Below are 106,987 nucleotides of genomic sequence, written 5' to 3' on the forward strand. Positions count from 1 at the left end.
GCCCTAGCTTTTAGGTGAAGTCATCTTAGGAAAAGTCAAGAGCCACAGAAATAGAGTTTTAAAAATGACAAACATTGCAAGCATTCATTTTATACTCCCACAATCTTTATTTTCCAATTTCTGTTAGTTGAAAACAAGAACAGTGAGAGATCTTAAGAAATAGTGGATCTTTAGAAATACTCACAACTACCTATAAACAAAAGCCAAATACATTTACTCCTACATCCCCACTCCACACTAACCAGATAATATTAAAAAGACTTGCAAAGTGCTTTATATCTGTAGGTATACTACAAAATCTAATCACACACAAACAAATGGAAGACATGAATAGCAAATACCCAGCTTACTTTTTTTTTTTTTTTAAGATTTTATTTTTTCCTTTTTCTCCCCAAAGCCCCCCGGTACATAGTTGTATATTCTTCGTTGTGGGTCCTTCTAGTTGTGGTATGTGGGACGCTGCCTCAGCGTGGCTTGATGAGCAGTGCCGTGTCTGTGCCCAGGATCCGAACCAACGAAACACTGGGCCGCCTGCAGCGGAGCGCGCGAACTTAACCACTCGGCCACGGGGCCAGCCCCCAGCTTACTTTTTTTTAATCATATAAGTCAAAAGGATATAAAGAATAATGTAGGGATTCAATTAAGAACTTAGTGGTGGCTTTTAACGGGTGGCATTTTCTAGTAAATATCTCAGTCAAATAGTGATATTACAGAGCAAGAGAACATCCCTCTGAGGAACTCTATTGCCTCCTGGAGAGGATCAAGGAAAGATAAGATTTCTACTCAGGTTGTCAGGCAGCAGGGCAGAAATATTTTTAGGTAAGGCAATGACCCTCTCCTTTGACGAGAATAATAAGAAACATAGCAAAAGTCTTAGCTTGGTAGGAAACGAAATGTCTAGCTCCTGAAATGTCACTGTAAGTTCTGAGCGACAGAAACAGGAAGGAAGAGTGAGCAATACCCAGTCTGTTACATTTGGCCTGTTAGGAAACCACGTGGTGGGGCATGTGATAAACTCTGTCGCTGCTCTTGCCTCAGCGTTCTCCTCCTGGAATCTTGAACCACGTTGGGCTTTTGTCAGATGAGCAGACAGTCTGATCCTGGAACATGATCGCCGTCCTGAATCCTGGACAGCAGGGATCCGGTCTGCTGTGTGCGCAGCTGCATTGTGAACGCCTGGAGCCCAGTGGGTGCTCAGTGCCTATTTGTTGAATGAATGAGTGCACACCTCAGAGCCCGATAATTTGAGAACAGAGTGAGAAATAATCGGGGCTTTTTTGCTGTTCACCTAAACATGGTGACCAAAAGAAAAGAAAAAGCAAAGAAGAAAAAGAAAAGAAGCAGAAGGGGTCATCTGTCATCCGCTATGGCAACTGAGTTATTTTGTTCATATTCGGTTTGTATTTGTAGATTCCTCGCAGCAAAGATGCCAGAAGACACAACGGAATAATCATGAACTTTTGTGTATGTGCGTGTAACATGTATGCATGTGTGCACATGTGTACGTGTGTGTGATTGTTCTTACTGATGTAGGTATATCAGATCATGCAGATGTGGCCAAGTCTATGGCTGACTTTAGGTAACTCTTCATCCGTTCTCCTGGAATGAAAGGCTTTCCTAATTCTCCTGATTCAACAGTAATTACTTAGAATCATAAGAAACAAGGTTGACTCATTATCAAAACGGCCCATCCCTGCTAATAAGGCAGCCCCATGATAATAAGAGAAAGGTAATGTGGGGAGGTCACTCCTCCACTTCAGAAATCTCATGACATCTAAATTGGGAGTTGGTGGCCATGTAAACAAATTCAAATTACCTTCCAGCAAAAACCTCAAACTACTTGTTTGAGATGGTTTCAGCTAGAAGATGTGAATCCAGATCAAAATCAAAAGCCACAGAAATACTGAAATAGCTGAAACAGAGACATAGTCATTACAGGAAGCTTAGGAAGCTTCAAAGGAGGTTAAAAAAAGAAAGAGGAGGAAAATCTGCAGCGAGAGAAGCTAGTGGCATTGCCCATCCTTCCTGGAAATGATAATGTCCTCTGAAGAGGAAGGGGAAGGAGTTAGAGGTGCAAAACAAGCAGCCTAGACAGGGACAAAACAGGAAACAGGAGTGCTGATGAAACCGAACCGTCAGTAGGGAAGAGAGCGGAGTCTCAAAGCCACAGAGCTGTTAAAGACACCGGAAAAGGACGGAATAAAAGTGGTGAGGGACTCAGAGCAAACTATGGATTAAATAATGCATTTACAAATAGATAATGAAGTCTCAATTTTCCTGTTGAAATGACCTGGAGACAGGCTTTGTCCTATTGTAGTCATTCTAGGGAACTTTTTTTTGTCCTAAATTTGCATTGAATCAAATATTGCTTGAAATAAAGGGACTTTCAAATTTAGGGGAATTCTGTCGTTGCTGATATACAGAGATATCTTATAATTGTGTTGGTTAATAGTAATAGGTAACATTTAGTACCTTGCCCATAATATGGATAATATTTAATTCTCGCATCTTAGAAAGCATGTACTATTACCACCCTCAGCTTCTAGATGAAGTCTCTGAGGTTGCATAATTTGTTAAGAGTCAATGGCCAGTATAGAATAGTCTCGAGACATGAATTTCCCCCTCTTGATTCCAGAGCCTATGTTCTAGCCACCGTTCCATCTTGCCTCCCATTTGATCAGTTATGGTGTGCCATTTGATCAATATACGATATTCTACTGAACATGTATCTACGGGACATAACAAGCTACCTCTAGCTCATTTCCATTTATATTTGCTCTATTTACCAGAATTGCTGTTATTTTCCTTTGCCAGCCTTTAGAGAGAGATACAATGGGCAGCAAAATGCCCAGAATTAAGGGGCAAACCAAGGAAGGATAAAGGGGCCTAGAGAGAATCAGGCCTGGAATGGCAGAACAATAGAGACAGCTTGGATATTCCAGATTCTAGAGCTCAGTTCCCTCATTACAGGGAGGAACCTACTGACTGGCTCCCAACTAAGAGTCTTGCTAAAAGTATCTGAGCAAGTCAGTGACAACATCCTTTGACCAAGTGGAGGACGACCAGTAGTTATTTTTCTTGTATTTATTTTATAGTATCACAATGCTTTGGGGGGATTACTGTGCTAATAATCTAATGTAACTATTAATATTATCCGTAAAATAATGATTTGGTGTGGTTAAATGATTTCTCCAAGGTCACATAATGTATCAGATTTTTCAAATTTCCCCAAACCTTATTTCATTCCTGAATTATACTATTGCCAGCAAGGCCCAAATTGGACTGAATTTAAGCTTATGTCACTTAGTGATGGCTGTTTTTAAAGAAATAAAAACTTTGCTTTGGAGTCTGGAGCTTATGTTTCTCATTTGGCTGCCATCCCAGTATTGTGGCATGCAGAGGATACTTCCCCAAACATCAGGACAATTTTGGATGCTCCCTCGCTCTTTCATAACCCAGTTGGTTTGCCATGCTCCTTGGGTTAGAAAGTGAGCCCCTCAGGCACTGTTGCTCAGAGTTATTTAAGATCTTAAGAAGGCAAATTCTAAATGAACAGAAAGGCTCACAAATACCCATGTGGATAAGATCAACACGAAACACCGAGGGGATTTCGCTTGTGCACAATTTCATTGCTAGGAATCTGAGGAAAGATGTTGAAAGATGCACATGTTGTGGCCACAGTGTGAGGGCATTCTTCTGTGTTGAAAAAACTCAAGGATGCCTTGTTTTATGCTGATGTCCAAGTCAATATGCCTTTTAGTAAACGCTCCTGGGCTAAGGCTGTTGGAGCACTGGGAAGCTGGCAGCTTACTCCATTCTAGCCTAGACTTCTAAGATTTTCTTTGATTTGGATTAATGGGACTCAAATATATTCATGTGATGAAACGTCTAAAAATCACTTTTTGCAGAATAAAATGAAATACAAATACCTAAATTATAAAAAAAACCAAGCATATAATTTTGTATTGACCCAGATACTACTGTGTACTATTATAAGAGAATGGTAATATTAAAACCAAAGGAATATGAAACACTTATGGAGGAAAACTTAAAATTGAGGAAATTCTATCCATTAACTTATCTTCTTGATATTTTGTGTGGAAGAGTGCTAGTTGCCTACCCTAACATTCATTCTCCCCTTCCTTTTCAACAGAACCCCGATTTTTAGCAGGGCACAGGCTCTCAAGACAAAAACTATATTTCCCAGTCTCTCTTGTGGCTAAGTGTGGCCGAGTGACTATTTTCTGTGAAAAACATGAGTGTATAATTCCTAGCTGGAAAGTCCAGACAGGCTGCTTAAAGGGATTCACCTCCGCTGGGGGGGGGGGGGGGGTCCTTTCTGCTTTTCCTTCTTTTTCTGGCCTACAATGCAGATGTGATAACTGGGGCTTTAACAGCCCTGAGACGCCCTTAATAGTAAAAGCCACATGTTAGGATAACAGAGAAAAAAGATAGCCCAAGTCACTGATGACATCCTGCAATGGTCGTAGCTTAGATTTTCTCCCTCCCGACTTTTATCTGAGAAAAAAAGACTTCAAAAATTCTGGCTTGCTTTAGGCACTGGTAGTTTACATTAAAAAATTTTTTTTTAATTGAAGTTTAATTGACATATAACATTATATTAGTTTCAAGTGCACAATCTAGTGATTCAATATTTGTATACATTGTGAAGTGATCACCACAATAAGTCTAGTTACCATCTGTCACCATACAAAGTTACAACATTTTTTTCTTGTGATGAGAACTTTCAAAATCCACTCTCTTAGTAACTTTCAAATATGCAACACAGTATTATTGACTATAGTCACCATGATGTACATTACATCCCCAGGACCTCTTTATTTTCTAACTGGAAGTTTTTACTTCTTGATCTCCTTCATACATTTTTCCGACATCCCAACCTCCTCCCCTCTGGCAACCACCAATCTGTTCTCTGTGTCTATGAGTTTGCTCAGTTTTGATTATTTGTTTGTTTTGTTTTTTAGATTCCACATATAAGTGAAATCATATGGTATTTGTCTTTCTCTGTCTCACTTATTTCACTTAGGATAATACTCTCAGGGTCCATCCATGTTGTTGTAAATGCCAAGATTTCATTCTTTTTTATGGCTGAGTAGTATTCCATTGCATATATATATAGACCACATCTTCTTTATCCATTCATCCATCAGTGGACACTCAGGTTGTTTCCATATCGTGGTTATTGTAAATAATGCTTCATTGAACATGAGGGTGTATATATCTTTTCAAATTAGTGTTTTCATTTTCTTTGGATAAATACCCAGAAGTGGAATTGCTAGATCATAGGTAGCTCTATTTTTAATTTTTTGAGGAGACTCCATACTGTTTCCCATAGTGGCTGCACCAACATTTTTCTTTTATGTGCAGCCAAATCTAATCCTAACTGATATGTTAGCAATAAACCCCCCACCCACCCTGGTCCTAATATTGAATTTTAGAGCTTGAACACCTAAAACTACTGGTAGCCAGTATAATACAGGAGTATAGTTTGAACCTCAGACTTGGTTATAATCTTTGTGTTTTCTTAGAAAAACTATGAAGATAATTATTTAAATTAACTTCTATTTTTAGTTTGGGAAGTCTCATTTGTAAAAAAATAAGAAAGGAAAATGACTCTAGACCTCATTCGTTTCTGGCTCTTTCTCACTCTCACTAATATCTAGAAATGGTATAAGTTTCATCTTAGTCAAAGTATCTCCTTTCATACATATTTATGTAATGCTTTAACTTCATAAAGTATACCCACATAATTATTTCATATGATTCTCATAATAGATCCATGAAGTAAGCAAGACAAGCATAATTATTTCCTTTTTTGCCAATGTAGTAACTGGATTTTCCTCTTCATTACGTTGCTTTGAGGTAGATGAGACTCTTATTATCCTTAATATAGAGAAAGCAGAATCATGAAATGCTCACTTCATCTGACCCAATGCCTCGAAAACAAGTTGATTTTTTTTTTTTTTTTTTTTGAGGAAGATTAGCCCTGAGCTAACATCTGCCGCAAATTCTCCTCTTTTTGCTGAGGAAGGCTGGCCCTGAGCTAACATCCGTGCCCATCTTCCTCTACTTTATAGATGGGACACCTACCACAGCATGGCTTGTCAAGCGGTGCCGTGTCTGCACCCGGGATTTGAACCGAAGAACCCCGGGCAGCCAAAGCAGAACGTGTGCACTTAACTGCTGCGCCACCTGGCCCCACAAGATGGCATTTAATAACACTTGTTGGACCCCTGGGTGGGCAACTGCGTAAGTGTGTGCATAAGGAAAATGAGACCTGAGGAAGTTAAGGGAGGTATCAGTGTCACAACACTGGAATTAAAATTAGGGTTTCGTCACCCATATTCTAATTTTTTCCCCATTATGTTATCTTGCCTCTCCCTAGAAATTCATTCTCTAATTTGCTGAGTTGTCCATTTGGGTGTACTGTCAGTGAAAGGCTGTGTTCAGATGGTCGTCAAAGGTGGACTTCAGCTGATGCCCCAGAACAACGTTGCATACACCACAGAATTTGCTTTTGCTGGCCGCTCTCCCAATCTTCACATATTAATGCTGTGCCAACAGCAATTGTCCCAGACAAGTGACTGTGCTGGCAACGTAGGATTCCTTTAAACAAAGTCTTTCACATGAATAACTAACAAGGAGTTCCATTTCTAGCTTTGCCCGATGCCTTTACACAACTAGAATATTTGTTTCAGTTGGAAAAATGTTCCAGGAGGCGTTGTATTGTGGTGGTGGTGGTGGTGGTTTAACTTGAGGGTTTAAAGATTTGAACTAGGAAATACAAAAGCTGGAGTGGACTCAAACATTTAGAACACAGTTTTCCTTCTGAAAGAACTGAGAAATAACAAGAGCCGGAAAGACTTGAAATGATCACCCTGATTCACTCCAAGGTATGTGTCTAAAGTGAACGTACATTGTTTTGCGGATAATTGAGACAGAAATATTAGATGATTTCTAAGTCAGCTATTTAGTCCAGATATCAGCTATAAATTCTAAGTCCTATGTTAGTCAAGGAGTTAATGAGAAGAATTTCTAAGCCTGTCACTTACTACCTGTGTGACTTTGGAGAAATTATTCTCTCTGCATGTCAATTTTGACACATTTACGATTAGAATAATACTCCTTGACTCTCACAGTTGTTGAAGGTTTAGATGAGATATTTCAAGGTGCCTAGCAGTTTAGAAGCCGCTCAATTCCAGGTTAGATTATATTCCTTCCCCTTTTGATACTGGCTCCATTTTCAGAAACCCTTGCTACATTCCATGACTAAGTAGAAACACTGAGAAATCCAATATAACTTTATCAAAACCTTCTAATTTGCTTTTGTGTACAGAAGTCTAAAAAGTCCCATAATATGTAGAATTTACAAAAATACCTAAGAATATCCAGAAGACACTTGGCCTGGTTAGCTTGATCTGCAATAATTCTGGTTCTTTTGTGTGCTTTTGGCCCCAATTTTGCAATAAGAATCAGAATATTAAGTGGAAACATTTTGGTGCCTATCACTTTCTCATGATCTTGACCCAGAAGTCCTCACCTATGCTTTTCATAATTTGCTTTCACTTTATTCAGCAACTATGTTTGAGGTACGAACATGTGCCAGGGCTTGAGGTGCTGAGGACACAGTAATGAACAAAACAATAGAAGTCCTCTCTGTTAGTGGGGAGGAGACAGACAATAAAACAAATAAACATGGTCTATTGATGAGTGATAAGAATGATAGGGAAAAATAAAGCAGAAATGGAGATATAGAGTGTTGGGACAAGAGTTTGCAATTAGGGGCTGGCCTTGTGGCCGAGTGGTTAAGTTTGTGCACTCTGCTTCGGCAGCCCAGGGTTTCACCGGTTTGGATCCTGGGCGTGGACATGGCACTGCTCATCAGGCCATGTTGAGGTGGCATCCCACATGCCACAACTAGAAGGACCCACCACTAAAATATACAACTATGTACTGGAGGGATTTGGAGGGAAAAAGCAATTAAAAAAAAGATTGGCAACAGTTGTTAGCTCAGGTGCCAATCTTAAAAAAAAAGCTTGCAATTAAAATATAATGGTCAGGAAAAGTTATATAAGAAGATGAACCAGTAAAGACCTGAAGGAGGTAGGGAGTGAGCCATGCAGAAATCTGGGGGGAGTGTAGAAGGCCTGGGAAGCACATAGGCCATGAGGCAGGAAAGTACCTGTAATGTTCACAGAACAGCAAGAAGGCCAGTGTGGCTATAGCACAGACAACAGATGAGAAAATAGTAGGACATAAAGCGAGATGGGTAAGGAAGCAGAGAGAGGGCAGATTGTGTATGGCCATTATAAGGACTTGTCTTTTACTCTAAGTGAAACGGAAGCCTTTGGTGGGCTTGAGCAGAGAGGTCATGTGATCTGACTTATGTTTTAATAGGACCATTCTGACTGGCGTGTTGAGAAATAGGCTGAAAGGCAGTGAGACCAGTAAAGAGATTATTGCAATAATCTAGTGAGAAATGATGCAAATATTTGCTGATGAATTGGATGTGGGGCATGAGAGACAGAGAGGAGTCAAAAAGGACTCCAAGTTTTTTGGCATGAGAAAAATAAAAGATGGTGTTGCCATTAACTTATGCACAGAAGACGACAGGAAGAACAGGTTTGGGAAAGATCAGCAGTTTGGGTTTTGTTTTTTTTTTTTGAGGAAGGTTAGCCCTGAGCTAACTACTGCCAGTCCTCCTCTTTTTTGCTGAGGAAGCCTGGCCCTGGCTACATCCGTGGCCATCTTCCTCTGCTTTCTATGTGGGATGCCTACCACAGCATGGCGTGCCAAGCAGTGCCATGTCTGCACCCGGGATCGGAACTGGCGAACCCTCGGCCGCCGAGAAGCAGAACGTGCGAACTTAACCACTGCACCACCGGGCCTGCCCCCGAGCAGTTTGGTATTAGCCATACTAAGTTTGAGATGATTATTAGACATCCAAATAGAGATTTTATGTAGGCAACTGGATATCAAGTCAGAGTAAAGGGGAGAAATCTAGGGTGGAGATGTAAATTTGGGTGTTAGCCTATACATGATATTTAAAGATGAGAAGACAAATATACATGTGTGTAGAGGCAGGCAGGTGGATAAGAGAGGTACATAGAGAAGTTAGTCTCATGGCTCAGAGGACTGGCTCCTTCAAATCATTTTGCTGTAGGGTGTCTGAGAGAAGAAGAGGGAACCATTGAGCTCAACAGTTTTACAATCCTTCAAAGGAAAAAGATGATCAGCTTTGGGAGAGCACTGGCTGGATTGGGGCCTGGGGTACGTCGGGAGGAAGCTCCAGGACCTACAGGTGAAATGGACAAAATGAGCCTACTGAGTAAGGGCATGGACTCCCTGACTCAGCCAGAGTGATTCAGAGAGAATCGTTCAGCATTCAGACTTCACAATATATTGCTCACACAGCGTGGTTTATCCATTCATACCTTTAAAAAATTAGTACTCTGGCTCAATAATTCTACTTTTTGACATGAATCCTAAGGAAATTAATTGTGGTAAAATATTTATATGTACAGGTATTCATCACAGTGTTATTGATAATAATTTTTTTTAAAACTAGAAAAAATCTGAAAGTGCTCTAAGAAGGGGAATGGTTAAAAACATTGTCATATGTCCGTAGGGTGAAATATTATATAGCCATTAAAAGCACTGCTCACAACAATGCTTAGTAACATTGGAAATGACTATAGTATAATGTTAGATACAAATTAACAGAAAACCCTGTATTATACGTTTAGAGAACACACAATGAAAACAAATACACCCAATATTTGTGAGTGTTGGGCTTGTGTTTTTTTCTGTGATATACTTCTGTTTTTCCAAATTTTTCATTGGGACAGAAATTATTTTTATAATCATATTTTAAAATTTTGATTGAGAATTTTAAGCAAAGATTAAAATAAGAAATTCCTCAAGTTGGCCCCTATCCTCCTTGGGTCACTCTGTCTGGCTGCAGATTCCTCTGTTCATTTTGGTTGTGGGCTCTATGAGGCCTTGCGAATATTCGGCAGCCTATTCCTAGAACGAGTGGTTAAGCATGCATGATTGGGCAACAGGCCTCAGGATGATGAATGAGAGCTGAGCTGGTGAAAACCTTGTGACACTGGCCTGGTGGATACAGGAGTGATCCCCTTGGCACATGGAACCTTTCAGCAGACTGGGATTTCACCCAGTGAGCTGGCAATGGGCCCTCTTGTTTCCAGGACACCTAGAACTCATCACTTGTGCCTGGATTGTTTATTCACTTCTACTCCTGAATTCTCTCTAGCAGAATCATTTCCTGTTTAAATCTCTTCAACTTTTCCTCTTTGACCTAGGACTGACTGAAAATTATCTCTGTTCTACAGTACATGAAACCTTCACAAAGGTAAGCCGTTAGTGATATGTTAGTCTGTCATGTAAAAAAGGCAAAATAATTGAGAGCTAAAGTTAGTCCATCTGATTTCGAATGACCAATAATAATCACAGGTGGTGCACCTACGCAAATTGGATTAGTACCTAGCATTTTCTGTATTGGTAAACCCACCCAGGTTTTTCCCTGGGAGGCTGGCTTAAACATCTTTCAACCTTTTTAAGATTGGGAAACCACCCAGGCCTCCCAGCTCTTGGCAAGCAACAGACTGACTTCATGTTACTCAGCATTTTGCTTCTTATGGAAATGCCAGTATCTGCACAACCGGTTTGCAAAGTCTGAAGATCCTCTGGGTGTGCCCACAAACACAGCAGCTTCAGGAAGAGAACTCAAAAAGACAGAGTGAGAACAGGGGAAAGGCTTTACAGCTCTGAGCAGCTGCAATCCGGTCTGTCAACAGCCTAGACTCCTGTTACTCCCTAGAGCTCTTCCTCTCTCTTCTCCTGGTTGCAACCCCAGATACTCTTCTGGAAGCATCTCTAATGATACCTTCCCCAGCCTAACCTAATCTGTTCCTCTTCTGTGCTTCTTATAACACTTTTGTTTATTTGGTTTTACTTACAAGTCTTCCTTGTATCACGCTTATCTAAGTGAACCTTCTGTGTGTGTCTTTCTCTACTAGACTCTAAGTGTCCTGGACAGTTAGAGTGTCCTGGTTTGGTTTGCATCCCTCTTCCTTAGCACAATACCTGGCACTTATTAAATACAATGCTTGAATGGAATGACATTGAATCCTAATCTAAGGAAAGGATTTGATTTAGAGTAAGATCTGAGAATGCTAAGTCATGCACAACTGCCTTCCTTGGGTGGACCTGAAACCTTGGGTGGATCTCAATTACTCCTGGGCTTGTCATAGCCCCAGCAAAGGCACTGTCTCCTAGGGTTGCTATGGCCTGTAGGAATCTCAGCCTTCACTGGCCTTAGTATCTGTCTTTAAATGATATTGCAATTACATTTATTTTAACACTTCATCTACTAACATTGTAAAGACACTGAAAAAGACTAGCAAGGCCCTCTTTAAGGAAGAAAAGCAATTTCTTGAAGTGTTAACTTAAAAAAAAATACTCATGCACAAGAGATTAAACTTTTATTGCAGAACAATCAAGTGGAATATGATGAATTAAAATGATAATATAGATCTACGTTTATCGTGGAGGAGTTTGGGAATGCATTGTTGGGTAAAAAAATGTCTAAAGTAGTATATTTATTATGATTCAATTTTTTTGTAAAAACGAAACAAAACAAAAGATAACTTCTATCTAAAATACGAGTACATATACCTAGAAAAAGCTTTTGGAAAATTACACAGGCATTAATTTCTCATATAGTTAAAGTGTCCATAACAAGAATTGGATATAGCACAATTAGCTATTATGAAACATAATTTATATGAGCCACTCAGTCACAACTAGAACTAATCGAGAATTAGCATCATCAGAATAGAAAAAAGCTGCTGATTACGCTGGCTGTGAGAGACTGTGCTGCAAGCAGAACTGCACGGCAGAAGGGACAGGAAATGAGAGGGTACTGAATATGTGGAGAAAAGGGCAAGGAAGGAAGAGTTTCTGTTTTTGTAGTCTTTGATCCACCATTTTTTTTAACCTGGCAATAACCAAATACAATTATGGTTATGAAAACACATTTTTTAAATTTATTTCTTATTTTTTATTTTTTTGAGGAGGATTAGCCCTGAGCTAATGCCTGCTGCCAATCCTCCTCTTTTTGCTGAGGAAGACTGGCCCTGAGCTAACATCTGTGCCCATCTTCCTCTATATGTGGGACGCCTGCCACAGCATGGCTTGCCAAGCATTGCCATGTTTACACCCAGGATCCGAACTGGCAAACCCTGGGCCACTGAGGTGGAACATGCGAAGTTAACCACTGCACCATTGGGCTGGCCCCTGAAAACACATTTGTTACTGAAATTATGGTGGGGAAAAAACTTCATTCTACTGTGAGTCTAAAACTTCTCTGTTCTCATTAAAATATGTTTTTAATCTTGGTTTTAAATTTAAATTTTTTTTTGTTTTTTTGGTGAGAAAGATTGGCCCTGAGCGAACACCTGTTGTCAATCTTCCTCTTTTTGCTTGAAGAATAGTGGTCCTGAGCTAACATCTGTGCCCATCTTCCTCTATTTTTTCATATGTGGGATGCCGCCACAGCATGGCTTGATGAGTGGTATAGGTCTGCGCCTAGGATCCAAACCTATGAATCCCTGGCTGCTGAAGTGGAGCGTGCCAAACTCAACCACTGTGCCACCGGGCCAGGCCCACATTTGATTTATTTGATAGGTGGCACCTTCATAAAGGACAAAACCTAAAACGTACATAATAGTATTTATACAGTGAAGAATTTTTCTCCCACTCCTACTGCCCAGTCACCTCTCCCCAGCTTCAATCAGTGTTACCTGTTTCTTTATATTTTTCGATAATTTGACATTTCTTAGGAATACACTTATTTTGGTAAAGTTGAATAACTATATACTAAAACATTAATATAGCTATTTTCTGGTGATAGGATTACAGGTAATATTTATCTCTTTATAGCTTTCTGTAAAAATTTTCCCCATTAAGTAAAAGAATTAAAGATAATTTCCATGGGGCTGGCCTGGTGGTGCAGCGGTTAAGTTTGCACGTTCCGCTTCTCGGTGGCCCAGGGTTCACCGGTTCAGATGCCGGGTGTGGACATGGCACTGCTTGGCAAAAGCCATGCTGTGGTAGGCGTCCCACATATAAAGTAGAGAAAGATGGGCATGGATGTTAGCTCAGAGCCAGTCTTCCTCAGCAAAAAGAGGAAGTTTGGCAGTACTTAGCTCAGGGATAATCTTCCTCAAAAAAAATTAAAAAAAGATAATTTCCAAAACCATTTTGTTGGACTCTGTGGTAGCATGCCTAAATCTTGCATTGTCATCACTTTTTAATGACTCCATTTCTCTGCTTCGAGTCTTCAGTCTTGGTTAACAGTACAGCTCAAGGAAAAAGATTTCCTCTTAAGATACTTTTTCTTCTCTACTCTTCCTTAATCTGCACCTTGTGAAAAAAATACACATGTAAGTCATATTGTGAGAAGAAATTTCTGACTGGAATTTCTGAGCGTTATTTGACCGATACTAATTAAATAAAAATAACTAATCAATATCTAATATGCTTGATTCTCTTAAGACATTTAAAGTAACAGCAACACCAGTAACACATTCTTAGGAGACATTTACCTTGCTGGGAAGAGTTGGGAAGATCATGTTTATTTTTAAAATTAGATATTAAAAAACTTGACAACTGGAGGTGGGCTAAGTGGTAAATGGCCACATGTAAATTTTATAAGTATGTATTCTGAGCTACTTTCACTATGCCTGGAGTCAAGTGTTTTTCCAGGTCTGCTCTAGGTGTGAGAATTTGGGCAATGGTACCATTTATTCATAAATACAATTTACCTGCTTTGGAGCAGACCACCTCGGACCAGGGGAAATACCAGCCTTGGTCTTGCTGCTATGCCACCTATAAATTCAACCCCAAATTTTACTTATTGTGTTTTCTCTTCTATGTTCTCTCCTCCTTCCCTTACTCTTATTCATCTTATTTTTCTTTCTGGCAGAAGGCTGAGGTAAACCTAGGGTGGTAGAGTTGAAACGAGCACTGATCTGGGACTTAGGGAGCCAGGATTCTTGTCTAGTAGCTTAGGCAAGTCACTTTAGTGTTCTAATCCATCATTCTTTCATTCAACAAATATTTGATGAGCTCCTACCATGTACTAGAGACTGTTCTAGGTGTTACGTGATTAACTGATTAAGTCATGACCTCTGCCCTTTGGGTCTGTGCACCTACTCCCTCTACGTGTCCCTAAGGAAGCTGGATCTCAGGACAGCAACTGAAGCAGTGAGTGGACACTAGTATGTGGCACTCCCCGCATGAGGCAGTGTGCTAAATGTGGGCACCGTGACAACCGAGGAGCCCAGGGGCAGAAGGCATGGAGCATGGAAGCCAAATAATGCTCTGTCGGATGATGACAGGAAGCAAAAGGTGGCAGCAGTGGTTTGGCTCTATGCCCTTGGACAATGCGAGCTGTAGAGAGGGCTGCCATTGTCAGAAAGCAAAGGAAGTGTGCACATCTGGGGCATCAAGTGAAGCCAACTCACCAGTGCAGCACAGTTTGTTATGATAAACAATCAACTGTCTGAAAGAGTCGCAAGAACGCAGGCTCACTGTGAGCCTTGAGGTAGAGAGATAGTAAGTTTGGCAGTCAAGGAGAGTTCAGTGAATTTGAAGCAAATCATTTCGTAAAATCAACCCCCTAGTTCTATGGAGTGAGGGGATCTTCTTTCTCGCCCCAGGACCCAGCATTCTGTATGCCATGACACATTGAGGGGATGCAGGAATGAAAAAGCTTTAGGGAACTTGAAAGTCTATAGGGAGCATATCCTTGGTGGAAAATTGGGAGAGACTGGCAATCAAAAGCTGAGCATTTTATCTCATGAAATAATAATGACACATAAAATGTTGTAAAGGAGTGAGTGGTCTTATCAACGACAACGCTCACTGTAATGGATGGAGTAACATGTTGACGGAGAGGAGGACAGCCCTGTCCCAGCCCCTCTCCAGGACACCCTGAGGAAGTGACTTCCAGGAGCTTGAGGTTCTGGGGAAGGAGAGCTTTAGGACTAGCTTGGTGGCTGACGAAGATGGGCACCGGGAGGGAGCAGAAAGGAGGCGAACTTTGGAGTCAACGATTAGAAGGAAGAACTTCATTTTCACATTTTGCAGTTTACTTTTGTCCACGCCAAACACATTCTGAGACTCAGCTTCCTCTTCTGTAAAATGGATTAACTGCTACTACCTCCTACACCCTGTTCTGAAGTTCTTCCTGTTTGGAGAATTACTTGCATTAGAGGTTTACTTGGATAGATACATTCTTCTTTTAAAACACAAATATACCCTGGTAGGGCCAAGTCATTCAATCAAGAGAGACACAAAGCATCTTCCCACTCAAACTTGGAAGAGATCTGACGCTGCCGGTTCCTGCAGACAGGTCAGAGGGGGCTCTGAGTTGGGCTGCACTGGATTCAGAGGTGTGGAGAATAAATATTCAGGAAGAGACTGGTGGGCACGTCTGATCATACAAGTGTCTATGCAGATAACGACCCGAGGCAACTGTTAAAGGCTTGCTTGGGCGCTATCAGGAGACAGAGCAGGTCACCTGGGGGTGGTAGCAATCCAGCCCTTAGCAGAGAACAAGTCAGGGCCTCCTCCTGGCCAAAGCAAAGCTGAAGGGAGAAGGACCCTGAGTTGGAAGAAAGTCAGAGAGATGTGCCTTTGAATCCTGGCTGTGTTCTTTTTGGTGGCCCTTGTTTTTTCATCTGTAAAAGAGAGATTATATGTAACTCGAAGTATTGTTGTTGTTAAAATAGAGGCATATGTAAATTCCTGGCATGAAGCAAACACTCAATAAATTATAGACAGCATTATTTATTAAGATGCCCATATGAAGGATAGGTAAATTCATGGCTGAAAGTAGAGAAGACGGGAGAGGAGCAAAAAGGAGTTGGTCTGGAGTCTGAGGTAACAGATGAGATTTCTGCCAAGAAGATGCATGTATCATCAAGTAACACAGATTTTTAATAGGTCAATTTAAGGGCTGGGGCATCTGGCTGGTCAAAAATGAGCCCTGGCTGGCTGGAACCTGGGTGGGAAAGGTAATACTGCAGGTCAGCTGAAAAGTCTGATTTGTGGAGCCATGCCGTAGCCTCAGGACAAAACGGGGAGGAAAGGAGGCAAGGTTTGCCAGGTCCTCATGACAGAGTCCAGACATGACTAATTTACACCGGAAACACTGTGTCAGAAAATTGAGTATATAAAAACAATTGAGTGAGTGATAAATGGTTTCTTAGAAATGTAGCTCTTTGCCCTCAAACTGTTTAACCTCATTAGACTCCAGTGAGTTTCAGACTCTGGTACTGCCTCAAACAATGTGTGATATACACTCTTCTGTTTTCCCAAAATAGAGATAACTTTCTTTCAAAAGGATAAAGTTAACACCTACTCCTTGCAAAATAAATAACAAATAATATAGGAAAGTATAAAGAAAGTAAAATATCATTTTAATTTTCATTCATATGATTACCGTTGAAGTAAAACTTTTTGTGAATTAGCCATTTCCACTCGTGTGAATTTCTTACTTTCCTCTTGTTACCCTTTAAAAAAATTATTTAACTTGGGGCTGGCCCTGTGGCCGAGTGGTTAAGTTCGCGCGCTCCGCTGCAGGCGGCCCAGTGTTTCAGTGGTTTGAATCCTGGGCGCGGACATGGCACTGCTCATCAAACCACGCTGAGGCAGCGTCCCACATGCCACAACTAGGAGAATCCACAACGAAGAATATACAACTATGTACCGGGGGGTGTTGGGGAGAAAAAGGAAATAATAAAATCTTAAAAAAAAAAAAATTATTTAACTAATAGGTTGCTTACCTTCCTCCTTATGGATTTGTAAAAGGGTTTTATGTAGTAAGGATATTAATCTTTGTCACATATTCCACTCATCTCCTGGTTTCGCATCCGTCTTTTCACTGTGTGGTGGTATTTCTCACATATAAGTTTTAAGATTTTACTTTAATTTTCTTTTCAGTCAATATTTCCACTCTTTAAATGCCCTACAAAATTAGAAAGAAGACCTTAAAAATTCAAAATCATAGTGATGGAGATAAAAAGATGACCAACAATACAAGAGTTTAAATATGTCGACGAAGATAATCCATAACCAATCTATAAATGAAAATTTGGGCAAGTTTATTCTGAGCTGAAATCTGAGGACCATGGCCCGGGGCCTTTCTTCCCAAAGGAAGAAAGGGCACCAAAGAAGTGAGGTATACAGAGTGGTTATATACCCCCAAACAGGAGATTTCACATATGATCGAAACGTCCCTCCCACAATAGTCACAAGATTGCCCTGTCAGCACAGCGCTTGATGGACGCAGCAGGTAGTGGGTCTGCTATCTCAGAGGGCATAGCAGGAGGCAAGTCTATTGTCTCGAGCTGGGCGGTCACAGGTGAGCACAGCAATCAGTTTCTAGCCTAAGGAAAGATGCTTAATCCTTAAGGAGATGCCAACATTGGGAGGGGGAGGGAAGTTGCACCTTTATCTCAAGGGCCTTTGTTCTTGCCATCGGGAATATCTAAAGCAGATATACAATGCATGCTCAACAGCCACAGTCAGGCCCTTTTGGAAAGACAAGGTCAGGCCGAATTAGGTTTATACCAAATGGCTTCCTTATATTCTCCAATATATCCTATTGCTTGCCATTTTTATTTGTCAAATATAACTGCCAGATGAGTGGAACAGACAATAGGTGCTGTGGGAATTTGTGACTTTGTCACGATTAATTGCCCCAAGGAACTCCAGGGTGGGTTTGGAAGCATTTAACCGTTTTTCCAAATTTTTTTTCCTTTTGTTATGTTAAGGAGATGCAATCACCAACCACCCTGAACCAGACCAAGCCTCACCACAAGAGCCACGCCTATGACCTATGCCTTATTTTTAATGCTATGATGTCTCCAGGAAGAGCTTAGGCCTTATTACCATAACCTGCAGTGTATGCGGAAGCATGTTTTCCATCTGATCCTGTGTAAGCCAATACCCACCTCTCCCTTTTGAATATTTATTCATCATCCAAAACAAAAGGTCCCTGCTCCCCTTTGTTTGAGGATGCCATGACTTTGGAAATGATTCTGCATGGTCTCCTATTTGCTGCAAATGTACTTTACTTTATGAGACAACTGCTTCTGGTGGAGAGTGATTTAGCTCGTCAGGAGGCAAACCCACTTTGGTTCAGTACAACCTCACCAAATTCACCCAAGTCCTAACACCATGTGCTCTAGAGTTCGACTTGCTGTGTTTGAATCCTGGCTCTGTCAGTGACTAATGGTTTGAACTGGGGAAATTCGCTGAAGCTGCCTGTTCCTCCCCTGTTTCCTCACCTGTTTAGTATAGGATTTTTGTGTAGGGTGTAGGAGTGTTGTGAAGTTTCTGGCACACTGTAAACTCTCAATAAATCTTAACTATTCTTGATATCTGAGAGTTTTTAGGGCATGGCCTGGTGAAGAAATGGGACTGGAACTAGTCCCAGGATGGATGTAACCAAGACTAGAGTAGAAAGGAGAGAAAATTCAAACCCAAGGCCCCTAAGAATCCATACAGGTCATGACCCACATGGCTGAGAGCTCTGATGCATGTTGTAGGAGTCACCTTGAGGAGTGCTCTGAAGGGTAGATGTGAAGTACGTGTACCAGTGGTGGAAAACAACAATCAGAGAAAGAAAACAAAGAAACGATGAGCTGGAGAAGACAAGAAAGAAGTTACCAGAATTTCCTGTAGGAAGGACAATTTTAAGTAAAAAGAAGAAACTGGAACGAAAGTGTCTCAGCCACTGTGTGAAAGGAAATGAAATTCAAGCTGCAGTCAGAAAAAAAAAGCTGCCAACGATTGATACTGAAATCAAAATAAAGACAAAATGTGCCCCAGCCCCACCAGAATGGCTAAAATGAAAAAGATGGGTAGTAACAAATATTGGACAAAAGGCACTGCTGCTGTAGGAGTGCAAATTGGTGCAAATCCTTTGGAGAACTGTTTGATAACATGTACTTAAGCTGAACATATGCACAACTCTACTCCTAGGTGTTGACCAGACAGAAGTGCATGTATTTGGTCACCAAAAGACACTCATGCCAATAGTAGTGCTAGCTATGAAAGCCCCCAACTGGGAACTACCCAAACGCCCACTCACTGAAAATGGACAGATACATTGTGGTACGTCCTCCAGGGGGAAGACTACATAACAAGAATGAAGGACTCACAACAACATGGATGAAACTCACAAAACTGAGCAAAAACAATGGACACAAAAGAGTGCCTACTGTGTGATTCCATATGATTCCATTTATACACAACTCAAAAACAGGCAAAACTAATTTCAGTGTTAGAAGTTGTCTTAGTCCATTCTGGCTGCTATAACAGACTGCCATAGACTGGTGACTTATAAACAACAAACATTTATTTCTCACAGTTCTGGGGGCTGGGAAGTCCAAGATCAAGGTGCCAGCAGACTTGGTATCTGATAAGAGCCCACTTCCTGGTTCATAGATAGCCATCTTCTTGCTGTGTCCTCATATGACGGAAGGGGCAAGGGATCTCTCTGGGGTCTCCTTTAAAAGGGCATTAATTCCAATCACCTCTAAAGGCCCCACTTCCAAATACCATCACACTGGTGACTAGATTTCAACACATGAATTTGGAGGGGGGCACTAACATTCAATCTATAGCAGAAGTTGAGATATAGTTATTCTTGAGGGGTGGGCTATTGACCTACGTGGGCACAAGGCTGGGAGTGGGGCTGGTGTCTTTGGAGGGGCTGGGAGTGTTCAGTTTCGTAATTTGGGTGATGACTACATGAGTATGTACAATTTATAAAATATCAAAATGTATATTTACTGCTTGTGCATTTTTCTTTACATATTTAATTCTTCAATAAAAAAATTAAAATATTTGCCCATATTAGACATTAATACAAATTATTAAAAAGACTTTGTTTACTTACAGAAGGTGTAGCTGCTTATTTTCAGCTTTATGTTGGTACAAACAATGATTTTGAACCTCATTTTCCTTATTTGTAAAGTATGGATGATAGTACCTGCTTCACAGTAGGTAACATAGGTGAAAGAGCTTTGAAAATGGTGAAATTGCATACAAATTGCTAGAGGGAGAATGCTTTGTCCCCACTCTTGATGTTTACTTTCTATTAGCACAATAGCCCTGGTCTCCCCAACACACTGCTCACTCCACCCAGGAGAGTGAAACTGATTGGTAAGTTTGGCAAGTAGAGTACATCCCTTTTCAATCTTTCCCTCTTGGAAAACCCCTGTCTAGTGCAAAAGGTTAGTGAACCTTAGAGAGGTTGAGTGCACTCTCCAAATTTAGACAGTAAGTGACAGAGATATAATTTGAGCTCAGTTCTCTGATTACAAAGACCATGCTTTTAACCATTCCACCATATGTCTGCCTGATAAGTAATGTGTTAAATATAAAGTAAACGCTGTGTTGTACGGTACAGCTAAGAATACAATAGCAATTCAGGGAAGGGAGTGTTCTCTGCAGGGATCAGTTAAGGATGGCTACGGGAAAGACTATAGGGGTCAACTCCTGCTAAATTCTGTGCAAACCCCAGGAGCCAGCTGGAATCAGCGCTAACCTCCTTCCAGGCCACTCCAGAAGAGGTGTCTGTTATTGGCAAAAACAGCTAGCAGAGTTTACCACAGTGCCACTTGGCTGGGCCCCAGCACTTACCCAGTTTCCTACAGTTTGTTCTTTACCTCTGTTGTTGTTTGCTTTGAGTTCCTCCGGGATTGACCTCATAAGCCATTCTAAGATATGAGATGGGGCAGGAATCCTATTTTCAAGCACCTGAACTCTGAGAATATGCAAAGGGCATGTTAACAGCCTTTCATGTAGGAAGATTATTTATTTTTATTGAGGTGTAATTTATATTCAATAAACAGCATTGATCTTAGATGTTCAGTGAGCTGGGTTCTGACAACTTTATACAACCACTAACCAAAACAAGATATGAAACATTTTTACCACCCCAGAGGCATACTGTGTGATTTTGTATGTGTGTCTGACTGTTTTCACTCAACATAATATCTTTGAGATTCATCTATGTCATTGCATTTATCAGTAGTCTGTTTCTTTCTATTGCCAGATAGTTTTCCATTGTATGGATATACCACAATTTGGTTCTCCGTTCTCCTGTTGGTAGACATTTAGGTTACTTCTAGCTTTTGGCCACCGTGAATAAGGCCTTTGTGTGAACATATGCTTTCATTGCCCTTTGGTAAATACCTAGGAATGTAACTGTTGTGTCGTTTATCATTATAAGAAACTGCCAAACAATTGTCCAAAGCGTCGAACCATTTTACATTCATACCATCAATGTGGCTCTGCATCCCAAGGGAAAATTTTTTATAAAGCCAAACTATGACGACATCTTAGTAAAGAATATTTATCGCAGTGTCTAGGGCGGGAAGGATTTCTGTGGGAATCCTTTGGAGGGAGGAAAAAACAGCAAACAGAGGGGAGTGGATTGGCACTCACTAAATAGTATTCACCAGGAAGCCAGCCCGAGGGGACCACGTGGGCAGCAGGCTCCATAGCTACCAATCAAGGCTGTGTTCTCAGCTGATGACATTCATTCCACATGCCAGGCCCTCTGTCCATGATCCAAGCAATCTGGGCAACTTATTGTTTTTGCTCAAGTTGCGCTTCATTGAAATTCTTTCTGGAGTGTCCTTTTCGGTCACAAGTTCTCTTTCTTGTCTGAAAGCCAAGACCGTGAAGCTTAGTACAGCAAGGCTTTTTGAATTTGTGCTGCTGACTTCACCTCCAGTTGTGGTATCGACACTGGCTAACCTGCCCCAGCCCCTGATCAGCTTTCCCTGGACTTCTATGGGGTTGAGAGCAAGTTATTGTTCATCTTTTGGCCTCCTCCCCCCAGGTTACTTTTCGCAAGGTTTTGGTTTGTTTTTTATGCTATTATATTCAACGGAGGGTAAAACCTTTGGCTCTGCTTTAAGATGATTTCATTCTGAGACAAAACCTCATTCTCTCTGAGTTTTTCTTTTAGGATATCACGACAGAGGCCAGAAATAGTGTGGACCAGCCCCCAAAGGAATTAATCTTAATTTTCTTCAGGCATGGCTGATCCTGGCTATGTCGTCTTATTGATTTTATCCTATTAGTAAAAATTCTTGCTGAAGTAGGTGACCGGCAGTCCTTATTCCTTAGCCAAATTCTGGATGATAGGCTGGGGCTCCAAATTTGGGCACAGCCAGGCTTCAACTCCTATTACTTACTCTATTCCTCTAATTGGCACTTGCTGCGAGTGCTTGGTGATAAAAATACAAGCCCCCATTTTCTTCTTCCTTCCCTTACCACGGAGGATTTGTCCCTCCTCCTGTCAAAGGCAAATTCTTCCACATATATTCTGGATCCTGTTCCATTCTGCTGTCTCAGAGAATGTATTTAATTGGTTATTATCTGCAGCAGAAATGATTGTGCTCCTAAATTCAGGTTTCTATCTGCCGTAGTTTATAGTTGTTGCTAGAAAGTGGCTGCCCAGCCAAGGCTATGTTCCCCAACTTCTCTTGCCTTTAGATGAGGCCATGCAACTAGTTCTTGTCAATATAATGTGATTAGAAGTGACATGAGTCACTTCTTGACCTAGTATCTTAAAAAGCAGGAATGCTTCTTTTCCCTTCCACTCACTTGGTACAAGGGGTACAGCAAGGTTGGAACCGACATATTAAAGATGAGCGATCCACAAGATGGCTGATGCCTGAGTCTCTGAATCTTCAGTTGGAGAGACCCACCTGCCATTAAGAACTTTTGTGACACCTTTATGTGAGTGAGAAACAAATTTCTATTGTGTGTGTTTGACCTATTTATATATTGCAGGGTTCTTTTGTTGTAGCAGTTATCATTGCCCTAATTAGCACATTATTTTTCTTTCATCTACATCTTCCACATTTCTCTCTGCTGGAATCTATCTATCTGCTTTCAGACATGACCAAGCATCTTCCACTTTTAAAAAAACCTTCCTGGGGGCCAGCCCCGTGGCCACTGGCTAAGTTTGCACACTTAGCTTCAGCGGTCTGGGGTTTCACTGGTTTGGATCCTGGGCATGGACATGGCACCACTCATCAAGCCATGTTGAGGTGGTGTCCCACATGCCACAACTAGAAGGACCCACAACTAAAATATACAAGTATGTACTGGGGGGATTTGGGAGAAAAAGCAGGAGAAAAAAAAAAAAAGAAGATTGGCAACAGTTGTTAGCTCAGGTGCCAATCTTAAAAAAACAAAAACAAAAAAAACCTTCCTGATCCAGCTATTCCACTTCTGGATATTTATACAAAGAACATGAAAGCATTAATTCAAAAAGATATATGCACCCCTGTCTTCATTGCAGCATTATTTACAATAGTCAAGACTTGGACACAACATAAGTGTCCATTGACAGATAAATAGATAGGGAAGATGTTGTGTATACATACAATGGAATACTACTCAGCCATAAAAAAGATGAAATCTTGTCATTTGCAATGATATAGATGGACTTTGATGGTATTATACTAAGCGAAATAAGTCAGACAGAGAAAGACAAATACTGTATGATTTCACTCATATATGGAAGATAAAACAACAGACACGTAGATACAGAGAACAGATTGGTGGTTACCAGAGGGGAAGGGGAGTAGGGAGAGGGTGAAAGGGGCAAAGGGGCATATTTGTATGGTGATGAATGAAAACTAGACTTTGGGTAGTGAACAACATGTAATGTATACAGAAGTCAAAATATAATGATGTACACCGGAAATTTACATAATGTTATAAACCACTGTTGCCTCAATTTAAAAAACAGTTAAAAAAACAATAACAACCCTCCTCTGACTCCACATTCCTGCTCAATTTTCTCATTACCTCCTTTCATAGACAATCTTATCAGGCAAGTTGTCCATGCACAGTCTTAATTGCTTGCTTCCCATTCACTCTCTACCCTAATCCATGTGGTTCCTTTGCCACCACTCCAATAAAGCTGCTCTTGCCGAAGTCCTCAACAACTGCCATGTTTCCAAATCCAGCAGACATTTTAGGGTTCTCATCGTAACTCTCAGGATTTAACACAGTCCACCACACTCTCCTTCATGGCATCTTTTCTTCTGTTGATTCCTTGAAACAAATCTCTTAAGTGAATGACTCACAGGCATTTCAAATTTATCATTTCGAAAATTAATCTTCAACCCCTACCCCTCCATTTTCCCATATCTATAAATGGTATTTCCATCCACCCAGTGGCTCATGTCAGATATCTGAGGGTAATTTTTGACATAGCCTTCTTTCTCACCATTTGTAGCCAATTAGTCATCACATTCTGTCAATTTTACATCCTAATTTTTCTCAAATGTAGATACTCTTCTTCATGTCCACTCTTCCTCACAACCCCTTCCATTCTCCAGATGTATGCTTAAAAATATAAACCAGATAATGTCACTTTCCTCTTAAAATCCTCCAGAAGATTCCCACTCTACTTAGGATTAATTCTCTAATTCTTAGTAAAGCATACAGACTTTTATATGATCTTGCCCCTGTCTATGTCTTTAGCCTTATTGAGCATCACTTGCCCTTTCTCATTATATTCCAGCTTTTCATTCAAATCTTTGAAATCTTCAAGTTTTTTCCTACCTCAGAACCTCTCTAATTGCAAGAGCAAAAACTAACTCAAATAAACTTAAGGAAAAAAGAGAATATAGTAGCTCATGTAAGTAAGGAGCCTAATGTCCAGCTAACTTGAGGCATTGCTGATTCCAGAAATTCAAATTATGACCTTATTACTCTGTTGCTTCATCTTTTAGCTCCACTTGTCTTTGATTTGATTCCTTTCTAACACAGACTGTCATCATGGAGGCAAGATATCCACTGTCAGAGATGTCTATTTGTGTAGTGAAGAATTAACCTTACCCAAAGAAATGTCTAGCCTTTGCCTTTGGCTTCTGGGAGGCCCTTGGAATATCATGCTTTATAAGAATGTCTCTGTTTGCCTGAGGAGCATAGGCCAGCCAGATAGTAACAATGTGCGTTAGACTGGAGGCTTGGAGCCACATCAACAATGTGACTTAGGGTGGAGACTTTGAGTCGTGTGCTATCAGTTAACCTCTGGAAGGGCTGCAGGCTGAGACAAGCCATGTGGGCAATCAATCATGTTTAGGTGATCAAGCCCCAATAAAAACTCTGGACGTTGAGGGTTAAATGAGTTTCCTGGTTGGCAACACTCTGTGTATTGTCACACAGAGAGTACTGCTATCATGACTCAAATCAGAGGTTCTCACAACACCCTACTTGAGTTTGATTAATTTGCTAGAGTGGCTCACAGAACTCAGGGAAACATTTGTGTTTACTAGTTTATTAAAGGATATGAGAAAGGATACAGATGAACAACTAGATTAAGAGATACATAGGGAGAGGTCTGGGAGGGTCCTGAGCACAAGGGCTCCTGTCTCCTTTGGAGCTGAAGTGTGTCATCCTCCTGGTGTGGATGTGTTTGCCAACTGGGAAGCTCTCTGAACCTGCAACTATTGAGATTGTTGTGGAAGTCCTCATGTAGGCATGATCAATAATTAACTCCATTGCCAGCCCCTCTCTTCTCTCTGGAGGATGGGGGTGGGGCTGAAAATTCCAAGTTTCTAATCATGGCTTGGTCTTTTTCATGACTCCCCTATCCAGGAATCATCCAGGACTCTACTCATAGTCACCTCATTAGAATAAAAGACACTCTTATCACCCAGGAAATTCCAAGGAATTTAGGAGCTATGGTGTCAGGAACCAGAATCAAAGATCAAACATTATAACAAAAGATGCTCCTAGTACTCTTATCGCTTAGGGAATTACAAGGGTTTTAGGAGCCCTTTGCTGGGCTCTGGAGATAGATGACAATACATACTTTTTCTTTTATCTCACAAATAAAATATTTTCCCTATTTATAGATTTTCCCTATTTTGTGAATATTTCTGATTATTTGAGTTTTCAGCAATCTTTATAACACTCCTTGATTTTTAGTTAGTGACTTACTACATCCCCATTCTCAATCTCAATGGTTCTGGTGATATTTCCATCCCCAACCCAGAGATACTCTGTCCTATGACAGCCTAGCATTCTCCGGGCTGTAGATTTACTTAAGGGATGACACATGGCCCATAACAGCCTTTAAGATTCAATAAAAATCTTTGCTAAGGCTTCTGGATAGGGGTGGACACTCTTTCTCAATGGGCTTGAACCTGAGACAATTGATGCTGGAACTTCTGCAGTCATTTGCTCCCATTTGGAACCTGAGGCTGAAACTAATCAGTGGAGGGTAGCGCTGAGAGATGAAGAAAAACCATACCCTAATGATACATTTTACACCCTGAATCCAGCTGTGTCTAAAGCCCACACTCTCCCTGGATTCTAAGCTACACAATCCAATAAATTCCTTCTCTTGAGTAAGTCAGTTTGAGTAGAATTTTCTGTCTTTATTACCCAGAAAGCTCTTAACTAAAATATCCTATAATAATATACTCTCACTTGATCGCATTCCCATACTCTTTCTTGGGAGGAAGAGAAAGGAGTGGAGTTACAGCTAATTTCCTGCAAACTGCATTGTATATAACAATAGGATTGGCTACAAAAGAAACAAAAAACTGAGAAGTCATTTCACCAGGATTTAGTTGCACACTCTTTGTCTGAAATGCTTTATTTGGTGCCATTCTCTTTCAGGTTAGTGATGAGAGGGCATCTTCTCTTCCCTCTAGGACAGACTTAATCCTTATTGCTGATCTCTTCCCTTGCCAGCTGACAGGCCTTCCAGAATTTCCCCCAGTAAAGTCTGATGCTCTAGATGGCCTTAACGCAGCTGAAATTCCCTCTAGCTATCTAGACCCACATCCTTCTCTTTTCTGTCAAATGTTATTGCAAATCTGTCCTGGAAATAACCTGCTGCAAGCCTTTCCAATCTTAGAATAGAATTTCCAGGTACCGTCTATTTGCACATAATATACCTGTCCAAAAGTTAAGCCTAACTAATGACTCCCTTTTCTGATTGCCAGCCCTGCAGAAATAAGAACAGAGAGAAATTCTATAGGAATTCTTTTCAGGTCAGAAGAATCCAGTATACAGAACCATTTCGTTGGCAATAATGGTTTCAGCACAAGATGTTTTTAGACTTTCTTCTAAAATTTCAAAGCGTTTGATATCTCCCAGGACAAGATGAATTTAGTCTGTGCCCTGGTTAATGAATCCAGCAATTGATTTCATTTGCAAAATGATGAATGTTTCAACCTCCCAGGAAGCTAACGTTCCCGAATTGGACGTCATCCTTCCAATAGATGATAGGAACATAGTGAATGACAATGATTCGGTAAAACTTTTTTGTCATCAGTACTTATAAGAATTGACATATCAAGTTGTGAGGTTGTGCTGGTGCTTCTCAAAGGATCACAGCTTTTGAAAGGGGACAAGTGACCAAAGAACAGACATAAACCAATCTCTTTCACATGTGAAGCGGCATAACTCGTGACAGTAATACTTAACACATGTGTGACCAAAGACATAGAACGACATCATTTTCTAAGCATAACAAAAATAAAAGGGAGGATTGCCATGTTCATCATTTTTTCCTTAAATATTCCTAGAATATACACAAAAATAGGAAGACTAAAAGAATGGAAGTCACATGGTTTACAGCAGAAAATACTCTGGACTCAGAGTTAGGGGACCTAAACTTTGGCCCTGTCTGGTCCTCAGCAAGTCATTTCTATTTGGGCCTCTCCTCATGTCTGAAATGAAGTATTGAATAACTACAAAGGAAGCATCTGGCTGTGAATCTGGATTACTAAAACAGAGCACTTGCTGAGGTAACTCTTCTCAGTTTCAGTTCTGTACGTGCTCTAAACACAAAATGTTTATGTATCTCAAAGAACTTTGAAGATGATCACGGTAGCTAAAACAACTTGAGCTGCGAGAAAAGGAGAGCTTTAGCGTCAATATTCTTCATTCATTCACTCACTCATTCATTCATTCATTTACTCACAAATACTTTAGAGCACTTAATAAGCACCAGGCACTACTACAGGTGCTGAGATACAGCAGCGAACAAATCAAAGTCCTTGTCCTCCTACAGCTTATTTTCTACAGGCGAAGATACATTATAATCAAATGAATATGTAAAATGGAGTGGGTCAGAAGGTGATAAGTGCTGTGTTGGAAAGCAGAGCAGAGTGAGAGATAAGGAGTGCTCGAGGCTGCCCTTCCATATACAGTGTCCCTGGAGAAGATGGCATTTGAAGAGAGACCTAAAGGAGGTGAGAGAGTAAGTCAGGTTATTTCCCACTTAGGAATAGCAAGTCCAAAGGCTCTTAGGTGGAAGTATGTTTGACATGTTTTACGAGCAGCAAGAAATCCTGGGTTGCTGGAGCACAGTGAGCAAAGGGAAGAGTGGGAGAAGATGAAATCAGAGGGAAGGAAAAATAGCACAAGAAGCTGGTCTCTGCTGTTTACTTGAATATGAATTGTCTCTATTCCCTTATTTGTGGATCCTTTGCTGCTAAAGTTGGGTAGGGGGAAATATACTGTTCAGTCTAATTGTAATATCTGTTTGGATGTGGGTGGGATCAGAACCTGAGAGTTGTCATCATTACCGGCCAGCAACACAAGTTGTTCCTTGGAGAATAAAACAGCATTTCCTTCATTTTCAGCAAAGTTTGACTTATTTTATATCAGGATCCTCTGTCCTTCCTTTCCCCCCATTGTCTGCCTGCTAACTAAGATAAGCACGGTGGGACAGGCACTCAACATCCATTCTAACCTCCTTCATGTGTGTGTTCTGGTACTGCAGAGACTGCATATCTAAAAACCATGGAGCTGGAGTTTGGGATATGAAGTCATCGCAGTCACATCAGTTAGGCAGGCGAAAGTAAGGCTTTCTGCTTCTCTCACTGTCTCTGTGGTCCAACATGCCTTTTCTGCAGCACATTCCAGAGTCCAGTTGCTAGTTTCACAGAGGGCACAAGGCAGGTACAAAGGTGGCAGCAGCAATGGCTTTCAGGGCCACATTATTACTTCCACTAGCCCTAAGCACTCTTGCCTTGATGGGCCCCTTCTTCCATTAAAAAAAAATAAAAAATTATATTCTAGGACTGCATTGGGATAAAGATGAATGTATTATTATTATTATAGAGTAAGAGATTTAATTCAGCCTAAAAGTTCATTTTTTTCTTCTGATGTTAAAAGAAATTAAAATATTTTTATAAGCTCTTAAAAGTTTTGCAAGCGCTAGGCACTGTCCCTACTGTACCTGTTGGATAAGTTGGCCCGATGGTGTTCAGTTCCCTGGATTGCAGCTAAAGCAATGAAGTCAACATTTCTAGAGGCAGCCTCTGAGCTCCCATCTTCCTGATTGTGGCAAGGGAGCAGCTCTTGGGAAGGTTGGTTTGCTGTGTTGTTCTAGGCATCATTTCTGGAAACCCAGCTTTTCCTAAGGTTTTGTAAGCACGCAACTCACTATGTTAAATCCAAACTGGATTAAATAACCAGAATGATTTCCATTTTCTGCAATTAAATGTAATTGATGGAACAAGGGTTTATATCATTATTCTCATGAATTCTTCAAATCTTTTCCTTATCCTCAAATTCCCAATTCAGTCAGGCCTGCCCTTCTCACCCCATTTCTGTTCTCCCTCACTCTTTTACCATTTCATCTTTCACTGCAATCTTTGGAATTCCCATTCCACTGTGGGGAAAGTCCCTAAGTCCCTGTATTAGTCAGGGTTCTCCAGAGAAGCAGAACCAATTAGGGTGTGTGAGTATGTGTATGTGTTAGTGTGTATCTAGATATATAGATCTAGTGTATATATCTCTATCTCCATCTTTACATCCCTATCTACCTGTCATCTCCATCTATCTACCTATCTTTCTAGAGAGAGATTGATCTAAGGAATTGGTTTATGTCATTGTGGTGACAGGCAAGTCCATGGTCTGCAGGGTGGGCCGGCAGGCTGGAGACCCAGGGGAGAGTTGACGTTGCAGTTCAAGTTCAAGGACAGCCTGCTGGCAGAATTCCCCTTCTTCAGGGGAGGGGCGTCTTTCTCTGTCAAGGCCTTCAGTTGATTGGATGAGGCCCACCTGCATTATGGAGTGTGCTCTGCTTTACTCAAAGTCTGCTGATTTAAATGTTAATCTCATCTAAAAAATACTTTCACAGAAACACATAGAATAACATTTGACCAAATATCTGAGTGCTGTGGCCTAGCCAAGTGGTCACATAAAATTAATCATTACAGTTCCCATGAACATAAATCCATTTTTTACCTCTTTCTTCCTTCTTCTGGCCTGAAACACGCTCTCCTGTGAAATCACTGTTTTCCCAATGGTTCTTAGCATGAAGGCCTCATCTTCTCTCACTTCCTCAAATCAGAGGGTGAGGTGGAGTGCCAGTTTTCGTTCCTCTCTCCAGTGTGCTTTCTCACCCTCTCACTACCCTCACCCACTCGCATCTGCTGTTCTGGTGAAGCCTGTACCATCCTCACCACTGTGACTCGCAGGATCTGTTCTCACTTCCAGAGACTCTTCCAGCTGAATCATGTCCCTTCACCAATACCCTGTCCCTTGACATCATTTTTAGGGACTTCAAAATCTATGTTAACTTTTCAGATTCTTTGACCCGATACACATTTCCTAGGCAAAAGACCCCCACCACGTCTGTGGCCCACCTTAGTGGAGTTACACTCAGGGTTTGCACAGATCTGTTTCTGAGATTTATGATCCCATTTGCAGCCACAGCCTGCCGTCTCCTGCACCCCACCCCGTTAAGTCCATCTCCAGCATCTCCGGCATCTATCCTGCTTCACACAGTCTATGCTATTTCATTCACTAATTCTCTTTGTCTTCACTGCTTCCTATCTTGCTTGGTAGAATCATTGACTCCTGTGTGTCCCCACATCCTAGACTTGACTTGCAAAGAACTCATGGAAATAAATGTAAAGTAGTAGTAGCGAGTAGCAATAACTTGGTAGACAATAATTAGATGGGAGCTTTTCCTCCTCTTCTTAATGCTCCTGTTCCTCGTCCTCCTCTCTCATTCATTTTCTTCTCTCATGTTTCCAAGTGACTGCGTATTTTTGGAGGAAAATGCAGAACTCTGAAGATACGGTTCCTTTCCTACCCAGTAATATGTACCTTTTGCTGCACCATGGCTCCTGCCTCTCCATTTCCCTTGAAATCTCTTGGCAGCTCCCTGGTACACCAACACAGAGAATTCACCATTCTAGATTATTTCTACCCTCAACTCCTCCACCCAGGAAGCTCACAAAGTTACATATATAGTTACACCTCCTACTTTACCATGATGCTGAAAATAATCCTTCCTATTTTAGGATGGGTTCTCCCAGAAACAGACCCTAAAACAAGGACCCATGGATCCCAGGAGGCACTGGAAGGTGACTGCAGAACAGGGAAGGAAGCCAATACAGGGTGTGTTATGAGCAGTTTATTATTGCTGGAAATCGGGGCTCCTTCTCACTGTGGGGCAGGGCGGGGGTTGGGGGTGTCTCTGGGAGGCAGTGTAGGTCATGAGTCAGAGCTGTCCCATCTGAGAGGGGAGTCATGGGGAACACTCTTCATCTAAGACTGGTTTCCACCACTCTTCCCTGCCTCCATTTCTATTGACACGGCTTTCTAAAGCTTTCTAGGCCAGAATTGTACTGTTTTCATCCAGAGGCCCTAAAATAATTTCTAAGAACAAAGATCAGATATAATGCAATTTTCAGAATAATCATTGCGTGGTAATTTGTATTGTAATGTAATAAGTGCTCAATTCTATTCAACAATTATGTATAAGTTACCTAATAGGAACCAGACACTGGGCTAGATGCTAAGAATGCAATGATGGACCACAAATATTCACTGACAGAGGGCATGAATCAATGAAAGACATGGTCTAATTTTGAATATGAAATATACCACATTCTCAAACTGACTTTAATTATATGGAACTATCACCTAATTATGGCCACTTAACTTTTGCAATTAAGATGAATCTAGTACTCAGTATATTTTTTCTCAGTCTGGATCTGCCTAGATTTATTTCAAACATTTAACACAGTAGATGACATTGATGTGAAAAGAGCAACTCTTTGTAGGATTGTTGTGAGAATTAAATGAAATAATAGGGGCTGGCTCCGTGGCTGAGTGGTTAAAGTTCTACGCACTCCACTTCAGTGGCCTGGGTTCGCAGGTTTGGATCCCAGGCATAGATCTATTCCACTCATCAGCCATGGTGTGGCAGCATCCCACATACAGAAAATAGAGGAAGATCGGCACAGATGTTAGCTCAGGGCTAATCTTCCTCAAGCAAAAAAGAAAAGAGGAAAATTGTCAATGGATGTTAGCTCAGGGTGAAACTTCCTCACCAAAAAGAAAGAAAGAAAGAAATAATAACTGCTAAATCCCAAGCATTTCATATAGTTTATTATATTCGCCTGTATTCATAGACTGTGAGTTCCATGAAAATAGACTCTAATTTATTTTATTTACTTAAAAATTTTTTTTCCATCTTTCTTGAGATAAGTTGAGATATTGAGATAACTGCCATATTATATCAGTTTAAGGTGTACAATATAGTGATTTGATATATGTATATATTATGAAATAATTACCACAGTAAGTTTAGTTAACATCCATTGCCTCACATACTTACAAACATTTTTCTTGTGATGAGAACTTTTAAGATTTACTCTCTTAGCAACTTTCAAATATACAATACAGCATTCTTAACTACAGTTACCATGCTGTATATTACATCCCCAAAACTTATCTATCTTATAAGATACTGATTTATTTTAATTTACCCATGTGTATCCAGCTTTTCAAATAATGAGTAGCATATAGTATGTCTTCAATTCACATTGATGGGCTCAATGGACAATACAGATATTACTCCAATTTTACAGATCACATAAACACTCAGAGAGATTGAATGATTTCCCCAATTTCTCAAAGCTACTTGGTAGAAGAGTTAGGATAAATGAGGTCTTTCTAGCTTCACTGTACCTAAGGGGCTCTATAAAGCATGCAGCACTGTGCTGAGCGCACAGTAGGCCATCGATATGTGTTATTCATTCACCACTGCCTTCTTAAAGACATCTCTGCCATTGGCTTTCAGGAACAAAAGGCACCTCTATTGCTTCTCCTCCAGAGCTCTGCATGATCATCCTGATCTTCATTGGGTTTCCTCTCGACTCCTGTTCCGCTCCCACTCCAGAGGCAGTGGATTCTGCCACAGCTCAGGTCCCGGCCCTGCTCTGGATGTTTGCCTGTATGACTGCAATCACTTCGACTCTAAACTGCACCCACCAGTGACATGACCTTTAGAAGGTGCCAAGTCCTCAGTGATGGGGAAACAAAGACTAAAAAGTCGCATACTTCCGGCTGGAAAACTATAGGAAGCACGAAACCAGGGAAATTATGTAAGTCTTGGTGAAAAGTTTATTCAGTGTTCCGACTCTGCCCTTTCTCCTGTGCCCTGCCTCGGCACATTCTAGAGTTCTCAGCTTTTGATAGCACAGTGCTCAGCAAGCAGAAGAGACGCAATAACTGTTAACTTGTGGTCTGAGAGCCTGCTGACCAACTTTATCAGGTTTAAAGCTACCATCACTGCTTTCTGTATCGAGGCGGCTTTTGTCCCATGCTAGATGATTTTATATTATGGATCTGTAAAGGGACGTATTTTCACTTCAATATTTACAACTGTTAGATGCCAGGCATGTATTGGGAAGTTGCTAGGGGCCTGAAGCAAGAGGGTCTGTGAGACATCCAAGTTTCTAGACTCTTCTCCCCTTGGAAAACAGGTCCCTAAAGTAAAGAGTTTTGCAACTTTTGCTACTGTAGCATCAAGGCCCCATAGTGAGAGAACCGAACACATGGATTTTGGAGCCATAGACATCTCAGTTTGTATTGTGGCTCCAGAACAAGCCAGTTGTATGATCTAGGGTGGCGCTTAACCTTTTTAAGTTTCCCTAACCTCAGTTGTGGGGGTAATGTGACCTGCCTCATGGAGTTGTTGTGAGGTTAAAATGAAATAATGTGTACAAATCGCTCATCATGAATGTTAAGAAAACGGTGCCTATTATTGAAACATGGGGACACCTGAAGGGACCTGCGCAACCAACACCTACTGGGTCTTCAGGTCTGTTTGCTGAGAAGAGAATGTGAGGTCTTAAAGCCAAAGTCCAAGAGAAGCCGAATCTTCCCTCTCTGCAAGGGAGTCAAGAATGTGGTGGTGGTGTTAAGCTGTGGAAGTTCCCCTTGGTTATTACACAGTACATTCAGTCCTTTGTTGGTTTCCCTATAAGTATTAATAGTAAAAGCTTTGAAACCAAAAGATCTTATGCATGTGCGTGGTATAACAAAAGAGAATGGGAAATCAGGGAAAGGTGTAAGTAATATCCAATTATCACTCTATTTAAGATGTTGTCTTAAGTGCTTTTTGTTAGGTAACTTTTGTTACCACATTTAATTCTTCTTATCTTCCATAACAGATCTAATCATTCCTTCCTCGGGGCCTTCCTGGCACTATCAGTTAGATAAAATATTACTCTCATCTTTTTTTTCAGTTGAGATATAACTGATCTATAACATTGTGTTATTTTCAGGTGTGCAACATAATGCTTTGATATTTGTATATATTGTGAAATGATCGTCACAATGTCTAGTTAACATCCATCACCACACAGTTACACTTTTTTTTCTTGTGATGTGAACTTTTAAGGTCTACTCTGTTAGCAACTTTCAAATATACGATAAAGTATTGCTAACTATAGTCACCAAGCTGTACATTACATCCCCAGAACTTATTTATCTTACAACTGTAAGTTTGTACCTTTTGACTATCTTCTTCGATTTCGCCCAATCTCCACCCCCAACCTCTAGCAACCACCGATCTGTTCCCTGTATGCATGAGTTAGTTTTTTCTTAGATTCTACATATAAGTGAGATCATACAACATTTGTCTTTTGCTGTCTGACTTATTTCACTACTCCCATCTTAGAAACAGAAGAAATGGTGGATCAGCATCACCAAGTAATTTGCCCAAAGTTACACAGGAGGTAGGTGGTATTTGAACCCGGAGTGTGACTCCAAAGCCAAGAGTCTTTCGTTAATACCTAGGAAGGGAATGGTCAGGGAGACTGTTTTTCCTGAAGAAAGAAGTCAGGACCATCACACCAAAGAAGCTAACAGCAGCCCAGGAGAAGCAGGACAACCACAGAGTCCTCAGAGGAGAAACCAGAGAAAGATCTGGGGAATTTCCCCATAGGGGCTTTCTTTGGGTGGATTATAAACTCTGGGAAACCTTGGACTTCCCAAGAAGTTTCTGGCTGTACCTGACCCAGAAAAACAACATGCCAAAACCCAGAAGAAAGAGTGAGGAGAAAATCAAGAATGAACAATTTGCTGTCTGGTGGCCAGGGAAGGTCTCCATATTGAAATAATTAAAAGTAGACCAAACAGTGCGAAGTCTTCTTGTCTCATCAACATTGCTAAAGTCAGCCGGAAATTAAAGCTGAGGGCATAGGAAGAGACAGGAGGTAGAGAAAGGAAGGAAGCTGCTTTTCTCCCTGTCACCAATTCTTCTCTCCAGAAACACATCTGGATGAATTAGAGACATTCTCCAGTCATTGCTGTTGAGTTTAACCTTACAGTGATAGAAAGCTAAGGTGTGGGCTGGTACACAGAAGAAGTGAACAACCGTTAGGGACCCTGGGCTGGGTGGCCCTGCCTGAACATTGCAGTACTTCAAAAGTCCTGAGGTTGGAAGTGAGGCACAGGAAGAGTCAGAAAAGTAGGACCATTCCCAGTTGAAGTCATTCTGTACCACCCACTTCCTGGGAAAGACTCAGCTTTGAGTGTACACAAGATGGATCTTACACTGGCCCTAATCCATAATGGGGAGGTCTACATGGCTCTCATATTACCAGACAGTATCTGGAAAATACGCAACATAATTAGCATCTATTCTGTGGGTTCCATCAAAACCGAGACTTAAACTGGTCTCTAGCTATCTTCAACAGACAAGATCCAAAGATAATACTTCCGAAATCAGAGAGAAAAAGAGAGTGAGACTGAGAGTGAGGGAGAGAGAGAGAGGCCAAACTTTCCACTAGATACCTCAGAAACGGGAAAACAAGTGAAAATTCAGGATGGACTCTTGATACTCAGTGCCCAGAGAAGGCCTCTTCACTGAGGCTTAATGGCCCACTTATCCCTTGCACTGTCTGCTGCATGATTTTCCAATATAATGAAATAATACATAACCTAGGCAGTTCTTGGGAGCTTGTTCTCATCTCTGTACCAACCTTTATGCCTTCAAAATCCTGACAATTAATTCCTTTAATACCTAGCTCATGGGGCCGGTCCCGTGGCCGAGTGGTTAAGTTTGTGCACTCTGCTGCAGTGGCCCAGTGTTTCACTGGTTCAGATCCTGGGGGCAGACATGGCACCACTCACTGAGCCATGCAGAGGCAGCATCCCACATGCCACGACTAGAAGGACCAGAACTAAGAATATACAACTATGTACTGGGGGGCTTTGGGGAGAAAAAGGAAAAAAAAAATCTTTAATACCCAGCTCAAAGTTTCCATTCCCAGTGAATTCTTCCCTGACATCTTATCAAGCCTTCGTTTGAGCTCTAGGCAACTTTTAATAACCAAACTTTCTTATACTTCATATAAAAATGTTTTTAAGTTATTAAACCAATAAATTGTTAAAAACTTACAAAACACAACTTAGAAAAAAGAAGAAAATGAGTCATCTATAATCCTACCACTCAGAGATAAACAGTTACCATTGTCATGTATGGTCTTCCACTCTTTCTGGTTTTTTTTTTTTTACTATTTCCTCAACATGCTTTTTTTTCTATTTAGCAAAATATCATGAGCATCTTTTTTTGTATGTCTATCTATCTATATCTATAAATTTTAATGGTGAGTAGTAAGTAGTCCATAGTATTTTTAATAGCATTGTTACATAGCATATCACACTTTAGTACAGTTAATAAAAATTGGTAGCACTTACATAGCGCTTCCTGTATGCTGGGCTATTCTAAGCACTTACTTGCATTGATTCATTTAATTTGTGTAATCCTAGGTGGTTGGTTTAATTATTACTATATTAATTATACTAGATTGGCTTCAGACTAATAAGCACTGTCCTATATGATTTTAACAAAAGTCATGAATTATGCCTCTAATAATCAGCAGTTTTTTCAAATATTTGTTAGCTCTAGAAAGCAGGGAACAACAGTGTGAGAATCTTGTCTGAAGTCAAACAGCTGTGAAGTGGGGTAACCAGGTCTGCCTGACCCCTAAACCCATCCACCACTGCCACCACTACCACTACCTCCACCACCACCATCACCACCACCACCGTCACCACCACCACCACCACCACCACCACCGTCACCACCACCACCGTCACCACCACCACCATCACCACCACCACCGTCACCACCACCACCACCGTCACCACCACCACCACCGTCACCACCACCACCACCACCACTACCACCATCACCACCACCATGCTGCCTTTGTTGATTAGCCAGGTATCTATCTTTACTCCTCCTTCCTTATTGTCCAGATTATCAACTCCTTGAAGTCAGGAAATGTAGAGGGCTATTCATCTTTATTACCCCAGCCACTAGCATAGTTCCTGGACCATGGTTACCATGCAATAAATGTTTGAAGGAGCAACCAAGGAAGATACTTTGCATGAAGACATCAGTTAGGACCTGTTTAAATAGAATTTTCAGTGCATGATCTGGGTTTTTCTTTGCAGAGCTTGCTCTCTAACATAAAACAAAACAAGAAGTTTAAATTTTATGCATTAGTAATCTCTAAACCCCATGTGAGGAGCATGGCCAGGAGCACCAATATAGGCCAGTTATGCCCTGGCTTGCGCATTTCTCTAAAGGGAGGTGTGAACTTGGCTCATTCTCACCCACTTCCCACCAGGGACCTTTGTTCCGCCCACCTTCTGCCCCACTGTGGCATGCTCCTTTGTGTAGGAGCTGATTTGATCTCAATGTCCTTTTTCAAAGTTCTCTTTTGCCTGGTGGTTGATATCGTATCAACTGTTACTGCAGGGCGAGCTCAGAGCTCTGCAAGTCGCCCTGGGCCATTATTTATTGCCAACCCAGTTCCACAAAACTCGTGTGGAAAGAGGACTCATGTAGGTTTTGACGGCCCGTTTTCTCTAACGCATGGTTCTATTTTAAAACACATACGGCTGAACGGGCTGTTTCGGTGTCCCGGGTTTGGGGGTCTAGGATTTCTTTTTACAGTTCACTGCAGCAGCCATTCAATGCTACTCCTACTCTGTAACTCTCCTTCTCACTTGAAATTCTCCTCTCTCCCACTTTTGACTTTGTAAAATCCACTGAAACAGGCAAGCTCTGGTCTCAGAGCAGGGCTGACCCTCTGGTAGATGAAAATGGCAGAGAGCTGAGTTTGTTGAAAATGGAAGAAATACAGCATTAGTAAAATGGCATAAGCACAAAGCGACTAATACTTGCTTCACTTGCATAGTCCCATGGGAGACACAGAGAGTGGGTGGGAAAGATCTGAGTTTGTCAGTTTGCTGGGGTTGAAAGAAATCTGGGGTACTTTCCGTGGTTCATAAAATACAAGGTTTCATAGACAGGAAATGGCCAAGAGGTCTGCTTTATCTTCTTTCCTAATTACAAACTAGAAGAGTTTGCTTTAAAACCAAAAATCCCCCAAGTGATTCAAGCATAAGCATTTGTAAGTCTTCCACAGCAGGTCAGAGAACAACAGCTAATGTTTATTGAGCACTTAAAGGATGCAGGTCCTGTGCAAGTGCTTTACCTAAACCGACTTACTGAAACCTCACGCCTATCTGAATGTGAAGGATAAATGCTATTGCCCTCTGGCTTCACAGAAAAGGAAACTAATGCACAGACAGGTTAAGTGAGTTGCTCACTCACATGTCACACAGTTATCAACTGGTGGGCAGGAAATAAGCCTGGGGAACCTGTCTTCAGATCCTGCACCCCTACCCACTGAAGTGCATACATTTGACTCCCATTGTTGGAGGAAAGGTTTGACAAGATAACACTGATTTCAGTGAGCATTTTCCTTGAAGACTTTCAAGGCCAGTTTTAGAGTTTCTATCACTGTGTAGGACTAATAAGTATCATTTATTTATTCTACTACTGCTTACTGAACTCCTACTGTTTGCTATTTGCTGGGCAAGACTATGCCAATGCAATTACTAGTAACTACTTCTGATTGAATTAAACTCTTCACATGCTTTCTTTCATTTGATCCTCACAACAACTCTGTAAGGTAGGTGCTGCTGTTATCAAGTAAAGAATTGAATTATAAGGATTGTCAAATCCTTCCTGCCAGAAATGCTGCTATAATAGGTTGTGGAGCCAGGATTTGGACCCAATTTGATCTGACCCTAAAACCAATGCTTTAAAGACAAAGTAAAATTGTAGAAATTGGAGGTTATCAATATGACACAAAATTAGGGAAATGGAAAAAGGAGAGGATACAGAGAAGAACAGTCTGAATTATACTATTTAAACACTTCCTTCAACCTGCCCTTACCAGTAGGCTCTCCAGCTCCTCCTACTCAGTATCTTCATTTGTCATTTTTGCAGCTTCTAATGAACAGACCAAACATCCTATCACTCTAGAACGAGGTGTACAAATCTCCTGCCTTCTGCAGTTCCCCAATCAGAGTCCAGGACTCTTTCCAGCTGGCTAATTTTCTCCTCCGTCACAGTCTTCAGGGACTAAATTTAGTGCTTAATGAGATGACTTGAATGTACCCACTTAGGCGGGTGATCCACGGAGGAGTTAATACACATTTCACACAAATGCAGATGGTCCTGGGAATCGGGAGAAACCAGGGGATTAAATTAAATGACCCATATGTTCCATTAAGAAGGATTTTACAGCAACAATAAGATGCCTGGGCCATAACAAACCTTCTATAGATAATCTAATGAAGATGTTTCTGAACAGCTCATATTTGGCCCAGTTATTCTGAAGCAATTAAAGCAGGTTTTGTCTTCGGGACACAGAGCCATGGGGTCCACTTTGAACTCAATCTGCCACCTTGTGGAAATTGGAGGCAATAAAAAAACATGGCCCTTGGACCATACACTGTAATAACAACATGAGGTAGGCGAACATTTATTGAGGGCTTATTATATGCTATGCACTATGCTGAACACCTTTTCAATGTTTTCTCATTTAATTATCAAAATAGCTTTATGAGATAGAAACTATTATTGTCCCCATTTTAAAGGTGAGGAACACGTGACTTAGCAAGGTAAAGTAACTTGCCTAGTCACAGATCTGGACAGCATGACCCCAGGGCCCATGCTCTTAACCACTGCACTGCCCCGTGTCATGTACTGCCCCTCTCATTCTGGTATGGCATTGAGATGAGTGCTGTAGTTCTTTGGAAGAATCACTAACCACCACACTCCATCCTGAGCTAGCCGTGCTCCACCAGAATCATCAGAAATACACTTTCAGCAGCTCCTAGCTGGTCCAGCATATAGGAGGCAAGAAGGATAAGAGCAGAACGGTTGGAGGGGGGAGATTTCCTTGGAGTGTTTTTATTATCCCCATGTTCCTTTCTCTTTACAGGGTCCTCTCAAGTGATCACCACTCCCTTTGCGTTCTCACCTTCCTTATACTCATTCATGCACAGATACCAAGTGACTTGGATCCCAAACTTTGGTTTCCCCACCGTGTATCCTTGGGCTAGTAACCTAACTTCTCTGAACCTCATTTTCTTCATCTGTACAATGGGTATAATATTGATACATATAACCACGATTTGTTCCACAAAGTGCTTAAGACAGTTAAATGGTATAACATCTCTGAGAGCAAAAGAGACATAAAATATCTAGCATAGTACTTGGCACATAGTAAGTCCTCCGTTCATACACACATCAATTCTATAACTCTAAATCACATTTGAATGACATTCTGTAGTTTTCTAATCATTATTTCCTGGGCTTCTTGCAACAACCTGGTACAACTTGCAGGAAAGATGTATGACCCTGCTGTACAAATCATTATCATTAAAATTTATTGTGTATCGACTATGAATTTATGTACCGTGTACACAAGTCATACACAATTTGTGGACTTGTGTACTGTGAATTTGTGTATTGTGTACCTACTGTGAATTTACTGGTACCTAACCAGAGAACTGGGTTAGGAATTTAGAAACATAGAACATATTCATTGACATTTACAATGGTTTAGAGGATGCCCCTTTCTATAAGATTACCCAGTGAATCCCTGGGAAAGCAAGAGAAAAGCCCAGGTTCTTCCTAGTTTTGCGTTTTTGCCATTACACTCTGCCCCTTACTGATTGGAGATGACGGCTACTGCTGTGGCCACAGTGGGCACCATAACTTCAAAGAAGCTCAAGGGAGAGGGAGCCAGATAAAACTATGCTTCCCCTGCTTCCTTCAATTTGGTTGTCTCCTAGAACTTGTATTTATGATTTACACAATGGAATGATATATAGCAGCCAATAAAAATAAAATACCTAATATGCAATGATCTGGATATCAGTTAGCAAAATAATACTAAGTGAAAAAATAAATTCCAGAGATTACATACAGCATAAGACTCATTTAAATAAAGGAAAAAAATTAAATGAAAAACGCTATAAAAAGAAAGTAGGGACCGGCTCTGTGGCATAGTGGTTAAGTTTGGCATGCTCCACTTTGGTGGCCCAGTTTCACAGGTTTGGATCCCAGGTGCAGACCTACACCACTGTCAGTCATACTGTGTCAGCGATCCACATATAACGTGGACGAAGACTGGCACGGATGTTAGCTCAGGGCTAATCTTCCTCAGGAGAAAAAAAAAGGAAAGAAAGCAAAGGGACAATGAATGTGGAATCTGGGATGGTGGTCACACTGGGTGGGGCGAGGCAGGGAGGACGGGAGGGGAAGACCACATGGTTGTGGTAGATTATCGTCAAAGTCTTAGTATTTATGTTGGAAGGTGGTTTCAAAAGCACTCATTAGGTTATAGAAATAGGGAAAGAAAGAGAAGAATGAATGAGAGGAAGAACAATGGAAAGAAAAAAAGAGAAGGGAGGAAGGAAGGAAGGAAAGACAAAAAAATTGTGTGGGAGAGCTCTAGTGGAAGAAATTATTGTTCCAGGAGAAAAGAGAACATAATGTCAAAATCCAAGGAGGATAGAGACTCCTTCTCCATGACTTTGAAGCAGGTGGCCAAGGTTAATATCTCGTAACGCCATCTCAGGAGTTTAGTTTGATGTTAAGTAAAGGAGAATCTATATGCATTTGAGCTGTTTGCTTCTCCACAAGTCCCAGTGACCCGGCCAGCTCACAAAATATTTCTCTCCATGGTGATGGGTAGTTTGGAAAAAGGACTCTCTATGTGGGTAAAATTTCTGAACTTTTCTCCAAGGCTGCCCACAGTGCAATGATACTAGTTTCTTTTCCCAGAAGCTGATATACTTACAAATGGTTAAATAGCCACCCCAAATTCACTTAGACAGCTCAAATGCACAGAGGAAAAAGAACTTCATTCATTCAACAAAGATTTATTAAGTGCCTCTTATGTGCCAAGCATGTTCCAAGCACTAGGGTACAAGCGATGAATGCAACAAAAATCCCTGCATTCAAAGGCTTACATCGGCCCTGGGATGGGATAAATTCTAAGGCAAAATAGTGATTAAGAGCCTGAACACTGGACTTGGGCTGCTTGGGTTCAAATGCTGGCTATTCTGGTGGGCAAGTTACTTAATTTCTCTAAGCTTCCATTTCTGTCTCTGTGAGTTAGTACCTACATTGTAAAGCTCCTTTAGGATTAGTGAATTAACATACACTACACTGTTTAACATAGTGCCTGGTACACAGTAAACACTCAATGAGTATTAGCAATGATTTACTGCTTGTGATACACTCATTCACTGGATCACTAAAGCCAAAATCGTGGGGGCATACTTGACACATGACTATGTTGATTACCGTGTTCTATAATTTTATCTCCTAAACCTTGCCATTCTATTAGTTCAGGCTGGCATTTTAGTATTGATTATAGAACTAACTTGCCAAGTGGGCTCCCAGTCTCTAGCTTTCCTCTCATACATTCTTCCTCCTTGATCAAAAATTTGACCACATCGCTCCCCTGATTGAAATCCTCCTGGGGGCCGGCCCCGTGGCCGAGTGGTTAAGTTCTCATGCTCTGCTCCGGCAGCCCAGGGTTTGACTGATTCGGATCCTGGGCGCAGACACGGTACTGCTCATCAAGCCATGCTGAGGTGGCGTCCCACATGCCACAACTAGAAGAACCCACACCTAAAATATACAACTATGTATTGGGGGGCTTTGGGGAGAAAAAGCAGAAAAGAAAAGAAAAGAAATCCTCCTGGAATGCTCCTTCTAGGACTTTCCTTTGCTTGTGAACTCTTTAGCTTGGTATATGAGACTTCATAAGCTGGCCTCCACCTATCCCTGGTCACCTCTCTTTGTACCTTAAGCCTTCACCACGCTAAACTTTGGGTAGAGCTGTGTGTACACCATGCTACTTCATAACTCTGGGACTTTGCAAGCGTTCTTACCTGTCTGGAGAACCTTTCTTCTTCTATTTTAGTGGTGAAGTTTGTGACCTTCAGTAGGCTGAATTCCCGATCTTGCCTCCATACCATTTCTGTCTCATACAATGTCATTTCCCTGAATGCATGTAGTACATACTGTGTAGTGTTTATCTGTCATGTGTCTCTCTCCCTGAGCAGATTTTGAGCTCCCTGGCAAAAGGAAATGAGTCTTAGTCCCCTTGGTGTATACAACATTTACTTAGCACAGGGCTTGGTAAACTGAAGTCTGTTCACAAATAGCTACAATGCTGCCATGACCATTTTGGTGTTCCTTGGTAACAATAATGATAACATGGTAACTGAACACTTACTATGTCCAGGCACAGGGCTAAGTGCTTCACAGGCATTATCTTACTTAATCTTTAAAAACAACCTATCAGAAAGACAGGTGCTGTAATTATCACCATTCTACAGATGAGAAACTTTGGTTTAGCAGGATTTATTAGTTGCCCGGGTCACAGAACTAGTAAATGGTAGGACACGAAGTCAAAACCAGGTGTGTTGGACTCTAAATCCTCGAGTTTTATCCCCGTAAGCATTTAGGAAACCCCAGAACAAGAAATAACTTCTCTATCTTTCTGAAAGTTCTGAGAAGTGTTCACTAGAACAATGTATTGATTAAAAGCTCTGGGTTCATACATCACTACTGCAGTACGATCATTTCTATTCTAGTCCAGACTAATAACTCCAACTGGAATTTTTCACCTTATATATTTCATATTAGTCGAGATATTTCTTATTAGGTACCTTTCAAAGATAACATGAAGGATTTTTTTAAATGCATAGTTTTACAAATTTATTTTAGAGGAAGAGGAAACCTTAGAGGCTTGATTCTGAATACCCATTCTGGGAAAGTAATATTTAGCATTAAATAACCACAATTCACGCTTGCCATATAGACGGGAAGTGGTTAGGTTAATAGTTCAGCAGATGTTTTCTGAGGGCTAAAATAACTTACTGTGCATTGCCACCCCTATAGCTTGATCACAACTAGAAAGGGCAGGCCAGGATTACATATGTCTTTATTTTTATTCCTTTCTTAAAGATGAATGTGCTTAACAAGGTAATAGATAAATTGAAGCAGCTAAAGCTTTTATAACAAAAATGTGTTTAAAAATATCATTAGTTGTTGGCACCAAGTATCAAACAACGTTGGTAGACACTAAAAACAGATAAATTACCTTTAACAAAGACAACAACTTATATTACCCTGCTTTTATATTTAATGTTTTAGAAAGATATAAAGATTCTCACTTCCTAAGCAGAAATATAATTCGGATAGGATTAGCAGATCCTTAATGCCATTTTAAAATTTCATTTATAAATGATTACATTATGAATTAGATGCTGTAAATCACTTTGTTTCTGTTGTTGTTATGGAACAATGAAAATTTCAGTTAGGAAAACAGGTTGCTGTTTACACTTGCTCGTACTTTTAAATATTGTAAGAAGTAAGCAGAGCTGTTGGAAAAGGCCACCATGGCAGAAGTCGATCTTTGGAGATTACGTTCTTGACTCAGTCATCTCCTCCACAGATCTTTAAGAGTGTGATTTCATAGTTTCCAGAAGTATCCGACTGCAAAGAAGAGGACAGACGGAGAATAGGATAAGTAATGAGGGAACCATAAATGAATCAAATCCCACAGCACTAGGGGATTTACTGGGATGTGAGACTCATGACCTGTACCATTTAGTAAAATGCACTTATACTTCCATCATTCATTCCACATCTGAGTGTAATTATGTTCCAGCCTAGCATCTTCTTTACAATATATAATGTTTGAATTCTTCATGATATATTGCAATTAAATTTCAACTTGGGTAAAAAAAATAAGATTGCATCATTTATATAATATTACATAATATTAATTTTCTAACAAAACTTTTAAAAATTGTGACATGTGAAACAAAATGGAGTCACTTACGTCTAAGGGCTTTAAAATGGAGCTGGGAAGGCATTAAGGAAATGGGTCTTATGTATGTCCTCATCGGGCAGAACACGAACTTTCGAACTGAGTCAAGACACATTCTGCGAATGCTGCAACTAGTCATAGTGATGGGACTTTTGCCTCCCTCTAGCTAGCCTTAGCAATGAATTAGGTTTAGCCAAGACTAGCTTTCTGCTGCCAATCCCAATTAACATTCTTTGTAATGCAAACCTCCCTTCTTGTCTTTAAAAGCCCCGACTTCTTTTACTTCCCAGTGGGACACTATTTGGGTTTCTACCTGAATCTGTGCTCCCTCAACAGCAATTCTGTGATCCCAAGATAAAAGCCTCTCTGCCTCTCATTTTGGCTCTTTATTATTAGGTTAACATGCATGGTGTCAGAAGTGGGATCTACAGTGATCTTACCATCATGGACCAGCACCTTCTGGAACCAGGTATGTTACCTACACAAGCTGCCTTGGGTTCACCGTTTTGATGGATCGCTGACTCTACTCATCATGCATCCTCTCAGGTTCTGACTTCCCACCATTTGGTCAAGGTCAATGCCTTTGTTTGGGGGTTGGGGGGCACTGCCCAGGAGATGACTGTCTCAGTGCCGACTTGGTGACCATTGCGATAGGAAAAGATTCCCTCAGCAGGAGTTTTTCTTGGGTCAGTGAATACTCTAAATTGAGGGATTTCCCTATTGTCATTCTTGTTTGCATGCTTTTCTTTAACATGGAACTTTTATTTTTTAAAGTTTTGGAAGAGGTTTCTCCCTTGAGAACTACAGCTGTTTTATGTTTAAGAACTATGGCCCCTTCTCTTGTAAATTTTTATCTCAAAGGACCAAAATTACTAAGGATGATTTAAAATTACGATCGCCAATAGAAGGAATGTTCTAATTTGACAAGACCATTTAAAAATGCACTTAAAAGCAAACACTTCAAAATTCTAAAATAGCTTCATTGAAAGTTTTGTTGCAAAAAGCTAATGAAAAATTAAAGCTATAAGATGTACCTAAAAGACTACACAACTATAAACAAAAGTCCACCAAGTTAATGGCCTTAGAGACACCTGTTCTGTATCTGTTCTTGCAAGAGGGCTCCTTCACGGGTCTTTCTCAGAGTTGATGAGACTCTGAGGGTTTTCCTAGTAAACTGCTACGTTATTCCCTGAAACAGCCTAGGAGAAACTAAAATTAGAATTAATGATATTGCTTAATACTGCCAGAAATATTTACACTTGTCCTGACTGAAAACTGACAAGGTATTTACAAGGATTTTTAGTAGCTCTATGGTCAAAAATTGGCCAGATTAAAAGCTGATATTCAGAGCCTGATAGGAATTTTTACAGGCCTTTTTCCCTAAATTAAAATAAAACCTTGTACCCAGAGAGAGAAAAGCAAATTTAGGATAATGCAATTAGATGGGTAAATCAATCTCTGATGTCCTTTAGGTTACAACTCAAAATTCCTGAGGAGTTGAGAGCAAATGTCCTTATCTTACAAATCTTTGCAAAACTGAAAATGCAACTCGTTCAGGCAGTTCAGATCCCCCCACTCCCTTTCACCAATCCTAAAACCTCCCCTATTTGTCTTAAAAGGCTTGTAACCTCCCTGAGAACTCTTATTTAGACTGTCCCGAATTCCTAAGACTGAAGGAAAATTTTAAATTGCAATTACCCTGAAACTTCTAGGAAAAAAACTTGCATTTTTTTCTTTTTGTCTTTTGAAGTTGTAAATTTCACCATGTTAGAACGTAAACACCCCAGGAGATAAACCTGGTTAGCTCAATCAGTAAATCCCTCCGGGGAAAAGAAACGGAAAAATGTTTTATTTTAAATGCAGGCTGCTTTCACCTAAAATCAAATTGATAGCCTTCTTGTCTAAAGCAAATATAAATCTTAAAAGTCTTCTCCACAAATATTAACAACAAGAACAAAAACCTTTTAAGCATGTAATCTTAACTTGTTCCATCTGTCAGAGACACAATTATTTATAAATTAGTGAGATTTGTATTATACCTGATTCATGGCTAAAATTTTTAAAATAAAAGCTATAAGATCTCTGTGTCTGTCTATATATATGTATATATGTTATATATGTGTGATATTTTTCTACCTCTGGAATGTATTATCAAAATTTGTTAGTAAAGGGCTCTATTTAATTTGAAGTAAATGCTTATATAAATTATATCTAAGTATCACAGAAACTAACTCAAATGTTTTCCAAGTTAACATGAATTAAATAACCTTTGGTAAATAAAAGCTTGTTTAAGTTTGTTGGTTTAATTAAAATAGGCATGTCTTCAGAGTCATCAACAGTGGATATAATGCAAACATGCAACTTTTATTATATCTTGGTTATTAATCAAATAAACTCATGTTATCTCTGTTAAAAAATTTGTCAGCAAAAAAATAAGATGATAGCTAATTGCTTTAATGTTTCAAAAAATCTAATTGAATAATCTAAGTATGATTGTTAACAAATGAATTACACAGATGTTAATGCAGTAAGAACTTTTAGATGCAATAATTATGTTTTATGGTATGTGTACTTAAAAATAACTGCAAAACCTTTTGGTAACTTGAAATTTTAGAGTTTTACTGAGTTAAATCAAATGGTGAGGGGGCTGGCCCCATGGCCAAGTGGTTGAGTTTGCGTGCTCCCCTTTGGCAGCCCAGGGTTTTGCCAGTTTGGATCCTGGGCATGGACATGGCACCGCTCATCAAGCCATGCTGAGGTGGCACCCCACAAGCCACAACAAGAAGGACCCACAACTAAAAATATGCAACTATGTACTGGGGGGCTTTGGGGAGAAAAAGGAAAAATAAAATCTTGAAAAAAATTAAATGGGGAGAAATTCCTTGACTATCTAGATCATTTCCAGATAAGACAAAATAGTAAGATATTAATTACTAAACATAGGTTTATCTATTTTTGGCTTCTTATTACAGAAAAAGGAAAAGGCGTTTGGGTCTATTAATGAACATGTCTTGTGGCACATTAAAAAATGTATGCTATGAGAAAATACATGTTTTCATTAAAAGAAGGTATAAGGAATAGAGATTTTCTTGTTCAGAAAGTAAACCTGTCCTAAAGTAAAATTGGTTGTCGGAAAGAAGAAAGCACAAATTCTGAAAGTAAAAAAGAAAGTTATAGAAGGCTTGTGGAAGAGGAACTCTTGAGAAAAGAGTTCTGTGCATGGTCGAGTTGGCTAAGATTGGAATGAATTTAATCAAGCAAATTAGTTTTAGTATCAGAAGTGAGCTGGTGCAAATGAGAATTTAATTTTCTCTCTGTTATAAAGACAAGGTTTCTTAGGCTTTTAGTCTGCTCTTGATAAAGAGATTACAAAAGGTTGTTCTTTATTTTTGAGTAATTTGCCTAAAAGGCAGGGACTTTATGTTTTATCAGAATAATTTCCTGTGCTTTAGGTTAAAAGGTGAATCTTTTCTACTAAAAAGAGATAGGTTTTGCAGCTATGTAACCTTCTATATTTGTCTTTGAAATCTTTTTGGCACTTTGGTTAAATAGATAATTGAATATTAAGTTTCATAATGATCAGTGATCCTATTTAGGCAAATATTTTAAACCCTTCTTTGATATTTTTGACAAACTTCCCCAAATCAGATTCTAAATGAATTGTTTTTGGTTTTGGTTTTTTGACCTCCAGCTAACTTTGGGATTTTTCAGAGGATCTCTGAAACATCTCAAAAACTTTATTCTTTCTCCTTATAGAAAGAGGGATATTAAACTAATTAGGCTTATCTGATATGTTAACTCACATGGAAAGCAATGTCAAATAAGAAATAACATTAAGCCTTCTTTATGTTATGTCTTTATATGCTATAAGAGTTCCAGAAATTCTGTGAAATTCCTGGAAATCTAATTATGTCCTGGTATAAAATGTTATCTGTTATCAAAATTGAGGCTCACACTAAAGGGACTGAACCTAATATCAGAAGGACGCCTGAGCTGATTTTCATGTAAAAGCAGCAACAGCAGAATTTACAAAGATTGGCATACGTGAATAAAGTCCATTCTGCCTCTGCAAAGAATAGCCCCTCATTGCCAGACTTTTGCTATCCTGATGTCCTTGTAACATGGCAACAGTCTGCTCCTGAATCAGAAAAATTAAGATGGGCAAACAGCTGTAAATTAAACAGTTGAGGCTCTGGGTAACCTAAGATGGCCACTTGGCTCTTCCTGGCTCCCTGGCAAACCCCATTTTTCATTTTTTTACATTCCTTCACCACCATAGTGCATTAAGAGAAGCTATTTCCATCCTCAGAGGCCTCACAGCTCCTCCCTCTGTGTCTTTCGAGCACCTGCAGCAAGATTTCACTCAACTGTTACTTAGTATGCTTTATTAATACATTCTTGTTATTATATATATGTTCTCTGATTGGGTTAAACAGTTCCCTTGCCACAATGCTGATGCCCTCACAGTGGCAAAGAAACTGCTAGAAAATGTGTTTCCCACTTGGAGAATACCTTCCACAGTCTCCAGTAATCAAGGCACCTGCTTCACTGGGCTAATCATATGAGCCTTAACGAAAACCTTTCAAACTTCTGTTATCACCGCTCCTATCACCTTCAATCCTCAGGTAAAGTCGAGAAACTAATGGAAAAACTGGATTCAAGCAGAAGAAATATTAAATTACATGGGACTACATGAACTGAGGAGAATGCTCTAATGTTTTGTTTTTCCAGATTTAAAGAAATCTTTTCTCTTAAACTATCAACAATTTGGTAAGACATACCTTTGTGAACAAAGATGAAATATTTACTTTTCTCCCTTCTTGATCCCTCCAGAATTCAGAAATTCTCAGTGAATATTCTTATTTTCACTTATATGAATAATCAGGCCAAGTTTTTAATATAAACAAATTAGTTTTACTGTGACTATCTTCTGTAAAAACTGACGGTAATTGTAGAAAGAAAAATTATGTTTGCACCTCTGCAGATATTAAATTCTAGTCTTGTTAATTGTCTTAGAGGTTTGTTATATACCTGTAGCCTGGACTCTCCTGTCCTAAGGTATTGTCTTTGGTCTCACCGACTGTTTGCAGTACCTCTTTGAAAAACATAAACTAATTCCACATGAGACAGTCACGAGCAGATAAGTGTCTACTGGTGTACAACCTTCTGCTGATCCCTTGCGGTCTTATGCTTGTTTGACCAGCTACTATAAATCTCCAATGTCTTATGCTCAAACCTATCATTAATAGGTTAAAGAAGCTTACGGATTCCAATTTAAAGGATTCTGTGGGTGACAGTCTACAACCTGGTGCCTGGGTATTCTGGAAGCATCATCAGAGGAAGACAGCCCTTGAGCCCCAATGGAAAAGATCTTACCAAGTCCTCCTGACCACTGACAGTGCTACAGAACTAGAAGGAACTGCAGACTCTGTGTCCCTTTTGGGTACACCTTTGTGCATGATTACTACAGGGAACCATGGGCTTACGAATGTTGAGACGGCTAGTATATAGCGAGACATATGCCATACTAGTGGATTACTATTGGAATTTTGCTATGTGTACTTGTATTTACACCTCTTACACTACTACTCACTCAGATCTGCTCTAAAACTTCCACAAACACCAAGATTAGCATCACCAACGGACTAAAATGATAGATAAGGCTTGTACCCGAAACTCCAGGTAACTGGACGAAATTATGCCTTTTAGGATACCATAATATTCCATTTCAAGTTCTTATTAAAGAAAAAAACCCATCCACAATCTCATAGGTCTAGGTGACAACTGGCAACCCCCTTTTTACACCCCATCTATTCTCCATTGATTAGCATTGCCAAAGGCTTTGTCCCTTGGATTGTTGCTGTTCATGATGACTTGCTCATAAAAAAATTTTATCCCTAACCATGGCTAAACTGACAAATTCTACAACTCAAGCCTTGGCTCAACACAACAATCCCTGGATTCCCTACTGAGAGTTGTATTCGATAATCGAATGGCACTCGACTGTCTCCTTGCAGAAGAGCCTAGCAACTGTGCCACAGCCCACTCCTCCTGCTGTACCTGGATCAACTCTTCTGGTGAAGGTGAGTTAGGATTTGGAAAAATTAAAAATAGCACAGACTTTCTCTGGTCCAACGTCTTCTAATGACACCTGGTTCCCTATTGATGTTTTCAGCTGGCCTCCTTCAGGTATAGGTGCTTGGAAAAGATCAGGACTTAAGTATTGTTTATGATTACTATTGGAATTTTGCTATGTGTTCTTGTATTTAAACTTTTTATGCTACTACTCACTGAGACCTGCTCTAGAACTGCTACAAACACCAAGATGAGAGTCACTCAGTGTATTGAAATGATAGATAAGGCTTGTACCTGAAACTTCAGGTAACTGGATGAAATTCCAGGGCAAGAAAACTGCCTAAGAGTCATTTCCTAACCACCTCCTTGTTGCTCAAATGTGGCCTAACCCTTATGACACTGACTCCTTGGAATCACCCTTGGAAAAGGAAAAAAAAAAAACCCACGTTCCCCCTAACGTGGGAAATGACTTTCTGGGACAGGTCCATCCCAGCGATGTGCGACTAAACAAATCTACGGTTCATCAGTGATGCTCTCAGAGAAAGATCACAATCAAAAGGAGGAAAATGTGAAACAGAATGGAGTCACTTACACATCGAAGGACTTTAAAATGGAGCCGGGGGGCCGTTAAGGAAATGGGTCTTATGTATGTCCTCATTGGGCAGAATATGAACTTTTGAACTGAGTGAAGACAAATATTCTGAGAACACTGCAACTCGTCACAGTGATGGACTTTTGCCTCCCTCTAGCTAGCATTAAATCAATTATGTTTAGCCAAGATTAGCTTTCTGCTGACAACCCCAATTAACGTTCTTTGTAACGCGAACCTCCCCTCTTTGCTTTTAAAAATCCCTGATTTTTACTCCCTACCAGGACACTCTTTGGGTTTCTATCTGAATCTACAGTTCTTTGATCCCAAAATAAGGGCCTCTTTTGCTCTCATTTTGGCTCTTTATTTTTAGGTTAACAAAACTAAAGCTTTAATAATAACTAATATTTATCAAACACTTGCTATTCTAAGGTTAACTACTTTTATACTTATAATAATTCTATGCAGTAGGTACCATGAGTCTCTCCATTTAACAGGTAAGTATAAGGTGAAAAACAGAGGTTAGGAAACATGCCCCAAATCATATAGAGAATAAGAGACAGGATTCAAACTCAGATAGCCTGGCCTCTTAACATCCTACTATACTGCCTGACTTAAGAAAGTGAAATGAACTACATCCCCAAAAAGTCTGTTTCTCAGTTCCTTTTGCCTAGGCTTGCCAAAAAAGATCTTGGTTCAGAAATGATATCATGTGAGATTGAGGGTTAAAGTAAAAAGATGCCATGTTTCCTGTGCAAAAGAGGTCAAACTGTTGCATAGCATTGAAGGTAAAATTTGGCTTTTAACCTAGATTGCCTAAAATCCTCGTGTTATTCTTATTTTATTCAAGGCAACTCAAGCAGTGAGTACTTCTTATCACTTAAGTTTCACATTGGGATAAATATTAGAGTAAGAGGGAATCTAAAGGAGGCAATGAAAAAGGGTCGTTTAGAGAAGAGGCTAAGCATTATTTTCATAAAAAGACACAATAGGCTTTAATATATACTCTTCTGTTTTATAGAGATTTCATTTCTTCCCCTATTGGTTTTCCTAAGTCTTGCTCGGCCACATGTAATAATCTCTCAAACTGCCGACAAGTCAACAATGCTCTAGCTTTTTAGAAAAAGAGCTCCCTCTAGCCACGGCTGATCAAAGCTGTAAACAATGACCAAGAGTTCTATCAGTCAGTTGACAAAACACACCCAACTAGCTTAACACAGAGCTATGCGTAAAATTCTGAACAACTACAGACACTAAACAGATGTTTGTCCTTTTCTGTACCCTTATGCCTTAGCTATTCTATTTATATAGCATTTTATAAATTTCATTATCACAAAAAAGTTAATATATTTTCAAAACCTTTGAACATAATTCATGCCTTCCTAATTAGGTCACATTAATTGTTCATAAGAAACTAACTGAATGTTTTTGTTGGCCTGTTTTTAACAGTAGTACCAGTGGTGCTCTCTTCTCCCAACTTTGATTGCATCTTTTACTGTCTACATTTAATCTGTCCTGCCAATTATTTTTTTGCATTTTTTTAAAAAGTTATTCCTTTTTCCATTCTGACCACAACAAATCTACTCTAGGCTCTCATCTGCTGTCACTAGTTTCCTGGACTCTAGATCTTCAATCTGTATTCTCCAAGGTGTTAATTCTTATTGTTTTGTAAATCAAGTCCAATGACCACCACATCCATTAAGCAAGTAGCCCTTACTTATCCCCTAAGTAGTTCTGGCTTTTGTTCCTTCCTCCCTGGCATCTCCACCTTTGTCTTCTCTGCAGGCCTATCTTCTGTTATCCCTACATTAATTGTTACTAGTGCTTAAATCTCAATTTTAAGCTTTCTTCTCTTCTCAATCTATATTTTCTCCCTGGAGGATTTTCATCCACATCCAAGAATTCCCTAACATAACTGACTCTAAAAATATATTTCATACCCTGAGCTACTGACTCAACATCTCCACGTATATGTTTCAAAGACATCTCAAACTCAACACACGCAAACCAAACTCATGAACTTTCTCCTCCATTCCCAAAGAAATAAAAAAAAACCCACCTAAAACCTGATCCTCTTTTAGGGAATGGCACCACTATCTGTTTCCCAAGTTAGAAACCTAGGAATCATCCTTGATACCTTCTTTCCCTTACTCCTCACACCAAGATGTCACTCCAAGTCCCTTAAGTTTGAACTCCTCCAGATCTTTTGAGCCCTTGCTCTTTCCTCTCTTTGCATTACCAGAAGCTTTGCACTGCTACTTGGCATTACGGTCATACCTACTCTAATATGACTAATATAATAGCTCATCACCCTACCTTATGTCCAATTCATTCTCCACAGTCATAGGGATCTTTTCAAAATGTACTTCTGACCATGACACTGTACTTAAAATCTTTCCACGGTCTTCCATTGTTCTTAAGCTAAAGACAAAATCCTTAATCATTGTCCTGTGTGATCCGGTCCTTCCAGTCTCATTTGTCATTATGTTTCTTCCACCAGGAGGTCTTCACATTTGCAAGTATGTTTGTTGGAATACTCTACTGACTCTCACCCAACCCCCACGACCTTTGTCTTGTTAATGCCTTGTAATCCAAATTACTATAGGCCAAATCCTCCTATTATATAATCTTATAACACAAAATCTCTTTCCTTTACATTGTACATATATGTACATTATTATACATAATATAGTTGTAATTTTACATTTATTTGTAATTCTATAAGGACAGGAAACCTTTTTTTCTTTGCTTATAATTGTAACCCTGAGGCTGGCACATAATACGCATTCAGGAAATGTTTTTAATTGAATTAATGAAATGCAACTTCCGTAATCTCCAAGCTCTCTTTTTTTTTCCCTTTTTTTTTTTTTGAGGAAGATTAGCCCTGAGCTAACTGCTGCCAATCCTCCTCTTTTTGCTGAGGAAGACTGGCCCTGAGCTAACATCCATGCCCATCTTCCTCTACTTTATATGTGGGATGCCTACCACAGCATGGCGTGCCAAGCGGTGCCATGTCCGCACCTGTGATATGAACCGGCGAACTCCAGGCCACCAAGGCGAAACGTGTGAACTTAACTGCTGCACCACCGGGCTGGCCCCTCCAAGCTCTCTCTCAAGTGAATTCATCTTGCCACTCAGATTTTATTTTTCAATATTCCCCAAGGTAGACTCCCTAATCAAGTGTCTTATTACTTCTTTCCCTCATACTTCTTACCATACATATATGTCTCCTTTGAGACTCTGCTGACCAGCATAGCACCTGGCCCACAGGAGACACTCAACACATGCTTATTAACCTGAAAGGCAGGCTCAACACCTTTTCCTTAAGAAATATTCCCTATCTAATCCCAAACTTCTTTGACTTGCAATTCTTATATTACTATTCTTTGCACCCCACAATCTAGTATTAATTGTTTGTTGTTTCATATTATTATCTCCTAATTGTTTTATTTATGTTCATCTCAAGTCTCCATACAGATTATGAATTAATTGAGGGTGGCTACTATGTTTTCCCCTGAAGAACCTGGAATTGTGCTATTTATTAAATAAGCACTTAATTTATTGATCAAGGAAATCTACCAAAAAGTATAATTTCATCCAAATTTTCTATTAATATCTTATTATTAAGTAATGAGATACACATTTGTTTTTCACCCACCTTCTTCCTCTCCTTCTCCAAAAAGGTGTTAATGAGCAGAGAAATGTCTAAACCATAGGAAAGAAGAGGAAGACAGAACCAAAGGCTGGGATGATACACAAAACAGAACTCTAGCTCCTGCATCACAGAAATGTAACCATCGAAAAGATCCCATTCATCAGTATGGAAAATGTAATGAGGTTACTTAATCATGTACGTTAGGTGGAAGAAATGAAGAAACCTAATATAATTTTAAATTACAAACTGAACTCTTAAGCAATGGATTTTTCTTTTCTATAAAGATACACATAGTTTAAATGTTTCCTAATACAATAAGCCTCAATCACCAAGACCACTGAGGGAGGGAGAGCGACTGGTTAATTTAATTTTCTGGTTTGCTGAGGGTGAACCAAAGGCCCTCTTGGTGTTTCAACCTTGTTACTGGCAATCTTTATACAATGCATGAGCCTACTTTTCTGCCTTAGTAAGTACAATATGATTAACGTTATTGAATCTGCCTCTGTTGATTGAAACCATTGTAATGTGTCAGGATCGATTCAAACTGCATTGAGTGTGAGCAGCTGATGAAATCTGTGCTAAGTCCCAGGCACAGTCCGAGAGGTGCCTTTCTGAATAACTTTCCAATGCCAACTTAGGCATGCATCTCTTTCTGCAAAGGTTTAGCGCAAAAACAAAAGATGGGGGGGGGAGGGAAAAAAAGAAGAATTTGGTGAATGAGTCTAGTTGACTGATTGATGTGCAAATGGAAGTCAATTGGTAATATTTACCAAAATTACAAATGTATTTACATCTGTCTCAGCAATCCTACCTACTTATGAGAATTTATCCCTCAGATACACTTGTACCTTATGAAATTGTGTATGTATATTGCAGCATTGTTTGTAACAGTGAGAAACCGAAAACATTTGTTGATGTGGTGGGTATAAACATACAAATAATGGAATGATATGCAGCTGTTAAAAAGAATGAGAAAGCTTCCTATATATTGAAATGAAAAGAACTCCATGCTATCTTGAGTGAAACAAAAAGGAAAATTAAAATATGTATTCTTCTTTCCTTCTACTGTCATAAAGAAAAACTGAAATAAGTAAAATACTGTAATATGAAAAATACATAAACAACTTGCAAATGCAATTCACAAAAGAAGAAAAATTAGCGGCCACTAAACCTAAAGAAAAATGTTGAGTGTCCATTATGCGCCTGGGATTTTAGAGCTGAAAAATAATCACTATCTTTAAGGGACATTTTGTTATTACTATTTTAAACTCAGAAAACACATTTACACATTGACAAGGGGAAAGAAATCTGTCATATATCACCATGTTTCAAGGACAACAAGGGAAAGACGACGGGTAGAGAAAAGCAAAATGTGTTCTGCTATTTTTAAAAAGAGACTTACTTTAATTGCTGAATATAAAGAATAGCCATAATGCTTCTTAAACTCTGCTCGAATGTCCAAAAGGTCAATTTCTGACCTGGAAACCATTATTCGGTTCAGAGTAAACTCATCAGTTCCAGCACCCTGTTAAGAAATACAAGTGTCCACAATGCAAATCTCAATTGTCACAAAAAATACAGATCTATGTTTATAGGAAATAGATAATGGTGCACAAGATATTCAACCACAGTGACTCTTCTTCACTCATTTATCATCAAACTTCATCATTCATTTATTCGAGAAATATTTATTGAGCACTTCTTACTCTGTGCCATCACCATGCCAAATGCTGAAAACAGAGATGAGATACCCTTGTTAAGCTTTCAATTTTGTAAAGGACACAGGCAAGAAAATAAGCCATTAGAATATAATCTGACATATGGGAACTATTGGGTACTATGAGAGAATATGTTGGGAGGCCTAAAATAGATCAAGGATGACAGTGGCCCCATGGCCGAGTGGTTAAGTTTGTGCACTCCGCTGCGACAGCCCAGGATTTTGCCGGTTCGGATCCTGGGCACGGACACGGCACCACTCTTCAGGCCATGCTGAGGTGGCATCCCACATGCCACAACTAGAAGGACCCACAACTAAAAATATACAACTATGTACCAGGGGGGTTTGGGGAGAAAAAGGAAAAAGAAATAAAATCTTAAAAAAAAAAAAAGATCAAGGATTAGGAAAGGTTTGTCCCAGAAAGTGGTATTTAAGCTGGGGCCTAAATAATCAGCCAGAGAAAGAAGGGGTGGGGTTCATAGAGAGAGGAAAAAAATGTTCCCACAGAAGAAACAGCATGTGTGAAGGTTTAGGGCAAGTAAGAATGCCGCATTCAAAGATACATAAATAATGAGGAGGAACAGCAAGTAATGGATCTGGAACGGCCAGATCTTGCAAACCGTGAAATGAATTTCTGACTTTCTCCCAAGTGTGGAGAACTATCGCAATCTGTTAAACAGTTGACTATTGAAATCAGATGGAACTTGTAGTTTCAGAAGGTCCCTTTGGCAGCAGTAGAAAGAATGGATTGCAGGGCAAGAGTGGGATGAAGATAACAGGATAAGACTAGAAGCTTTGGGACAATCTGGAGGTGGCTGTGTAACCAAAAAGAGACAATGATGACCTGACCTAGAATAATGGCAGTAGGGATGAAGAAAATGGGTAAATTTAGAAGCTGGTGTAAAGGTAGACTGCCAAAACTTGATATATCATTTGAGGGGAATGAAGGAGAGAGAGAAATGCAAAATTTCTACTTGAGTAGTTAGGTGGATATGGACACTTCATTTATTCATTCATTCAACAAATGCTTATTGAGCACCTACTCTATGCCAGGCATTGTTCCACAGACTGTGCACATGGTAGTGAACAACACATATTATATGTCTATCCTCACAGAGTTTACATTCTAATGGATGGAGATGGACAGTAAAGAAAATTAACAAATTGTTTAAGTAAACAGTCATAAGAACTACAGAATGGAGTGTGACGGAAAGGGAGCCAATGGACCTATGCAGTCAAAGACCTCTTCCAGGGGATGACATTTGATGAGAAGGAGCCAGCCATAGGTCGATGTGGGAGAGGTGCATTCCAGGCAGAGAGGAGCACAAATGCAAAGACTTGGATGTGGGAAGAGACTTAGCATCGTCAAGGAACACAAAGGAGGCTAAGGTGGCTGAGGCACAGTGAATGAGGATGGGGAGGAATGGTACAACTTCACAGTTCAAGGTTAGTTCCTGTTGGGGCTGTCCACCAAGGTGACTGAACACAGGACAGGGAACAGTGTGGGGTGGAAGGTGAGGGAGGGAAATATGTTTATTTTGGACATAACTGTGAAGGTGCATGTGGACTTCTATAGGAAATGTGCAGTAAAGAAACTGAAGTAAGCATCTTCTGTGTGCCAGGCCCATTGTGAGAGTCTGAAGATAAAGAGCAAGAAAAACTGCTGTACTCATGCAGCACACCATCTAGCAGTGACAAGAGACAAGAAAACACAGGGTTTCTATATCATGAAAGGCTGGTGACTCAGCTTCGTTTATTTTAAGTAAGGCAGCTTGAGAGGCCACAGAACCTAATGGGTCAAGTTTAAGGTTTCGTATTCTAAAACAGGTTCTACTGCCTATTCTTACCGTGAAGTGGGGGAAATAATTTAGTCAACACTTCACTGTACCTATCTCTATAATGACCATGATGATCATTATCAACCTATCAGACAAATTAGTAGGCAAATTAGCTACAATAGAGAACTCATCAAAGTGGAAAAGAAATATGAAAATCCATCAATATTAAGCAATGTTTACACTCTCCTTGGGGAAGCTGAGAATGTGTATGATATTTCCAAACCAACCTTCAGAGCTTGATGCAGTCTTCCAGCTAAAAAGGCAGGCATGTTCCTTGCACAGTGAACTGTTATAAAAAGCAGAGCAATGTTCAGTTTCATTTAATAGAAATTGAGTTAATCTACAGTAATATGTCTTTTAAAACAAATTCTTTGGCCAGCTATACCACTCTGCCCCTCCCCACTACTAGCTTTTATTCAGAATGAAAGAATGGATATTTAACCTGAATTTCAAAGCCTTATATCGGTTATATTTGTACAGAACCGTAGCCCAGTAATTATCTGTAGCCGTGGGGAAAATAAAATTACCTGCCAAAGAAACTCCCACAGAAGCTGACTCATCTCCAGATCCCAGACACACCAACACCTACTCTTACATTGATGGCTCCCTAGGGTGTACTATCGCACTGTTCTAACATCTTCCACTGCTGATGAGTAGCTTGGGTCTAGAGGCTGCAGAGATGTTGCTCCAAATAACTCATTAAGTAGAAGGGGCACCGGAGTTCAACTTAAAACCAAATTTTCCAATGGAAAGATTTTCTCTTAAGTGACTGGATTAGAATTTATAGGCTGGTTAGAGTAATTAAGTTAGAACCAGTACCTGCGATCTAAATTCAGTCACCAAAAAAAATACTTCAATCTTTCAACTCTTTATTTTGAAATAACAAGTAAAGCAGAAATAAAACAAGAAAAAGGAAATTGGCAAAAACATGAGTTTAAAAAAAAATTTTCTTTTAAATTAATTATCCTTTAAATAAAGTGAAAATAGCCAGGAATAGAAAAGTCTGTAGAGACTAAACCTATTTATTGCAACACAATTACTTCTATAATCTTAAATCTGATCTATAGGTAGGAATCTGACCAAAAGTGAGTGAATTTTATAATGAATTTTGGAGATCAGAACAAGAATACGTGGTTTTCTCATAGTGGCTTACAGGCTCTCTTAAGGAAAGCGAAAAGGCCTTTGGTTTGTGTTAAGTGACGTGAGGGAAATAGGAGGAGAAATGTACTAGAAACTCAAACATGGAATGTGGGACAAACACAAAAACTGTTAGATGTGAAGTTGTCTGAGAAGAAACCAACCATCTGAATTGGTACCATCTACTTTTTCTCAAATGCATATTACACAAGTCTTAATAATTTAATCAAAAGTTATTATGCCTACTTGAATCCATTAGGCTTTTCAATCATCTTCCTTTCCCTAAACTAAATCCTTATAGAATGCTTTCTTTTCATAATCCTTTAGCTTGTCCTCTGCTTTATGTTCTTAACCACCAAGTTTGTTCTTCACCTCTGAAAATTTGGGGAAGTGGTGGTATGTGTAGTGGTAAGGAAACTTTCAGTAGCACCCGACATTCTAAGTAGGGAAACTCAGGGAGTCCATGAAAGTTGCCCATTTTTTACCCTCTGTGTTGCCTTGACCAAACTTTAGTCAGGCCTCTCTCCTTCCCCCAGGTCCTTGAACTCTGGCTTGCCCCCAGCCTGAGCAAGCACTAAAATGCAGAACATGCGCCCTTATCAGCTTATCCCAAAAATCACTTGACATGACGAGACATGTTTCCTCTCATACCCCAATGATCATGCCCCCGTGGTTGTCCAACTTCCCCTTAAAGTTTCTGCCAAGTCTGCTTACCCCTCCCTATAAAAGAAAAGCCTTTTCTCTCTGATTTTGAGATTCTTGCATGTTTCTGAGATCAAAGTGTTCTCCCTATTGACATAGTCTTTTGAATAAAGCCTCTCTCCTTATCTAAGTCCAGATTTGGCAACTAGCAGTGTTCCTATTATGCATGTCTAAGATGGTACAGCTCAGATGGTTTTTCATGTCAAAAACTGTGTGTTGACATACTGTATTAGATTCCTTGCCTATGAGATATCCAGAATAGGCAGATCTATCGACACAGAAAGTAGAATACTGGTTACCAGGGGTGGCGGGGTGACTGCCATTGAGTACAGGGTTTCTTCTGAGGCTGATGAAAATATCCTAAACTTAGTTTGCAGTGATGGTTGCACAACTCCGTAAATACACTAAAAAGCACTGAATTGCACACTTTGAGTGAATTTTATGGTACATGAGTTATATCTCAGTAAAGATATAAAAAAAAAAAACTGTGATGTATTCCAATGTATTCTACTGGCTGAGATAGAAAATGAAAGTGTGATGTATCTTGAACTTTAAATTAGTTGAATTATAAGGTCTTTCTTTTACTTAATAAAATAATGTACATTATAGCTCAAATTTAGTGCATAATTCAACGTGTATTTCCAAGAATGCTTCTTAGCTCAATGAGTGAGAGTTCGTACATCTCAATAAAGTTTTCTAAATATTACAGCAGGCAAAGTAACAAGCAGCAAAACTGATGTAAAAATTAACAATATGAAATGGAAAAAAAATTAACTGGTTATATCATTGCCACTGGAACATTCTCAGAACTAATTATGGAGATTCATCTCTATTCCATTTTTTTAACTGAAGAAGAAGGGTTTTTTTTCTTTCTTGGCCTCTCTTTCAGCAGTTCAGAGTCAACAGTATTTTTTTTTTTGAGCAGCATTTGGATAAAGAACCCTATTCTTGGCGTTGAAGAGAGGATCAGAAGTTAAGTGAAACAACATATGTGGGGACGCCCTGAGAATGGGGCCTGGAACTTAGCCAGTGCTTGCTCCCTGCTGTGTGTTCTGTATTTACTCCAAAATATTTCAGCATACATCATGTGATATACGCATGTTCCAGTCTATGTCTACACTGCAGCACATCAGAGTGGTTGATTAACATCACAGACTGTGGAGTCCACTGCCTGGGTCAGAATCCCAGCTCTATCTCATATTCCCTGGATAACCTGGGGAAGGAACTTCACCTCTTTGTGCCTCAGGTTTACCATCTCTGCCAAGGGGGCAATAATAGTCCCTAATCCATGGGATTGGTATGAGGCTGAAATAAATTGATATTTGTAAAGAGTTTAGCACAGTGCCAAGCACATGGAAAGTGCCAGATAAGTGTTTAAAAGTACAATTTGAAGGGTCCTAATTGGGAGTACACCTCCAGAAGTGGTAATTAACATTTGAAAGATGAATCAGAGCCTCACTCCAGAGGAGGCTACCCTTAGACATCGGCTATCTTTATCTCACCAGAGGAGCTATTAATTATGATGATGGATGTTAGAAATGATTTCTCATTGATAAAATGACAAGATGTGTGGAGCAGACGTACTCCTACCGTGGCATTAATGGAGACGAAGGCTGTAGCAAGCCCAATAACCACAGTAGACTAGAGTGGCTTAGGATTCCAAACAATCCTCTGTGTGTACAAGCACTTAATAGATTTTGTTGACTGACTCTGATTAGAAGGGTCACTGAAGCCTGTCTTTGAATAGTGTCTCATTCATTTGAGCGCATCTTTCTTGCAAGGAGTTCTCCAGGTGCCTGACAGGATAGACAGCTGAGCCTTCATTGAGAAGATGGATCAGTTTGCGTAACAATGTTTTTGTCTGCTTGTTAATGTCTCTCTGGGAATGGATTCAGTCTTTGACTGACTTTCTTTTTGACATACTCCCTCCTGGCACGGCCAAGGAGGAAACCCATAGTTCTGACCTGGGCCCAACTTTGGGAGGCCGCTGACATCTTCCAAAAATAACTAAAAATGGTGAATTACCAAATTGGCTTGGGTCTCAGTTTTCAACAAGGCTTAATAAAAATGCTAGTAGAAATGTAATATTTTCATCTTTCAAGGAGTTTACAATCTAAATTAAAGACCTAAAAAGACAACTTTTTTATGCATCCATTTAAAAATATTTGTTGAGCATATTGTGTATACCATGGATTGTGCTGGGGCTGCGGGGAACTTAAAGATGGATCAGTCAGGATTCTTACATGAAAGGCACTAACTTCGACATTGATTTAAAACAAGTGCAAAGTAACTCAGTTTGTAAACACTCAAGGGCTTACCTATGGCCAACAGTAAGTCTTCAAAATGCCCAGATAATTCTCCTTTTATGCTGTCCACAATGTCCTTCTTGCTAATATTTCTGTATTCATCAAATGCTAAAATGCAGACCACAAAAAAATTTGAAGCATCCCAGGTGACCACACTTGAATATATTCCAGTTTTTGATATGATATGCAGCAAATCAAACTGTTAAGTGGCAAGCTCAAAAACTCCTCCTTTAAACCATCAAAATTTGAGCACCGAAGTTTTTTTTTAAGAAAATCATCTACCCTAAAACCTGAACTTCATAGACCGTTTTATTCAATGATCTCTCTCTCTCCTCTCTTCACCACCCATCCCTCTTCCCAGGTCATTAGTGTCTAAAATAGCCTGAAAGGTTAAATGCTAAATAATTTAGTAAGATGGGCTATTTTTAAATTATAGCATGTGGGAAATAATAGAGTGGTCATTAATCAAATAGGTTTTATCTGCTCAAGAAACCTTAATTATGAAGCTTTTTGTGCTGAATAAATCACTCTCTGAGGCCGCATGGCCTACTCCACACTTACCAGAAGGCACTTGAATTTCTTGATCAGTATTTGCCTAAAGGCAAAACCTGTACATATGTCACCGAGTATGCAGGCATATTTTCTAAGCCAAGTAAATTTTTGCCAAGTAAATTTTGAAAAAAGAAATTTTGGAGAGAGATCTAGGATTGTTTGGTTTTTCATTTTCAAATAAAGACATTAATAAAGTAATTATCATATACTATTACCCTTATTTTATAAAATAAATAAAATTTTAATGCCAAAATTAAAGAAGGGCAATCTCAGAATTAAAAAGAGTAATATCCTTATGCTTCCTCATTTTTCCATGAACTCAGCATAAGCTTAGTCATGCACTGTGGTTGTTCTCTGGACCAGCACCCAGAAGCCACAATCAGATGTTCACAGTGAATGGAGTTCTGGGCTCCTCGACGCTGTTGCTTCCAGAATGGCTAAGGGAGATGCCTGAGTGAGGGAGTAAGTGCTTAGCAGTTCCAGGCAATAGTTGGTCTGACAAAAAGAGCTGCCTCAGCCATTTATCTTCATGTCAGAAAGAGTTGAATTTTATTCCATATTAATGCATTAAGAGACACTCACCCCCAATGGCTGGTGGTCCTGGAAAGTGGCTAACTAGGGAAGAAATAGGGTGGACGCAATGACTGCAGCCTCCTCCATCCCACAGGAACACTCCTCTCTGCTCTCACACTAGAGGGCTGCTCCTTTTCTTCTCCCTGCCATCCCTCCTCCATCCACTCCCTGTTCCTTACTAGGTAATATACTCAGCCTCTAGGGGAAAAGAAAAGAGGAGGGTCGCTCTGCCTTGAGTTGGAACACAGCTTCCCCATGCTGCTTCCTGAAATGTTTATACCTAAAAATGAAACAGCCTTTGCAAGTTTTAACTTCATTTTCCAGAACTTTGTATATTAAACCCCAAAATATTTGCAAAAACAACACAAAGCAAAAAGGAGCATAATGTGAGTCCATACTTAGTTTCAGTTGAGGAAAGCTTCTTAAACACAGGATCTCAGTGAATTTGTCTTCATCGGTGCCCCATCTGTTCTCACCAGCATTATAGAGAATCTATTGGACAAGGGAGGAAGGGGATGGAATGAGAAGAGTGGGAGGTTCACTTTATTTTAGAGGTCAGGGAGACAAGCTATTATTCCAGTCTCTCACTTTAGCAGACTAGAAATCTGAGAGTTGGGGGTGGCAGGAGCAGGGGAGTAACCATCACCACTGGGGAAGGCAGAAAGCTGGGGGTTGGGTCATCTCCAGCCTTCAGGCTTCTCCTTCAGATCTGACAGGAGAGGACAGCCCCAGCTGGTGCCACAGAAATGAAAAGGCAGTCAAGGGGGAAACAGTTAAAGGAGATGTTTTCTTTGCTCTGTTACCAACCTGGGCATCCTTTTTGGCCAGATGCTCATCCACTTTCAGACTTTCATCTCTTCTGCCCTAAACAGGGAAAACAAAAACAAGAGCAATCCTCTCAAAGACAGAAGATTCTAACTCTTGGTATTCCAACCAGCAGGGCATCTTAGGGGTTTTTCTCCACTGGAGGCGATGTGGCACAGAGGAATCAGGAACACAGGGCTCTCGTTCCGGCTCTGCCACTGGGCTAGCCATGAAATTTGTAGCAAATCACACAATTTTCTGAGCCTCAGTTTCCACCCCAGAAAACTCAAAGATCTTAAGGGAATGAAAAGACAAGCCACAAATTGGGAGAAAATATTTGCAAACATATATCTGATAAAGACTTGTATTCAAAATATATACAGAACTTTCAACACTAAAAATAAAATAACAAAAAACCCAATTAAAAAATGGGTAAGAAAGCTAAACAGACATCAGATATACAGTTGGCAAGAAAGCACACGAAAAGACGCTTGGCATAATGTCATTAGGGAATCGAGAGTTAAAACAATAAGATACCACACACACTTATCACAACAGAAAATCCAAAACACTGACAAGGATTTGGAGCAACAGGAATGCTCATTCCTTGCTGGTGGGAATACAAAATGGCACAGCCACTTTGAAAGTCAGTTCGGCCATTTCTTAGAAACCAAACATACTTCTACTGTACAATCCAGCAATGGTGCTCCTTGATATTTACCCAAATGAGTTGAAAACGATGTCCACACAAAAAACTGCACATGAATGTTTATAAAAGTTTTTATGCATATTGCTAAGTGTAGGAAGTCAGTCTGAAAAGTCTACATATTGTATGATTCCAACTATACGACATTCTGGAAAAGGCAAAACTATGGGGACAGTAAAAAGACCAGTGGTTGCCAGGGGTCCAGAGGGATGAATAGTTGGAGCACAGGATTTTTAGGGGAGCAAAACTATTCCATATGATACAGTAATGGTAGAAACATGACACCACACATTTGTCAAAACCCACAAAATGTCTAACACAAGGAGTGAACCCTAGTGTACACTGTGGACTTTAGTTAATAATAATGTATCAGTATTCATTCATCAAGTACAACAAATGTCCCATGCTAATGCAACATGTTAATAATAGGGGAAACTGTGAGGGGGTGGGAAGAGGGGCATAGGGAACCTCTGTACTTTCTGCTCCATTTTTCTGGAAATCTAAAACTGCTCTAAAAAATAAAGCCTCTTAAAAAACAAAAACCTCAAAGTTCACCAGCAGCTCTAATGTTGAAGGCTCTGTGGCTATTTGCGAGTTTGTGCTCGTGCATAAACACTTCAGCACGTTATAGAAAGATGGGAGATGGGGAGAAAAGAGGACTGCCTGAATCACTTTGAAAATTACAGGTGAATGAAACATTTGACTGTAATATTTTTTAAATGCCTTTGTTCCTATTTTCAAACATTAAGTCCTTGTATGCCTGTTTGAGTTTTGCATGATTTCTTTTGTTTTTTTTTCCAGTGCCACAGCCACTCTGCTGTTAGTTTGCCTTCCTCTTGATCTATTTCATCCTTCACTCTGCTCCAATAATAAAAATGCTGATTATCATTGGTATTAATAATCATAAGCCACTACCACCATACTTTGATCACTTTCTGTGTGCTAAGTACTTCACATACTCTCTTTCTCTTAATCTTCACAACACCCTATGAGGTCAGTACTATTATTATTTTAATTTTACAGATGTGAAAACAAAGGCTTTAAGGTTTAAAGTAACTTGTCCAAATACATAAAGCTGATACGTAGCAGAGGAGCCTGAGTCCAGGTCTGTTTGTTTCTAAAACCTTCCACGTGCCCTACTCTCCACTGCCTCCTGTGGGCTGTGTGCGCATGTGCACCCTCAGATGTGCACTTATGAAAAGAAACCTCTGGGAGTGTATGTTTGCAGCAACGCCTCATAAATCTGGGCTTGCAGGTTCAATCCTCATAAGGTTTTCACCATTAAAACAACAGAAACCACAATTAGGATAAATTGTTTCCTAGTGGCGTAATGCCTCACTCCGAGAAGGACTGTTTCAACCCTCCCGAGAAACTATTGTTGGGATTTTCTCACCCATCAAGAGGTGTATGATTCAGCTGAAAGAGGCCAGTGAGACATGGCTTAAATCACTTCCTCTCTCACACAATCAGTGATTATATCACATCCTGGACCTTACCGCCTTTACTATAAAGTCATGAGCCTCCTGAAAAGACACAGCTAGGTGTGGCCCATTTGGTCACCTGGTGATGAATGGTTTAGCAACTCTTCCAAAAGTGGCAAAGATGAAGTTGCAGCAAGTCATTTTTTCTTAATCCTGAGACTGATTACCCATCTTTGAAGATCATTCTTCTGTATCGTGCTTCCTCCTTAATTTAAATAGTAACAAAAGAAATATATAGGGGCGGGCCCCATGGCTCAGTGGTTAAATTCAAGAGCTCCGCTTTGGCAGCCCAGGGTTTCGGTGGTTTGGATCCTGGGTGCGGACATGGCACCGCTCATCAGCCCATGCTGAGGCGGCATCCCACATGCCACAACTAGAAGGACCCACAACTAAAATATACAACTATGTACTGGGGGGACTTGGGGAGAAAAAAGCAGGAAAAAAAAAAAGAAGATTGGCAACAGTTGTTAGCTCAGGTGCCAATCCTAAAAAAAAAAAAAAAAAAGAAATATATATTCTTTGGAGTCCAGAAAAAAATAAACACACTCTTACAAATGGAGACGTTTATAATGGAAACGAACAAACAATTATTTTAAGCCAGATGAATTATCAGAACACTTTCTACTATATTGTGAAAGCTGATCAAAATACTTTTTAATCCATACACTGACCAAAGCAAGATTTTTTTGGTTACATCATTATATTATGCTTTTATGATTGTGGTTAAACATTATACTGCTCGGTGGCAATGCAGTGTAAAAAGAACAAATCATTTTGTGAGGGAAATTGCAATCTCATTGTCTCAGTTTAGTTATTTCTAAACTCCTTAAAAATTATCATTGAGCATGCAGCTTATTGGGGAGTTAAAAAATAAAAAATAAAATCTTACATCTGCCAGAGTCAACAGAGCTTTCCGAAAGTCACCAGATGTTTCAGAACTAATGTCATCTCCAAGACTCTTCTTATATACTGAAACCAAGTAAGAATGAAATTAAGCCTTCACAAACTGAAAAATATCATTATAAAACAGAGAAAAGCTTAAATGTCAACACTGGTAAGGAAAGAGTATCTGATAAAACAAATCTTGCCTCTTTTTTTAACTCCCTGGTGCTCTTCTGAGATGGATGCATTCTTCTTGTATTGTTGTGTGTGTCATGGTAGATGCACAGGAATATTCTGGATCAAATTACCATGCCTTTCATCTGACAATGGCACTAAGGAATGCATAGTGGGAAACAGAGGGTGGGCAAGTGCTAGTTTGCCTTCCAATTTCTATTATCTCCTTTTTCCGTAGTAACAGAACTCTGACCTTGAACAAGACATGATGCACACAGCTTAACAACTACATTCTCAGCTCTCCTCTTAGCTAGGTACAGCTCCATGACTAAGTTTGTGGCTATAAAATGTAGGCAGACATATGTCACATTGCTGGGCAATCTCCCTAAGGGATGGCTCACGCCCATCTTAGTCCCTTCCTCCATCCTACAGCCTGGTATGTAGATTGACGCCTCGAGCTCGGGCAGCTATCTTGGGCTATGAAGATAAGGACTACATCTTAGTGGTGGCATAAAAGTAAGCAGGAAGCATCCTGGGTTCCTGAAAGTTTTGAGGAGCTATCATGGCAGTCTTAGAATTGCCTATCTCCAGACTTCTTCTACCATTGAGAGAAATACACTTTTATCTTATTTTAGCCCGTTATTTTTCTGTCTTATTGACCCTATTCCTAATCTTAATGCAGACAACTAGACTGGATTATCTGATATATCTCAAAAGTAAGAAGGTTACCCTAAAGCATACTGTTTTCCCATAACAAATGCCAACTGTGTGTTCACACATTGTACTACTGACTAGCTGTAGCTCCTTTTGCATAGCCTGTGATGTGCAGTGTCCATTGATTTTTAAATCTCTGTCCTGCTCCATCCATGGAGTAGCGATTCTCTTGGAGCCACTATATACCTGGATGTGAACTCTGCCTGCATCATTATCAAGAATTCTACAAATTAGTCATATGAAAGCTTGTCCTTTTAAATCAATAAAAGACAATTATAGAAAGTGATATGAGATTATCTAAGAGCAAGAACTGTGTTGAGACAGAAACTCTTCCAGCATGATTTTACTAAGTCTCTTTTTATGAAATCCATAATTTCCCAAAGCAATTCAAATAAACAAAATCCACTATAAATATAAATTATCTAAGTAATAATCACATTTAATAGGCATCATTTTACCTAACAGCCATGATATTATTACATCTATCCTTCACTCTAATTAGAAAAAAATTGTAATGAAAAAATATCAAGCCAAAGAATAAAGCTCTCATTTGTTAGAATTTGGGGAAGTATTTTATAATTTTAGAATTATCTGGATGAGACTTTATAGTCATCTCATGCTGTTTCCCCATGTCTCCCTTTTCCCCCAGATATTTTGCCAGAAATTAGACTAAAAAAATGAAAATTACCTCAATGCAGGTTCACAACTACTTCACGTATTTTGAGGCACAACAGACGATAGAAAAACAAATGGGGTGTTTTAATAGTGCAGGAGCCCGAACCAGAACCTAGAGTTCTTGATCCCTGATTCACTGTTCTCTCATACACCATTGCCATTAGAATACTGCAAAAAGCCCAGAATTTAGCTCTCTATTTATTTAGACTCTACTGTGTCATTGTACTGGATGAGCCAAACAAGACGTCAGGTCCCTTTCTGAGGGCCGAGTTCACAGCCTCCTTTGATGGATTTCTTACACGTGGGCCACCATTTCACATTATGTGACACTATCACCCTTGCTACAGCTGACTGCAACAGGGTTGGCATCTGACCAAAGGCAGCCAGAAGCCTAAGAGGCAATCTGGTGAGAGAACTTTGCCCAGAATAATGCTCTCTAGTAGACAGTGCCTTCCTGAGTCCATTGAGCCTTCTCTCTTAGAAAGTGAGCTGTACAAAAAAGAGATAAGATAACAGAGTAACAAAGAAGTGGAAAGACCCCCAGAAAGAAGGCACAAAACAGAAGCCAAGAATAGCCAGAAACCAAGAGCAAATATAAGCCATGAGGAGAGAAACACGTGGAAAAGGAAGAGAAGTTACTTGGTGGTGTCAAGAAAAGCAGAAGTAAAGAGGGGGAGGGAAGAGTTGCTGTCACAGAAACATCAGCACAGGGAGCAAGGCATTCCTGACACTGATGGAGTGACATGATAGCAGAGTCCCTAGTGACTGCTGTGTCCTGAATCTCTGGGAAGCTGAGCTATACATGACTGAGGCACTTTCCTTCTTTTTCTTCTGCATGTTATTAATCCCTGTTAACCAAGGTAACCTAGATGCAGTCCCATTCCTTGTAGCCTTCGACAGCCTAACTCACACAGAAATCAAGCATCTACTAACTTTGAACTATTATCACACGTCATATTCACAAAACAACAGTCCCAAATGCTAGAATTTTCACTTGGCTCTTAAAACCCTGATGGGGTTCAAGGCAGGTCTCCCCAAGATGCACCACTCTGGTATGTGGATTATTTTGAGCTGAAGACGATAAAGGCTCAGAAGACTCAGGAAGAACACTTGACCTTCCCTCAAACTGCCTAAAAGAACTGAACACAGAAGGCCTGTTCCAGGAAGGAGCTAGTATCATAAGACAGCTATAGGATAATGTAAAATAGGTATGATAGAAAGACATCAACAAACCCATTCTTGGCCCAGCAAAACTTGTTTAATAACATTTGCATTCCCATCTCCATGTAAATTGTCTTCCTTGCCTCTGAAATCCCAAACTGCTACCTCCAATATCCTCCTGGGCTTTAGCTGAAGATATTTAAGCTGGCAGCTTTGGCCAGATGGCCGAGTTACTCAGTTTTCCTGGGTTTCTCCCACGTATACATGTTATAAAGCTTTGTTTGATTTTCTCCTGTTATTCTGTCTCATGTCAATTTAATTCATAGCTCAGCCAGAAGGACCCAGAGGATAGAGGATTTGTCTTCCTCCCCTACAAATCCAATCTCAATCTTGAGGATATTCGTTTAATAAATATTTGAATTCATTTCCCCCTGTTCTGGGGACTGGAGATACAGTAGTGAACAAAACAGACAAAAATCCCCACCTTCATAGAGCTTACAACCTAGGGTGGTTTGTACCTAAAAGCTGGACTCCAGGGAGCCATCACGGCAGGTCTACTCATAGACTGGTAAGTCTTCCAAGAAACACCAGGAAGTACACCTCTGGATAGAGGCCCCAGCTCTGATGATTTTTTCTATGTAAATCTTATTGAACTGAGGGAACCAAATATTTTAAACATCTGCAACGTACCCATTTGTGCCATTCTTAAGCAATTACCCGATCTGCTCGAAATTTACCCTTCTACACCCTGCTTTGTGGAACTGAGATTGGAACTCTGCAAATTACATTTGTCTTTTGAACCCCCTTTGCCCCCCCCCAACTCCCTGTTAGGTTCCACCAATCGTAGCGGGGCGGGGGAGGGGTAAAGGGAGATTGGTAGAGGAGGAGGAAAGAAGGACAGGCTATATGCTTGCTATACAAGTGTCAACTCAGTGAAGGGCTTTCATCCTGACAGCAGGAGCTGGCTCCAGGTTTCTAAAACAAGTCACTTTGCACCCCATGGAGGTACCAGCTCCAGTCAGAAGGAGCCATTTCCTAGAGATCTCAACTTGAGGTCCTTAAGCATCTCCTCTGAGCTCCTGAGGTACCAACACCAGCCAGCGGGGTGCCCCTCCTCTGAGCTACTTTCTGAAAACCCCAACCTCTTTCCTTTGTCCCAGACCTGGAGGTTAGACCTCTGTGCTACCCCTGTGTTTCCTTTTTGACTTTTCAGTCCTCCAAAAGGTGTGTCAGCCATTCTCTACATTACATTCTCTCTGTTAAAATACCTAGTATGCTTCTGTTTTGTTGACTAGACCCTGACCAGTACATCAACAATAAAATAGTCACTTACCTATCATTGAGATATTTACCTTCTAATGAGACTTTCTCAAAGTACCCTCTCTAATACCCAGCTAGGGGCCAGTATATCCCTTCTTTGGACTTCTCCCACTGCAGAACCTCCCTGATATACAATCATAGAAACCACGTCCACCTTAAGGGACTTGGAGAAGGTTGTTGTATAATATAATAAAGAATTGGCTGATCTTGTCCCTGGTTCCTAGCAGGTCACCCCTAACTAAATCCTTGGAATTTCCCAAATAATGTCGTTGTTATTCATGGCAGGTCTCATGAATCACATCTGCGTTTATTCTAACAAGATGACTCAGGATGGGGGCTGGTCACAACAAAAAGACCAATCATGTGATTAGAGGGGTGGGGCTTCAAGCCACATGATATCAGCCTGACCTCCAGGGAGAGGGGGGCACTGACTGGAGATGGAGTTCAATCACGGGGCCAGGGATCAATCAATCATGCCTATGTAATGAAACTCCAATACTTCCCTAGTGGTAATCATACACTGATGTGCTGGGAGGGCAATGCATCCCAAGGACATGGAAGCTTTGCATTTGGGACCCTCCCAGACTTCTCCCCATGCATCTCTTCATTTGACCAGTTCTGATTTGTATTCTTTATAATAAAACTATAATTGTAAGTATAGTGCTTTCCTGAGTTCTGTGAGTCATTCTAGTGAGCTATTAAACCTGAGGGAGTACTCCGAACTCCTGAATTTGTAGTCATTTGGTTAGAAGTGCACGTATTCTGGGAATATCTGAGCTTGGGGCTGGTGTATAAAGTGAGGTTAGTCCTATGGGGCCTGTGCTCCAACTTGTGAAGTCACACTAACCCTGAGTAGTTAGTGTCAGAATTGCACTGCAAGGGCTTTCAAATTTTTACACAGCTAACAGACTATTAGGACTTTCGCTAATTAATCCACATGCTCAACACATTCTCTAAATGGCTCATCTAATTTCACACACCAAAAATCATATGGCACATCTAAGTACTTTTTAACATATCATATTAATATACAATGATTTGAATCTCTTACATTGATGAAAATAGTTGATTGAATTAAGCAGTGACTACCAAGAGTAAAATCCACTACAGCTGTAATGCGTTATGCCTGCAAAGCGTTCATGCCACTGTTATGCAGCAGTTTCTAGCTCAGATCATATTCAGATTTTCTCTGAAAATCCACAGACCTCAGCCCATTTTAAATGTATCCTCCTTTTCATGTCTTGCTTTCTCAAAATGCTTGTGAAGAAGAGATGGGTGGGTTTCTGGGAAAAGCAACACTGCTCATTTACGTGTGAACAGTCATAAAGATAAGCAGAAAATAAGATCACCTGTGTAGTAGGCCTGTGAGATCTCCTTCATCTGCCTGCTTGTCCTGGTGGTTAAGATTTCAATCAATGCATTCTCATTTGTTCCAGTGCCCTAAAAAAGAAAAAGGAAATCTATTTTCAGAACACTTAACAAACTTAATTTCATGCATTTAAGTCTTAAGGTCCTATTTTAGACAGATGAAAAAAGCAGTTTTGAGTAAATCACCGTAAGGTCTTATGCAACTTTTAATGTAGTTTTCTAATTTTCCATATATTTTAGTATCTACTTAATATGAATCATCTGGAGTTAACTGACACCAAAATTTTCAAGAAAATTTCTGACTCTAGTTTAAAAATCAACTGAATAATTCTAGGAAGAAAAAGTAGAAAGGGAAAGCCTATGTCAATCAAGATGAGAAGAGCACTCCAACACGCCATTTTATTTAGGAAGGGCTCTGTAATTCTTTTGAATGAGTTCCTCTTTGCACCAGTGCACTGGGTTGGTCAGTAGGTATCATCCTCTTCATATTGAGATTTTTAAAGCCTCAATAATGTGTGTCAAGGGTCCAGCTGGTTCAGTGACTAGTTACCCCTGAGCCTTGGTTAAGAGTGAGGTCACTGAATCACATTGTGACTCCATGAGAAGCCATTTACACTAGGACTTGATCAAATGAGGCCAATATAGCATATGAACAGTGACTGAATTTTATCCCTCTGTAGCAGAGATTCCTAGTTGCCCCCAATATCTCTCCTTTTAAAATTACTTATTTATTTAAAAATAGACTTTATTTATTTATTTATTTTTGCTGAGGAAGATTGGCCCTGAGCTAACATCTGTGCCAATCTTCCTCCACTTTGTACGTAGGTCACTGCCACAGCATGGCTGACAAGTGGTGTTAAGTCCACACCTGGGATCCAAACTGGTGAACCCAGGCCACTGAAATGGAGCATGCCAAACTTGACCACTATACCACGGGCCAGCCCTTATTCTTTATTTTTCAGAGAAGTTTTAGGTTCACAGCAAAATTAAGCAGACTCAATATCTCTTTCATGTTCCTTGCTTAGTAATAGAACACCCAATTTTTAATTTAACAAGTAGCTACCCAAATAAAGACAGTATTTCTCAGCTACTCTTAGAGTTAGGTTTATCCTTGCAACTAAATTTTGATTGATGGACTATATGTGAAGTATTATGTACAATTTTTGAGAATCCTTAAAGACAGGAGATGAATCTTTCTTTGTCCCTTACTCTTTTTAGCTGACTGGGATAAAGACATAACGGCTGGATCTTGAACTGCCATCTTCAGCCTAGAAGTGGAATCTATAGGCTGAAGATGTCAAAGCCTCAAGATTGAAGGAGCCTGAGTCTCTGATAATGGTAGTACCACGACACCCAGCTCTGGACTGCTTACTTTGGATTTCTTTTGTGTAAGAGAGAAATTTTTCTAATCCTTGCTGGTGAATCACATCCTTACCGTTACACCCACTCAATTGTCCCCCATGTGGCAGCTGTTGAAATGCAAGGCTCAGATTTTATTTCAAGAGAATCTGCTGCAAAGAATGTAGTTGGTTGATAGCCTCCAACTGGATCTGCCACACAGTTCACACTGAGGTCATGCCCTCTCCAGGCTGCTCTCAGCCAACGACTGAGCATGGAAGGAGTACTGGAGCTGGACCATTTCTGCCCAAGGCAGGACTCCTCCAAAGGGGAATATTTGCTCAGGGGCTCCCGTCAGCCTACCAAGGCTTTCTCAGAGCTGCACTATACACTGAGGCTCTTCCTATCTGAGCATACTTCCTTCCCTCTCTCCTTTCACAGGTGTCAGATCAGCATTGCAATCTGAAGGTTCACTCCACCTACCCTACTCTGTCTCCTCTTTATCCTTTACAAGCATTTCTCCCAATAAATCTCTCGGACATCTAATTCCATCTTGCCATCTGCTTCTTGGGTGCCCACATCTCTGCCACAGAAAAGAAAATAACTCCTACCCCTTACGGAAAGGCAGAATTTGGCTTATGCCTCAAGACGCACATTCCTTCCTTTCCCCCCTCCCAATCAACAAATATGTTGAGCACCTACTTCATTCCAGTATTTTCTCTAGGAACAGAAGATGCAGACTAAGACTGATGAGGTTTCCTGCTAGGATGGAAGTTTGTCTTTTAATTGGATGGAAAAAATAATAAACAAGTGGACAAAAAACACAAGATAATTTTAGACAGTAACAGGTGCAATTAAGAAAATAAAACTGAGTGAATTAATAGAAAATATTTGGAGGAAAAGCATTCGAAGTGGAAGGAACATCATGTACATAAAAACCTCAAGATAGGAATAAGCTTAGAATGTTCCAGGAGCAGAGAGAAAACCAGTATAACTACATCATTGAATTGAGGTGGGGGAAGGGGGGAAGAGAGGGTGTGATAGTCAGTCTTATGTGTCAATTTGGCCAGGTTACAGTTCTCAGTTATTCAATCAAACACTAATCTAGGTGTTGCTGTGAAGGTATTTTGTAGATATAATTAAAGTCCATTATCAAATGACTTTAAGTAAGGGAGATTATTCTAGATATTCTGGGTGGCCTTGAAAGCAGAGCTGAGGCATCTCTGAAGGAGAAATTCCACATGTGGGCAGCATTTTCAGCTCATGCCAAGAGTTCCAGCCTGCACTTCCTGACAGCCTGCCTACAGATTTTGGATTTGCCTAGGCAGCCCCATAACCATGTAACCAATTTTTTGCAATAAATCTCTTAGTATATATCTCCTGTTTACTGGTTCTGCTTCTCTGGGGAATCCTGACTGATATAGATAGAATTTTAAAAAGTCACAGAGATAGGGGCCAGCCTGGTGGCGCAGCGGTTAAGTGCGCACATTCTGCTTCAGCGGCCTGGGATTTGCTGGTTCAGATCCCGGGTGCAGACATGACACCACTTGGCAACCCATGCTGTGGTAGGCATCTCACAAGTAGAGGAAGATGGGCACGGATGTTAGCTCAGGGCCAGTCTTCCTCAGCAAAAAAGAGGATTGGCAGCAGATGTTAGCTTAGGGCTGATCTTCCTCAAAAAAAAAAAAAAGTCACAGAGATAGACAGGAGCCAGAATGTATTGGGTGATGAAGCCCATGGTAAGGAGATTGGATTTTAAGTATTCAAAGTCATTGAAGATTTATGCAGGTGAACAGTATAATCTGATTCTAAAAACAACTTTATAGAAATCATTTTGGCTATTCTGTGGTGAATGGATTTCAGTCCAGTCAAGAGATGATGGTGGTTGAACTAGAATGGTAGCAATGGATTCTGAGAGACGTGCACACATTTTTGAAAGATTTTGGAGTAGAGCTAATGGACTTGCAGATAGATTTGGGAACACTGAAGAGGAAGGGAAAGTGAGGGATCAAAGATAATACTAGTTTTGGCCTAAGCAATGGGGTTGATGATGGTGCTATTTACGTTCAGCGACAACAAAATAGAGAATTTTTTTTTTCTTGAGGAAGATTAGCCCTGAGCTAACTACTGCCAATCCTCCTCTTTTTGCTGAGGAAGACTGGCCCTGAGCTAACATCCGTACCCATCTTCCTCTGCTTTATATATGGGACACCCACCACAACACGGCTTTTGCCAAGCGGTGCCATGTCCATACCTGGGATCCGAACAGGCGAACCCCAGGCTGCCTAGAAGTGCAATGTGCAAACTTAACCACTGCGCCACACAAAATAGAGAATTTGATAGCTCAGGTCAAAAATTAAACAAGCAAAATTAGGCTATGACAATATCCTTTCAGCCTAGGAACATGTGGGCTCAAGGTTCCACAAGTGCTCCCCATTTCAGCGTTGTTCTAACGACTGGAGAACACAGAATCAAAATGCCATCCAAATCTATCATATTTACACCCATATCTCAAGTGTGCCCTGGAAGAAAGTCACTATTTTTGATGATGTAGTCAAATCCTGGGCAGACATGACTTATCTTGGGCTCATACCTTCATGGATTTCTTCAGCTGCTTCGCATCAAACACAGCCGGGGGAGTCACGAGGGCCACCATGAGATACTCAAAGTTGCCAGAGAGATCACCCTTCAAGTCATCTTTCAGTGCCTAAAATAAAACACCCCAAAAGAAAATGTGAAATATTTTTCCTTTCTCGTTCTCTAAAGCCACCTAGTGAAAGATGAACATATGTATCGATTCAAATGAAAACACGTCCATCCACAGGGAACAAACAGAAACAGTGAGAATATTTCTATGGATATGAATATGCATTTTTGATTGCTTCCAAAATGTTCTGTTTTATAGAAGGTTTTCTGAAGGAAAACCAATGGAGGGGGTTACACAAGTGCCATAGACAGGAACTGAGTATTAACATCCTTTTCCTGGGGCCTTGATGCTCTCAGTGCTTCGGTTGGGGTGAGGGAAGAGGAGGTGGAGCCCCTATAATTCACACCCAGCTTCACTGGCAGGTGTTCTTTTCCTGCCTTACTTCTCAGTGACTGCCAGAGAGCTCTGGAGAGAAAAGGGAAGGGAAGGTAGTGGTTGGTCATTTGCCTCTGGTAAGACTAGGAGGCGTCACAAGCAGTGTTCTGGCAACAACAGCAGGGGGAACCCTGAATGTGGCAATTGGGTGGACCTTACTTACTGTTACTGGCCTTTGGCACTGTTTTCACACATTACATAAGCACAGTCCACCTCCCCTGCTTGAGGGCAGGTCCCATGGTTTCTATTTTCAGCATTCAAAGAAATGTTATTGAATAATTATTTTCCCTGCTCTTGATTATTTTCAGCTCTGAAAGAGAGGCTGGCAGCCTCCCAGACTCCTATGACAATGTGAACATAGACCAACATCTACCATGCCGCTGGGGGGCCCAGCGGGGTTATGCTCCTGCTGAAACAAATGAGATGGAGCCAAGTGTCACTAGTGCTGTGTAATTGCTACAGGTGTTTCCTCTCTAAATGCTAAATTCCACTACCATCTGTCCTCAACCCAAGACTTTCCAACTGAATCTTACTTCACCTGTTCTCATTCTATCACATTGGGAGAAATGGTTGTTACCCTCCACCTCCACCCTCCACCTTATTCCAGATTTTGGAAATCCTGAAAGGCCAGGAGATCATTCATGCCCCCTATACATGTGCATGTTGCCTTGCCTAGAAGCCTGGCAATTCATTTAATTTGACAAATGTTTACTTGGCACCTGCTCTGTGCTAGGCACTTAAAGGTGAGTTAGACACAATCCTTACCCTTAGGACATTATGTCCTAATAGGAAAAATAAAAATATTCAAAGATAAAATTTCAATATAATATGTTAAGTATCTGATAGAGGGAACACAGAGAGAAGTGTGTCGTAATGGAGCCTGAGGGCTTGGCCATCGCAGGGTGATGCCTGAGCTATCTTTGGATGGTTACTAGACACTCTCAATTCTCACCTGGACCCAATAGTCTGACTGGTCTCTGTTTCCACTCTTTCCCCTCCACAGTTTCTTAGCCACAGTTGCTAAAATAATCTTTTAAAAATATAAATTAGAAGGCTGGTCTGGTGGTGCAGAGGTTAAGTCTGCGTGCTTTACTTCAGTGGCCCAGGGTTCACTGGTTCGCATCCCGGGTGCAGACCTACGCACCGCTCATCAAGCCATGCTGTGGCAGGTGTCCCACATATAAAATAGAGGAAGGTAGGTACAGGCATTAGCTCAGAGCTAATCTTCCTCAAATAAAAAACAAATATATATATATATATTAGATTAGATTATTCACCTAGCTTATAAACCTCCAATGATTCCCTATTGTTTTTAGAATAAAATCTAAACTCTGTACCAAGAGCCCAAGGCCCAGCATGTTCTAAACCTGTCTCTAACCTCATCTCTTTCCTCCGTTCCCCTTTACTCTCTACATTCCTGCCATATTGGAACTCTTTCTGTTTCTTAAATATTACTAGCTTGCTTCTGCCTCAGGGCTTTTGCATTTGCTGCACCTTCTGGCTGAAATGCTCTTCCGCCAGGTCAAGCAGAGGAGAATCCTTAGTATTGTTTAGTCTTAGTTGAGAGTAAAGTAACAACCCCTCACTGACATTTCTTCACCATCTGATCTAAAAGTGCCATTCACCAGTGGGTCTCTATCATACCATCCCACTGTAATTTTTTCACAGCACTTACCAATATCTGAATTTATTTTATTTACTTATTTATTCCTTTTCTAGTAGAATATTACCTCCATGAAGAAGAGAGGATGTGCTTTTTATACCAGCGTGTCTCTAACGTCTAGGATACTCCCTGACACAGAGCGGTACTCAACAATACGCGGTGAACAAATAAACTGTGTGGCAAAGACCAAGGCTAACTTGTCTTTGTATAGTCAGTTTCAGGTGATTAGGAAGTTTTCATTTGCTTAATGAATTAAACCTATAATTACATAAACATTTTAAAATCGAGAGAGAAGTTAAAGATCATCTAAGACGGGGCTTATCAAATAATTGGTCAGATAATTCTTTGTTGTGGGAACTGTCTTGTGCATTGTAGAAGTTTAGCAGCATTCCCGACCTCTACCCACCAGTTGCCCGAAGTATCTTTCTCTCTCCCACCACTTGTGATAATCAAAATGTCTCAAGACATTGCCAAGTGTCCCCTAGGGAGCAAAATCACTGCTGGTTTAGAACCAGTGATCTAAGGCAGCAAGAGGTGAAGAAATTGAGGCCCAGAAAGATCCAATAACATGCCCAAGGCCATTCAGCCCGTTAAGGGCAAAACCAAGACTTATATTGCAGGCTGTTGACCGGATGCACAGGGCACTTCCTCTACTTGGCTTGAAGCAGAAGATTTGTGGGCGCAATCACCTGGGAGCATGGCTGGTCCATTAGTGGTTAGCACTTTAGTGCCTGTTACGTTAATCAAATCGTACCTTTCCATAGGCCGCCTGATATTCCTTAACAATCAGCTGCCGCTGTGCGTTCGACCGCTCAGTCAGAACGCTGATGAGTGTTTTCTCGTCGGTTCCTAAAGGAAACAAAAATAATTTTACTCATTCTCAACCCAAAGATGCTTAATATGTATCATGAACAAAAGAAAAAATGATTAATAGTCTGAAACAAATGTAGAGAGGAAGGCATCTTAATTTTTAATTTCCAGGTTCTCACCAGGTTGAAATCTTCATTTCTTCGTTTGCTTAGGTTTGGGGAAAAAAATTAACTTTCTTTGGATAGTTTTGAGGGAAGAAAACAATCATTGCCAAAATATTCCTATCTGTATATGACAGGAGAAGTAGCAAAAGGAATGCATTGCTTTTGAACTAGGTTTTCTCACCTCATGAGGTTCAGTTATTGTCTTGTCACCTTTTATCCTTTTCTAATCTCCACACTTGATATCAAAATCTTTTATCCTCTAGAAAAAAAGGAGCCGACATGTATTGAGAACCTGCCATGTAAGGCAACTTTTATTCAGTCATAGTGAATATGCACAGGGGCCCTGATTAAGCTGTCCTAAAGATGAAGATACTAACCCTTAGTGTCTTGAACCCAGATCTCTGACTCCAAAACATGTATTCTCTTTGGTCCATATGTCTCTTAGGCATTCCAGACCCATATACTTAACCACCTGTTGTAAGTAAAGGGCTGATGCTGGCCTGCCTGAGAATAACCTCAAGGTCACTATTTCCTTGGTTATTATAGTATTAAGATAATGTGGGAGGTTGTGTCAGCCTCCTTTGCAGTAGAGAACTATACCTGGGTTGGGGAGCTGTGAGTCGGCTTGCACACCTTGGGCCTGCATGACTAGAATGGTATATAAGATCAAGTGGAACTCACGGCTCAACTTCTCTGGGTATAGATCAACCCTACACACCTTGGCTACACATGCCTGTGGCAATGGTACATAGTCTATATCATTGATGGGGCAAAAGAATCTGTGTACTTGGTTAGCTGCTAGGCCTCCCAACGAAAGATGTTGCCCCACTGTGATGTCTGATCTTGTATTCATTCTTCTACATAGTTAAGTAAACACAGAATTCAATTACAGCCCAGTTGTGCCCTGTGAGTCTGGTTATCACTTGCACCTGTAATGGCATCTGTGTTGTTGCACGACTAGACACCTCCAACTGCACAAGTATCTCAAACGCAGCATGCTCCAGGTTGAACTCATTCTAGCTCCTCTCTAACTTGTCTTTCATTCTATGTTCCCTCATCAGCGATACCACCATGGATATAGTCATCAAAGCAAAAACCCTGGGAGTCATCCTATACTCCTTTCTTTTCCTTACTCCTTATATTTTAACAACTATCTGCATCTCTTGAATTTACCTTCTCTGCATGCCCTCTGCCACTGAGCCCTCATCATTTTTTACATAGAAACTTCAAAAGCTTCCTAACTTAACCTCCCCTATAATTCATAGTGTATATTACAGTCTAAGTAAATACTTTTAAAATGCAATGTGATCATGTCAATCTCTTGGTTGAAATCCTAATGGCTCTCTGTAACTTTTACGATGACATTTAAGCCCCTTAGCTCATATACCACCTCATTAAGATCTAGCTCCTGCCTCATGTCTCTGTTCTAATGTTCTGCCCATTCTCTGCATCTCTATACCCCATGGCCCTAGACTCCAGACATAACTACCTGCAGTTACATGCAGTTTGTATGCTAGGCAGTTTCTCATCTATTTGTGCACATGCTCAAGACCAGGAACTAAACTAAGCTGCCTCGTGGTTCAGAGACTGGATCTGACGCATCTCTAATGCAAATACCATTATGACACCTGGCTCTGGGCTGACAACATGGCAGGAGTGGGGCTCACAAACAAAAACTTCCTTCTCAAAGTGCACCTGTAAACCAAAATGCAAAAATTCCTGAAGAAACACAATGTTAACAAAGACAAGCAATAGAATTTAAAGACCATTAATTCATTCAATTTGACATTAACCTCATGGAACAGTGTACTCAAGTGAACAGTGTACGCTAAGTATACATGGAGAAATCAAAGAGATAAATGAAGAAATAACTTTCATTTAAAAATGGAGGGGAAAAAAACCCCAAACAGGCAGAAACAAGATAATATTACACTGATATAAAACCCTAATAGTATATTTCATGGAACTTGACAAACTGACCCTAAAATCACAGCAGAAGCAAAGAGTCAAGAAAAGCTCTTGTCCTACTAGACACTGTGTCATTATAAAATTATAATAGCAATTATGACAATGTAGTATTGAGAAAAGGAGAGGCCAATGGAATGTAGCAGAGAGCAGAAAAACAGGGCAACTTATAAGACAGAGGTGACATAACAAATCAGTGCAGAAAGGGTGAATTCTTCGATAAATTGTGCTGGGACTACTAACCAGCCACATGAGATAAAATAAAATTAGATATTTTTAAATACCATGCACAAACATTAATCCCACGCAGATTAAAGATCTCAATGTGAAAAATCAGAGTGCAAAACTTGGGGGAGAAAACACAGGAGAATATCTTTCTTTTGTGTGTGTGTGTGTGTGTTTTTATGAGGAAGATTCACCCTGAACTAACATCTGTTGCCAATCCTCCTCTTTTTTCTGCTTGAGGAAGATTAGCCCTGAGCTAACATCCATGCCAATCTTCCTCTATTTTGTATGTGGGATGCCTCCACAACATGGCTGATGAGCGGGAGTAGGTCCACACCTGGGATCCAAATCTGTGAACTGAAGCTGCCTAAGTGGAGCACGTGGAACTTTAACCACTAGGCCAGGGGATAGGCCCCACAAGAGAATATCTTTATGAGCTCATTATAGAAAAGACATAATAAGTATAAATCATAAAAAAAAAATTGGTAAACCTGATTTCACTAAAATCTAAAACTTCTTCGCAAAAAAATTACTATAATCAATGTTAAAAGAAAACCACCAACCAGAAGAAAATATTTTGATGGCTTGTAATTAAAAAAAAAAGTTTTGTATCCAGAATTTATTAAAAAAAATTGAGACCCCTGGGCTGACCGCCTGGGGGGCACACCTCGGTGGCCCCCACCGGTGTCCGTGTCAGCACGCCTGGGCCAGCTCAGAACAGCGGCCCCCACCAATGTCTCAGTCTCAGGAGAGGATCCTCCTCTCACCAAGATGTCCCCAGAGCCCACCAGGAGAAGAACATAAGTGGTTCTATGGAACAAAAAGCTTGTCTTCTCAAATTTGTGTAGATGCTATTCAAAAAGGAGATGTTGGTGGTCGTAAAACCATCCTGTAGACAGTTCCATACATACTGGCCAGCAGCAGCGAGGATGTATGCCAGAGTGCAAAGACACTGAATTGAATTGGGAAGGATTTACTCACGGCTTTGATTCCCATCCCTTGAGAGACACAAGACAAAAATAGTTAAAGGAAAGAAGAGCATGTCATAAACACAATTCTGTGAAGTAAATAGAAGGGGGAATCACCAACATGAATTTCTGGATGATGAATTGCAGATGAGAGCATATTGAACAGTTAACCAATGTAGAGAAAGTTACAGTCCAGAGGATGCTCTGAAGAGGTGGCAGGAGAGGTGGTTAAGTATCATATGTCACGCTGGAGGCTGACAATGAATTTATATTTTGCTGGTTTAAATATAATCACTTATGTAAAAACATTGTATGTTCTGAAAAATCACCACTACCATCAAGTGAAGGAACATTGCAATTTCTGTTTAAAAATTGTCCCCTAAAGTGCCTAAGGCAGCACAGAATATACTGTATTGACAGTTAATTGAAGACTGTACTTGTGTTTTTCTCTGAGCCATTCTGATAACTTTTTTTCATATTTGTTGTCTTTCTGTTGCATCAATTTGACCTGCCTGAAGCTCTAGAATTTTATTAATATAAATATGTTAATTTATATTAATAATTCATATATAACTCATTTATTCACATAAATAAATTTCCAACACATAGAAAAAAAATCTTGTCAGTCATGAAGAAGACAAGTCAACTGAAAAATGGACAAAAGATATGAAGAACTAATTGATGGAAGAGGAAGTAAATAAACAAGAAAGGACGCTTAACTGTATCAGTAATAGGGGATAGGGAAAAGGGAGGAAATGAAAACAGAGCAAGACACAATCTTAGACCCACTCAACTGGAAAAACTGAATAGTACGACCGTAGCAAGGATTGATGAGAATATGGAGCAATATATAAGGAATGCTAGTTTGGCAATATTTCTAGTTAATTTGAAGGTAAACATCCCCTTCAACCTAGAGATTCCAATTGTTACATTCTAGAGAAATGCTTGGAAAGGTGCACAAGGAGACTTAAGCAGGAATATTCAGTGCAGCATTTTTACATTGCAGCAGAAAATAATTGTAGGCAATTTTATGTTCCATCAATATTCCCATTTGATGATACAGTAATTCAATAGCCTACTGTGCAGTTAAAATTAATGAACCAGAGCTAAACATATCAACATGGATAAATCTCAAAAACATAATGTTAAGGGATAAAAACAAGTTGCAGAAGAATGTACACAGTATGATTCCATTTTATACTGTTTAAGACCATGCAAAACAATATGTCATACAGATGTAGTTACAGAATCAAAAGTTTCATAGGAATAAACTTTAATTTACGATGGTATTTATTTCTAGGGAATGGGATGGGAATGAGATCCAGGAAGAACTGATATGGACCATACATACAATGATTTATTATTATGACTATTATTATTGTTGGTAGTAGTGATGGTGATGGTAGTGTTTCATATTAAGTTAACATGGCTAATATTAAGATTTAATAAAACTGAGTTCCCTATACCCTTCCTCACTATTTCACAATTTTTAAAAGTCCCTTACAATTTCTCTAATTGAGTAAGCCAAATTGGGCAAACTGAACCTAGCACTTTTATTTTATTTTGCTGAGGAAGATTTGCCCTGAGCTAACATCTATGCCAATCTTCCACTTTTTTTGCTTGAAGAGGATTTGCCCTGAGCTAACATCTGTGCCAATCTTCCTCTATTTTGTATGTGGGTTGCCACCACAGCATGGCTGCCAACGAGTGGTGTAGGTCTGTGCCCAGGAACTGAACCCAGGCTGCCGAAAAGGAATGTGCTGAAGTTAACCACTTGGCCACAGGGCCGACCCCGCTGTGTACTTTTAGATTGTAATTTTCCTGATTTGCTTCAACGTTAAGAAAGGAATCATAAAGGATTACTCACCAATTCCTCTGATTGCCTTACGAATCACTTCAGCATCCACTGATGGGTTGAAGCCTGGATAATCTCTCACTGTCCCCCGGTGTCCAACCTAGAAGGAAATATTTGAAAGTTCTACTCGCTCAAAATGATATCTTTGTTTATCCTACATATGCATGTTCCCATATGCATATTGGAACCACAGAACAAACCCATACTTTGCACACCTTCCTATCACTTCAGGAGTGGTTCAAGAGAATAGTCCATCCCTAGACATGCAGGAAATATGACAACTACCACATATATAACAAGGTCTCTTGTTTTTCCCTCTTGTGTAACAAATCAGAAATACAAAACATTCGTTCTCTAGAGCAATGAACTGCATTAATCCTGGTCACTCTGAAAAACATTTACCTTAAAGTGGCATCTGCATGAAAGCAAGAGGAGAGAATTTCCTACATTCTCTTTGTTGTCAAGTGAGAATCCAAAGCTCTTCACTGCATCTCACACAGCAGTAATTGTGGTTTACAGACTCAAGATGTTTTAATTAATGTTACTCTTGTCCTTGGGGAACCCTACACTAAAGGATCCATAAATGAAAACCCCATTAGGACTGTCTGGTCTTAAGCTTTGTTTAATGGATGTGCAATTGTGGCTGGTTAAATTCCCTTCTGAAGGCTTCAATGACATAAATCTTCAGGAATAGTGTGGAAATGAAAAATGCCATGATACTAATTTTAAACACACAAATTAGAACATAACAGGAAGCTGGGAAGGACCATCCTACAGAAAGAAGAAAATATCTGAAAATTGCTTAAGATACTATAGAATAGCCACAAAGATGTTGAGAAAAATTCAAGTAAACATGTACTTACAGTATATGCTATTTCCTAACTCTCTGAATGAGTCTGTCTTTACAATAATAATGTTTTCTTTCTAAACTGATTTTACTATCCTGTTACTGAATAATATTGGCTCCATTATCTTGTGTTACTATGGCTTCTTTTAGACTCTCCTAAAGTGTTCAACACTTTCATGCAAAGGCATTATCTTGTCGCATTAAAGTGAATGGAAAATTAATGTTCTGGGACAGTAAAAAAATGATAGTCCATTGATTCAATAGATTAGATTGAACAAATTGTTTCAGTACAATCAAACATCATTTAATCTTAAAGCATCCAAAATAAAGAGTTTTGATTCTAAAGTAATTATAATGAATTGGAAACTAGATGTGAATGTGCCTGATCTAAAGGCACCTGTAAGACATCAGTCACTTCAACATAATCTTTGGAGAATTCTCTTTGTCCAAGGTTTAATAAATATTTTATGGATTCAGAGCCAACTGGCTTCATTTCAGTTCTATCCATCTGTGACCTTTAGCGTCTAGCTTAGGTGTCCGCCTTCCATGTGTGGCATGTTAGAGGAACCACCACAATCTGAGAGCATTTGAGTGCTTCATGCCCAGCACTGTGCTGGGTACTTTATATATGTTAACTGTAACCTGCATGACAGCCCTGATGAATGAGTAACAGTGACACATTTCACATGCAGGACACCAAGATGTAAGAAGGTTGGAGGATTTGCTCAAGGCCTCGTAGCTAGTTAAGCGACAGAATCTGAATTTGAATGCAGTCATGACCATTCAGGCCCCTTCCTAGTCTTTCTTGAAATGTACCACTGTACCACTTGGGTGATTCTCTAAAATGCATGTGCCCAGGCCCTGCCGTAGACATACTGAATCATACTCTTTAGAAATGAGATGTTAAGGTAGACGCTACACGTTTAAGAAGCTCTCCAGGTGATTCTGTGGCATTTACATCCCAGATATTTACAAGGTTGCTTCTGAATACAAGAAGACAAAAATTGTCAGCTTCTAACAGTTCGTGAATTATGAAAACCCAGGGTTTCCATTCTAGCTGTGACTTTTTCACTGCCCTCTACCACCTACACATCAAAATATGCTGAAATTCCAATCTGCAAAATTAGAGAAGGGTGAAATTCCAAATCCATTACGCAACTTGCTACCTAGTAAGAGTTTAATGGAGAGGAAAACTCGTTTAATTAAAAGAAAAAAACTACACACACACACACACACACACACACACACCCAACTTGAAAAGTGGCACAGGAAATCTGAAGTGAAACCTTAGTGAAATCTTTCAAATTGTTTCACTTACTTAAGTGAGCAGTATTATCCATTAGATAGACTTGGTTGCCCAGAACATTCAGAAATATTTACACAATTTACCAAAAAGAAAAAATTCTTAGAGTAAAATAAATAAATAGAATCTTTTAAACTAACAATGCCAGGCAGTGAACAACGTTCACTTATTTACAGACATCTTTTATTATTATTATTTTTTAAGATTTTATTTTTTCCTTTTTCTCCCCAAAGCCCCCCAGTACATAGTTGTATATTCTTCGTTGTGGATCCTTCTAGTTGTGGCATGTGGGACGCTGCCTCAGCGTGGTCTGATGAGCAGTGCCATGTCCGCGCCCAGGATTCGAACTAACGAAACACTGGGCCGCCTGCAGCGGAGTGCGCGAACTTAACCACTCGGCCACGGGGCCAGCCCCTACAGACATCTTTTTTAACGCTTACAAGGAACTTAACAAGGTGGATTTTATTATTTTTGTTTAAAAATGGAAGAAACTTGATCTCGGAGAGATTATTTGCTTAACATAACTCTGCTACTACAGACAGCTCCAGAATTTGAAACCCCTTCTTTGTGACTAAAATGCCCTGTGCTCTATACCACACCATAATGCCTCAGGGATTCCATATTAGTGGTTCTCAAAGTGTGGTTCCTGAATCAGCAGCATCAGCATCACCAGGGAACTTATTAGCAATGCAAATTCTCAGGCCCTAGCCCTGGCTTACTGAATCAACAACTCAGGGTCTCTGTTTTATTTAACAAGCCCTCCACATGATTCTAATGCATGTTAAAGTTTGAGAACCACTTAGCTGCCCATTCTTAGCTGTCCAGAAAACCAAAACAAAAAATGAACAAACAAGTCATAGATTCTTTGATGGGTGTGGAAGAAGAATTTGATGATGAGCTCATTGTTTCAGGAATGTTGGCATTTTTACAGCCAAACTAAACTGCTTGCATCGCCTGCTTCACTGCAGGCTTAATTCCCTGACATTTAAGTTACTAATCAATACTTGACTTGGTTTATTTCCACTAACCCTATGACCCTAACAAAGTGTCAGTGCTAGCAGAGGACATCGCATGAATACTTGGCAGTCTTTTTTTTTCTTTTCAAAAAAATGTTTGATCAGATTTCCATCCACATCCCTTAAACACATTTAGTTGCTTTCTTTGTTCTCAAACTTGACCTTCAGATGCTCCCAAAGGTAAAATGATACTGAAACCAGTTGGAAAATAAATTAAAGCAAGGAATGTCTAAATAAAGGGGGAAATAACAGGAGCTCTTTCCTTCAGTAACAATTGCTGCTATTTACTGTGCCAAGAGCTATGCTAAGCATGTTTCCTGCATTAGTTCATTTAAGCCTCACAGCAAACTTCTAAGGCATATGTAGTACATTCTCTTCACAGATGATGATGAAACTGATGCTTAAGCAACTTGCCCAAATTCACAAAACCAGCAAGTGGGCAATCTCATCAGTCTTTGCTCCTAATTACTAGGCTAGGCTGCATCTCATTTGAACCAGCTTCTTCATGTCAACATCATTTTCCCTGATCTTCTAAAACTATCCTGTGGAGGTCAGTCATAGCACAGGACGCCCTGAAGCCAGTGGTGTGGCCAAGCTGGGCCTAGGGAGCTGCCTGCTATTACCCCTGAGAGAGGCCAGTCTGTCCTTGACTCGAGAAAAGTCAGTTGTACCTATTTTTTCATGCAAAGTGTACGGGGTTTGCAAGAAGTTAAACATTTATTCAGAAGAATGAATGAAAGAGGAAAAACACAAGGTGCCAATCTTGTTGACAAGAAACACATTTAAATCCAAATGCTCCAGAGCAAGAATAGCAGCTGCTGCAGGTACATTTGGAAGGTGAAGCAAAGCCAAATCACTCGTCTCTTCGTCAAGTCCCGTCAAGGCAGTCTCCAAAAATTAAGCTTTCAAAGCAAAGCCTCATATAAACCTCCAGGACTCAGGAACTCTCAAAGAGCCAGAGAGAAATGATCTCTCCGCTCAATGTCAAAACAGTCTGCTGGGTCATGAAGGTTTATGATAAAAGGAAAAATGGAGAAGACTAAAAAAAATAAAGCAATCAAAACTTGGAAAATGCAAGACTCCTAGCTCAATTTTTCAAGCAAAACATGGTTTTCAAAACCAAAGAGGGCTTACCATAAAAGGCCCTGAAATGAAATATGGTCAAAAGAGGCAAGTGTTATGGGTTGAATTGTGTCCCTTCAAAAAAAGTTATGCTGAAGTCCTAACCCACAGTACTTCAGAATGTGACCTTATTTGGATATAAAGTTATCGCATGTACAATTAGTTAAGACGATGTCATACCTACTCCAGTATGAGTGTGATAACCTGCTGAACACAAGATTGACATGAGGGAAGCCATATTGTAGAACAGAACCCATATTGTAACTTTGAATGACCTCTGATTAACTAACCCAGACATGCTCTGTAGATTTTATGGCCCCTCCCAGCTCCTATAAGTTGATAAGTTTGTTCTTTTGAGTTTCTTTAGGAATGTGATTGACCCACAGGCAGAGGGTCTATGCTGATAGCCATCATCAATGACAACTGAAAGATCAGGGTATGCGGTGATGGTTCAGTCTTTAATGCATATCCAGTAAAACAAAGGACTATGAGGAACAGAGACCTGATGTCTGCCCCCACCCGGAGACCAGATGTTTCCCCCACCCAGAGACCAGCCCCCTATATACCTGGCCTCTAGTCTTTGTTCTGTAAGACGGTTCTTTCAGACATTAGTTGGCCATCTACCCCCTTGCTAGCAAGCTGTAATAAAGTCCTTTCTCTCCTACCACCTTGCCTCTGAACTACTGGTACGTCTTGCAGCGGGCAGACAACCTCTCTTGGGTGGTAACAACTGTTGTCTTTAGAAGACAGCCAGGTGAATCCAGAGACATACAGGGAGAAAGTGACGTGATGATGAAGGCAGAGCTTGGAGTTGTGCAGCTGCAAGCCAAGGAACACCAAAGGTTGCCCGTCAACCACTAGAGGCAAGGAAGGACTCTCCTCCAGGTTTCAGGGGGGAATGGCCCTGCCAACATCTTTATTTTGGACTTCTAGCCTCCAGAACTGTGAAAGAATAAATTTATCTTGTTTTAAACCACCTGGTTTGTGCTTCTTTGTTACAGCAGCCCCAGGAAACTCATACAGCAGGTCAGATGCCAGAGAAGAGGATTGGTGACCACTCTGGTCCCGCAGGGCAAATACTAGGGGCGCAGGGCAAATACTAGGGGCGTTGTCTCCTCCCACAGGCTAGCAGTGATCACTGGGCAAACAGAAGGCTCCCCATCCCCACAGCAGGCATGCTTTTTCAGCCCAGGGCAGCAAAGAGAAGCAGAGGGTGGGGAAAGCAGGGATTGGCCACCTCAGGGATGCCTGATAAAGGGGAGGCTGACACAATGGCTTTATTTGCAATGCGTCCAAAAGGTCCAAAGGAGATGCTTGCATTTCTTGTGCTCACTCATATGAGAAAATAGCTGTACTTGCCAGTTTTTCTTTTTTAAATACAGTGATTTCATCAAGTGAGTGTCAGAGAAAGTGCTTTGGAAGGTGGTAACAGAGAAGGTTGTTGGGCTGCAGCAGAAAGATGCATGTGATTCAGAAATTGGGGAAGAAAGGGACAAACAAGCAATTTGTGCTGTTTTCTTCATGAAACACAGATTATGATAAGGAGGAACCCTGACCCCTCAGAAGCATGTGTCACTCATGTCTAACCCAGCTATACTCCTGCCCTCTTTTGGCTCCCGGGCCTCATCCCTGGGGATTCTTCCTGCTACCCCAACCCCCCTTACATTTATTCTTCTTTGTTGGCTCCTCCCCTTTGCCTGACCTCTACACAGTAGGTACTTCTTAAATGGAAAGTCTCCTTTTCTTTTCTTTCCTTCTAATCCTGCTGTAGGTTATTTCCTCCACTCCTTCTGCTGTATGCAGACAACTCCCACATTTATATCTCCAGCCCAGACTTCTATTTTGAACATTGGTCTAGTATATTCAATGTCTACTTGATGTATCTGTTTTTGTATCTTACATATGAACTCATTATTTCCTCCCAAGCTGATTTCTTCCCCCATGTAACACTTATATGGTGCCTACTTGTGCTTTACATATATCTACACAACCACTCTATGAGGTTGGTACACAATGACCCCTATTTTATGGGGGAGAAGACTGAGGCACAGAGAGGCACAGCCTTGCCCAAGGTCACACAACTTGTCTACGGCACAGCCAGGATTTGAACCCACATAATCCGACTCCAGTCTCTGGGCTCATCCCCAACTTGCTCTTCTTCCTCAATCTGCCCCCTCCCTCTAAATGGCACCACCAACCACCAGAAACCTGGGAGTCTCCTTTGACTCCTTTATCTCTCTTTCCCTCCAAATCCAATCCATCAGCAAAGCCTGTTGAGACAATCTCAAAAATATAATCTCATGTGCCCTTCTCCCCATCTTCTTTACCCCTGCTGTCAGCCAAGTTACCATCATTGATCCCCTGGATGTGGACATATGCAGTAGTTTCCCTCCTCTCTTCCCTCTACTGTCTACCTCCAACCATTTCCCACATAACAGCCAAGGGATCTGTGAAAGATCTAAATCATAAATCAGCTCAAGGCATTTCTACTGAACATCCTTCTCTGACCTCCCAGTGGACATTGAATAAAGACCAAACTCCTTGCATTGGTCACAACGGCCCTGTACGGTTTGACCCAACCTCCCTTGTCACCCTCACCTGAAGCCACTCTCCCTTTTGCCCATCAGACTTTGGTTCTCTGAGTCGGGCTGATATATGTTGAATTCTTTCTCATCTTAGTGCCTTTGTTCATGCTGTTCTCTCTATCTGGAATGTTTTTAGACCTTCAGTCCTCTGCTTAAAGATCATCTTCTCTGACAGGCCTGTCCTGGCCACTTGATCCGAGTGAGTCCTCTGTTGTTAGTCTCCATCTCAGCAACATTTACCCCTTTAGGGCACTCAGCATTCGGTAAATATCTCTCACTGTTTATACCTGTGACTCTACCTCCTCTAAAATAAAGTTCCAGAGGGCAGAGACCTTTTGTTTTACTCACTACATATAACCAGCTTCTAGCCCAGAGTTTAGTCTCCAGATAGGAGGTTAAGAAATAACTGTGAATGAGTTTCCAGAAGCAGATGGAAACAAGACAATGACGTCCCAAGGTGTGGAATGTCTCCAAAGTCTTCACCAGATAATGGGCTGCCTGATGAAGTTGATTCCTTCAAATATCAATAGTTCAGAAATCAAAGTGACTATTGTATCCTGGGAGATTTGGGAGATGTTAGGAATATTTCAGTGACCACTTTCAGCATCGTGGGCTATTCCAGGTTCTTCAAGGCTAGTTCCAGGGGCCAGCCTGGTGGCATAGCGGTTAAGTTTGCGCACTCCGCTCCAGCGGTCTGGGCTTCACTGATTTGGATCCTGGGTGCAGATCCACACACCACTCATCAAGCCATGCTGTGGCAGGTGTTTCACATATAAAATAGAGGAAGATGGGGGCATTGACGGCCAACATCATTAACACCCACATGACACAAAGGCAAAATGCATTATTTTATGGGTTTTGTATGAGTATGCTTGGGAAGTGACAATCCTAACAATAAGTTGCTACAAACTTAAGAATGCTTCCTGATGTAAAATAAACCTAGATAATGAAAACTCCTTGAATAGTTCATGCAAAGGCTATTGGGACTATCAGGATTCTTTGTGGCCCTTGGAGGATCCTGAAGTCACAACAAAGAGAACTGTAATGCTTCCCCCAATCTCCTTGTCCCCCTCCTATCACTTCATGGGAGTTTCTCATTGCTCTTCAAGTATACCTAGCCCTTCTGCCCTAGAGCTTCACACCTGCTGTTTCCTCTGCCTGGATGGTCTTCCCCAAGCTTTTCTCCCAGCGTATGCCTCCCTCCAGGTTGACTTCTGCTCACAAGCTGAGCAGAAAATAACACTGCCCATCACTCTCATTGTCTATCTCCGCTTTTCTCCAGAGTACTTAAAACTGGCTTTCTATATGATACATTTATTTCTTTGTTTACTAGCTGTCTTTCCTAACAAAATTGGAGGCATGTAAGGTCCATGCTTTTTTATTTCTCTTTCTCTGCTGTATCCCCGGAGCCTAAAACAGTATCTGGCACATAAGAGATGCTTAGTAAATATTTGTTGAATAAGTGGATAAAAATGCTTTCTGGTTCTGGGTCTTGCCTTCTTTGATAATTCTCAAATGCCACTACCAGGCTTTTCAGAGCTCTACACCATATCTCAAAAATCTGACAAATGCATTCTTCACCTTTTGTAAATCCTGTTCACATGGGGCTGCCACTACTCCCATTTCAGCACACCTCCAGAACCTGGTGAGGTATTTAATCAAACACAAATAGGTGAAAACGAAAGGAGCAAAGATCTGATAAAGGAAGAAGAGGCAGACTTGAGAATTTTCTGCTCTTCTGATTTATTCTCTTTTAATTCACGTTGAGACCTCTGCACTAATCTTATTGCTCATACTTTAGAATACTTATTTTTTCTAACTGCTTTGCATCCAACAAAAAATACACTTTCAAGAGAATCAAGTCATATATTTTCCCCTTCACATTCCTTGCTCTCCATCTAAAACTTTTTCTCTTCCTCTTGGCTTCTGATTTACCAGGCTTCTTAAATGGCTATTCATTAGACTGGCAAGTTGTAGTTTTTATTCTAATTAATTAAGAAAGAGGGTCTCTGCTTCCTTTGTGGTTGAACTTGAGTCAGGAAGTGGCAAAGAGCTGCTCTGTAATGCTCATTCCATTCATTCCCAGGAAGCCATTCTCTTTTCACTCAGATTACACAGTATTTCTTTCCAGGCTTTGTCCTGAAACAAAGCTCTAATGTTTTGATTTAGAATCCAGGTCTAACCTGTTTTTCTGTAACTTCCTGCAGAGGACCATTTGTGTAACTAAGTGCCAATATTTACCTAAAGAAGCTTCAGGGAACATGGTTTAAAACACACACCAGACAGGAAGTGGCAGTCTTGTTGAACAGAACTTAATCGGACGTGATGCCTGTTCTGCTTGGGATGTGAATACTCCATTTCAATGAAAATAGTTATGAAGCCAGATCTTCTAGCCCTGAGATGCAGTGGACAGGAGAGAAACCAGAGAAAACGTCAGCACATCCACATGCATGTTAAACAGGCATTCGCCCCATGTGTGTTTTAAATTTGCATGGTCAGGAAGCATAAATACACTAATGGGATGTCCTCACCAAAGCAAGAAATATGACACTTGACAGGGCTCTCACAAACTCCCATACCCAGGACAAATAGCATCCAAATGCCCAGGGCTAGTGTTATCCATGGGACGACATTTGAAAGGCACATCTTTCCCAAATTCTCTCTCACATTAGCACATTGCACCTTTCTTGACAGACCTATGACTGGTGTCATTCTTCTGGGTGACACAGCACAAATGGGAATGCTGTGTCTTCATGTGTCAAACTGCACCCCAGGAAAGAGAGGAAGGGTCAGGTGGGGAAGGGAAGCTGTGCTCTCTAATTCTCACCATAAACACATTATCATGTATTAGCTTTTCCTACTGGGAAGTTTCCACCCTACATAAGCCCTTCTCCAACCTTTCCACCATCAAGAATCCCTTTCATTATTTCTTCTCCATGGACCCCACATTTTGAGTGACTCTGCCTGTCAATCTGAATTTATTACAAAACATTAACTCATTTTCCCCAGTGTTACTTGTTATTAAAGATGGAACTTCCACTCAGAGCTTCTGATCAGCATAAGATAACCAGTGCCATAGTGTTGATACCATCTTGGTAAAAAATAAAGGAATATGATGTTTTAGAAACTATACAGGCTTGATGTGAGTTATATATGTGTGGTATAATAAACAGTATATCTGGTCTTTCTTCTGGGTTCCAGGCACAGAGCTTCAAAAACTGTTGGAATTTTCTGAGTGATAGGTGTGTCTTTATTACGCAAATAAGGTGACTCATGGTGGGCCCCTCCTTAGCTGTAGGATCAGGACTGATCACTAAGAAGACCAGCAACATGATGGAGGGTTGGCACTTTGGGAGGGGAACAGGACTGGAGACTGAGTTCAGTCATGTGGCCAGTGATGTAATCAATCATGCCTGTGTAATGAAACCCCAGTAACAACTCTAGACACTGAGGTTCAGAGGAGCTCCGTGACTGGTGAACACACTGATGTGCAGGAAGGGCAAAGCACTCTGACTCCATGTGGAGAGGGCATGTTAGCTCTGCGTCCAGGGCTCTTCCAGAGCTTGCACTATGTGTAGGCTTTATAATAAAACTGTAACTGTAAATACAGCACCTTCAGTGAATTCTGTGAGTTGTTCTAGAGAATTACTGAACCTGAGAGGGTCACGGAAACTCCCAAATTTATAGCCCATTGGTCAGAAGAGCAGGTGGCTCTGACCCTTGCAGCTGGAGTCTGAAACGAGGGCTGAGCCCTTAAACCTGTGGAATTGTATTGCAGTATACCCACTTGAGTGGGAACAGAGCATTATACATCTTTAAATATATATAAGTATCCAAAATATATATAAATGTAAGTGATTATGATGTGTCAATGTAGGTTCATCAAATGTAACAAATGTACCACTCTGGTGAGGGATGTTGATAATGAAAGAGGCTACACATGAGTCAGGGCAGGGGGTATATGGGAACCTATACCAACCTCAATTGTGCTGTGAACCTAAAACAGCTTGTGTATACATACACACAAGAAAATATTGAAAGTAAGAGTGGTCAGAAAGAATCTTTTTGCAGATACCCATCTGTTTCAGGTGACTCAGAGAGAATCATTCCAATGGGGAGGGGGATGCTGTTGATTTATAATAAAATCAGGCCCAGGAAAAAGGCAGAAGATCCTTTACTAAAACAGTTGCAGGGATATTAATTAGCAAGGAATATGTCTTTAGAAACAAACTAATATATTGAAATGATAGTGATTACAACTAACATTTACTGAGTGCTCAATACATGCCAGGTACTTTTAATGCATTTTACATGAACTGGTTTATTGGTTACAAGCACTAATGATGTAGGTACTATTACTATACTCATTTTGCAGATGAGGTAAATGAGGTGGCAAGAGACTAAGTAATTTGCTCAAGGTCATATTCAAAAGCCTACTTTGTAACCAATTAGAGTTATAAAAAGGAGCACTGTCACTGTGGTTGGACTCTCAGCAGAAACCTTACAGGCTAGGAGAGAGGGGAAAGATATATTCAAAATCCTGAAAAACCAAACTTTCAGCCAAGAATATTCTATTCAGCCTTGGATACTATCCTTCAGATACAATGGAGAAATAAGAACTTTCCCAGATAAAAGCTGATTCCTTTCAGTAGTGTCTTATAGTTTTAATTGTATAGAATGAGTTAGGAAGTATTCCATGAGGCCAACATCACTCTAATCCTAAAGCTAGACAAGGACAACACAAAGAAGGAAAATTACAGGCTAATATTGCTGATGAACACAGATGCAAAAATCTTCAACAAAATATTGGCAAACAGAATACAGTAATACATTGAAAGGACCCTATACTATGATCAAGTGGGATTTATACCAGGAATACAGGGATGGTTCGACATCCGCAAATCAATCAATGTGATACACATTAACAAAATGCAGAATAGAAACCACATGATCATCTCAATAGATGCAGAGAAGGCATTTGACAAGATCCAACATCCATTTATGATAAAGACTCTCAATAAATGCAAATAGAAGGAAAATACCTCAACATTATAAAGGCCATATATGACAAACTCACAGCCAACATCATACTTAACAGGGAAAAATTGGAAGCCATCCCTCTGAGAACAGGAACAAGACGAGGGTGCCTACTCTCACCACTCTTATTCAACATAGTACTGGAGGCTTTGGCCAGAGCAACCAAGCAAGAAAAAGAAATAAAAGGTATCTAAATTGGCAAGGAAGAAGTGAAACTCTCGCTGTTTGCAGATGACATGATTCTATATACAGAAAACCCTAAAGAATACATCAGAAAACTATTAAAAATAATCAACAACTACAGCAAAGCAGCAGGGTACAAAATCAACTTACAAAAATCATTTGCATTTCTAATAATAAACTAACAGAAAGAGAACTCAAGAATATAATCCCATTTACAATCGCAACAAAAAGAATAAAATATCTAGGAATAAATTTAACCAAGGAGGTAAACCACCTATACAATAAAAACTATAAGACATTACTGAAAGAAATCGATGATGACATAAAGAAATGGAAAGATATTCCATGCACATGGATCAGAAGAATAAACATAGTTAAAATGTCCATACTACCCAAAGCAATCTACAGATTCAATGCAATCCCAATCAGAATCCCAAGGACATTCTTCATGGAAATAGAACAAAGAATCCTAAAATTCATATGGGGCAACAAAAGATCCCGAATGGCTAAAGCAATCCTGAGAAAAAAGAACAAAGCTGGAGGCACCACAATTCCTGACTTCAAAATATACTACAAAGCTATAGTAATCAAAACAACATGGTACTGGTACAAAAACGGGCACACAGATGAATGGAACAGAAGTGAAAGCCCAGAAATAAAACCCCACATCTACAGACAGTTAATCTTCAACAAATGAGTCAAGAACATACAATGGAGAAAGGAAAGTCTCTTCAATAAATGGGGTTGGGAAAACTGGACAGCCATATGCAAAAGAATAAAAATAGACCTTTATCTTTCACCATACACAAAAATTAACTCAAAATGGATTAAAGTCTTGAAGGTAAGAGATGAAACCATAAAATTCCTAGAAGAAAATATAGGCAGCACACTCTTTCACAGTGGCCTTAGAAACATCTTTTTGAAAACCATGTCTACTCGGGCAAGGGAAATGAAACAAAAAATAAACAAATGAGACTTCATCAGACTAAAGAGCTTCTGCGAGGCAAAGGAAACCAGGAACAAAATGAAAAGACAACACAGCAACTAGGAGAAAATATTTTCAAATCATATATCTGACAAGGGGTTAATCTCCAAAATATATAAAGAACTCACACAACTCAACAACAAAAAAAAAACAAACAACCCGATCAAAAAATGGGCAGAGGATATGAACAGACATTTTTCCAAAGAAGATATACAGACGGCCAATAGGCACATGAAAAGATATTCACATCACTTATCATTAGGGAAACGCAAATCAAAACTACAATGAGCTATCACCTTACACCCATTAGAGTGGCTATAATTACCAAGACAAAAAATAACAAGTGTTGGCAAGGTTGTGGAGAAAGGGAACGTTCATACACTGCTGGTGGGAATGCAAACTGGTGCAGCCACTATGGAAAACAGTATGGAGATTTATTAAAAAATTAAAAGTAGAAATACCATATGACCCAGCTATGCCACTACTGAGTATTTATCCCAAGAAATTGAAATCAACAATTCACAGAAACTTATGCACCCCTATGTTCACTGCAGCATTATTCACAATAGCCAAGACATGGAAGCAACCCAAGGGCCCAAGGACTGATGAATGGATAAAGAAGATATGGTGTGTGTGTATATATATATATACACACATATACATATATATATATATTCTATGTATATGTAGTATTCTATGAATACTACTCAGCCATAAAAAAGACAAAATCACCCCATTTGAAACAACGTGGATGGACCTTGAGGGTATATGTTAAGCAAAATAAGCCAGACAAAGACAAACACCACATGATTTCACTCATATGTGGAAGATAAACACATGGACAAAGAGAACAGATTCCTGGTTACCAGAGGGGATGGGGATTGGGGGGTGGACATAAGGGGTAAAGGGGTATATACCCGGTGACTCACTAAGAATAACGTACACAATGTTATAAACTATTATGACCTCAATAAAAAAAATACTAACTTGAGGGTTCAAACAAATAGTAACTGTATATATTATTATTCTGTAAAAGTTAAGTTAGGACTTGACCAAGAAGGAAAAGCTCAGAATATTTGCATGAGAGTGTCAGCATGGTAGAAGGCACTACGGAAAGATACTGCTATGGTTCCTCAATAAAACGTCATGTTCCAAGACATTCTAAGTTGTGGGTTGCCTGAGAGCTTGCTATGGGCCTAAAGGCAAAATAGGACAAGGGACCCTGAGTCCAAAGAGTACAAACTGATAAGATCACAGGCCCTTTTCCGAGTATATAACACCTGCCAGAACAGAAACATTCAAAATGTCCAAACAAAGGAAATAGCAAAGCAGCATAGATCGCTTGTCATCTGAAACAGCTCCAGGTTGCAACGCTCCTTCCTCGCTAGAACATACACACCTAGGAAACCAGCTCTTCTTTCATCTTCAAGGGTAATGTACTGAAATTGCTGACGTCTCTCTCATCACTCCATAAACTCATCACACACTGGCAACCACAAACTGATTTACAGTTTTGTAGAGAAGCACGGATTTGATCACTCACTTGTGTTTGCCTGTGTATATGCTTTTGTGTGTAAGAGGGAAAAAGAGAACAGATAAAACTTAGTGGTAAGAATATTTACAGAAATCGGAGGGTTTTTTAAATTGTGGTTAAAAAAGCGTAACAAAATTTACCACATTAACCATTTTTAAGTGTACAGTTAAGTAGTGGTAATATCCACACTGTTGTGAAACAGATCTGCAGAACTTTTTCATCCTGCAGAACTGAAACTCTACATCCATTAAGCAACAAATCCGCCTCCCCCACCCCCGTCCCCAGCCCCAGCCCCAGCCCCTGGCAACTGCAATTCTATTTCCTGTCTTTACAAATCTGACTACTTTAAATACCTCATATAAATGGAACCACGTAGTATTTTCTCTTTTATTACTGGCTTATATGACTGAGCATAATATCCTCAAGGTTCATCTATGTTGTGATATATGTCAGAATTTCCTTCCTTTCTAAGATTGAACAATATTCCCTTGTATCTAGAGACCACATTTTGTTTATCCCTTCATCTGTCCATGGACATGTGGGTTGCTTCCACCTCTTGGCTATTGTGAATAATGCTGCTATGAACATGGGAGTGCAAGTATCTCTTCGAGATCCTGCTTTCAATTCCTTTGGGTATTTACCCAGAAGTGGAATATAATATATGTTCATTATTTAAAAAAAAAATCAGAGCATAGAAGGCGATGCATTGAAAAATAAAAGTGCCCTTGCTCCCAGTTCCACCTTTCCAGAAAGTTTTCATGTAATACAGTCTTTATGTATATATTTTTCTTTTCTTTTTTCTTTCTTTTAAATACTCAGTACATTCTACTCTGTAACCTGATTTTTTTCATTGATTAATACATCTTTGGACATATTCTTATGTCAGTACATACAGAGCTGATCCACTTTATCCCCATTCTTCTTAATGATCACATAAAAATGGCTATAAGTTACAAACAAGTAATTTACTAATTTCACACCCAATGGATGGCCATTTATGCTGTCTGTATATTTTCATTAACACAAATGAATGTCCTTGGGTCCATATTTTTTCAACCTTATGCAAGTATATTTATACGTTAAATGCCCAGAAGTGGAATTACTGGGTTAAAGTCGGTGGGCATTTAAACACTGATAGATATTGCCAAAATATGATCCAAAAATGTTTATTCTCCTATGAACAGGGGATGAGAGCACCTGCCTCACACATCCTCTGCAACACCGGTCTTACTACATTTTTTTCATCTTTACCAATTTCTTAAGTAGAAAATGGCTTCTTATTGTGTTATTTACATTTCTTTAATTCTCAGTGGGGTGTGGCATCTTTTTATATGTCTGTTGGACATTTATAATTCTTTTCATGTCCTATTCACATCCCTTTCAAATTTTTCCATCAAGTTCATTATTCTTATTGATTTATTCAAGTTATTTGTATGTTACGGAAATAAACCTTTGGTCTGATGTGCTGTAAATTTTTTTCCCCTGTGGGTTGTCTTCTGACTCTACTAATAGTATTGTTTGCTGCCATAAATTATAAATTTATATGTAGTTAAGTAGATCACTGTTTTTCTTTAAGGCTTTTGGTTTGTGTCACGGCTGTAAGCACCTTCCCCACTCCAAGATTATTTTTTAAATTCATCCATGTTTCATCTCTTTCATGTCAGCTTTTATTTGTCTGAAATTTTTTATTTTTTTTAGAGATTGGCATCTGAGCTAATAACTGTTGTCAATCTTTTTTTAAAATTTTTTTTTCCTGTTTTGTCTCCGCAAATCCCCTGAGTATATAGTTCTATATTTTAGTTGTGGGTCCTTCTAGTTGTGGCATGTGGGACGCCACCTCAACGTGGCCTGACGAGTGGTGTCATGTCCTCGCCCAGGATCTGAACCAGCAAAACCCTGGTTCGCCAAAGAGGAGCGTGCGAAGCTAATCACTTGGCCACGGGGCTGGCCCCCTGAAATTTATTTTAATTAAGAAGGGAAAAGGAATACAGATTTACACTTTTTCCCAAATGGCCAGAAGTTTTCCTAACATTATTTATAGACTAAGCCAACTTTTCTTCTCTGATGTTAAATGTCATCTTTATCATATAAAAAATTCCCAAATCATATACTGAATTTATTCTCTGTTACTGACCTCTCTGCTTTGGTGTCATCACAAACTATTTTAACTATGTACTTTTCGATTTTTATTTTGTATTATTTTTAGACATCCTCTAGCTGTTTTAGCATGTCAATTTTTTCTGATGAACTTTTTGATCAACTTTCAAAAATTTTTTCTTGATATTTTGATTTGACTCAGATAAGTCCTTGTGTTATGAAGGCTTGATTTTTACTTACCCAGATAGATGCCATGGTCTTTCACCTTTGCCTTGAGTTTAGATCACACTAACCTACAAAAAGAAAAAAATTACCAAATGGTAAAGTCTGTGATTCAGAACACAACAATCTCAGACCAACACTTAATCTTTAATCCAGAAAAGAGAAGTCAACATTCAAAGAGAAACTGTCCCGGGAAAGGATGTGCCTCTAACCTCTAATACCAGCCCCCTCCCTCCGCTGCTAAACATACATCTCCTCGGTGCACAGGGCTGTGCCAGACCTGTGATGGGCTCAAAACAGGAGAGAAGAAAGTCTGTACACAAGTGGTTTACAAATATGTTTCCTGGAAAGCCAATTTTTGACTCATTTAAAACCCAGTAGAACTATGTTGATTGCTGAATTCTGCTAACCAGAACAGACTACCATCATAGGGAACAAACAACAAAACACAGGAAATTGCCCCCACTCCCTAACAGAATTTTAGCTGGTTTCAATTTGATTCTTTGTCTTTGACTGTGAGACCTCTATTTACATTTTACAAAGCTCCAAGCCTACTGCCTGTTCAGTCCAGTCCTCGTCAGGGGCCAGAGGTGAAACGGGCAATTCTTCGATGCAGCCCCGATTGGGAACTCAGGCATACTTTCCATTAAGTAGACATTATTTCAACATGCTTGCGTATCTCCTGGGTTGCTTTAGAAATGCAAGTGGCTCCCACCCATCCTGGGAACAAAATATTCTAAAAATTCAACGATAGCCTCAGAGCAAAGTTCAACAGGAAATTACACTGTTAGCCCCTGGAAATATTTAGCCCAGATTTTCTCAGGCTCTCTGTAGCCTAGGGCAGTGGACTGTCCAGTTACAGGGCCTAACACTACATCCCTCCACGTATACAGTGGACACAAGGTATTACTAGCTCTGGTTTTGCTTTTTAAAGATAGACACAATTTCTTTGAGCCTCAGTTTCCTCATCCATAAAAAGGGGGAGAGAAGGGCTGTCACTGGCATTAAAAGAAATAACATCAGCTAGCATTTTGAGTTCTTACTATGTGCCAGATAGTATCAAAAAGCACTAGAAGGTGGACTCCAGGCTAGAGATTTTTATCACGTTTGTTAACTGGGGCATAAAAGGTACTAAAAAAACCTTCTAGAATGAATGATTTAACATAAGCCTCACAATAATTTAGGGAGCTAGGCATCATTAATAACATCTCAACTCCGCATATGAAATAGTTGGGGCACAGAGAGGTACAATAATGTTCAAGAAAGTGAGGGTCCCCCTGCTGAATCTAGGCAGTGACACTCCAGAGGTATGAATTTAAGCCCCATGCTCCTGCCTTACCCAAGTGCCCAGCCCACACATCATCAAAGCTGATGCTCAGTATGTGTCGATCCAGCATAATTTGTAAATTATTAACAATTATTACTGATTTAAGTTTTACGAAGTAAAGAATTACTCCACAGTAGAGGCCAAATGAGCTAACAATAGAACTTTAAACATCCTTTTCTGAAAGGAATTAGAGTTTCTACATCATATCCTATACTTTTCTCAACAGATTTCTCTATACAACCACAGGGCTCTGGAAACAAGGTTCTGGTTTTTTTTACATCTTTGAATTCCTTTTCTCAGCAGTCTGAAGTTCGCTGCCTTCATGAAAGCCAATGGAGATATCTCTACAGAATAACATTTTAATGAGTTACATTTTTTATGATGTTGATTTTTAAAAAGTTGCAAATGCAACCCTCCCTTAGGGTAGAGACTTGCTATCCACGTAGAACACAAACTCTTGGAAAGAATTTAGCTCCAGAGGTGTAACTTCTTATCAGCAGCCAGAGGGGTCTCCAGAACCTCCTAGATCCAGTGGGAACCAGTTTCCTATGTAGGGGAGGAAGACATTTCCTCTTCCCAAATGGGGGTTCCTCTGGCTGGAGAAGGAATTAAATTCACATGAGACAGAATAGCAAGAGAAAATTAAACAAAGCTTTATGAGGAACCATGGCCCGGGGCCTTTCTTCCCGAAGGAAGAAAGGGCACCGAAGAAGTGGGGTGCACAGAGTGGTTATATACCCCCAAACAGGGTGCTTCGCATATGATGAAATGTCCCTCCCACAATAGTCACAAGATTGCTCTGTTGGCACAGTGCTTGATGGACACAGCAGGTAGTGGGTCTGCTATCTCGGTGGTCGTCGTAGCAGGAGGCAAGTCAATTGTCTGGAGCTGGGCAGTCACAGGTGAGCGCAGCAATCAGTTCCTAGCCTAAGGAAAGATGCTTAATCCTTAAAGAAATGCGAACGTTGGGAGGTGGAGGGAGGTTAGTTACAGGAGGTTACCAGAGAAGCACAATAAAATGCAGATTTAAGTCCTTGCCTTTGGTATTGATTAAGAGTTTCTAGAGAGAAGGTCACCTCCTTTCTTCTTCGTGGTACAGAGAGGGAGGCACCTTTTACAGATAGAGATTTACCTTACAAATGTAAATGTGTCCTAACGAAGGGCAAGTTCCATTCCTCAGAGCCTCCTTCCCTGTCCCAGTTTATCAAAAGCAATCAGCCTCAAATAATCCTGATGCCAAAGAGACATATCTTGGGGTGGCCAATTTCAGGTCCCTACACCTACATATGGTCACTTGCAAGCAAGTACTCAGATTCCTGTTGACTCAAACGCCAGGGGAATGATTCATGCCTGGTGAACGCGACTCTGTTGCAATCAAAGAAAAAGGTGAGTCTTTTCAAGGAAAAGTGAACTTCCCGGACTCCCAACGCCCAATATTTAAATTGACTATTCCTCTATTTCTTAAAAAAAAGTAAGTGAAATAAAATTAGCTGCCAACGTGAAGAGGAGAACGTGCTCTCAAGGATGGGTGGGGTTCCAAGTCCTCAGAACCGAGCTCGGAGCCGGCACCCCCCCCCCCACCCCGCCCCAGACACCAGGGACCCAGCGGACCATTCCGACTCCCTGCTCTTTTTCTGTTCTCAAGACCTTTAGGATTGAGGAGGCCAAGATGGCCAAGTGGATCCCAACGTTGCTAGCTGTGATGGAAAGAGAAGGGGCGGGGGCTCCCGGAGAGCTGGGTGTCAGCTAGTGCCCCGCCCTCACCATAGCTGGGTGACTCTTCAAGAGCTCTGCCCTTTTGCTCCCCTAGGCCTCAGTTCCTCGATTCCGAAATGCGGGAGGCGGCCTCTCTGCCCGCGGAGGCCCCTCGGGCCGTGCACCCGCGCAGCTGCCCGGGGCCCGCGCTGCGCTCGCGGGGACCTGGCCGAGGCGCGCCGGCACTCCCCGGCGCAGGGCGGGCACGCGCGGGGAGGCTGAACTTACCCGAAAGCGCGGCGGGGACGCGGGTGCGGGGAGCCGCGAGCAAGGTGCGCGCTCGGAGGCTGGTGCTCCACACTGGGTCCCGGCGGCGACCGCACCCCCGCCTCCTGCCCTCCTCCCGCCTCCTGACGCCACCTGATCGCAGCCGCGGGCCGGGAAAGGGAAGCCGCGCCTATTGGCCGCTGGCGCTCCGGTTCAGCGCACACGTGTCCCAGCCCTCCGCCCTCCGGGATCTCTCAACTTTCCCACCCTCTCTCCCAGCGTCCGCATAGAAACTTATTTTCTCGGTTTTCACTTACATTAAATTTTTCTTCAGATTTATTGCCCTGCTTATTTGGTTCTGGGCACTATCTTCAGAGATGAGACGGTCCCCACTCCAGAAGCTCCCGGCCTGGTACAGATAGCAAACAGCAAGCACTAGTAACAGTCCATAGCGTTTATCTAGCTTTTACTTTGTGCCAGGCACTGTTCTAAATTCTTTAGAGATATACACTGGTTTAAATCTTACAAGAACCCTATAAGGTAGACACTATTATTATTCCCATTTTATAAATGAGGAAACAGACAGAAAGATTAGGTAACAAAGTC

General features: G+C 40.3%; 1 protein-coding gene and 2 long non-coding RNA genes across 3 annotated transcripts; 1 reads left to right on the forward strand and 2 right to left on the reverse strand.

Annotated features, from left to right (window-relative positions):
* Positions 1-6,735: 6,735 nt before the first annotated feature.
* LOC139082294 (uncharacterized) lies at positions 6,736-20,024 on the forward strand. The gene is made up of 3 exons (XR_011538147.1): positions 6,736-6,914; positions 10,347-10,396; positions 17,889-20,024. It is a non-coding gene; the product is annotated as an uncharacterized lncRNA (long non-coding RNA).
* LOC139082293 (uncharacterized) lies at positions 13,250-21,795 on the reverse strand. Its single transcript, XR_011538146.1, has 3 exons — positions 21,574-21,795; positions 16,899-17,080; positions 13,250-15,791 (listed from the first exon to the last, which is right to left on the reverse strand). It is a non-coding gene; the product is annotated as an uncharacterized lncRNA (long non-coding RNA).
* Positions 21,796-44,754: 22,959 nt separating this feature from the next.
* On the reverse strand, positions 44,755-106,646 carry ANXA3 (annexin A3). The gene is made up of 13 exons (XM_008536541.2): positions 106,403-106,646; positions 103,111-103,163; positions 86,174-86,261; positions 80,929-81,023; positions 78,023-78,136; positions 74,073-74,163; positions 68,687-68,766; positions 65,614-65,670; positions 65,205-65,298; positions 63,694-63,789; positions 59,764-59,822; positions 57,384-57,506; positions 44,755-45,325 (listed from the first exon to the last, which is right to left on the reverse strand). Exons 2-13 carry the CDS (start codon positions 103,123-103,125, stop codon positions 45,266-45,268), a joined length of 972 nt encoding a protein of 323 aa, XP_008534763.1. The 5' UTR covers positions 103,126-103,163; positions 106,403-106,646; the 3' UTR covers positions 44,755-45,265.
* Between the last annotated feature and the right edge of the window lie 341 nt (positions 106,647-106,987).

This window comes from Equus przewalskii, chromosome 3, assembly GCF_037783145.1.
Source record: "Equus przewalskii isolate Varuska chromosome 3, EquPr2, whole genome shotgun sequence".
In the NCBI taxonomy this organism is placed as follows: Eukaryota; Metazoa; Chordata; class Mammalia; order Perissodactyla; family Equidae; genus Equus; species Equus przewalskii.

Bases quoted from the DNA above. Each gene is read 5' to 3' on its own strand.
- ANXA3 (XM_008536541.2), bottom strand. The intron at 74,164-78,022 runs GTATGAGCCCAA...TTTCTTTTTTAG, and splicing joins AGCTGAAGAAATCCATGAAG to GGCACTGGAACAAATGAGAA. The intron at 65,671-68,686 runs GTAAGATTTTAT...TTCCCTGTTTAG, and splicing joins CTCTGTTGACTCTGGCAGAT to GGCAGAAGAGATGAAAGTCT.